This window comes from Mobula hypostoma, chromosome 2 (genome assembly GCF_963921235.1).
Source record: "Mobula hypostoma chromosome 2, sMobHyp1.1, whole genome shotgun sequence".
Classification (NCBI taxonomy): Eukaryota; Metazoa; Chordata; class Chondrichthyes; order Myliobatiformes; family Myliobatidae; genus Mobula; species Mobula hypostoma.
The window spans coordinates 252,235,741-252,379,919 of NC_086098.1; the positions used below are offsets into that span (position 1 = coordinate 252,235,741).

General features: G+C 43.9%; 1 protein-coding gene across 1 annotated transcript; it reads left to right on the plus strand.

Moving 5' to 3' along the window:
- The first annotated feature begins 12,779 nt into the window (after positions 1 to 12,779).
- On the plus strand, positions 12,780 to 66,090 carry LOC134337701 (gametocyte-specific factor 1-like). The gene is made up of 8 exons (XM_063032902.1): positions 12,780 to 12,870; positions 13,188 to 13,297; positions 22,963 to 23,089; positions 24,801 to 24,881; positions 29,407 to 29,476; positions 43,096 to 43,226; positions 44,441 to 44,487; positions 65,863 to 66,090. Exons 2-8 carry the CDS (start codon positions 13,196 to 13,198, stop codon positions 65,899 to 65,901), a joined length of 597 nt encoding a protein of 198 aa, XP_062888972.1. The 5' UTR covers positions 12,780 to 12,870; positions 13,188 to 13,195; the 3' UTR covers positions 65,902 to 66,090.
- The last annotated feature ends 78,089 nt before the right edge of the window (positions 66,091 to 144,179 follow it).

Here is a 144,179-nt window from a genome sequence, read left to right on the forward strand (position 1 = left end):
TTCTTGGGCCACTTCCTTAAGCACTCTGGGATGCAGACCATCTGGCCCTGGGGATTTATCTGCCTTCAATCCCTTCAATTTACCTAACACCACTTCCCTACTAACATGTATTTCGCTCAGTTCCTCCATCTCACTGGACCCTCTGTCCCTTACTATTTCTGGAAGATTATTTATGTCCTCCTTAGTGAAGACAGAACCAAAGTAATTATTCAATTGGTCTGCCATGTCCTTGCTCCCCATAATCAATTCACCTGTTTCTGTTTGCAGGGGACCTACATTTGTCTTTATCAGTCTTTTCCTTTTTACATATCTATAAAAGCTTTTACAGTCCGTTTTTATGTTCTCTGCCAGCTAAATAGTTAAATAGTAGTATGTAAATTATGCCAGTAAACTATGAAATAAGTCCAGGACCAGCCTATTGGCTCAGGATGTCTGACCCTCCAAGGGAGGAGTTGTAAAGTTTGATGGCCGCAGGCAGGAATGACTTCCTATGACGCTCAGTGCTGCATCTCGGTGGGATGAGTCTCTGGCTGAATGTACTCCTGTGCCCGCCCAGTATATTATGTAGTGGATGGGAGACATTGACCAAGATGGCATGTAACTTAGACAGCATCCTCTTTTCAGACACCACCGTGAGAGAGTCCAGTTCCATCCCCACAACATCACTGGCCTTACGAATGAGTTTGTTGATTCTGTTGGTGTCTGTCACCCTCAGCCTGCTGCCCCAGCACACAACAGCAAACATGATAGCACTGGCCACCACAGACTCGTAGAACATCCTCAGCATCGTCCGGCAGATGTTAAAGGACCTCATTCTCCTCAGGAAATAGAGACGGCTCCGGCCCTTCTTGTAGACAACCTCAGTGTTCTTTGACCAGTTCAGTTTATTGTCAATTCGTATCCCCAGGTATTTGTAATCCTCCACCATGTCCACACTGACCCGCTGGATGGAAACAGGGGACACCGGTACCTTAGCTCTCCTCAGGTCTACCACCAGCTCCTTAGTGTTTTTCAGATTAAGTTGCAGATAATTCTGCTCACACCATGTGACAAAGTTTCCTACCGTAGCCCTGTACTCAACCTCATCTCCCTTGCTGATGCATCCAACTATGGCAGAATCATCAGAAAACTTCTGAAGATGACAAGACTCTGTGCAGTAGTTGAAGTCCAAGATGTAAATGGTGAAGCGAAAGGGAGACAAGACAGTCCCCTGTGGAGCCCCAGTGCTGCTGATCACTCTGTTGGACACACAGTGTTGCAAGCACACGTACTGTGGTCTGCCAGTCAGGTAATCAAGAATCCATGATACTAGGGAAGCATCTACCTGCATCACTGTCAGCTTCTCCCCCAGCAGAGCAGGGCGGATGGTGTTGAACGCACTGGAGAAGTCAAAAAACATGACCTTCACAGCGCTCACTGGCTTGTCCAGGTGGATGTAGACACAGTTCAGCAGGAAGACGATGGCATCCTCAACTCCTAGTCGGGGCTGGTAGGCGAACTGGAGGGGATCTAAGTGTGGCCTGACCATAGGCTGGAGCAGCTCCAGAACAAGTCTTTCCAGGGTCTTCATGATGTGGGAGGTCAATGCCACCGGTCTGTAGTCATTGAGGCCGCTGGGGCGCGGCATCTTCGGCACAGGGACGAGGCAGGATGTCTTCCACAATACAGGAACCCTCCGGAGTGTCAGGCTCAGGTTGAATACATAGCGAAGCACTCCACATAGCTGAGGGGCACAGGCTTTGAGCTCCCTGGTACTGACACCATCCGGTCCTGCAGCCTTGCTTGGGTTAAGACGTTTCAGCTGTCTTCTCACCTGTAGAGCTGTGAAGACCACCATGGGGGTTTCGTGTGGGGAAGTGGTATAGTCATGAGAGCAGGGTGGGGGACTGTGAGGAGGGGTAGGAGGGGAGAGTGGAATATGTGTTGGTTGGGGACCAACAACAGATGGCTCATGTGTGGGATGGGCAGGGGTCACAATGTCAAATCTGTTAAAGAACAGGTTAAGTTCATTGGCCCTGTCCGCACTGCCTTCCACTCCTCTGTTGCTAGTTTGCCGGAATCCAGTGATGGTCCTCATCCCCCTCCAGACCTCTCTCATGTTGTTCTGCTGGAGTTTCCACTCAAGCTTCCTCCTGTACCTGTCTTTAGCCTCCCTGATCCTGGCTTTCAGGTCACTCTGTATTGCCCTCAGCTCCTCCCTATTTCCATCTCTAAACGCCCTCTTTTTAGCATTCAGGATGTCCTTAATGTGGTCACCCATGGCTTGTTATTTGAATAACAAAGGACAGATCTTGTCGGAACATTGCAGTCCACACAGAAGTTAATGTAATCAGTGATGCATTCTGTGAGCCCATCAATATCCTCTCCATGTGGCTCACAGAGTGCCTGCCAGTCTGTCACCTCAAAACAACCCTGGAGCGCCTCATAAGCCTCCTCCGACCATTTTCTCACTGTCCTCGAGGTTGCAGGTTTACTCTTCACCAGAGGCACGTAGCAGGGTTTTAGATGCACCAGGTTGTGATCTGACCTTTCCAGTGGGGGGAGGGGAGAGGAGCTGTATGCATCCTTAACGTTAGCGTACATCAAATCCAGACTCCTCTCCCCTCTGGTCATACAGCTCACATATTAGACCACAAAGACAAAGGAACAGAAGTCGGCTATTCAGCCCATCGCGTCTGCTCCGCCATTTTATCATGAGCTGATCCATTCCCATTTAGACCCACTCCCCCGCCTTCTCACCATAACCTTTGATGCCCTGGCTACTCAGATACCTATCAATCTCTGCCTTAAATACACCCAATGACTTGGCCTCCACTGCTGCCCATGGCAAGAAATTCCATAGATTCACCACCCTCTGACTAAAAAAATTTCTTCGCATTTCTGTTCTGAATGGGCACCCTTCAATCCTTAAGTCATGCCCTCTCATACTAGACTCCCCCATCATGGGAAACAACTTTGCCACATCCACTCTGTCCATGCCTTTCAACATTTGAAATGTTTCTATGAGGTCTCCCCTCATTCTTCTAAACTCCAAGGAATACAGTCCAAGAGCGGACAAACGTTCCTCATATGTTAACTCTCTCATTCCCGGAATCATTCTAGTGAGTCTTCTCTGTACCCTCTCCAATGTCAGCACATCCTTTCTTAAATAAGGAGACCAAAACTGCCCACAGTACTCCAAGTGAGGTCTCACCAGTGCCTTATAGAGCCTCAACATCACATCCCTGCTCCTATACTCTATTCTTCTAGAAATGAATGCCAACAATGCATTCGCCTTCTTCACTACTGACTCAACCTGGAGGTTAACTTTAAGGGTATCCTGTACGAGGACTCCCAAGTCCCGTTGCATCTCAGAACTTTGAATTCTTTCCCCATTTAAATAATAGTCTGCCCGTTTATTTTTTCTGCCAAAGTGCATAACCATACACTTTCCAACATTGTACTTCATTTGCCACTTCTCTGCCCATTTTTCCAATCTACCCAAGTCTCTCTGCAAACTCTCCATTTCCTCAGCACTATCGGCCCCTCCACCTATCTTCGTATCGTCAGCAAACTTAGCCACAAAGCCATCTATTCCATAATCCAAATCATTGATGTACAATGTAAAAAGAAGTGGCCCCAACACGGACCCCTGTGGAACACCACTGGTAACCGGCAGTCAACCAGAATAGGATCCCTTTATTCCCACTCTCTGTTTCCTGCCAATCAGCCAATGCTCCATCCACGTATGTAACTTTCCCATAATTCCATGGGCTCTTATCTTGTTAAGTAGCCTCATGTGTGGCACCTTGTCAAAGGCCTTCTGAAAATCCAGATATACAACATCCACTGCATCTCCCTTGTCTAGCCTACTGGTAATTTTCTCAAAAAATTGTAATATATTTGTCAGGCAGGAGTTTCCTTTAAGGAATCCATGCTGAGTTCTGCCTATCTTGTCATATGCCTCCAGGTACTCTGTAATCTCATCCTTGACAATCGATTCCAACAACTTCCCAACCACCGATGTTAAGCTAACAGGTCTATAATTTCCTTTTTGCTTCCTTGCCCTCTTCTTAAATAGCAGAGTGACATTTGCAATCATCCAGTCCTCCAGAACCATGCCAGAATCTATCAACATTTGAAAGATCATCGCTAATGCCTGCGCAATCTCCACAGCTACTTCCTTCAGAACACGAGGGTGCATTCTATCTGGTCCGGGAGATTTATCTACCCTTAGACTATTCAGCTTCCCGAGTACTTTCTCTGTCGTAATTGTGACTGCGCACACTTCTCTTCCCTGCTACCCTCGAGTGTCCGGTATACTGCTGATGTCTTCCTCAGTGAAGACTGATGCAAAATACTCGTTCAGTTCCTCCACCATCTCCTTATCTCCGATTACAATTTCTCCAGCATAATTTTCTATCGGTCCTATATCTATTCACACCTGTCTTTTACTCTTTATACACTTAAAAAAGCTTTTAATATCGTCTTTGATATTATTTGCTAGCTTCCTTTCATAGTTAATCTTTTCCCTCTTAATGACCTTCTTGATTTCCTTTTGTAAGGTTTTAAAAACTTCCCAATCCTCTATCATTCCACTAATTTTTGCTTCCTTGTATGCCCTCTCCTTTGCTTTAACTTTGGCTTTGACTTCTCTTGTCAACCACAGTTGCATCCTTTTTCCACTCAAAAATTTCTTCTTTTTTGGAATATACCTGTCTTGCACCTTCCTCATTTCTCGCATAAACTCCAGCCACTGCTGCTCCGCTGTCTTTCCCGCCAGTGTCCCTTTCCAGTCAACTTTGGCCAGTTCCTCTCTCACACCACTGTAATTTCCCTTACTCCACTGAAATACCGACACATCAGATTTCGGCTTCTCTTTTTCAAATTTCACAGTGAACTCAATCATGTTATGATCACTGCCTCCTAAGGGTTCCTTCACCTCAATCTCTCTAATCACCTCTGGTTCATTACACGATACCCAATCCAGTACAGCCGACCCCCTAGTGGGCTCAAGAACAAGCTGTTCTAAAAAGCCATCTTGCAGACATTCTACAAATTCTCTCTCTTGAGATCCAGTGCCGACCTGATTTTCCCAATCCACTTGCATGTTAAAATACCCCACAATTATCATAACACTGCCCTTCTGACAAGCCTTTTCTATTTCCAGTTGTAATTTGTAGTCCACATCCCTGCATCTGTTTGGAGGCCTATAAATAACTACCATCAGGGTCCTTTTACCCCTGCGATTTCATAGCTCAACCCATAAAGATTCTGCACCTTCCGATCCTATATCACCTCTGTGTGAAGTTGGGTAGTGTTCTCGCCGTGGTAACCTGGTTGAAGTCATCCGAGATGGTAATGAGGGCACTCGGGTGCTGGGTTTGTAGTCTGGCTGTGACGGTGTAAATGATGTTACATGCCGACGTCGGGTTGGCAGAGGGTGGGATGTACACAACAACCACAATTGCATGCGAGATTTCCCTTGGCAAATAATATGGCCGGAGTCCAACAGCAAAAAGTTCAATATCCGTGCTACAGACCCATTCCTTGATCATAATGTGCCCAGGATTGCATCATCTGTTGTTTACCAGAACCGCCAGCTCCCCTCCTTTTTGCCTACCGCTCTCAGTGCGGTTCCAGTCAGCTCGAACGGTCTGGAAGCCCTCTATGGAAACGCTTTGATCTGGTATGTCCTCGTGCAGCCACGTCTCAGTGAAACACATGACACTGCTCTCCCGAAATGTTCTCTGACTCCTGACAAGCACAGTCAGTTCGTCCATTTTATTCCCCAGCGTTCTCACATTTCCCATGATAAGAGAGGGGAGACACGGCTTATAACTTCTCTTCTCCAAAAGCCTCTGTTGTCTCGACCTGGTCCTCTTCCCTCGCCTTTTTGATCCCCCTCTGCATCCTCTGTGTGTTTTCCTCCATTTTTAAGATCAGAGGTGATTGAATAACATTTCAATAGTGACAATGGCATTGTTTTCTTCAATACTTTGGATTGACAAATGGTTCCTCTGAGGTACGTTACAGTGGAAGCACATTGTAATTGATAAATCACCTCTGAAGATTCAAACACCTTTGCTGGGAGAAGCTAATTAACACAAATATTCTAAAATCTTCTGGTGGCAGTGACCCAGACACCTAACTATTGATAGTGTTAGAATCAATCTGTTCTGCAAGCTTCCTTGAACTCGTGCAAATTACTTAAACCTACTACTCCTCATTGTCAGCATTTTGCAAACCACGTCTCTTAGCCTGTGCTACGCAGACAGTTATTTATTTGCAAAGGTGTGCTTTTAAGTTCAATAGCACAATTGACATTAAGAACTGAAGTCCGGTTCTTGCTTGAATTAATATCTGCTACAGAGTGCTACGGAAGCATGGTGGTTGGTACAATGTGATTACAGCTCTGGGCATCAGAGCTCAGAGATCCATTTTTTACATCACCTATAAGGAGTTTGTACATCCTTCATGTGAACAGGTAAGTTTCCACCAGGTGCTCCAGTTTTCTCCCACTGTCCAAAGACATACTGGTTTGTGGGTTAATTAGCCCTTATAAATTGTCCCTTGAGCTATTGTTGTGTATGAATGTAATAGAAGAGTATTGAAAGCATTGACAATGAATGTAAGAATTGAATTGACTTAGTTTCTTACAACCTTCACATAAATGAGGAGTAAAAAGCTTTACATTACACCCCTGTCTAAATGTGCAATAGTAATTTATAATAAATAGTATGTACAACAGGACAGTCAATATAGTATAGAAATACAATTGTGTCAGTGTGACTTAATCAGCCTGCTGGCCTGGTGGAAGAAGCTATACCAGAGCCTGTTGGTCCTGGCTTTAATGCTGTGGTACTATTTCCCAGATGGTAGCAGCTGGAAGGGTTTGTGGTTGGGATGACTCGGGTCCCCAATGATCATTTTACACACCTATCTCTGTAAGTGTCCTGAATAGTGGGAAGTTCACATTCTACAGTTGCGCTGGGCTGTCCACACCACTCTCTGCAGAGTCCTGCAATTGAGGGAAGTACAGTTCCCATACCAGGCAATGATGCAGCTAGTTAGGATGCTCTCAATTGTGCCCTTATAGAAAGTCCTAATGATTTTGAGACTCATGCCAAACTTCTTCAACCATCTGAGGTGAAAGGGGCGCTGTTTTCACACACAGTCAGTGTGTACAGACCAAGTGAGATCCTCGGTGATGTTTATGCAGAGGAACTTATAGTTGTTCACCCTCTCAACCCCAGATCCATTAATGTCAATAGGGGCTAGCCTGTCTCCATTCCACAACCAGCTCCTTTGTTTTTGCGACATTGAAGGAGAGGTTGTTCTCGTCAACCCTGCGTTGGGGTGATGACTTCCTCTCTGTAGGCTGCCTCATTATTATTTGAGATTAGGCCAATCGATATAGTATTGTCAGTAAATTTAATTAGCAGATTGGAGCTGTGGGTGGTGACACAGTCATGGAAGTTACCCCAGAGGGTAAAGGAGAGGGCTTAATACACAGCCAAGGGGTTCTTGTATTGAGGGTCAGAGAGAGCCCACTCTTACCACCTGCCAGCGATCTGACAGGAAGTCCAGGATCCAGCTGCACAAGGCAGGGTGAAGGCCGAGGTCTCTGGGCTTCTTGTCAAGCCTGGTGGGAATGTAAAAGTATTGCGTTTTATTCTTATAATATGAAAAAAAAAGTTTTTATTGTGAAGAAAAGTTTCTTTTCATATAAAAATACTCCCATACCTAAAAGAGAGAGAGTGGCCAGAAATGTAAAAATTAAAGACCTTTATATTACCAGCTTCAGTGTCTTTCCAGTGACTTAGAAGTCACAGAAGACTCTCTCATGAAAGTTGTGTGAATAGACTTGACTGTCCCAGTTAGAGCTTATGTATGGCTCAGTTTTAGGCAGACAAAATATGTCAAAATAGCATAAAGTAGTGCAGTTAGAGTTTGGCAGATTTGCTGTGTGGGCATCACTGAGATGTGGCTGAAAGAACATCATAGTTGGTAGCTTAACATCTAAGGATACATCTTGTATCTAAAGGACAAGCAGGGAAGGTAGGCAGAGTGGTGCAGTGGCTCTGTTGTTAAAAAATGAAAACAAATTCTTAGGGGTAACGTGAGCGAGCCAGTGAGCACTGTGAGGGTCATGTTTTTTGATTTCTCTAGTGCGTTCAACACCACCCGCCCTGCTCTGCTGGGGGAGAAGCTGACAGCGATGCAGGTGGATGCTTCCCTGCTATCATGGATTCTTGATTACCTAACTGGCAGACCACAGTACGTGTGCTTGCAACACTGTGTGTCCGGCAGAGTGATCAGCAGCACTGGGGCTCCACAGGGGACTGTCTTGTCTCCCTTTCTCTTCACCATTTACACCTTGGACTTCAACTACCGCACAGAGTCTTGTCATCTTCAGAAGTTTTCTGATGACTCTGTCATAGTTCGATGCATCAGCAAGGGAGATGAGGCTGAGTACAGGGCTACGGTAGGAAACTTTGTCACATGGTGTGAGCAGAATTATCTGCAGCTTAATGTGAAAAAGACTAAAGACCTGAGGAGGGCTAAGGCACCGGTGACCCCTGTTTCCATCCAGGGGGTCAGTGTGGACATGGTGGAGGATTACAAATACCTGGGGATACGAATTGACAATAAACTGAACTGGTCAAAGAACACTGAGGCTGTCTACAAGAATGGTCAGAGCCGTCTCTATTTCCCGAGGAGACTGAGGTCCTTTAACATCTGTCGGACGATGCTGAGAATGTTCTACGAGTCTGTGGTGGCCAGTGCTATCATGTTTGCTGTTGTGTGCTGGGGCAGCAGGCTGAGGGTAGCAGACACCAACAGAATCAACAAACTCATTCGTAAGGCCAGTGATGTTGTGGGGATGGAACTGGACTCTCTGTCGGTGGTGTCTGAAAAGAGGATGTTGTCCAAGTTGCATGCCATCTTGGACAATGTCTCCCATCCACTACATAATGTACTGGTTGGGCACAGGAGTACATTCAGCCAGAGACTCATTCCACTGGGTGCAACACTGAGCGTCATAGGAAGTCATTCTTGCCCGTGGCCATCAAACTTTACAACTCCTCCCTTGGAGGGTCAGACACCCTGAGCCAATAGGCTGGTCCTGGAGTTATTTCCTGGCATAACTTACATATTACTATTTAATTATTTATGATTTTATTACTATTTAATTATTTATGGTGCAACTGTAACGAAAACCAATTTCCCTCGGGATCAATAAAGTATGACTATGACTAACATAGAATCAGAATATACAGATTCACCACTTTCTGGCTAAAAATATTCCTCGTTAACTCTGTTCTAAAAGGTCATCCCTTGACTTTTAGGCTGTCCTCTAGTTTTTGGATACCCCCACCACAGGAAACATCCTCGCCACACCCACCCTATTTAGTCCTTTCAACATTCAGTAGGCTTCAGTGAGATCCCCCCACATTCTTCTAAATTCTAGACAGTACAGGCCTAAAGCCGCCAAACACTTCTCATGTTAACCCCTTCATTCCCAGAATCATCCTTGTGAACCTCCTCTGGACTCTCTCCAATGACAACACATCTTGAGATATGGGACCCAAAACTGTTGACAATACTCCCAGTGCGGCCTGACTAATGTCTTAAAAAGGCTCAGCATTATCTCCTTGCTTTTATATTCTATTCCTCTTGAAATCAATGCCAACATTGCATTTGCCTTCTTTACCGCAACTCAACCTATAATTTAACCTTCTGGGAGTCCTGCACAAGGCTCCCAAGTCCCTCTGCACCTCTGATGTTTGAAACTTCTGCCTATCGAGATAATTGTCCACACTATTGTTCCTTCTGCCAAAATGCATTATCACAAGATTTTCCAATACTGTATTCCATCTGCCACTTTTTTGCCCATTCTTCCAATTTGTCTAAGTCTCTCAACTGCTTTGCTGAGGACTCACTGAAATTTAGAAGAATGCAGGCTGGGGGGTGGGGGTGGGGTGGAATTCATTGAACAGAGGTAAGGAGAAACTTCTTTGGCCACAGAGTAGTGAATGTGTGATATGCTCATGGAGGCCAGGTACGTGGGTATACTTAAGGCAGAAGTAGATAGTTGCCTGATCAGACAGTCCTCAAAGGATATGGCAAGAAGGCAGGTGTATGCAGGTGAGTGACATCTGGGATCAACCATGATGGAATAGCAGAGCAGACTCGATCAGCTGAATGGCCTAATTCTGCTCCTATATCTTATGTCTATTACTACCTCACCAGCATCATTTTGCAGTGGTCTAATACCAACTCCCACCTCTCTTTTACTCTTTATATAACTGAAAAAACTTTTACTACCTTGCTTTATATGAATGGATAGTTTGCCCTCATATTTCATCTTTTCCCTTCGTATAGCTTTTTTCAGTTGCCTTTTGGTGGATTGTAAAAGCTTCCCATTCACTTTTGCTACCTCATATGCCCTTTCCTTGGCTTTTATATGCAGTCCTTAACTTCCCTTATCAGCTACGGTTGCCTACCCCTGCCATCTGAGAACTACTTCTTCTGTGGGACATACCTATCCTGCGCCTTGTGAACTATATCCAGAACCTTCAACCATCTTTGCTCTGCCATCACCCCTGCCTGTATCCTCCTCCAATCCAACTGGGCAAGCTCCTCTCTCATGCCTCTGTAATTCCCTTTATTCCACTGTGATACAGATATGAGAGACTTGTGTTTCTCCCTCTCAAAATGCAGAGTGAATTCAATCATATTATGAGCACTGTCTCCTAAGGGTTCCTTTACATTAAGCTCCAGATCTAATAAGATCTGAGTTATTGCACAACACCCAATCTAAAGTAGCCTTTCCCCGAATAAGCTGAAGCACAAGCTGCTCTAAAAAGCCATCTCGCAGGAATTCAACAAGTTCCATCTCTTGTGATCTGACACTAACCTGATTTTCCTACTCTCCTTGCATATTGAAGACCCCATTACAATTACATTACCTTTAAAACATGCCTTTTCCAGCTGTCTTTGCAATCTCAACCACACATCTTGACCACTACTTGGAGGCCTGTATATGATTCCCAGGTTTAACCCTTGCAATTTCTTAACTCCACCCACAAAGATTCAACATTGTCTGACCCCATGTCACCTCTTTTGAATTCAATCTCTTACCAAGAGCAACACCACTGCCTTTGCCTTCCTGCCTGTACAAAGATCCCAGATGTCACTCACCCGCATACACCTGCCTTCTTGCCATATCCTTTGAGGACTGTCTGATCAGGAAACTATCTACTTCTGCCTGAAGTATACCCACGTACCTTTGCCTTCCTGCCTGTACAAAAAAATACTTTGATACACTGGCTGCTCACCCTCCCTTTCTCAGGACATTGTGAACATGTTTGGAAATATCTCGGACCCTAGCACCTGGCAGGCAAACTACTATCCGTCTTTCCTTTTTGCATCCACAGAATTTTCTATCTGTCCACCTGACTACAGGTCGACCTTCACTAATCTGGCACCATTGGGACCTGAGTAGTGCCAGATTAGTGAAAATGCTGATTTACAGAAGGATCACATCTCACCCCATGTTCTCATCCTCATCTCACCCCCTCAAGTTACCATCCCCATCTCACCCCCCACGTTCCCCTCCCCTTCTCACGCCCACATTCCCCTCCCCATCTCACACCCTCAAGTTCCCCTCCCCATCTCACACCCTCACGTTCCCCTCATCTCACCCTGACTTTCCATTCCCCATCTCACCCCCACTCCCCTCCCCATCTCACCCCCCACGTTCCCATCCCCATCTCACACTCCCACGTTCCCATCCCCATATCAGCCCCCCCCACGTTCCCCTCCCCATCTCACCCCCACACTCTCCTCCCACATCTCACCCCCTTCCCCTCCCCATCTCAACCCACACATTCCCCTCCCCATCCCCCATCTCAACCCCCACATTCCCCTCCCCATATCACCCCCACATTCCCCTCCCCATCTCACCCCCCACATTCCCCTCCCCATCTCACACCCCCACATTCCCCTCCCCATCTCACACCCCCACGTTCCCATCCCCCTATCACCCTCCACGTTCCCCTCCCCTATCTGACCAACGCAACATTCCCCTCCCCATCTCACACCCCCACATTCCCATCCCCATCTCACCCCCGTTCCCCTCCCCATCTCACCCCCACTCCCCTCCCACATCTCACCCCCACTCCCCTCCCCATCTCACCCCCTTCCCCTCCCCATCTCAACCCCCACTCCCCTCCCCATCTCACCCCCTTCCCCTCCCCATCTCACCCCCTTCCCCTCCCCATCTCACCCCCTTCCCCTCCCCATCTCAACCCCCATTCCCCTCCCCATCTGACCAACCCGACAATCCCCTCCCCATCTCACCCCCCACGTTACCTCCCCTACCCCATCTCACCCCCTCATGCTCCCCTTCCCCTCCCCCATCTCAACCCCCACATTCCCCTCCCCATCTCACACTCCCACGTTCCCCTCCCCTGTCTGACCAACCCGACGTTCCCCTCCCCATCTCACCCCCACATTCCCCTCCCCATCTCACCCCCACATTCCCCTCCCATCTCCATTCCTCCTATCCGCGTTCGCTCCTTTATACCACTGCTCTCCCCAGCCCCCCTTTACCACTTTCCCTGTCTTTTACTCCTTCCCTCCTGCTCCCCACTCCCTTTTGTCTCTCTGCCTTCCCTCACACCGCCCACTAACCCTGCGCAACCCTCACCCAACGCGCACCTCACTCCCCTCCCCCTCACATTGTTGCGCACGTGACCAGGTCCGTTCCCGAGGTCACGGGGTCCGATGCCGGCCAGTGAGCGGGAGTCGGAGTGGCGCGTGGAGCGGCGGGCGTTGGGCGGCTGCTTTTCAAACTCTTCATTGCTGTTGGCTTGGGGACAGGTATAGAGCTGAGGGGATGTCGGGTGTGGGCACTGGGATGGGGTAGTGTGAGAATGTTGGTCGTGTTGCCGAGGGTGGGTGGGTTCCGGTGATAGTGAAGGGATGTCGTTGGGAGGTTTTTATTCATCTAGTTCGAACGCAGCTTCTGGTCGTACAGGTTCCCCACCATCCAGCCTTTCCCATCTCCCCACCCTACTTGTCATTGTCTTCCCCTCCCCTGTCTTTCACACTCCCCCCCCCCGTCCAAACTTAAATACTGAGCAACTTAGTCCTGAATCAGACGGATTGTTCCTTTCGGTGCTAATTTAAGTTTGTAGTTTTCAGAATGAGTTCCATTGACCCCGAAGACCTTCTGCAGTGTCCCTATGACAAGAACCACCACATTCGTGCCTGCAGATTCCCTTATCACCTCGTAAAGTGCAGGAAAGTAAGTCTCATAGTTTTCAGAACGTACTGGCTGCACAACATACTGATACATTTCCCAGCTGGTAGAGTTATGGTGGGAACTCTAATATTAAGGGGCCAGACAACTTGTTACACAATAAGGCTGTATTGGTCAAGAAGGCAAAAGTGGAAGAGTACAAAGATTTTTGGAGAGTTGTAGAGATGCTTAGTTCTCAAAGAGCCAACACAAGGTCTGTATGCTCTGGTATAATTTCATTCTATGAAAGATGAGCAGTGAATAAAATCAAGAAAGCTTTGCCTGTTTTTTGAGTATATTGTTTACCATCCTTTTAAGTTGACACTGGCGATTGGGATACTTCCACTTCAGTCTCTGTGATCTGTGATGGCTGATGAGGTGGATGGGTGTGTAGTTTCTGATCAGCTGTGGGTAGCTGAATAGTTTGTGAGGTGGTGCACTCCTGGCACAGTGTGCTCCGAATGGGTAGGCCCAAAGTTCTCAGCCCCATCCCAAATGCTCCTACTCCACTTCAAGCTGTTGTGGGCTAGAAATTCTCAGGAGTGTGTATTTCTTGGATTTCTTCAAGGTGGTTTTGATCACATCCTTGAACAATTTCCTTTCACCACTTGGTGATCTCTCCTGATAACAGCTCAGGAGTCTGGTATAGGGTGTGTAAGTAATGTGGAGTAACCAGGGGTTCAGTGTTTGGGATGATGGCTTGGGTGAAGATACTGGCATAGGTCATAAGAGTTAATGTGCACAGTCTGTTTCTCAGGATTGGGAAATCGAGATCTGGAAGGCAAGTGATTAAGGTGAGAGGGGAGCTATCTAACAGGAACCTGAATAGGAATAGTACATATATGGAATGAACTGTGGAGGAAGTGGTTAAGCAGGTACATTAACATTTAAAAGTTAGAGACACATAAATAGGAAAGGTTTACAGGAAGTGTGTTGTGTGACTGGTAGAAAGGACAGGCAGGTGATGGGGCAAAATTGCAGTCAGTGGGATGAGCTGCATTGCAACAGACAATGTTGAAAAGGGTGATGAATACAGAATGAGGGCGTTTGTTATGTTTGAATGCACGTTCAGGGAATAAGGCAGATGTTCTTTCGTCCTGACGAAGGGTCTCTGCCCGAAACGTTGACTGTTCGTTTCCATGGATGCTGCCTGACCTGATGAGTTCCTCCAGCGTGTTGTGCGTGTTGCTTTGACCCCATCATCTGCAGACTATTTTGTGTTTACGAGGCAGATGATCTTGTTGGCTGGAATGATGTGGACATTGCTGAGTTGTGGCTGAAGAAGATTATAGTTGGGAGCTTAACATGCAAGGATATATATTGTATCAACTGGACATGCAGTGGGGCAGAGGGAGTGACGTGGCTCTGTTTGTAAAAAATGAAATCAAATCTTTAGAAAAGTGTGACATAAGATTGGAAAGTGTAGAGCCCTTGTAGGTAGAGTTAAGAAATGGCAAGGGTAAAAAAATAACCCTGTTGGGAGTTGTATGTGGGCCTCTGAGCAGTAGCCAGGATGTGGGCTACAAATTACAATGAGATATAGAAAAAGCATCTCAGTTGGACAATGTTATGATAATCAAGGGATTTCAATATGCAGGGAATTTGGGAAAATCAGGTTGGTGCTGGATCCCAAGAGAGTGAATTTGTAGAATGCTTGCAAGGTGGCTTGGGTTGAGCCCATTAATGGAAAGGCAATTCTGAACTGGGTGTTGCATCATGAACCAGATTTGGTTGCAGAACTTATGGTAAAGGAACACTTGGGAGACAGTGATCATAATGATAGAATTCACCCTGCAGTTTGAGACGGAGAAGATAAAGTCAGATGTATAAGTATTACAGTGTAATAAAGGGAGTTACAGAGGCATAACAAAGGAGCTGGCCAAAGTTGATTGGAAGAAAACACTATCTGGGATGACAGCAGGGCAGCAGTGGCTGGAGTTTCTCGAGCAATTCAGAAGTAGTAGTATTCTACTTCCAGATAAGGGAAGTCAAAGTCAACATAAATGCAAAAGAAAGGACATACAATAGAGCAAAAATTAGGGCAAAGGTAGAGGATTGGGAAACTTTTAAAAACCAGCTGAAAAGCCATAAGCAGGGGAAAAATGAAATAAGAATGTAAGCCAACCAGTGATATCAAAGAAGGATACTAGAAGTTTTTTGATTATATAAAGAGTAAAAGAGATGCGAGAGTGGATATCAGACTGCTGGAAAATGATGTGGGAGATGAGTAATGGGTGACAAGGAAATGGAGCACAAACTGGACAAGTATTTTTGCATCAGTCTTCACTGTGGAAGACAGTAGCAGTATGCCAGAAGTTCAAGTGTGTAAGGGGGCAGAGTGAGTATTACTCGGAAGAAAGTTCTTGGGAAGCTCAAAGGTCTGAAGGTAGATAAATCACCTAGACCAGATGAACAACACTCCAGGGTTCTAAAAGAGGTAGAAATAATGGAGGCATCAATAGATTCTGGCAGGGATCCAGAAGACTGGGAAATTGCAAACACGAGGAATTCTGCAGATGCTGGAAATTCAAGCAACACCTATCAAAGTTGCTGGTGAATGCAGCAGGCCAGGCAGCATCTCTAGGAAGAGGTACAGTCGACGTTTCGGGCCAAGACCCTTCATCAGGACTAACTGAAAGAAGAGCTAGTAAGAGATTTGAGAGGGGGAGGGGGAGGTCCAAAATGATAGAAGACAGGAGGGGGAGGGATGGAGCCAAGAGCTGGACAATTGGACGCTCTGTCCGCCAGAGATAGCAGGATCTCCCAGTGGCCACACATTTTAATTTCACGTCCCATTCCCATTCTGACATGTCTATCCATGGTCTCCTCTACTGTAAAGATGAAGCCACACTCAGGTTGGAGGAACAACACCTTATACTCCGTCTGAGTAGCCTCCAACCTGATGGCATGAACATTGACTTCTCAAATTTCCGCTAATGCCCACCTCCCCCTCGTACCTCATCTGTTATTTATTTACATACACACATTCTTTTTCTCTCTCTCTCCTTTTTCTCCCTCTGTCCCTCTCACTATACCCCTTGCCAATCCTCTGGGCTTCCCCCTCCCCCTTTCGTTTCTCCCTGGGCCTCCTGTCCCATGATCCTCTCATATCCCTTTTGCCAATCACCTGTCCAGCTCTTGGCTCCATCCCTCCCCCTCCTGTCTTCTATCATTTTGGATCTCCCCCTCCCCCTCCCACTTTCAAATCTCTTACTAGCTGTTCTTTCAGTTAGGTCCAACGAAGGTTTTCGGCCCGAAACGTCAACTGTACCTCTTCCTAGAGATGCTGCCAGGCCTGCTGTGCTCACCAGCAACTTAGATGGCTGTTGGGAAATGGCAAGTATCACTTCATTCTTTAGGAAAGGAGGGAGACAGTAAAGGAAATTATAGGCCAGGTAGCCTGACATCAATAGTTGTAAAGGTCAAAGTCTCTTGGAGTTCTCTGAAGAAGTAACAAACAAGGTAGACAAATAACGGTGTTGGGACCACTTCTTTTTAAATTGTATGTTAATGATTTGGATAACAGAATTGAAAGCTCTTGGCCAAGTTTGCAGATGATACGAAGGTAGGTAGAGGGGCAGATAATATTGAGGAAGCAGGGTTGCTGCTGAAAGGCTTATACAAATTAGGAGAGTGGGCAGAGAATTGGCAGATGGAATATAGTGTCAGGAAGTGTATGGTAATGCACTTTGAAGGAATAAAAACATAGACTGTTTGCTAAACGGGAATGAAATTCAAAACTCCGAAGTGCAGAGGGACTTGGGAGTCCTTGTACAGGATTCACTAAAGATTTAACTTGCAGGTTGAGTTGGTGGTGAGGAAGCCAAATTTAGTGTTAGCAATCATTTCAAGACAACTAGAATGTAATAATGCACTGGTGAGGCCTTACTGGAGTATTGTGAGCAGTTTTGGGTTCCCTATCTAAGAAAGGATGTGCTGACATTGGAGAGGGTTCAAAAGAGGTTCATGAAAAAAGTTCCGGGAATGAAAGACTTGTCATTTGAGGAGCGTTTGATGGCTTTGGGCGAAGAATGAGAGGGAATCTCATTGTTGAAAGGCCTACATATAGTGGATGTGGAGAGGACATTTCTATAGTAGGGGAAGTTTAGTACCAGAGGGACATTCATTCAGAATAGAGATGAAGAGGAATTTCTTTAGCCAGAGAATGATAAATCTGGAATTCATTGCTACAGGCAGTTGTGGAGGCCAAGTCTGTATGTATATTTAAGGCAGAGGTTGATAGATTCTTGATTGGTCAAGGCATGAATGGGTACAGGGAGAAGGCAGGAGATTGGGCCCAAGAGGAAAAATGGATCAGAGAAATGGTGGAGCTGACTTGATGGGCCAAATGGCCTAATTCTGCTCCTATGTTTTGTGATAAGCCTGTTCAGTGGTATTATTTGAAGAAGAAAATTGGCTCCTCTGCTCTTGGAAAAGGTACAATGGAACGCTAAGAGAGCAGAATCACTCCCTAATAATGTCTTGTTGGAAAGGCAGCATCTCCATTTAGTGCAATATTACTTCAGAGCTGGGACCTTGAACTCTTGAGTGAGGTTATCCCTCGATGTCCATGGTTTATCAAGGGTTGGATAAAAAGTGGAGAAAAGGAAGTGTGTGGTAGATAATTTCTGATTTCAAGAGATGCCACTATGATTTATGTGGAGCCATCAAGGTGGCAAAATGGCACCAAGGACAAAATCTAGTCACAATTCAGCAACAATGACAAATGCAGTGTTTGGCAAGGACTGCACATCATCGTGGACTTCAAGAGGAAACACAGCACTACGACCAACTTTGCCGCTTCACTCCTGGACGAGCTAAATTTTTTATGCTCGATTTGAGGTTGATAGGACTGAATCCCCGAGGTGAGCTGCCAATAAGACCTGCACTGTGGTATTCTCCGAGACTGGGGTACATAGAACATTCCAATGTGTCAACAGCCGCAAGGCAGTGGGGCCGGATGGCATCCCAGGGTGCGTCCTTAAAGTGTGTGCTGAACAGCTGGCAGGTATGTTTACAGGCATTTTTAATCTCTCCCTCTCCCAGTGTGTAGTGCCCTCCTGTTTCAAATCGTCCATTGTCCCTGTACCTAAGAAAACCAAAGTAGCATGCCTGAACGATTGGCAGCCTGTCTTACTCACCTCAATTATAAACAAATGCTTTGAGAGGCTGGTTAAAGTCTACCTCTGCAGCATGCTGGGCACCCACATTGGACCTCCTACAATTCACCTACTGACAGAACCGGCCACAGCACTACACACTGTCCTCATTCACCTGGAGAAAGGGGAACGCTGTTGCTGGACTACAGTTCAACTTTCAACATCATAATTCCCTCCAGCCTTGACAGGAGGCTCAGAGACCTCAGCCTGCACCCCACCTTGTGCAGCTGGATCCTGGACTTCCTATCGGATCGCTGACAGGTGGTAAGGATGGCCTCCCTCACCTCAGCCCCTCTGACCCTCAACATAGGTGCCCCCAGGGTTGTGTTCCAAGTCCCCTCCTCTACTTCCTTTACACCCACGACTGTACTGCCATACACAGCTCCAATCTGCTGATCAAATTTGAAGATGACACAACTTTGATTGACCTTATTTCTAGCGGTAATGAGACAGCCTGCAGAGGAGAGGTTGACACCCTGACTCAGTAGTGCCAGGATAGTAAAGGGGTGGGAAGTTCAAGGCGATATTAGAGGAAGGTTTTTTACTCAGAGAGTGGTTGGTGCGTGGAATGCACTGCCTGAGTCAGTGGTGGAGGCAGATACACTAGTGAAGTTTAAGAGACTACTAGACAGGTATATGGAGGAATCTAAGGTGGGGGCTTATGTGGGAGGCAGGGTTTGAGGGTCGGCACAACATTGTGGGCCGAAGGGCCTGTACTGTGCTGTAATATTCTATGTTCTATAATAACCTCTCCCTCAATGTCCAAAAAACAAAAGATAAACGTCAATGGGTCTGTAGTTGAGAGTAGTTTCAAGTTCTTTGGGATAAACATCACTGATGATCTCACCTGGACTGTATACATTAGCCATGTGGCAAAAAAAAGCACAACAACTTCTCTTCCACCTTCAGGCGACCGAAGAAGTTTGGCATGGGCCCCAAATCCTCAAGTACTTCCTGTGAGGCACCATTGAGAACATACTGACTGACTGTATCACTACCTGGTACGGGAACAGCACCATCCTTGATTGCTGATTCCAGTGCATCTGGATGTGAACTTGCCTCCATTGAAGATATTTACAGCAGCAAGGGCAAAAAGAAGGCTTGTTTCAGTTGCTTCTGTCTGACAAATGGTACGGCAGAGTTAAAGCTATGGGCCAGCTTCTTTCTACAAGCCATTAGATTTTTTTAATTCACCTGAGGCTAGTACAAAAATTGCATGGGCCTCAGCAGAGGTATTTTAAAACATCCTTTGCCAGGATGAGATGCCAGAGGAATGGAGGATAGCTAATAGGAGCAGAATTTGGCCATTCAGTTCATCAAGTCTGTTCCGCCATTCCATCCTGGCTGATCCCAGATCCACTCAACCCCATACACCTGCCTTCTTGCCATAACCTTTGATGCCCTGACCAATCTGGAAGCTATCAATTAAAGCTGTTACATTGTTCAAGAAAGGATCCAAGAATATGCCAGAAAATAATTGGCTAGTGAGCCTGGTGTTAGTTGTGAGTAAATTATTGGAAGGTATTCCAAAGGACTGGATATACAAGTACTTGGATAGACGGCATGATTAGATATCGTAAACATGGGTTTGTATATTGTCATACTTTATTGATCCCAGGGGGAAATTGGTTAAATGGTAGGTTGTGTCTAATCAGTCTTAGTTTTTCAAGAGTGGTTACCAGGAAAGTTGATGGGAAAAAAGGCAGTGGATGGTGTCTACATGGACTTTAGCAAGCTTCTTCATAAGGTCTCATGTGGGAGGCTGTCAAGAAGATTCAGTCACTTGGTTTTCAAGATGAAGTAGCAAATTGGATTCAACATTGGCTTCGCAGGAGAAGCCATTGAGTAGTAGCAGATGGTTGCCTCTTTGACTGGAGGCCTGTGACAAGTTGTGTGCTGCAGGGGTCAATGTAGTTGTTGTATATCAATGATCTGGACAGTAATGTGGTAACTGCACCGTGGTCTGGATGAGCTGGAAAAAGGGCAGATAGAATTTAATGCAGACAGGTGTGAGGTGTTACATTTTGGGAGGATAGGGTAGGAATGCACAGTCAGTGGTAGGGCACTGAGGGGTGTCCTTGGACCCCGTGCAGAAATTGCAGGTGCCACAGCAGAGTATGTAGTAAACTGAATAGCAAATTAGCGGATAACACAAAGATTGTGGGTGTAGTGGACAGCGAGGAAGACTATCATAGTCTGGCTAAAAAAGTGGCAGATGAAATTTAATGCAGACAAGTGTGAGCTGTTGCATTTGGGAGGACAAGCCAGGGTAGGTCTTGGATGGTGAGTGGTAGGGCACTGAGGAGTGCAGTAGAACAGAGGGATGCAGGAATACGGATCCATAATTCCATCAAAGGGGTGTCAGTGGTAGATAGGGTTGTAAAGAAAGCTTTTGGCACATTGGCCCTCATAAATCAAAATATTAAGTATAGGAGCTGGGATATTATGTTGAAGTATGAGACATTGAGAGGCCTAATTTGGAGCATTGCATTTTGGTTGCCTACCTCCAGGAAATATCTCAATAAGATTGAAAAACTGCAAAGGAAATTTACAAGAGTATTGCTAGGACTTGAGTTACAGGAAAAGGTTGAATAGATTAGAACTTTATTCCCTAGAGCATTGAAGAATGAGGGGAGAGAGGTATAGCAATTCTGAGGGATTTGGATAGGGTGAATGTGAAATATTTAAGGAGAAACTGAGAGGAGCGGTTCTTCACTCAGAGGATGTTGCAAGTGTGGAACAATCTGCTAGTGGAAGCCATGGTTGTAGGTTTGATTGTAACATTTAAGAGAATTTTGGTTAAGTACATAGATTTGTGATATTTCCTGTATCAGTTGATCATTAAAAAGGTGATTAGCATTACTAATCAGGTTATGTTCTCCACAAGCAAGAGAAAATCTCTAGATGCTGGAAATCAGAGCAACACAGAAAATACTGGAGGAATGCAGCAGGCCAGGCAGCATCTACGGAAAAAAACTACAGATGATGTTTTGAGCCAAAACCCTTTGACAGGACTGGAGGAAAAAAAAGCTGAGGAGTAGATTGAAAAGGTTGGGGAGGGGAGAGAGAAACACGAGGTGATTGGTGAAACCTGGAAGGGGAGGGATGAAGTAAAGTGCTGAGAATTTGATTGTGAAAAGGGGATGGGAAATGGAGAAGGGGGGCATTACCAGAGGTTTGAGAAATTGATGTTCATGCCATAAGTTTGGAGGCTACCCAAACGTGATATAAGATGTTGTTCCTCCAACCCAAGTGTGGTCTTGTCACAACAGTGAAGGAGGATGGACATATCGGAATAGGAAGAGGAATTAAAATGGGCGGCCACTGGGAGATCTGGCTTGTGCTGGCGGAGATGCTTTGTGAAGTGGTCTATGTCGGGTCTCACCAATGTACAGGAGGCCACACTGGGAGCACTGAACACAGTAAATGACCCCCAGCAGACCCACAGGGGAATTGTCGTCTCGCCTGGAAGGACTGTTTAGGGCTTGGAATGGTTGTGTAGAAGCAGGTGTAGCTTTGCCGAGCATCTGCGTTCCGCCAGAACAAACGGAATCTCCCAGTAGCCACCCATTTTAATTCTACTTCCCATTCCCATTCGGATATGTCTATCCATGGCCTCCTCCACTGCTGACTGATATCTTTAGAGCTTTAGTAACTCATGCACCAAACAAAGCAGTCTTATTATTCACTTTCTGTGCGTGTGTATGTATTGTACTCTAAATTGAAACCAAACTTAAATTTACGTTCTTCATTTCCAAATCATTTTGTGAAATATCTAAGTGGATTGTGTTGAACTGCTTTACTGACAGATGCTACAGTTTGGAAAACAGAGTTAATGAGGGATCTGTCTGGTTATATACATTTGATAATTCATCATATGTTTGTTTCCTCAAGCCTACCTCCGACCGAGCTTTTAGACATCTGTCAATATTGCACTGTTTGTCTTATTCCTGTACGGTGATTAGAGATGTTTAATGTAATTTGTTTGCTACCTTTGGTGTTTTAATATATTATTTGATGAGGATTTCAATCTGGCATTACCAAAATAATTTATGATCTTAAGTAAAGGCATCCATTAGTCTTGCGAGACCATGGATCTGCGCCTGGAAAGTTTTCACTCTCCAGGGCGCAGGCCTGGGCAAGGTTGTATGGAAGATCAGCAGTTGCCCGTGCTGCAAGTCTCCCCTCTCCACGACACCAATGTTGTCCAAGGGAAGTGCGTTAGGACCCATACAGCTTGGCACCAGTGTTGTTTCAGAGCAATGTGTGATTAAGTGCCTTGCTCAAGGACACAATACGTTGCCTCGGCTGTGGCTCGAACTCATGACCTTCAGGTCGCTAGTCCAATGCCTTAATCACTTGGCCACGTGCCCACACTTTATGATCTTAAATGTATATAAATTAGAGACTCAAAGATGAAACAAGCAGGAAGCATATGCATGTACTGTATTTTGCATCTAATTAAATGGTCTCTAAATAATTCTTCTTTTATTCTTACTTTGGCTTTATAAGAATTTCCCTGACATAGCTCGGAAATTAGAGTCCTGCCCATTCAATGCAAGACACTGTATTCCAAAAGCGGAAATGATGCATCATATTATGAATTGTGTGGACAAGAAGGTCATTGAGGAAGAGTTTGGTAAGAAGAGTGATGCTATTATACATTGGGGCAGGGAAGTTGGAATTAAACTTGCAACTAAAATTACAAAACCAGCTGGAGGAATTCAGTAGATTAGGCAGCATCTGTGGAGGCAGAGTGATGATATATAGATGCCATGCACAGTCATGACCTAAAATGTTGCTCAACCAGTAAATTCCTCCAGTCATTGGTTCTTCCCAAATTTGCAGTCTCTTGTCTATAACTAATGTTACAAGGGAATGTATTTCAAATTTAGTCAGATAATTTTAGATTGCAGTTTGTGAATTAGACTCTGCTTGCAGAGGCACAGAGATGAGCATGCTATCTGGGTTACCTACTAAGGTGCTTGCTGTAAATGTGTCACATTGGGTGTGCTTGGTGTTTTGATTGTATGGGTTGAATAATCTGGGTGTTGAGAATGGGGTGTCCTGTGGTTTTTATGTTAAAGCCCTTTTGGGCTGAATTGATATGAATAGAAACATAGAAAATAGGTGCAGGAGTAGGCCATTTGGCCCTTCGAGCCTGCACCGTCATTCAGTACGATCATGGCTGATCATTCAACTCAGAACCCTGTACCTGCCTTCTCTCCATGCCCCCTGATCCCTTTAGCCACAAGGGCCTTATCTAACTCCCTCTTAAGTATAGCCAATGAACTGGCCTCAACTGTTTCCTGTGGCAGAGAATTCCACAGATTCACCACTCTCTGTGTGAAGAAGTTTTTCCTCATCTCGGTCCTAAAAGGCTTCCCCTTTATCCTCAAACTGTGACCCCTCGTTCTGGACTTCCCCATCATCGGGAACAATCTTCCTGCATCTAGCCTGTCCAATCCCTTTAGAATTTTATACGTTTCAATAAGATCCCCCCTCAGTCTTCTAAATTCCAGAGAGTATAAGTCTAGCCGATCCAGTCTTTTATCATATGAAAGTCCTGCCATCCCAGGAATCAATCTGGTGAACCTTCTTTGTACTCCCTCTATGGCAAGAATGTCTTTCCTCAGATTAGGGGACCAGAACGGCACATAATACTCTAGGTGTGGTCTCACCAAGGCCTTGTACAACTGCAGTAGTACCTCCCTGCTCCTGTACTTGAATCCTCTTGCTATGAATGCCAGCATACCATTCGCCTTTTTCACCACCTGCTGTAGCTGCATGCCCACTTTCAATGACTAGTGTACAATGACACCCAGGTCTCGTTGCACCTCCCCTATTCCTAATCGGCCACCATTCAGATAATAATCTGTTTTCCTGTTCTTGCCACCAAGGTGGATAACCTCACATTTATTCACATTAAATTGCATCTGCCATGAATTTGCCCACTCACCTAACCTATCCAAGTCACCCTGCATCCTCTTAGCATCCTCCTCACAGCTAACACTGCGGCCCAGTTTTGTGTCATCCGCAAACTTGGAGATGCTGCATTTAATTCCCTCGTCTAAGTCATTAATATATATTGTAAACAACTGGGGTCCCAGCACTGAGCCTTACAGTACCCCACTCGTCACTGCCTGCTATTCTGAAAGGTCCCGTTTATTCCCACTCTTTGCTTCCTGTCTGCCAACCAATTCATCATGTCTGATGGTGCAGATCAGGGTGCCAACTCTGGAGTTTGGTGTATGTGTGGGGTTGTAGACTTCGTTGAGTGAATATTAGGGTAATTCTGAAACTGTCATATTGAAATGTAAGATGTGTTCATTGCTTTCCTCAATTCACAGTTTTCAATGCCCAAGGAAAGCCTTATGATATCCCTCAAAGTGCATGGCAGTGTCCTCCCCCTGAGGAAGACTGGGACAAAGGTTGGTGTTGAGTATATTTTGATTGGCCTTCACTCAATTTGTTTCTGTTTTCTTCTGTCTTAGCATCACCTATCAGTCCTCTCCATTAAATATTTGCCTATCCATATCACATCCTCGTATGAGACAGTCCCCAACTTTTTGCCTTCTGATTGGATAGCACAGCAAAGAGGGGAGGTAGGTAAAACTGGTGTAACTGTTGAAGAGAATGCCAGTAAAATCTCAGAAGAATGGTTGGTAAAAATTGATAAAAGGAGCAAGTAGAAAAGTTGACAATATATATCAAGTGAACAAGTCCCCTGGTCCATTTGGAATGTATCCCAGGTTGCTGAGAGTCCTAGGGTAGAGGTTGCAGAAGGACTTCTCATAATTTTCTATTCCTCCCCAGATACAGAGCATGGTTCAAGGACTGGAGAATGGGAGATTTAACACCTTTGGGAGGAGGAAAAGTGACAAGTAGACAAAGGGAAATGTACTCGACCTCAGATGTAAGGAAGATTTACAAACAATAGCCAGGGAACCATTAAGTGGCTCTTGAAATTTGACTCGATCATCATCATTTTGTGCCGTGTCATATGATGTAGGTGATCATGGTCTCATGGCCATGATTGTTCTTGGCAAATTCTTCTACAGAAGTGTTTTGCTATTGCCTTCTGGCAGTGTCTTTGCAAGATGAGTGACACCAGCCATTATCAATACTCATCAGAGATTATTTGCATAACCAGGACCTGTGATATGGACTAGCTGCTCATAAAGTCATCTAACCATCCACCACCTGCTCCCTGGTGGATGGGGGGGTGGGTTGAGCAGGTGTCACATCTTTGCTAAAGGTGACCTGTGGGCTAGCGGAGGGAAGGAGCACCTTACACTTCCTTTGGTAGAGACGTATCTTCACCCAATTGACTTGATAAGTCTTGGATTGGTCAACAGAATTGAGGTCTGTAAAAATAAAAACTCAGTAGCAGCAGGGAAGAGAAGTTGGATTAAAGGCAGCAAGCAGCGAGAAGTAGTAAAAGGTTTTTTCCCCCTTAGACTGGAGGAAGGTGTGTAGTGATATCCCCAGGGTTCAGTTCTGGGATCACTGCTTTTATCTATATCTATGACTTGGGCAAGGGCATGCAAGGCAAAATTGAATTGACTTTATTTCTTACATTCTTCACATACATGAGGAGCAGAAATCTTTACGTTTCCATCTAAATGTGCAATGTGCAATCGTAGTAATTTATAATAAATAGAACATTCAGTGTAATATACGTTCAGATCAGCATTCATCAGTCTGATGGCCTGGTGGAAGAAGCTGTCCCAGAGCCTGTTGGTCCTGGCTTTTTGTTGCAGTACTGCTTCCCGGATGGTAGCAGCCATCTTAGCGTGCAAATGTCCAAATCTGCTCATGACCCGAAGATTGAAAGTGCAATGAATTGTGAGGAGGATAGTAGCTCTCTGTTACAGGACGTAGCTAGACTGGCAGAATGGGAAGTAAAGTGGCAGATTTTTTTTATATATAGGGAAGTGTAAAGAGAACCAAATTAGAATATATAAATGAAGATTTTCTGCCTCCATCAAACTTCTGGTATTGAGTTCTGGCCCCTTGAATTCATGCAGCTGGAAGAAGTTCCTACACGTCTGTAGATTGCATGCAATCACTCTGATACAAAGAACTCTCATGCTGTGAGAATGTTTATCTTGTATTGATTGAAACAGAAGAAAAGACCTATTAAAAGACGAGAGCATTAGAGGCTTCAGAGTGATATAAATATCTTTAGAAAAAGATCTGTCAAATAATGTGAAGAAATGTGGAATTGTCCATGAGGGGGATGGTGGGGTGAAGTATGTTCTTTGAGTGGTGACAGAAAGGAGAGCTGTGAGATACAGAGAGATCTGGGTGCACAGCATAATTAGGAAAACTTTGTTATTGAACAAAGAATTGAATGCAGGGCAGGTATGGTACAAAACATCAATGAGACCATACCCAGAGTACAGTATAGGTCTGCTTATTGTTATGGAGTACACTGGAAAGCTAATTTTTTAATGTATTGCTCCCTCAGAATATTTTGTGGTGACGATAGACCACGTGAAACTAAACACAAATATAACTTCAACCACTTGTATCACATAGAAATTTGGAGAAACGGGAAATTAACTTTTCAATGAATTGAATTGCATAAATAGTGCTGGCACTTTGCAATAGTTCAACTAAGCTAAAAATGTTTTGATGGTTTTCATTTGTACTGTGTCGGAGCCTTCTCACTTGTGTCCAATAATAATCAGCTAGTATTGATGGATTCCAGTTGCCTTGATACAGTTTCTCCATGACCACAAATATCCTGGTGAAACCTTTCAACCGTGCTTGTCACTGACAGCGCCAAATTTGAAGGGAAGACGTCTAAATGGGAATGCAGAAAATTAATCTTTAGTGACATGTTGCACTTCACGGTTTTGTGTGCTTAAAGCATGTTGTCAGCCAGCTGTATGTAGTTTGGTGCTCTGAAATTGCCAAGAAAACTTTCAACAACATCCTTGAATGCCTTCCATGCACTTTTTCTCAGGTCCCATGAGAAGTTCTTCAGATTGCCTATCATTGATGACCTGTTTGGTTTGTGGACCAACAAAAATGCTTTCCTTAATCTTCCTGGTTATTCTGGGAAACATTTGTTTCAAATATCAAAATCCTTTATGGAAATTTTTGTGCATGATGACAGCAGATTCCCTCCTTGCAGTCTTGAACCCAGTAAACCTGTTTTTGCCTTTGACAAACCCAACTCAGATTGAGAGATTAGATGAGGCTTACTTGACATAAAGGGCTGAAAATCTGTATCAGTGTCTGTTGTTTTCTATTCTGGCGTGTGCATTGCAAATCTTTATCTGCCTCCTCCAAACTTTGTCTCTGTTGGTTTTGGTACTGGAAGACTCGTCATGCATAGGTCTCATGGCCAAAGGATTTCTTGTTTTTAGCAGAGAAACCAGATAGAAGTAATAGTCTGTCACATGATCCTTCTGCTCTTGCCAGATCATCAGAACGACAAACAGCGTTGACTTCCGAGTACCTCTGAGCCAAGCTAAGATTGACAGCACAAGTTGCGCAACAAGTGTGAGGAGCTCAGGTTTTATCTTGGTCACCAATTTTACACCCAAAGTAGAACTCATAGGCTTTCTTAATAAGAGGAGTCACACTCCATCTGTGAGATTTAAGTGTATACAAGCCACAAATATAACAAAGTATCACAGCTATTACAACATTGGTGAGACATTTTGCTATCACAAATACTCCTGAAAATACAATTACTCTATTATAATGAATACATATTGTAGCATAGAGCATGCACATCAATGTGATTGCAAAGTGCAATGCATAAAATGGTGTGTGCGTGATCCTTTTATAGTTTTTCTAAAATCTGTCCTTGGCCAGCCAGTGGTGATGTGGCATCAGCACCGGACTTTAAGGCAAGTGGTCTCAGGTTTGAATCTAGCTGGCTCCTTGCACACTTTCCATGCTAGGTTGAACGTCGAGCTAAGAACTCAGCCTTGTTTTTTTTTAAAAAAGGGACAGATGCTCAAGAAGTGGGAAGGTTGCGGTCCAATGTGTCATAAGGCTTGGAGGGAATGACAATAAAACCTCTCCTGCCATGCAGTAACCACCCTGCCTAAGCATGTCCAGGCATGCCTAGACAAGATAGAAAATTTTTCTGTTTTCATTATGGGTAACATTTTAATTGACTTGAATTATGAATTGAAATAAGAAATGTAGGCAATTTTTAAAATTAGGTGTGTAATAGGGTAATTTCATTGTGATTTTCATGATCAAGAGCCCAAAATTTATAGGATATACCCACAAGTATTCAGGAAGCAAAATCTTTGTTGTCCAGTGATATTAATGTGTTGGAAGTGACTGATATTAGTAGGATTAGTGTAAATGAATGGTTGATATTGACTGGGCTTAAGGCTGTTTCTCTGCTGTACTTCTGTGATAGCTGGAGTGGGTGAGTTGTTTAATGATAGGTTGGAGAGGATGTGTTTGTAACTTGAAGTCTCATAGAATAAGAGGAGACTCGACTGAGGCATCCCAGGTTCTGAGGAGTCTCAACAGGGAGGATTTAGAGAGTATGTTTTTGCTTAAGGGTGAAATCTACAACTGGAACTTACTGTTTAAGAAGCCATGGGTTTAAGGTGATGTTTGTTTTTCTTAGAGTGGTGAGAGTCCTTGGAACACTTGCTTCCTCAAAGGGCAGTGAAAATAAGACTGAATATTTCTAAGGTAGAGGGAGATCATTTCTAATGAGATGTGAAGGATTACTGTAGGTAGATGGGAATGTAGTTAATTTTACAGAATGGAAGAACGGGCTTGAGAGGGCAGGTAACCAGCTTCTTTTCCTGATTATGTTTATATATGATCAATATCACCATTGTTCACAGTGCTCCTGATTGTGACAATGTATTCATGCTCTTGATTTTCCCACTATCCTTTTTACTGTTTTAACTGTACCTTTGTAACTGATCTTGTAAATTTACCTTTGTAACTGATTTTTTGAAGATGAAGATGAATCTTCTGGGACATTCATCTACGGCTACACCAACCTGAACAGAAACTGCATCAAAACCAGGTAGTTACTGTTTTTTAGAAAGCTCAACAGTGATGCTGTGGAACAAACAGCTTCCAGTCTTAATCATTTCAGTATAAAATCATACTGAAAGTTTTACTTACTGGCTGCTAAGCTGCTGGCATTTAGGGCAGCAATGAAGGTCCTCCATTTCTGTCAGTGTTCAGGGCTTCCACTTGGTTTTCACTACTGTCAGTCATGGAAGTCCCGGGTGGAGACTCAGGAATATTGTTGCATTCAGATGCAGAAGGATTCTTCATTAGTGTTTCCATAGCAATTTTGTTTTACCAGTCAGGAATTGTTAGCCCTGTGCTGAACCCCTGAACCTGGAGAACCAGTGGTTCTCTATCCTTTGACTTGACATGGATAACCCTGCCAAGAGCCAAAAGCGTACAGCCCTGACTCCAGCCAACATAGCTCCAGCCCATTAAGGTATAGAACATAGAATAGTACAGCACAGTACAGGCCCTTGGGCACACAATGTTGTGCTGACCCTCAAACCCTGCCTCCCATATAACCCCCTACCTTAAATTCCTCCATATCCTTGTCTAGTAGTCTCTTAAACTTCACTGGTGTATCTGCCTCCACCACTGACTCCACGCGCCAACCACTCTGAGTAAAAAACCTTCCTCTAATATCCCCCTTGAACTTCCCACCCCTTACCTTAAAGCCATGTCCTCTTGTATTGAGCAGTGGTGCCCTGGGGAAGAGGCGCTGGCCATCCACTCTATCTATTGGTGAACCAAATTGGTAAGGGTGCTGAGGAAGAGGATTTCTTGGAATGTATGCGGGATGGTTTTTTGAACCAACATGTCGAGGAACCAACTATGGAGCAGGCTATTCTAGACTGGATATTGAGAAATGAGGAAGGGTTAATTAGCAATCTTGTCATGAGAGGTCCCTTGGGTAAGAGTGACCATAATGTGGTGGAATTCTCCATTAAGGTGGAGAGTGACATAGTTAATTCAGAAACAACGGTTCTGAACTTAAAGAAGGATAACTTTGAAGGTATGAGACTTGAATTAGCTAAGACAGACGGGCAAATGACACTTAAAGGGTTGACGGTGGATATGCAATGGCAAGCATTTAAAAAAAAGTCCAGAACGAGGGGTCACAGATTGAGGTTAAAGGGGAAGCCTTTCAGGACCGAGATTAGGAAAAGCTTCTTCACACAGAGAGTGGTGAATCTGTGGAATTCTCTGCCACAGGAAACAGTTGAGGCCAGTTCATTGGCTATATTTAAGAGGGAGTTAGATATGGCCGTTGTGGCTAAAGGGATCAGGGGGTATGGAGGGAAGGCTGGTACAGGGTTCTGAGTTGGATGATCAGCCATGATCATACTGAATGGCGGTGCAGGCTCGAAGGGCCGAATGGCCTACTCCTGCACCTATTTTCTATGTTTTCTATTCCTCTTATTATCTTGTACACCTCCATCATGTCTCCTCTCATCCTCCTTCTCTCCAAAGAGTAAAGCCCTAGCTCCCTTAATCTCTGATCATAATGCATACTCTCTAAACCAGGCAGCATCCTGGTAAATCTCCTCTGTACCCTTTCCAATGCTTCCACATCCTTCCTAGAGTGAGGCGACCAGAACTGGACACAGTACTCCAAGTGTGGCCTAACCAGAGTTTTACAGAGCTGCATCATTACATTGTGACTCTTAAGCTATATCCCTCGACTTATGAAAGCTAACACCCCATAAGCTTTCTTAACTACACTATCCACCTGTGAGGCAACTTTCAGGGATCTGTGGACATGTACCCCCAGATCCCTCTGCTCCTCCACACTACCAAGTATCCTACCATTTACTTTGTACTCTGCCTTGGAGTTTGTCCTTCTAAAGTGTACCACCTCATACTTCTCCGGGTTGAACTCCATCTGCCACTTCTCAGCTCACTTCTGCATCCTATCGATGTCTCTCTGCAATCTTTGACAATCCTCTACACTACCTACAACACCACCAACCTTTGTGTCGTCTGCAAACTTGCCAACCCACCCTTCTATCCCCACATCCAGGTCATTAATAAAAATCACGAAAAGTAGAGGTCCCAGAAGAGATCCTTGTGTCATAATCCTACAATCTGAATGTACTCCCTCCACCACAATCCTCTGCCTTCTGCAGGCAAGCTAATTCTGAATCCACCTGGCCAAACTTCCCTGGATCCCATGCCTTCTGACTGTCTGAATAAGCCTACCGTGTGGAACCTTGTCAAATGCCTTACTAAAATCCATATAGATCACATGCACTGCACTACCCTCATCTATATGCCTGGTCACCTCTTCAAAGAACTCTATCAGGCTTGTTAGACATGATCTGCCCTTCACAAAGCCATGCTGACTGTCCCTGATCAGACCATGACTCTCTAAATGCCCACAGATCCTATCTCTAAGAATCTTTTCCAATAGCTTTCCCACCACAGACGTAAGGCTCAGCAATCTCTTCCCTCGCCTCGTGGAGCAGCCTGGGGAATATTCCGTCAGGCCCCGGGGACTTATCTGTCCTAATGTATTTTAACAACTCCAATACCTCCTCTCCGTTAATATCAACATGCTCCAGAATATCAACCTCACTCATATTGTCCTCACCGTCATCAAGTTCCCTCTCATTGGTGAATACTGAAGAGAAGTATTCATTGAGGACCCTGCTCACTTCCACAGCCTCCAGGCACATCTTCCCACCTTTATTTCTAATCGGTCCTACCTTCACTCCTGTCATCCTTTTTTTCTAAACATAATTGAAGAATGCCCTGGGGTTTTCCTTTACCCTACTCGCCAAGGCCTTCTCATGCCCCCTTCTTGCTCTTCTCAGCCCCTTCTTAAGCTCCTTTCTTGCTTCCCTATATTCCTCAATAGACCCATCTGATCTTTGCTTCCTAAACCTCATGTATGGTGCCTTCCTTCAGCTGACTAGATTTTCCACCTCACTTGTCACCCATGGTTCCTTCACCCTACCATTCTTTATCTTCCTCACTGGGACAAATTTATTCCTAACATCCTGCAAGAGATCTCTAAACATCGGCCACATGTCCATAGTGCATTCCCCTGCAAAAATATTATCCCAATTCACACCTGCAAGTTCTATCCTTATAACCTCATAACTTGCCTTTCCCCAATTAAAAATGTTCCTGTCCTCCCTGATTCTATCCTTTTCCATGATAATGCTAAAGGCCAGGGAGCGGTGGTCACTGTCCCCAGATGCTCACCCACTGAGAGATCTGTGACCTGACCCGGTTCATTACCTAGTACTAGATCTAGTATGGCATTACCCCTGGTCGGCCTGTCCACATACTGTGGCAGGAATCTGTCCTGGACACACTTAACAAACTGCCCCATCTGAACCCTTGGAACTAATCAGGTGCCAATCAACATTAGGGAAGTTAAAGTCACCCATGATAACAACCCTGTTATTTTTGCACCTTTCCAAAATCTGCCTCCCAATCTGCTCCTCTGTATCTCTGCTGCTACCAGGGGGCCTATAGAATACCCCCAATAGAGTAACTGTTCCCTCCCTGTTCTTGACTTCCACCCATACTGACTCAAAAGAGCATCCTGCTGCATTACTCACCCTTTCTTTAGCTGTAATAGTATCCCTAACCAGTAATGCCACCCCTCCTCCCCTTTTTCCGCTCTTTCTATCCCTTTTAAAGCACTGAAATCCAGGAATATTGAGAATCCATTCCTGCCCTGGTGCCAGCCAAGTCTCTGTAATTGCCACTACATCATAATTCCATGTATGTATCCAAGCTCTCAGTTCATCACCTTTGTTCCTGATGCTTCTTGCATTGAGGTACACACACTTCAGCCCTTCTACCTTACTATCTTTACACCGTTTATTCTGCTTCTCTTTCCTCAAAGCCTTTCTATATGTTAGATCTGGTATGCAAGCCTCCAAACCACAACAAGGTTGTGGTCCTCTTGAAGGGCTGAGAGTCTTACCCCAAGTTAAAAGTTATCTTGGATGAATAGTTGGATTGTTCAGAGCAGGAAAAAAATTACAAAAAATTGTGTAGAAAAATTTCTGTAAAGTACAAAGAAAAGCAAAGTAGCAATTGTAACATTAACTAGCACAACAGAAAAGGGAACACAAGAAGTAAAACCTACAGTCCAGAGAACATCTTAATGGGTCGAGTCAAGTGTCATGGTGGGAGTGGGGAGGGACTTGGTTTGAATGAACTTGAACAAGTGGAAAGGACATCAGAGAAAAATGAAAGGTAGGGGCAGAGTTCAGTTAAACAAAGCAGTGACATGGAATACTTGTAACTTGGGGCAAGGTCACTCGCTCAGCTGAGATGATGGATCGATCACTGTTTTTGTGGAGGAAACAGTTATGGTTCAGACCAAATATGCTCTTCTTATAAATTAATAGATTCGCCGCAGTATAGATATTGATGTCTTTGATGGATATTCAGGGTAGACTGTGGCAAAAAAGTTGTTTTATGGCAACAAGAGCCCATCACAATCTGGAAGAATGCAGGTGTTGCAGGGTATATTTAAAACTGAAATTAGGAAACTGAAAGGTGTTCTTAGTATAATATAGGTATGTGAAGTTGAGGAAATTCCAAAGCTGTTTAATGAATAAGTGATAGGAAATAAAGCTCAAGAAAGAAGTGGTCCTGTGAGAGATTTCCCTGTCCACTCTTAATCTATGATCTCTAGTTCTAGTCTCACCCAACTTCAGTGGAAATAGAAACCTGCTTGCATTTACCCCATCTATACTACTCATAATTTTATTTACCTCTATCAAACCTCCTCTCAGTCTTCTAAGTTCAAGGGATAAACTCCTAACCTACTCAACCTTTCCCTATAGTTCAGGAGCTCAAGTCCTGGCAACATCCTTCCAAATTTTTTCTGCATGCTCTCAATCTTATTTACATCTTTCCTGTAGGTGGGTGACCAAAATAGGACACAATACTCCAAATTAGGCCTTAACAATGTCTTATACAATTTCAGTATAACATCCCAACTCCTGTACTTGGTACACTAATTTATGAAGGCCAATATGCCAAAAACTTTCTTTACTACCCTGTCTACCTGTGGTGCCACTTTAGAGATAGTATAGCTCTGTCTTCCCAAATCCCTCTGTTCTACCACACTCCTAGTGCCCTACAACTAACCGTGCAAGATCTACCCTGGTTGGTCCTCCAAAGTGCAAGGCCTCACACTTGTCTGCATTAAATTCCGTTGTGCAATTTTAACAGCTGGTCCAGATCCTTCTACATTCTTTAATAGTCTTTCTCGCTGTCCATTACACCCCCAATCTTGGTATTATCTGCAAATTTGCTGGTCCAGTTTACCACATTATCATCCAGATCATTGATAAAGACAACAAGCAACAACAGACCCAGTGCCGATCCTTGTGGCACACCACTAGTCTCAGGCCTCCAGTCCAGGAGGCAACAGTCTACAGCCACTCTCGAGCTTCTGCAAAGCGAGTGTCTAATCCAATTTACTACTTAATCACATTGCAGTTTCACTCAAAAGTACTGATGACAAACTTGATTAAAACCTCTTAATTTAACTTCCCAGATGATTCTGAGTTGTATGCAACCTGTTTTATGCATGTGCTCTTTAAGATACAAAAGTTGGTTTCACATTGCATGCAATACTTTGACATTAAAAGAAGTATACATTTCAATTATGCTCAAAAGTACTGACTGCAAACTTGATGGAAACCTCTTAACTTCCCATAGGACTCTGAGTTGTCTGTAACCTGTTTTATGCCTGTACTCTTTAAGATACAAAAGTTAGTTTCACAGGGCATACAATACATTGACACTAAAAGACCATAAGACAAAGGAGCAAAAGCCGGCCATTCAGCCCATCGAGTCTGCTCCGCCATTTTATCATGAGCTGATCCATTCTCCCATTCTGTCCCACTCCCCCGCCTTCTCACCATAACCTTTGATGCCCTGGCTACTCAGATACCCATCAATCTCTGCCTTAAATACACCCAATGACTTGGCCTCCACTGCTGCCCATGGCAAGAAATTCCATAGATTCACCACCCTCTGACTAAAAAAATTTCTTTGCGTTTCTGTTCTGAATGGGCGCCCTTCAATCCCTAAGTCATGCCCTCTCGTACTAGACTCCCCCATCATGGGAAACAACTTTGCCACATCCATTCTGTCCATGCCTTTCAACATTTGAAATGTTTCTATGAGGTCTCCCCTCATTCTTCTAAACTCGAAGGAATACAGTCCAAGAGCGGACAAACGTTCCTCATATGTTAACTCTCTCATTCCCGGAATCATTTTAGTGAGTCTTCTCTGTACCCTCTCCAATGTCAGCACATCCTTTCTTAAATAAGGAGACCAAAACTGCCCACAGTACTCCAAGTGAGGTCTCACCAGCCCCTTATAGAGCCTCAACATCACATCCCTGCTCCTATACTCTGTTCCTCTAGAAATGAATGCCAACATTGCATTCACCTTCTTCACTACTGACTCAACCTGGAGGTTAACTTTAAGGGTATCCTGTACGAGGACTCCCAAGTCCCGTTGCATCTCAGAACCTTGAATTCTTTCCCCATTTAAATAATAGTCTGCCCGTTTATTTTTTCTGCCAAAGTGCATAACCATACACTTTCCAACATTGTACTTCATTTGCCACTTCTCTGCCCATTTTTCCAATCTATCTAAGTCTCTCTGCAGACTCGCCGTTTCCTCAGCACTACCGGCCCCTCCACCTATCTTCGTATCGTCAGCAAATTTAGCCACAAAGCCATCTATTCCATAATCCAAATCGTTGATGTACAATGTAAAAAGGAGCGGCCCCAACACGGACCCCTGTGGAACACCACTGGTAACCGGCAGCCAACCAGAATAGGATCCCTTTATTCCCACTCTCTGTTTCCTGCCAATCAGCCAACGCTCTATCCACGTATGTAACTTTCCCGTAATCCCATGGGCTCTTATCTTGTTAAGTAACCTTGTGTGGCACCTTGTCAAAGGCCTTCTGAAAATCCAAATATACAACATCCACCGCATCTCCCTTGTCTAGCCTACTGGTAATTTCCTCAAAAAATTGTAATAGGTTTGTCAGGCAGGATTTTCCTTTAAGGAATCCATGCTGAGTTCTGCCTATCTTGTCATATGCCTCCAGGTACTCTGTAATCTCATCCTTGACAATCGACTCCAACAACTTCCCAACCACCGATGTTAAGCTAACAGGTCTATAATTTCCTTTTTGCTTCCTTGCCCCCTTCTTAAATAGCGGAGTGACATTTGCAATCATCCAGTCCTCCAGAACCATGCCAGAATCTATCGTCTTTTGAAAGATCATCGCTAATGCCCGCGCAATCTCCACAGCTACTTCCTTCAGAACACGCGGGTGCATTCCATCTGGTCCAGGAGATTTATCTACCTTTAGACGATTCATATTCCTGACTACTTTCTCTGTCGTAATTGTGACTGCGCACACTTCTCTTCCCTGCCACCCTTGAGTGTCCGATATACTGCTGATGTCTTCCTCAATGAAGACTGATGCAAAATACTCGTTCAGTTCCTCTGCCATCTCCTTATCTCCCATTACAATTTCTCCAGCATCATTTTCTATCGGTCCTATATCTACTCTCACCTGTCTTTTACTCGTTATGTACTTGAAAAAGCTTTTAGTATCCTTTTTGATATTATTTGCTAGCTTCCTTTCATAGTTAATCTTTTCCCTCTTAATGACCTTAAAAACTTCCCAATCCTCTGTCTTCCCACTAATTTTTACTTCCTTGTATGCCCTCTCCTTTGCTTTAACTTTGGCTTTGACTTCTCTTGTCAACCACGGTTGCATCCTTTTTCCACTCAAAAATTTCTTCTTTTTTGGAATATACCTGTCTTGCACCTTCCTCATTTCTCGCATAAACTCCAGCCACTGCTGCTGTGCTGTCTTTCCCGCCAGTGTCCCTTCCCAGTCAGCTTTGGCCAGTTCCTCTCTCATGCCACTGTAATTTTCTTTACTCCACTGAAATACCGACACATCAGATTTCGGCTTCTCTTTTTCAAATTTCACGGTGAACTCAATCATGTTATGATCACTGCCTCCTAAGGGTTCCTTCACCTCAATCTCTCTAATCACCTCCGGTTCGGTATACAATACCCAATCCAGTACAGCCGATCCCCTAGTGGGTTCAACAACAAGCTGTTCTAGAAAGCCATCTCGCAGACATTCTACAAATTCTCTCTTACGAGATTCAGTGCCGACCTGATTTTCCCAATCCACTCGCATGTTAAAATACCCCACAATTATCATAACACTGCCCTTCTGACAAGACTTTTCTATTTCCAGTTGTAATTTGTAGTCCACATCCCTGCAGCTGTTTGGAGGCCTATAGCTAACTGCCATCAGGATCCTTTTGCCCCTTCTATTTCTCAGCTCAATCCATAAAGATTCTGCACCTTCTGATCCTATATCACCTCTCTCTAATGATTTAATATCATTTCTTACCAATAAAGCCATGCCTCCCCCTCTGCCTACCTTCCTATCCTTCCGATACACCGTGTATCCTTGGACGTTCAGCTCCCAGAGACATGCATCCTTTAGCCAGGTCTCAGTGATGGCCACAATATCATACCTGATATTGTGAGGTACACATTGCAGTTTCACTCAAAAGTATTGTCTGCAAACTTGATGGAAACTTCTTAACTGAACTGCCCATATGATTCTGAGTTGTTTGCAACCTGTTTTATGCCTCTGCTCTTTGAGATACAAAACTTGGTTTCACAGTGCATACAATGCTTTGTCATTAAAAGAAGTATACATTTCAATTTTACTCAAAAGTACTGACTGCAAACTTGATGGAAACCTCTTAACTTAACGTCCCATATGATTCTAAGTTATTTGCAACCAGTTTTTTGCGTGTGCTCTTTAAGATACAAAAGTTGATTTCACAGTGCATACAACATATTGACATTAAAAGAAGTATACATTTCAATTCTACTCAAAAGTACTGACTGCAAACTTGATGGAAACCTCTTAACTTCCAATTTGATCCTGAGTTGTTTGCAACCTGTTTTATGCCTGTTCTCTTGAAGATACAAAACTTTCTTTCACAGTGCATACAGTGCTTTGACACTAAAAGAAGTACTGTACTGAGGTCAGGCTCACCAGCCTATCACCTGGCAACACTCATAAAAATTGTTGGTGAACGCAGCAGGCCAGGCAGCATCTATAGGAAGAGGTGCAGAAGATGTTTCAGGCCGAGACCCTTCGTCAGGACTAACTGAAAGAAGAGATGATCCTATCACCTGGCTTATTTTTAAGCCTTTCTTAACCAACAGAACAACATTAGCTATGCTCCAATCCTCTGGTACTTCACCTGTTGCTCTACAGTTTCTGCACTAACATTCCACTGGGTCTGCGGGAACACTTTGTCAGGCCTTGGGGATTTATCCTAATTTGCGTTAAGACAGCAAATGCCTGTTCATCCTGTAATCTGTATATGGTCCATGGTCTCCGTGTTACATTACTGCAAATCTATAGACTCTGTCTGTCTCACAAGTAAATACAGATGCAAAGAATCCACTTGAGACCTCCTTCGTCTCTTTTTGGCTCCACGCATAGATTACCACTCTGATCGTTGACTGAATTTGTCTCCTGCTATCTAGATTCTCCTTCACCTTGTCTACTAGGTTAACCTCGTGGCTTTTAGCTTTTAGTTTCCTTCTTAAGTGTTCTCTTGCATTTCTTGTACTCAAGTACCTCATTTGTTCCTGCCTGCCTATTTCTACTATACACTTTCTTCTTTTACCCAGTGCCTCAATGTCTTTAAAACAGGTTTAGAAAATCTTGGTTATCCTTGCCTTTTATGGCAGGAACATACAAACTCTACTCTGAAAATTTCACTTTTGAAGATCTCCCATTTACCAAGTACACACTTGCCAGAAAACAACATGTCCCAATCCACACTTGTCGGAACCTTTCTGATGCCATCAAAATTGGTCTTTCTGCAATTTGGAATCTCAGCCCGAGGACCAGACCTATCCTTTTCCATAATCACCTTGAAACTGATGGCATTATGATCATTAGATGCAAAGTGTTCTCCTATACAAACTGCCCTGTCTCATTCCCTAATAGGAGATCTAGTTGGGACTTCCGTGTACTGATTAAAGAAACTTTACTGAACACATTTGACAAACTCTTTCACATCCAGCCCTTTTACATTATGGGAGTCCCAGTCAATAAATGGAAAGTTAAAATCACCTGCTACCGCAATCTTCTGTTTATTGCAACAGTCTGTGATCTTTCAACAAATTTGCTCCTCTAAATCCTACCGACTGTTGGGTGGTCTATCATATAATCTCATCAACATGGTCATACTTCTCTTATTCCTCATTTCTAATCCATAAAGCCTCACGAGATGACCTCTTCAATTTGTACTGTCTGAGTACTGCCGTGACATTTTCCCTGACTAGTAATGCCACCCCTCCTACTTTAATCCCTCCCATTCTATCATTTCTAAAACAACGGAACCCTGGAATATTGATCTGCCAGTCCTCCCCCTCCTGCAACCATCTCACTAATAGCTACAATGTCATATTTCCATGTACTAAGCTCATCCACCTTTCCTACAATGCTCCTTGCACAAGAGGTCCTTGAGTAGTCTTATCACATTAGGATAAAAGCAGTCCTTGAGCCTGGTGGTATGTCCTCACAGCCTTTTGCATTTTCTACTCGATGGGAGGTGGGGAGGAGAGAGTATTCAGGTTGAGTGGTGTTTTTGATTATGTTGGCTGCTTTATTGAGGCAGTGAAGAAGGGTAAACAGTCCATGGAGGGAGGCTGTTTTTGGTGATATGCAGTTGTTTAACTCATCTGTTTCTTATGGTCTCAGATAGAGCAGAGCCATACCAAGCTGTAATACATTGGAATAGGTGCATCTGTAAAATTGTTGAAGGTCAATGGTACATGCTGAGTTTTCTTAGACTGGATGATAAGGTGGTTTAGAAGATAGGAAGGTCCTCTTCTTTTCTGGCTGAGATATGGAATGTGAGAGTAGAGAGGTTGTGTCGTATCTGGATCAAGCATGAGTGAGGACCCAGCGAAAGTGCCGGAGACGGGTCTGGTTATCACACTATAGAAAAAGTGACAGCACCGCAAAGGGAACTTGCAAGGTTGTCACCAAGGCCAGAGAATTCTAGTTATGAGAGGAGACTATGTCTAAATTGGGTTGTGTCTTTTGGATCAGTGGAAGCCAAGAGGAGATTTAAATGAGATCCATGTAATTATCACAACTTGGAACTGCTCAGGTGAGCAGTAAGGAATTATTTCTCATAAGTTCATAATTGAAGTTAAACTTGAATTAATACCTGGAAATATTATTCAGAGAATTTGGAGCAAGAAGTTGTTTCACTAGAAGTAATAGGGGAATGAAACAATTGAGGAATCATAGTTAAGTAGCATCTGTGGTGGCAGAAGCTGCAAGTCAGTGTTTTGAGCTGTCACCCTGCACCAGGACTAGGGGGAAGAGGAAAGTCTGCAGTACGAAAGGGGATAAGACAGGGTGGTAGGGGATGCAGGGTACCAGATGGGAAGATGGACAAATGGAACTAGTTTGGGACGGCTTGGGAAAAGTGAACAAAAGGAGTATAGAAGTAAGTGGAATGGTATGCAAGTGTGTATGTATGTGAACATGGGGAGAGTGTTCCTTGAAATTGGAACATCCAGTGTCAATACCATCAGGTTGAAGTGGAATATGAGACTTTCTTTCAATTTTTGATTGTCCTCTCCATAGCATTCGAGAAGAAAAATGGATAACTACCAAACCCCACACATCCATGACATCAAACCCAGAGATGTTCCCAGGCTTCCCAAAGGGACACCTTCACCCTGCTCCATTTGGAAGCCTTTGGGTGTTGATATCATAAGAATTATAGAGCTCAGAAATAGGCCTGGCAGCCAAGTTAATCCACGCTATCTATGTTGCCCATCTAAGCTAGTCCAGTTTGGCCCATATTCCTCTCAATCTTTCCTATCCATATACCTGTCCTTGTGTCTTAAATGTTGTTCATGTACCTACTTCAACCACTTTCTTTGGCAGCTTGTTCCATACATGCATCACTCAAAGAAGTTGACCTCAATTTTCTTGTTAAATCTTCTCCATCGCACATTAAACAATGCCATCTCAATTTTGATTGCTGTTCTCTGGGAGAAGAACTGCATAAACCTTATCATATTTTGTATACCTCTATTTGGTGACCCTTCAGTCTCCTGTGCTCCAAGTAATAAAATCTTAACATCTATAATGTGTCCTCTTGATTCCTGACAACATTCTCATAATTGTTTTTGCGTTCTTTCCAGTTTAATGACATCTTTCGTATTGAAATGTTACCAGAACTGTATGCAATGCTCAAAGTAGCAGCCTCATTGATGTCTTATACAATTGCAACAAACCTGACTCATATACTGAGTGTCATGACGAAGGCAAGTAAGCTAAAATCCACCTTTACCACCCTGCCTATCTGTTTGCCACTTTCATGGAAGTATGTACGTACTTCAAGATCCCTCAGTTCTGCTAGCTCCTGAACATTCACCATGCAAGTCTGCCATGGCTTGACTTCTCCAAAATGCAGTACTTCACACTTACTTGAATTAAACACCATTTGCCATTCCATAGTCTACTTACCTAACTGATCAATATCCTCCTAATTTCTGATCACTGTCTTCAATGCCACTTATTTTGGTGTCACCTGCAAGCTTACAAAACCATGCTTTGTACACCAACATTCAAGTTTATATAAATGAACAGTGAAGGTCCCAGTGATGACTCCTGTGGCACACCACTTGTTACAGGTCTCCAGTCAATAAGCAACCATCGACAATTACTCTTGTTTTCCACCATTGGGCCATTTCTCTGTATCCACTATCTCTTCCTGGATCTCATGCGATCTAAAATTTTAGACTAGAGTTCCACGTAGGACCTTGTCAAAGGTCTTATTGAAGGCCATGTAGACACCATCCACTGCCTGAGCCTCAGCTGTTCTCTTGGTTACCTCTTCAAGAAACTAACTGTCACAACAAATTTGCCTTTTTCCCCTGGGGCAGAGTGGCAACCCCCCCCAAAGGACGTGGCCTTGACAGATAGAGAAGTCCAGGGGCCCTCCTGAGTAGCCATCTCCCTTCCATCAGGTGATCTAAATGCCTAGTGCCCATCCTCCACCTTAGAGGAAGGTTGCATCCTCTTCCCTTGAGGGGTGAGGAGATTCAGTAACCACCACCATGAAGGAAACCTCTATACAAACATAGAGGAGCTGCTCTCCCAATGAGTAGGATTTGATGATATCTGACCCCCTTGGTCTCCTGCTAGTGCAGATGGGAGGAAGAAGGATATGAGCTATTTCAAAAGATGAGCCTCTGAATGGAATCCATTGTCAGGAAGGTCTTTCCCACTGTGATTCTCTCTGTTTAGGTACATAGACCGTATTCACACAGTTTTCAGGAAGAACACAGTCCTGATGTGTACATTCACTCTAATTTGGATGTTGACCATAAGTGACTTGCATTGATATTTTGGCATAGTAATTTCAACTGGACGTGTGCAAAGTTCTACTTTCTATATATGGATATTCAGTTGAGGTGAAGGTCATTGTGATTATTGACGGAGTTGTGGGTGTTTCATTTCTCCTTTATCTGTAGTTCTATTTCAGCTTATGAAAATAGCACCAATGTTGCTACTGCGATCAGAGCTCCCAAATCTTTTCCAGAACAGCTTTCATCATCAAATATTCATCTGGGATCGATTCCATTTGTTCAGCCTTGGAGAATCGGTAAGGTGGAGAATAAAGTTGGGTTAATGAGGACTATCATTAAATTTTCTCTCTAGCTGATCTGATAACAGATGATTTCCCTCCCCCCCCCACTCTTGTAAGTCAGTTTGTTAATCTGTTTGAGCAGTCATACCATGAAAACTATAACGATCCTGTGCCATCCCTACTCCCTTTCTTGAATAAGGGAACAACATCCGCAACTCTCGAATCCTCCGGAACCTCTCCTGTCCTCATTGATGATTGAAAGGTCATTGCCAGAGGCTCAGCAGTCTCCTCCCTCGCTTCCCACAGTAGTCTGGGCTACATCCCGTCTGGTCCCGGTGACTTGTCCAACTTGATGCTTTCCAAAAGCTCCAGCACATCCTCTTTCTTAATACCTACATTCTCAAGCTTTTCAGTCCACTGCAAGTCATCCCTACAATCGCCAAAATCCTTTTCCATGGTAAATACTGAAGCAAAGTATGTATTCATTAAATATCTCCCCTATTTCCTCCGGTTCCATACACACTTTTCCATTGTCACATTTGATTGGCCCTATTCTCTCAGGTCTTGTCCACTTGCTCTTCACGTATCTGTAGAATACCTTGGGGGTTTTCCTTAATCCTGTCTGCCAAGGCCTTCTCATTGCCCCTTCTGGCTCTCCTAATTTCATTCTTAAGCTCCTTCCTGCTAGCCTTATAATTGTCTAGATTTATATCATTACCTGGTTTTTGCTGGAATAGTTCTTCAAATATGAGAACTACACTAGTCCATTCGTGCATTGCAAGCTGCCAAACACCATGGGATGTGACAATACACTTTGAAGCAAATTGAGAGATAAATTTTGTGAAGCAGATTAATCCTCCTACCAACAGCACTTCCTCCTTTCAGAGTGAATTTCTCCACGGTAATTTTTTGCACAGTGACCTCTGTTCTCTCCTTGTCTTTGTGTTCCAGCTCATTGTCTCACGTTTTGCATCTTACTCCTTTGCACATTAAGCATACTTTTTATTTAAAATGCCTAATAGATTTTTAAAGGAATGATTTTTTTGCATTACTTCAGAAATGTGAAACAATTTATCTGAATAAGTGGCATGGTTAATATAGGTGAAATCAGTTACTGTCCTCTGGTCAGCAAGAGCAGGTCTAATTGTGATAACGCATTCAAACTCCTGGAAGAATAATTTAATCAAGTTACAACAATGTGTGATTATGTTCATTTTCATTTTTTTTAGGTACAGGTTCCATAATTAAGGAGTCGTCCAGTGTCCCACCACAGTCTGTGAGTGAAAGGATTAATACTTAGTTGAAATGTGGAACTAACTTGAAATTTGTTAAAATTTCTTATCCCTCATTCCAATGGCAAAGTAGTTTTTGATTGGTGCATCTGGATTGTGAAAGTAAAGCAGAATAGTTAAAGTATTAACTGAGTCCTAAGTCCAGTGGCTGCACAGGTTAATAAGGTGGTAAAGAAGGCATTACTTTTATTACTTATTACTTGAGACGCTGAGTTTGCGTTTGAGTCTGAAAGTTACATTGCAGCTTTCTAAACCTCTGGTAAGGTTATATCTAGAGTATTGTGTTCAATTCTGGTTGTTCTATTAAAGGAGGTTTGCCAGGATGCTGCTGCATTAGAAGGCAGTTAGATAAATTTGGTTTATTTTCTCTAGAGCACAAGAGGATGAGAAGTCCTGAAAGAAGTTTACAGGATTATGAGAAGCTTAGATAGAGTAGACATTCGGTATCTTGCTGCCAGGGTGATGGTAGAGGTGATAAATTAAAAGACCTTTGCAAATAAAAAAACTAAACCAACACTATATTTAAAAATGCATTTTACTGTGGTGATAGAAGTTTAATATTGCAACTAAACTCTAATCGTAAATTCAATTTACAAATAAACATTCCTCATGTTAAAGAAACATCAATATTTCCATGGTTGTAAAATAAGCTAAAAGCCTGTCACAGCGTAGCAAGTTCTGATTTTCAGCCAGTTCTGATTTTCAGCCATGGATGTCTGAATGGACTTTGCAAATCTTTCAGTGTAGCTAATCACAGAATAGACGATGATTCTCAAAAATCTTAATCACTACCGTCCTCCAATGGATATGAAAATACAAGGGTCAGTATATCCCATTATCTCATTGCCTGTGCTAATAAGGATACTTGAAAATAGTGAACATTATCACACCAAACTGTTGTTAAATATTGAAGTAAACAATACTGGGTGGGCTCTTATAATTTGCCTTTAAATAGTCCTGACTATATTGATAATATTAGTATCCAAGTCATGGCACCAAATGTAAACTTAAATTCACCAGACCAAATAACCACAGCACAAAAAGATCGTTACTTATCTTTTCACCAGTTAATTTCTTCGAGCTCAGCTGGCGAGGGATCTTGGTCCTGACGTCAGGGGGAGAAGCGTTCTCATCCCTCTGGCGGTTCAAACAAGTTCACTGCTCAACTTCCAGAATTGTTACAATTCATAAGGCCACCGATACAAAAAAAACAATCACTTTGATAGACATTCCAGCCGCTCAAACAGAGCAAAACTTAATAACTTAGATAAGAGACTCCAGCAAATTTAAGCTTTCATTGAGAAAGGAATGTCCTGTGTTATCTCCATCAGCAACTGCCTTTGGTCAAAACCAAAAGGTGTGAAAAAATTAAGAGATGTCTTTTGTGGATCTGTGTGAGCTTTAACCCTTATCTCCAAAGAAGCAAGTGTGAGATGTCATCTTAAACATGCTGTAGCCATTCACAAACTAGAATACACAGACACAGTCGGTACTCAACCTTAACCCATTATTTACAGGAATCTGAGAATCCCTCAATTCCCTTAAAACTTTATCAGAGGCAGATACAATCGAGGCATTTGAGGTACTTACACACACGCATTGCAGAGAATTGAGGGATTGGACATTGTGTAGGCAGAAGGAGTGAATTAGGCATTTACTTGCTAGTTAGTTTGGCGGAACATTGTGGGCCAAAGGGCCTGTTCCTGTGCTATATATTTCTATGTTCTATTTCAGTGTGGGGTGCATAAATTTCTTTAAATAAATAATGATTCCATAGTTGGGGGTCTGTGCCTCAAAAGCATATACCTCTGCATTAATTTCTCCATGCATTCTAAGAGCAAATGTCTATTTACTTTGTTTCCATTATGTCCTTCGGCTTCGATTATGACTGTTCTTGATTCACTAAAACTTTTAGTGTTGGTGGCAAATCAGGCTGCAAAGACTCTGCAAAATTAGATGAAAGTAGGCATAGAGTAGTCTGTGTTTTTCAACCTTAAAAGGGTAAGGAGTGCTAACGTATAACCTGCAAGGGATCCAACCAAATTCAGACCTGTTGGCATTTGCTGTAGGAATCAGAAGAGTCTTGAATCCACACTTCTCATGGCAGCCACATGGAGGTAGTACAAACTAGCGGTATCACAGGGAAGAGACAAAGGAATCTTCATTGGTGGGGGGTTGTGCTGGACACTGTAGGGCCAAAAAACCAGCTAGAACCTTGACTAAAGTGAGAGATTCCTGGCATGATCCTTCATAATAAGGGTAGGTAATAATAGTAGATTTTAACTTGCCCAATGTTGACTGGGCCAGCCACAGTGTAAAAGACTTGGAGTGGAATTTGTGATATGTGTCCCAAGAAAGGAGGGTTATGGACTGAGTGCAGGTCAGTGGAACTAGTAGTTCAGCACAGACTAGAAGGGCAGAGATGGCCTGTTTCCGTGCTGTAATTGTTATTATGGTTGTAAAGCCTCCTTTATCAGTATGTAGAGGTTTCTTCTAGAGAAGGTGCAATATTGGACTTGCTCCTTTGGAATGAGATAATGCCACAGGCAGAGCCTGCATCTTTCTGTTGAGATGAAGGTAAGGCTGGTATGTTTTGTGAACTCTGGTTGATAGATTTTATGGCAGAAAAATATGAAGGCATACAATACACATAAGCAGTTGGAAACTAATGAATCACTTGATGACTGCAAGAAGTGAGGAGTGCACAAGTTAGGAAGGCAAAGAGAGAATGTGAGAAAAATCTAACAGGCAAGTTGAGGTAAAAACCCAAAAGCTAATAGTATATTGAGTAAAAAGGCGGCTAAGGATCGAGTATGTCCTCTGAAAGATCAGCATGGCTGCCTGTATGGAACCAAAAGAAACGGGAGAGGTTTTTAATGAACACACATAAAAGTTGCTGGTGAACGCAGCAGGCCAGGCAGCATCTCTAGGAAGAGGTACAGTCGACGTTTCAGGCCGAGACCCTTCGTCAGGACTAACTGAAGGAAGAGCTAGTAAGAGATTTGAGAGGGGGAGGGGGAGATCCAAAATGATAGGAGAAGACAGGAGGGGGTGGGATGGAGCCAGGAGCTGGACAGTTGATTGGCAAAAGGGATATGAGAGGATCATGGTACAGGAGGCCTAGGGAGAAAGAAAGGGGGGGGGGAACCCAGAGGATGGGCAAGGGGTATAGTGAGAGAGACAGAGGGAGAAAAAGGAGAGAGAGAAAAAGAATGTGTCTATATAAATAAATAACTGATGGGGTACAAGAGGGAGGTGGGGCATTAGTGGAAGTTTGAGAAGTCAATGTCCATGCCATCAGGTTGGAGGCTACCCAGACGGAATATAAGGTGTTGTTCCTCCAGCCTGAGTGTGGATTCATCTTTACAGTAGAGGAGGCCGTGGATAGACGTATCAGAATGGGAAAGGGACGTAGAATTAAAATGTGTGGCCACTGGGAGATCCTGCTTTCTCTGGCGGACAGAGCGTAGGTGTTCAGCGAAACGATCTCCCAGTCTGCGTAGGGTCTATACACACATTCTTTTTCTCTCTCCTTTTTCTCCTCCTCCTTTTTCTCCCTCTGACCCCCTCACTATACCCCTTGCCCATCCTCTGGGTTTCCCCCCTCCCCCTTTTCTTTCTCCCTAGGCCTCCTGTCCCATGATCCTCTCATATCCCTTTTGTCAATCAACTGTCCAGCTCTTGGCTCCATCCCTCCCCTTCCTGTCTTCTATCATTTTGGATCTTCCCCCTCCCCTTCCCACTTTCAAATCTCTTACTAGCTCTTCTTTCAGTTAGTCCTGATGAAGGGTCTCGGCCCGAAACGTCGACTGTACCCCTTCCTAGAGATGCTGCCTGGCCTGCTGCGTTCACCAGCAACTTTTATGTGTGTTGCTTGAAATTCCAGCATCTGCAGATTTCCTCATGTTTGAGGTTTTTAATGAATGTTTTTCCGCAGTTTTTTACTGTAGAGCAAACATTGCAGGCTAACGAAATGAGGGAACTGAGTGGTGATGTTTTACATTACATCCAAATTAGCAGGGATGAGGCACTGGTGGCACGAAGTTGGCTAAATCCCCAGGCTTGACTTGGTGCATTCTCAGACTTTGTTGGGACATTGGAGAAGAAATTATGGAAACCTTAGATATTTTTGCTTCATTTTCTATTTAGAGACAAGGTTCTGGAGAAGTAGATGGTGGCTAATGTACTACTGTTTTAAAAAAAGGTGGCAAATACAAGGCAAGAAACCACAGGCCAGTAAGTCTAGTATTGGTGGTGGGTAAATTCTTTGGAGATTCTGAGCAACAGGATCTACTAACATCTGGAGGCAAAATGGTTGGATACGGGACAGTTAACACGACTTTGTGCGTCGGTAGTTGTCTCTAACAAAGCTCTTGGAGTTCTTCAAGGAGGTAACCAAGGGGTAGATGAAGCTAGGCCTGTGGACATTCTCTTTTCCTCTTTTCTTTACCAAAGCCATTTGGCAGGCTAATTTGGAAGGTTAGATGGCATGGGATTTCAGGAGAGAGCAGATTCGATTCATAATTGGCTTACTGCTAAAAGCAAAGGGTGATGGTTGAGCGTTGCTTCTCAGACTGGAATCCAGGGTAGATGCTGGTTGTAATGTTGTTGTATTTTATATAAATTATTGGATCTGAATGTGCAAGATAAAGTTGGTAAGTTTGTGGATAATAAAATAGCTTGTATTATAGACAGTATGATATGGAAGGTTATGAAAAGTTAGTGGGATTTTGATCAGCTAGGTATATGGGCAGAGGATTGGCAAATAGCTTTCAATTCAGTTAAATGTGAGGTATTGCATTTTGAGAGATCAAACTAAGGAAGGACCAGCACTTCCCAACTTTCTGCAATTTAACAAAGTTTTTTTGGTTTTCCCATGAAAAGTCTTTGATCCAAAATGGGAGCTTTGTTTCTAATCCGTAAATGTTGTCTAGTCTACTGAACATTGTCAAGAAAAAAAAGTGCTGTAGTCATTTATGGGCAAGGTATTATTTTTTGTAAGGAATTTTTGTAGCATAACAGATCATGGTGTAAAATTACAATCCATTTGGGACAAAATTAGAAATGGTAAAAGTTGGGAGTCATTGATAAACTACCATATAGTAGTTGCATTATTGCATCTGGCAGAGATCAGAGGTTTGAAGTGCTTGTAACAGGATAATTCAGTACATGGATTCCAGTTTATTGGGCCATCCACTTGTTTGAGACAAATCTTGAAGAACAATCACCAATCAAGAAAATAATCGAAATTCCTGTCATTTATTTGGGATATTATGCCACTTAATTGGGACAGAACACTGTTGCAGAAGCTTCTAACTAGTCAGTTGCATGCACTTGTGTGACCATTACACACTGCACTGTGCTTGAGTGCACAGTTTTTAAATAGCATTATTTGCATGGGTTTGTTCAAAAGAAGTGATTTTGGTCACTGATAATTGGCAAGAAATAAACAGGAGGACAGTTCAGATGTGTCTTGCTCACTGTGGTTTCAAGCATTCAGACTTGGAGATGCCAGAAACAACAGACAGTGAAGATGAAATGCTTTCACTACTACAAAGAATTTGAAGGTATCGACTATCACCTTGAATGTTGCAATGTAAATGATTACTTGGAGGATGCATCGTCAAAAAAAATGGCAGCATATTCTTTGGTCGATAGCTATTAGGAACTGCAGTTTTTATATCATTGTTAGTGTTCTACTTTCGCATTTCATTTAGGTACATAATTTATTACTCAGCTAAATGGTAGTTTGTCTTTTTATATGTTTTAAAGTATCTCCATGAAACTTTGGCTAATGGGGCAGTTGCTTAATTGGACCAAAATGTACTAGTCCTAATATATCCAAATTAACTGAAATCCACTGTATTCATGGTCAACTTTATTCATAGTCACACAAATTAGAAATGGGTCCTTCAGCCTAAATGGTCCATACTCACCAGATTCCCACCTAAACTAGTCCCATTTGCCTGCATTTGGCCCGTATCCCTCAAAGCATTTATTATACATGTACCCATCCAAATACAGGTTTCCCCCGCCATCCGAAGGTAGAGCGTTCCTGTGAAACAGTTCGTAAGCCGGAATGTCGTAAAGTGAAAAAGCAATTACCATTTATTTATATGGGAAAAATTTGTGAGCGTTCACAGACCCAAAAAATAACCTACCAAATCATGCCAAATAACACACAAAACCTAAAACAGTAACATACAGTAAAAGCAGGAATGATATGATAAATACACAACCTATATAAAGTATAAATACTTTTCTACATTCACTGCCGCACTGTCTACCGTAATGAAACTCTGACGCAAGTGCTCTCGGCAGAAGCACTCTCTCCAGTAACCTTTAAGCTATGAAGCTGCCAAATCATACCAAATAACACATAAAAATACACAGCCTATATAAAGTTGAACTAATGTATGTACAGTGTAGTATCACTTACCGGAATCGGGAAGACAGCGCAGGGCACACTGATGATGGTGTGTAAGGCTGAGTCGTCTGAGGTTGGGGTGGTGCAGTGGCGTCGCCTCTGATCTGGGCCGACATTTATGTGCCGGGCAGCACCTAATTAATTAGACTGTTTATTTCGGCTTTTCTCTTAAAGATGTGCTGAGTGCGTCCCAGCTACCGCTGCACCACTGCATGCTTTGCGGCAATGTATCGGTCCGCGGCCCAGAGGTCAGGACCGCTGGGGTGGTGTGACACTGAGATGTTATCTCATTGTCGTCTGTTTCCATCAGGGCAGACAGGTCATCCTCTTCTATGTCTGCCTGCCTCTATGTCGGAAGGTCAAGGTTCGTTGTCTGATGTGGAAGGCTTGAAAAACGACAGTATGCTTGACTGCTTAGCCTCATGCATTTTTCTATCATATAGTTCTTTGTAAGCACACAAACCATCCTGCAAATATGCCCTAAACCTACATACCCTTTCAAAATGAAAGTCGTACTTTTCTGCAATCATTGCAGCGAAAATCTCACGCAGTTGCTTCACGTTCAGTTCCTGGACGACTTCACTTTTGGTCCATTCACTACTGCATTCGGTTTTGATTGTTATCTTTTCCTTTTCCAATTGCATCAGCTCTTCACCTATCAGTTCTTGGTCATGGGATGCCAAAACCTCTTCAACATCATCTCCGTCAACTTCCACAAGCTAAGCTCACTTTGTCCTTACTTCGTTCACCACAATCGAAACGCTTAATCGTGTCTAGTTTTACGCTGAGTGTAACACCCTTACGAGCTCTTTTAGGCTTTTCCGATACCTTAGAACTCATCTTGCAAATGGATGCTCAAAATAAATCGACATAAAGCACAGGTGCTCACAGGCACGAGTTTAAGCAATGCTGGCTAGATGCAGTTCCGGGGGAGGAGCTTGGTTGCTCGGGCGCGTGCCGCCTTTTTTCGTAACATTGAAAACACCTTCTGTTGCGAAAACAGGTAAGTAATGTAGGTCTTTCGTAACAGCGAGGTGTCGTAAAGCGAACGTTCAAAAAGTGGGGGACACCTGTACCTTTTAACTGTTGCTAATGTACTTGCCTCCATCACTTGCACTGACAGTTCATTCCATATATTGACCACTCTCTGTAAAGAGTGTTTCTTCCCCCCACCCCCCAACCAGGTTTCCATTAAATCTCTCTCCCCTTCATAGAAGCATAGAAAACCCTTCTGCACAATACAGACCCTTCGGCCCACAAAGCTGTGCCGAACATGTCCTTACTTTAGAAATTATTTAGGGTTACCCATAGCCTTCTATTTTTCTAAGCTCCATGTACCTATCCAGAAGTCTCTTAAAAGATCTTAGACTATTTCCCAACTTGGATTAAAATGTGTATTCATCAGTCGATGCCTCTCATGATAGTTGTGATAGGGGACTCGATAGTAAGGGGGTCAGATAGGCGATTCTGTGGACGCAGTCCAGAGACTCGGATGGTAGTTTGCCTCCCTGGTGCCAGGGTCCGGGATATTTCTGATCGTGTCCAAGATATCCTGAAGTGGGAGGGTGAGGAGCCAGAGGTCCTGGTACATATAGGTACCAATGACATAGGTAGGAAAAGGGATGAGGTCCTGAAAGAAGAATATAGGGAGCTAGGAAGGGAGTTGAGAAAAAGGACCGCAAAGGTAGTAATCTCGGGATTACTGCCTGTGCCACGCGACAGTGAGAGTAGGAATGCGATGAGGTGGAGGATAAATGCGTGGCTGAGGGATTGGAGCAGGGGGCAGGGATTCAAGTTTTTGGATCATTGGGACCTCTTTTGGCGCAGGTGTGACCTGTACAAAAAGGACGGGTTACACTTAAATCCTAGGGGGACCAATATCCTGGCAGGGAGATTAGCGGGGGCTACTGAGGTGACTTTAAACTAGAATGGTTGGGGGGTGGGAATCAAATTAAAGAGGCTAGGTGTGAGGAGGTTAGTTCACAACAGAGGGATGGGAACCAGTGCAGAGAGACAGAGGGGTGTAAAGTGAGCGTAGAAGCAAAAAGTACAAAGGGGAAAAGTAAAAGTGGCAGGCCGACAAATCCAGGGCAAGCATTAAAAAGGGCTAAGAGAGTTGTAAAAGAGCGCCTGAAGGCTTTATGTGTCAATGCAAGGAGCATTCGTAATAAGGTGGATGAATTGAAAGTGCAGATTGTTATTAATGATTATGATATAGTTGGGATCACAGAGACATGGCTCCAGGGTGACCAGGGATGGGAGCTCAACGTTCAGGGATATTCAATATTCAGGAGGGATAGACATGAAGGAAGGGGAGGTGGGGTGGCGTTGCTGGTTAAAAAAGAGATTAACGCAATAGAAAGGAAGGACATAAGCCGGGAAGATGTGGAATCGATATGGGTAGAGCTGCGTAACACTAAGGGGCAGAAGACGCTGGTGGGAGTTGTGTACAGGCCACCTAACAGTAGTAGTGAGGTCGGAGATGGTATTAAACAGGAAATTAGAAATGTGTGCAATAAAGGAACAGCAGTTATAATGGGTGACTTCAATCTACATGTAGACTGGGTGAACCAAATTGGTAAAGGTGCTGAGGAAGAGGATTTCTTGGAATGTATGCGGGATGGTTTTTTGAACCAACATGTCGAGGAACCGACTAGAGAGCAGGCTATTCTGGACTGGGTTTTGAGCAATGAGGAAGGGTTAATTAGCGATCTTGTCGTGAGAGGCCCCTTGGGTAAGAGTGACCATAATATGGTGGAATTCTTCATTAACATGGAGAGTGACGTAGTTAATTCAGAAACAAAGGTTCTGAACTTAAAGAGGGGTAACTTTGAAGGTATGAGTCGTGAATTAGCTAAGATAGACTGGCAAATGACACTTAAAGGATTGACGGTGGATATGCAATGGCAGGCATTTAAAGGTTGCATGGATGAACTACAACAATTGTTCATCCCAGTTTGGCAAAAGAATAAATCAAGGAAGGTAGTGCACCCGTGGCTGACAAGAGAAATTAGGGATAGTATCAATTCCAAAGAAGTAGCATACAAATTAGCCAGAGAAAGTGGCTCACCTGAGGACTGGGAGAAATTCAGAGTTCAGCAGAGGAGGACAAAGGGCTTAATTAGGAAGGGGAAAAAAGATTATGAGAGAAAACTGGCAGAGAACATAAAAACGGACTGTAAAAGCTTTTATAGATATGTAAAAAGGAAAAGACTGATAAAGACAAATGTAGGTCCCCTGCAAACAGAAACAGGTGAATTGATTATGGGGAGCAAGGACATGGCAGACCAATTGAATAATTACTTTGGTTCTGTCTTCACTAAGGAGGACATAAATAATCTTCCAGAAATAGTAAGGGACAGAGGGTCCAGTGAGATGGAGGAACTGAGCGAAATACATGTTAGTAGGGAAGTGGTGTTAGGTAAATTGAAGGGATTGAAGGCAGATAAATCCCCAGGGCCAGATGGTCTGCATCCCAGAGTGCTTAAGGAAGTAGCCCAAGAAATAGTGGATGCATTAGTGATAATTTTTCAAAACTCGTTAGATTCTGGACTAGTTCCTGAGGATTGGAGGGTGGCTAATGTAACCCCACTTTTTAAAAAAGGAGGGAGAGAGAAACCGGGGAATTATAGACCGGTTAGCCTAACGTCGGTGGTGGGGAAACTGCTGGAGTCAGTTATCAAGGATGTGATAACAGCACATTTGGAAAGCGGTGAAATGATTGGACAAAGTCAGCATGGATTTGTGAAAGGAAAATCATGTCTGACGAATCTCATAGAATTTTTTGAGGATGTAACTAGTAGAGTGGATAGGGGAGAACCAGTGGATGTGGTATATTTGGATTTTCAAAAGGCTTTTGACAAGGTCCCACACAGGAGATTAGTGTGCAAACTTAAAGCACACGGTATTGGGGGTAAGGTATTGGTGTGGGTGGAGACGTGGTTAGCAGCCAGGCAGCAAAGAGTGGGAATAAACGGGACCTTTTCAGAATGGCAGGCGGTGACTAGTGGGGTACCGCAAGGCTCAGTGCTGGGACCCCAGTTGTTTACAATATATATTAATGACTTGGATGAGGGAATTAAATGCAGCATCTCCAAGTTTGTGGATGACACGAAGCTGGGTGGCAGTGTTAGCAGTGAGGAGGATGCTAAGAGGATGCAGGGTGACTTGGATAGGTTGGGTGAGTGGGCAAACTCATGGCAGATGCAATTTAATGTGGATAAATGTGAAGTTATCCACTTTGGTGGCAAAAATAGGAAAACAGATTATTATCTGAATGGTGGCCGATTAGGAAAAGGGGAGGTGCAACGAGACCTGGGTGTCATTATACACCAGTCATTGAAAGTGGGTATGCAGGTACAGCAGGCGGTGAAAAAGGCGAACGGTATGCTGGCATTTATAGCGAGAGGATTCGAGTACAGGAGCAGGGAGGTACTACTGCAGTTGTACAAGGCCTTGGTGAGACCACACCTGGAGTATTGTGTGCAGTTTTGGTCCCCTAATCTGAGGAAAGACATCTTTGCCATAGAGGGAGTACAAAGAAGGTTCACCAGATTGATTCCTGGGATGGCAGGTCTTTCATATGAAGAAAGACTGGATGAACTGGGCTTGTACTCGTTGGAATTTAGAAGATTGAGGGGGGATCTGATTGAAACGTATAAGATCCTAAAGGGATTGGACAGGCTAGATGCGGGAAGATTGTTCCCGATGTTGGGGAGGTCCAGAACGAGGGGTCACAGTTTGAGGATAGAGGGGAAGCCTTTTAGGACTGAGATTAGGAAAAACTTCTTCACACAGAGAGTGGTGAATCTGTGGAATTCTCTGCCACAGCAAACTGTTGAGGCCAGTTCATTAGCTATGTTTAAAAGGAAGTTAGATATGGCCCTTGTGGCTACAGGGGTCAGGGGGTATGGAGGGAAGGCTGGGGCGGGGTTCTGAGTTGGATGATCAGCCATGATCATAATAAATGGCGGTGCAGGCTCGAAGGGCCGAATGGCCTACTCCTGCACCTATTTTCTATGTTTCTATGTTTCTATGATCTGATACACCTCTTTCAAAACACCAGTGAAAAAAGTTGCAAACTGGTCAACTCCTCTCCACAGCTCAGTCAGAATTAGGTTTATTATTACTGGCATGTGACATGAAATTTGCTAACTTAGCAGCAGCCGTTCCATGCAGTATACATTAAAATTTTTCTCAGCGGTTGAACGGGGCAGGACTGCGCAAGCGCGTGTAAGTCGGCCTGTGAGGCAGCGGGAGTACTTAAAAGAGCAGTTTGACGGAGTGGGCGCCGTTGTAGCGGGCTTTGGCGAGCAGAGGCTGAGGATGAGCTTCTCTCCAAGTGAGGTAAGGCTAGGTAAGTTCCTTTAAAAGGAGAATGGTCTGCAGCGGTATTTTATTTGAAGCAAGGAAGGTGAAGAGGCTGTAGCTTATTGGGTAGGTCATGACAGCTGAGATCAGCCTCGTGGTTTGTTCATCCTGCAGTATGTGGGAAATCAGGGATACTTCGAGTGTTCCTGATGACTATGTGTGCAGGAAATGTGTCCAGCTGCAGCTTCTGGCAGACCGCGTTGAGCGGCTGGAGCTGCAATTGGATTCATACTGGAGCATCTGCGATGCTGAGAAAGTCGTGAATAGCACATTCAGTGAGTTGGCCACACCGCAGGTAAAGGCTACACAGGCAGAAAAGGAATGGGTGGCCACTAGACAGCGTAGCAGTAGGCAGGTAGTGCAGGAGTCCCCTGAGGTCATCTCCCTCCTAAACTGGTATACTGTTTTGGATACTGTTGGGGGAGATGTCTCATCAGGGGAAGGCAGCAGCAGCCAGGTTCATGGCACCGTGGGTGGCTCTGCGGCACAGGATGGAAGGAAAAGGAGTGGGAGAGCTATAGTGATAGGGGATTCAATTGTAAAGGGAATAGATAGGTGTTTCTGCGCCGCAAACGGGACTCCAGGAGGGTATGTTGCCTCCCTGGTGCAAGGGTCAAGGATGTCTCTGAGCGGCTGCAGGACATTCTGGAGTGGGAGGGTGAACAGCCAGTGGTCGTGGTGCACATAGGTACCAACGATATAGGTAAAAAACGGGATGAGGTCCTACAAGGTGAATTTAGGGAGTTAGGAGATAAACTAAAAAGTAGGACCACAAGGGTAATAATCTCTGGATTACTACCAGTGCCACGTGCTAGTTAGAAATAGGAGGATATATCAGATGAATATGTGGCTTGAAAAATAGTGCAAAGGGGAGGGATTCAAATTTCTGGGGCATTGGAACCAGTTCTGGAGGAAGTGGGACCAGTACAAACAGGAGAGTCTGCAGCTGGGCTGGACTGGAACCAATGTCCTAGGGGGAGCGTTTGCTACTGTTGTTCAGGAGGATTTAAACTAATGTGGCAGGGGGATGGGAACAAGTGCACAGAGACAGAGGGGTGTAAAATGAGGGTAGAAGCAAAAAGTAGTAAGGTGAAAAGTAAAAGTGGCAGGCTGGCAAATCCAGGGGTAAAATCAAAAAGGGCCACTTTTCAACATAATTGTATAAGGGCTAAGGATGTTGTAAAGGCAAGCCTGAAGGCTTTGTGTGTCAATGCAAGGAGCATTTGTAACAAGGTGGATGAATTGAATGTGCAGATAGTTATTAATGAATATAACCATATAACAATTACAGCACGGAAACAAGCCATCTCGGCCCTTCTAGTCCATGCCGAACTCTTACCCTATCCTATTCGCACCAACCTGCACTCAGCCCATAACCCTCCATTCTTTTCCTGTCCATATATCTATCCAATTTAACTTTAAACGACAACATAGAACCTGCCTCAACCACTTCTGCTAGAAGCTCATTCCACATGATATAGTTGGGATCACAGAGACATGGCTCCAGGGTGACCAAGGATGGGAGCTCAACATTCAGGGATATTCAATATTCAGGAGGGATAGACATGAAAGAAAAGGAAGTGGGGTAGCATTGCTGGATAGAGAGGAGATTAACGCAATAGAAAGGTAGGACGTTAGCCGGGAGGATGTGGAATCGATATGGGCAGAGCTGCATAACACTAAGGGGCAGAAAACGCTGGTGGGAGTTGTGTACAGGCCACCTAACAGTAGTAGTGAGGTTGGGGATGGTATTAAACAGGAAATTAGAAATGCATGCAATAAAGGAACAGCAGTTATAATGGGTAACTGCAATCTACATATAGACTGGGTGAACCAAATTGGTAAGGGTGCTGAGGATTTCTTGGAATGTATGCGGGATGGTTTTCTGAACCAATATGTCGAGGGACCAATTGGAGAGCAGGCCGTTCTAGACTGGGTATTGAGCAATGAGGAAGGGTTAGTTAGCAATCTTGTCGTGCGAGGCCCCTTGGGTAAGCGTGACCATAATATGGTGGAATTCTTCATTAAGATGGAGAGTGACATAGTTAATTCAGAAACAAAGGTTCTGAACTTGAAGAAGGGTAACTTTGAAAGTATGAGGCCTGAATTAGCTAAGATAGACTGGCAAATGACACTTAAAGGGTTGATGGTGGATATGCAATGGCAAGCATTTAAAGATTGCATGGATGAACTACAACAATTGTTCATCCCAGTTTGGCAAAAGAATAAACCAGGGAAGGTAGTGCACCCGTGGCTGACGAGGGAAATTAGGGATAGTATCAATTGCAAAGAAGAAACATACAAATTAGCCAGAAAAAGTGGCACACCTGAGGATTGTGAGAAATTCAGAGTCCAGCAGAGGAGGACAAAGGGCTTAATTAGGAAAGGAAAAAAGGTTATGAGAGAAAGCTGGGAGGGAACATAAAAACTGACTGTAAAAGCTTTCATAGATATGTGAAAAGAAAAAGATTGGTTAAGACAAAATGTAAGTCCCTTACAGTCAGAAACAGGTGAATTGATCATGGGGAACAAGGACATGGCAGACCAATTGAATAACTACTTTGGTTCTGTCTTCGCTAAGGAGCACAAAAATAATCTTCCGGAAATAGTAGGGGACAGGGGGTCCAGTGAGATGGAGGAACTGAGGGAAATACATGTTAGTAGGGAAGTGGTGTTAGGTAAATTGAAGGGATTAAAGGCAGATAAATCCCCAGGGCCAGATGGTCTGCATCCCAGAGTGCTTAAGGAAGTAGCCCAAGAAATACTGGATGCATTAGTGATAATTTTTCAAACATCTTTAGGAGGGAGAGAGAAACCAGGGAATTATAGACCGGTTAGCCTAACATCGATGGTGGGAAAAATGCTAGAGTCAGTTATCAAAGATGTGATAACAGCACATTTGGAAAGCGGTGAAATCATTGGACAAAGTCAGCATGGATTTGTGAAAGGAAGATCATGGCTGACGAATCTCATAGAGTTTTTTGAGGATGTAACTAGTTGAGTGGATAGGGGAGAACCAGTGGATGTGGTATATTTGGATTTTCAAAAGGCTTTTGACAAGGTCCCACACAGGAAGTTAGTGTGCAAACTTAAAGCACGCGGTATTGGGGGTATGGAATTGATGTGGATAGAGAATTGGTTGGCAGACAGGAAGCAAAGAGTGCGAATAAACGGGACCTTTTCAGAGTGGCAGGCAGTGACAAGTGGGGTACCGCAATGCTCAGTGCTGGGACCCCAGTTGTTTACAATATATATTACTGACTTGGACGAGGGAATTAAATGCAGCATCTCCAATTTGCAGATGACACGAAGCTGTGCGTCAGTGTTAGCTGTGAGGAGGATGCTAAGAGGATGCAGGGTGACTTGGATAGGTTAGATGAGTGGGCAAATTCATGCCAGATGCAATCTAATGTGGATAAATGTGAGGTTATCCACTTTGGTGGCAAGAACAGGAAGACAGATTATTATTTGAGTGGTGGCCGATTAGGAAAAGGGGAGGTGCAATGAGACCTGGGTGTCATTATACACCTGTCATTGAAAGTGGGCATGCTGGTACAGCAGGCGGTGAAAAAGGTGAATGGTATGCTGGCATTCATAGCAAGAGGATTCGAGTACAGGAGCAGGGAGGTACTACTGCAGTTTTACAAGGCCTTGGTGAGACCACACCTGGAGTATTGTGTGCAGTTTTGGTCCCCTAATCTGAGGAAAGACATCCTTGCCATAGAGGGAGTACAAAGAAGGTTCACCAGATTGATTCCTGGGATGGCAGGACTTCCATATGATGAAAGACTGGATCGACTAGGCTTATATTCATTGGAATTTAGAAGATTGAGGGGGGATCTTATTGAAATATATAAAATCTTAAAGGGATTGGACAGGCTAGATGCAGGAAGATTATTCCTGATATTGGGGAAGTCCAGAATGAGGGGTCACAGTTTGAGGATAAAGGGGAAGCCTTTTAGGACCGAGATTAGGAAAAACTTCTTCACACAGAGAGTGGTGAATCTGTGGAATTCTCTGCCACAGGAAACAGTTGAGGCCAGTTCATTGGCTATATTTAAGAGGGAGTTAGATATGGCTCTTGTGGCTAAAGGGATCAGGGGGTATGGAGAGAAGGCAAGTACAGGGTTCTGAGTTGGATGATCAGCCATGATCATACTGAATGGCGGTGCAGGCTTGAAGGGCCGATAGACCTACTGCACCTATTTTCTGTTTCTAAAATTACAAATTAAATAAAATAAAAATAATAAGTAAATAACTAAATCAATTACACTATACATATTGATAGATTTAAAAATGTGCAAAGAACAGAAATACTGTATATTTTTAAAAAGTGAGGTAGTGTCTAAGGGTTCAATATCCATTTAGGACTCAGATGGCAGAGGGGAAGAAGCTGTTCTTGAATTGCTGAGTGTGTGTCTTCAGGCTTCTGTACCTCCTACCTGATGGTAACAGTGAGAAAAGGGCATGCCCTGGGTGCTGGAGGTCCTTAATAATGGATACTGTCTTTCTGAGCCACTGCTCCCTGAAGATGTCCTGGGTACTTTGTAGGCAAGTACTCAAGATGGAGCTGACTAGATTTACAACCCTCTGCAGCTTCTTTCGGCCTGTGCAGTAGCACCCCCCACCCCCCCCCCCATACCAGACAGTGATGCAGTCTGTCTGAATGCTCTGCAAGGTACATCAATAGAAGCTTTTGAGTGTATTTGTTGACATGCCAAATCTCTTCAAACTCCTAATGAAGTATAGCCGCTGTATTGCCTTCTTTATAACTGCATCAATATGTTGGGACTAGATTAGATCCTCAGAGATCTTGACACCCAGGAACTTGAAACTGCTCACCCTCTCCACTGCTCATCCCTCTGAGGATTGGTATGTGTTCCTTTGTCTTCCCCTTCCTGAAGTCCACGATCAGTTCTTTCATCTTACTGATGTTGAGTGCCAGGTTGTTGCTGCCGCACCACTCCACTAGTTGGCATATCTCACTCCTGCACACCCTCTCTTTACCACCTGAGATTCTACCAACAATGGCTGGATCATCAGCAAATTTATAGACTATTTGAGCTATGCCTAGCCACACAGTCATGTGTATATAGAGTCAAGCAGTGGGCTAAGCACACACCCCTGAGGTGCGCCAATGTTGATGGTCAGCGAGGAGGATATGTTATCACCAATCCGCACAGACTGCGGTCTTCCAGGTAGGAAGTTGAGGATCCAATTGCAGAGGAGGTACAGAGGCCCAGGTTCTACAACCTCTCAATCAAGATTGTGGGAATGATGGTATTAAAAGCTGAGCTATAGTGGATGAACAGCATCCTGACACAGGTGTTTGTGTTGTCCAGGTGGTCTAAAGCTGTGTAGAGAGCCTTTGAGATTACATCTGCCATTGACTCAGTCCCTCAAGTCCCAGCATTAGCTTCGTAAATCTCCTGTGCACTCTTTCCAACTTCATGCATTATAGCAGGGCAATCAAAACTGAACACTCTTCCAAGTACAGTCTCACCAATGTCTTGTACAGCTGTAATGTAACCTACCAACTTGTATATTTAATACCCTGGCTAATGGAGGCCAGTGTGCCAACCACCACCTTCACCTTTAGGCTACATAGTGAGTGGATCAAAGGTGCTGAAATAAGGCAAAAGATAAATTCATGGGATCTGAGTTTCCTGATGAGAAGGGAGGTTGAACTGAGGACAGGCTGGTTTGGACCTTGAAGGGGTTAATTTATCATATTGTAAAGGTATCTTTGGGGAAGTGTGATGCTATTATGGAATTTTACTTTGCGTTTGAAGGTGATAGAGTTCAATGGAGGTTCTTGAATTTCAGGTTTATGTTCTAGTTCTGGTTCTTTGTTTTTGTTACTACTTTGGGGGCTATTTTTGAATCAGGGCAGCCTGCAGATGATGAACACTACAGAACAGGTCTGAAATTAGCCTTTTGATTTTGTGTTTTATATTCTGTTTTTGCTCTTTTTTTTTGGTTGCGGTTTGCGTGGGGGGAAGGGGTGTTTTATGTTTTTCTTTCAATAGGTTGGTTCCATGGCTATTCTTTGTTTTGTAACTGTCTGTGGGAAAGAAGAATGTCAGGGTAGTATACTGCATACATACTTTGATAATAAATGTACTTTTAATCTTTGAATTTAAGCAAAGAATCTAATTCTAACAAATTAGAATCTAATCAAAGGTTGATTGAATAAAACTATTGTAAGGTGTGATGGTGGACGGGCAGTTCTGACATTCGACGATAGGTAGTCAACACTAAGATTTAAGGAAGTAGTGTACCCAGTGCTAGAAATATACTACACATGGTCTTGGGGAACATAATCCCAAAGGGAAATTGATTCAGCTGTGGGTGATAGAAACTTAGAATAGCAGTAATACCAAGAATATGCTCATATACAGCTCCGAGTCATGTCGTCTGTAGAAGTTCTCTGATAGCAATAATTCGGTGTATAATGGGAGGATGGGAGGATGAATACAGGGTCCTGGTGGAGGACTTTGTCAAATGGTGCAAGCTGAATCATCTGCAGCTCAACATTAGTAAGACAAAGGAGATGGTGTTGGACCCGAGGAGGACTAAGTCTGTTATTGATAGTGAGGGCCTACAATTACCTGAGGGTGCATTTGGATGACAGATGAGTGGGGCACTAACACAGGCTGTGTACAAGAAGGGCCAGAATTGCCTCTACTGACTGAGGAGACTGAGGTCCTTTATGGTATGGAGGCTTCACCTTCACATGTTCTACCAGACTGTTGCATCCAGTACAATCTTCTATGCGGTGGTGTGCTGGGGCAATGGCATCAACACAGTGATGCCAACAGGCTCAATAAACTGATTAGAAAGGGTGGCTCTGTTATAGGAGTCAAACTGGACACACTGGGGCTGTGGTATAACAAAGGGCCATACGGAAAATCCTGGCAACTCTGGACAATGTTTTTCATCCTCTGCATGCAACCTTGACTGAACAGAGGAGCACTTTAGTAGTAGACTAAGACAACTGCACTGCTCCAAGAGCACTTATGTGAGGTCATTCTTACCCTTGGCCATTAGACTCAAAATTGAATCAACTTATAGCCAGGGAAGTGATTCCTTCCTTTTAGACTGTTTTGAGGAAACTTATTTTTTTATTCTTTCTTCTCTAATATTTGTATATCTGTGAACTTGTAAAGCTACTGTGACATTAATTTCCTTTGGGATCAATAAAGGATCTCTACAATTGTTGGAAATAGGAGATCAGAAGATTGGATCTCGAAGTCTGTGGAACAGACAAGGAAATCAGAGATCAAAGAACTGAAGAAAGGGAAATTTGAGTGAAATCTGTTAAGTATCAAGGAGACAATTATCCAAATCCCAGAATTTTGAATAAGGTACCCCAAGTGCATGCTCTGGTTCCAGTCTTTGACAAATTCTGTGGACTGGAGGGCAACAATTGTGGAAGGAGTGGGAGAGAAAAGAGGAAAACATTGTTCGCTGAAAAATGGATTAAGACAACAGCTTGAATAACATAATAGGATTGAGTAGAAACAGCATAGATATTTAGTCACGTACCCCATGATGGGAATAAAGAACCAGCAGAGATGGAAAACACTTTGGAGTCCAGTATTGCTATTAACCAATAATATTTATTAGTAACTATGCAGTACGGTAATATAAATGTAGATAAATCAAACAGGTTAGCAATGATTTTATATATATATGTGTGTGTGTGTGTGTATAAGTAATTCAGTAAGTGTGGAAATATATGTGAAAAACCAAGCTTCTTCAAGTCTAGGGGTAAAAGATACAGTCTTATGATGATGAGTAAAGTTCAGTTTGTGGTATTGAGTTGAGTACTGATGGAGAGAGAGAGGGGGAGAGATTTGAGTCTTCAGGTGAGCTGACCCCGTCGATCTTCTCGTTGTCCTCTGAAATCCTTTAAAAGTCACCGACTGTGACCACAACAAAGGGGACCGTTTTCCTGTGGTGGAGCTATCAACCCAGGCAAGGGTGGACACATGGACAACTCCCCACCAGTCAATCCCTTTTCTCACTGCAAGAGCGACTGATCGATCCTCCAAAAAACCCTCTTTTTCTGTGGGCACAACAAGGCTCATTCAGTGTCCAAATCATGTGCCTGAGGTCTATATCATCTGACCTATTTATCTCACCGTACTGGTACCAACTGTCAGTCAAATAACTCCTCCTTCCTTTGTGTAAGAAATGCACTAGCAGGCAAATGTCCTTGAGAAGTATAAACACACTGCTGAAAAATCATAACATTAATTGTCCTTCAAAAAACGCCGCCCTCGGTCACCATAGCAACTTACAAGCTGCTCGGTGCTGTCTTTCTCCGAACTCAGCAGAAATCCAAAAGTTCCTCTCAGTGCTTTAAAGTGACAGTCCAAAAGCTAGTCTTCGTCTCTCTTTTTTTTCATTTTTTTCTCTTTTCAAAACAACATGGTGTTAAATAACTCTCTCTCTCTTTTCAAAAGCACAGTTTATAGGGGTAATTCAGGACCCTGTTACATTAGAAAAAAATCATGTTTGACTATTGGATGTTTGACTTTGAGATATGACAAGTGCAGTAGATTTAGGACCAAGTAGACTTTGGAGTTTCAGAAGCACAGGAATTAGGTTAATATATTGCTCAGTTACAAATATGGACAGAGAAATAGCAGATGGATGTTTTCTCTGGAGCTACAGAGGATGAAGGGGTGATCTGATAGAGCTTTACAGAACTATGACAGGCATCGATAGAGTAGACAGCAAGTATTTTTCGCCATGGTTGAAATGCTTAATCACAGGATGCATGCATTTAAAGTGAGAGGAGTACGTTGAAAAGTGATGCACAGGATAATTTTTTTACATGGTGGGTGCCTGGGATGTGCTGCCTCAAGTAGTGACAGTGCGTTCAACAGCCTTTTAGATTGGCACATGAAAGTGTAGAAAATGGAACGATATAAACATTGTGTAGGCGAAAGGAATTGGGAATTAGTTTAGTTAAGGATTTGGTTGCTAATTTAATTAGTTTGGCACAGTATCTTGGGCTGAACACCCTTTCCTGAGTTCTTTGAGAATTGGTTGTAAGAGTGGAAATATAAACAAACTTTTCTCATGTTAACCAGCTGTGACTGAACAGGAAGGCAAATGATGTGTTGCCCTTTATAATTGGAGAGCTTGTTTACAGGAGTAAATAAGTCTTACTGAAATTATATCAGGCTACACCTGGAATAACGTGTAGTTTTATTCGTCGCATCTTAGTATAGAGGCAATGCAGCAAAGGTTTGAAGGTCAAAGGTCTAGGAACCATAGAGGCAGTGCAGCAAAGGTTCACCAGCCTGAGAGGAAAAAAAAAGTGCTATGCAATCTAGTTTCTGGGCAAATGAATCAAATCTTTCCTTGATAGAAGGTAGTAGCCTAAGATTGCTGTTCATTGAGTCCATTCAAATCATCAGAGGATGAGTAGTTGGCACTGTTTTTCATGTGAATACTGTATTTGTGCACTTTATATAGTTCTGAAGATCAGTAGTTCAGCACAGTTATCTATCTTCAAGTTCTTATATATATTCTGTTTATTTTGTAGCCTGTTTCCTGTGTGGTTGACTCAGATGAAAGGACTTGAAGGACAAGCATCTATTTCACGACAAGAAAACTACAATTTCAAAGCTGATTTTATTTTTCTTTTATCTATGTGAAACATTAACTGAATAAAAGAAAGTGAACTTGAGTTTCAGAGACCTGCTTAGTGCAAGCTTGCTCATTCAGTACAAGAAATGTTTCATAACAATCAGGTTATGAAACATCAGGTGCTTATTCAGAAGCCTTTGCAAAATGCTTTGTTTTTATGGTGGTCATAGTATAGCTGAACTGTAGTGATTAGGATTGTGCTATTCAAGAAATAAATCGTTGAAGGAAAGTATCTGCACGTAAACCTAGTGGTGTGGAATTTGTTTTTCTGTCTGATGCAGAAGATGGCAAGGCCTGGATGGTGGAATCTTTGAGGGATGTTGCTTCCTGTAGATGGTGGGTAAACTGGTTTATTATTTCCACTGGCACCAAAGTACATTTAAAAAAAAACTTGCTCTGCGTACCAATCATACAGATAATTCATTAATGCAGTGTGACAACGGAGGACAGAATAAAGTATTACAGTTAGAGAAATTGCAGCACGGGTGCATTAAGCTGTAAGGCCATAGGGAAGATTGTGAGGTCAAGAGTTCACCTTGTACTAGGAAACTATTCAGTAATTTAATTACATTTGGATGGAAGCTGACCTTGAGCTTGGTTGTACATGATTTCAGGTTTTTGTGCCGTTAGCATAATAGGAGGGGCAAGAAGAGAAGCTAGTTTCCATGCAGCACACACCGGATTTCGGAGGAATTCAGTAAGTCAGCCAGCATCTATGGACATTAAAAAAAAAAGACATTTCATGCCGAGACCAGGATTGGAAAGGAAGGGGGCAGAAGCTAGAATAAGAAGGTGGGTGGGTATGGGAGGGAAAGAGGTATGAAGCTGGGAGGGATCACTGAAAGTGGGAAAGGGCTTAAGAAGCAATCCAAAGGGAGAAGACAGTGGACCATGGAAGAAAGGGCAAGGAGAGGAGCCAGAGAGAGGTGTTAGGTGGATGAGACTAGGAGTGGGAGGGTAACAGGAATGGGGATTGAAAAAAACAGAAGGAGAGAGAGAAATGATCAGGTTGGAGGCTACCCAGACTGCATATGACATGTTCCTCCTCCTTGGAGTTCTGTTTTATGTGACATATGGAGAGAAGGTAAGGTGCTCAACATAACAGTCCCCAAATCGGAACCATGCCTCACCAATAGGCCATAAGATAGGAGAAGAATTAGGCCATTTGACCCATCAAGTCTGCTCCACCATCTCATCATGGCTGATCCAATTTTCCCCTCAGACCCGATCTCCTGCCTTCTCCCCGTATTCCTTCATGCACTGACCAAGAATCTGTCAACCCCTGCCTTAAATATAAATAAAGACTTTGCCTCCACAGCTGCTTGTGGCAAAGAATTCCACAGATTCACCACTCTCTGGTTAATGAAATTCCTCTTTATCTCCATTCTAAAAGGATGTTCCCCTCTTCTGATGCTGTATCCTCTGGTCTTAGACTCTTCTGAAACATCTGCTCCTATCATCCTATCAAGGCCTTTCACCATTCACAGAAACATAGAAAACCAACAGCACAATACAGGCCTCTCGGCCCACAAAGTTGTGCCAAACATGTCCCTACCTTAGAAATTACAAGGCTTACCTATAGCCCTCTATTTTACTAAGCTCCATGAATCTATCTAAAAGTGTCTTTAAAGACCCTATCGTATCCACCTCCACCACTGTTGCCAGCAGCTCATTCCATGCACTCACCACTCTGAGTAAAAAAAATTACCCCTGACATCTCCTCTGTTCAATAGGTTTCAAAGAGGTCACCCATCATTCTTCTAAATTCCAGTAAATACAGGCCCAGAACCATCTCAAACGCTCTTCATATGACAAGCCAATCAATCCTGGAATGATTTCTGTGAACCTCCTTTGTGCACTCCAGTTTCAGCACATACTTTCTAAGATGAGGGACCCAAAACTGCTCACAATACTCCCAAGTGAGTCCTCACCAGTGCTTTATAAAATGTCCACATTATATCCTTGATTTTGTATTCTAAACCTCTTGAATGCTAACATTGTATTTGCCTTAAACAACAGGAATTCTGCAGATGCTGGAAATTCAAGCAACACACATCAAAGTTGCTGATGAACGCAGCAGGCCAAGCAGCATCTATAGGAAGAGGTGCAGTCGACGTTTCAGGCTGAGACCCTTCGTCAGGACTAACTGAAGGAAGAGTGAGTAAGTTACTCACGAAGGTCCTGACGAAGGGTCTCGGGCTGAAACATCGACTGCACCTCTTCCTATAGATGCTGCTTGGCCTGTTGCGTTCACCAGCAACTTTGATGTGTGTTGATTGTATTTGCCTTGCTTACCACAGATTCAGCCTGAAAATTAATCTTTAAGGAACCCTGCACAGGGACTCCCAAGTACCTTTGTACCTCTCTTTTTTTGTGTTTTCTCCATTTAGAAAATAGTCAACACTTTCATTTCTTCTACCAAATTGCATGACTATACATTACCTGACAATGTAGTCCATCTGCCACTTCGTTCTCCTAATCTGTCTATGTCCTGCAGACTATAATTCCGCAAAACTGCCTGCCTCTCTACCTATCTTCATATCGTCTACAAACTTTGCAACAAAGCCATTAATTCCATCATCCAAATCTTTGACATATAACGTATGAAGAATCTGTCAACACAGACACCTGTGGAACACCACTAGTCACAGGCAGCCAACCAGAAAAGGCTCCCTTTATTCCCACTCTTTACTTCCTGCCAATCAGCCACTGCTTTATCCATGCTAGAATCTTTCCTGTAATACCATGCTTGTTAAGCAGCCTCATGTGTGGCACCATGTTAAAGGGCTTCTGAAAATCCAAGTACACAATGTCAACCGATTCTCCTTTGTCTATCCTGCTTGTTATTTCTTCAAAGAATCCCAGCAGATTTGTCAGGCAAGATTTTCCCTTGAGGAAACCATGCTGACTATGGCCTATCTCATCATGTGTCTCCAAGTATCCTGAGCCCTCATCGTTGATAATCGACTCCAACATTTTCCCAGCCATTGAGGTCAGACTAACTGGCCTATAGTTTCCTTCTGCCCCTCTCCTTTCTTGAAGAGTGGAGTGGCATTTGCAGTTTTCCGGTCTTCCGCAACCATTCTACAATCTAGTGATTCTTGAAAGATAATTGCTAATACCTCCACAATCTCTTCAGCCATCTCTTTCAGAACTCTGGAGTGTACAGCATATGGTCCAGGTGACTTATCTATCTTCAGACCTTTCAGTTTCCCAAGAATCTTCTCTCAAGTTATGGTAACTTCACACACTTCCATCAATGACATACACCAGAACTGCTGTGTTTGCAGAGCCCTCAGCATTGTTCAGGGCCTCTCCCACAATCTCTTTGACCTCCTACTGTCAGCAGATACTGCAGTATAAGAACAAGAAACTGTAACAGCTTCTTTCCCCAGGATGGAAGACTTCTGAATACCCTGCTATCACCCAGTACACATTTTATGACAGTGCCATTAGCAGTAACACTATGTTGTATATACAATTTATGTCAATTTGTACATCTACAGAATACTATTTTATCCATTAAAGATGAGCTAGTATTTTATGTGCTGTATGTGATAGTAAGCTGTGTTTTACATGTTAGTCCCTGAGGAAAGTTTTGTTTACTTGTGTTTTGCTGAATGAAGATAAACTTGAACTTGACAAATAAAAGCAATCAGGACCCTAATCAGACGTCATGAAGGGGAGAGATTCTCTCTTTAACAGGGGACCCCGATGGGTGAGAGATTCCTTATTTAATAGGGGCCACTCATAGGGGAGAGACTGCCCTTTCACAGAGTTCCCTGATTGGGGAAAGTCTATTTTTAATGGTAGCCTATGAAGTTAAGTAAGATCTCTGAGGAAGACTTTTTTTTCTGAGTTTCCTCATGAGGGCAATATTTTAATAAGAGTTCCTGAAGGTCAAGAGGCTCCCTCCTTCATAGGGTGTCTGATAGTACAGCGGTCCCCAACCACCGGGCCGCGAGGAAACGCTATGATTTGGTGATATGAGTCAGCTGCATCTTTCCTCATTCCCTGTCACGCCCACTCTTGAGCCACTACGCACGCGAGGTCATTACGCGCGCGCGCCGTCCATGTCAGCGCGGGAAGGAGATCAACTCCTCGAGCTTGCAAATGACAGCAGGCTGAAAAGTATGTTCCACGTAACATCTCTGCCGGCATTATGGATCAAAGTCAAGGCTAAATATCCTGAGATAGCCACGGAAGCACCGAAAACGTTGCTTCCATTTCCAACATACCTCTGCGATGAATGTAACAAAAACTAAATTGCGGAATAGACTGGAGTATCGCTGTCTCCCATCACCCCTCGATAGGACCGTCTTGAGCCCAGGGCTCCCACTGATTCAGCGATATTGGTGCGTTGCAATGATTTTATATGTTCATACGGGGAAAATATGCGCTGTGTGTTTAATATCCAAACGTTACTTAAAATGTTATGATGCTATTGACTTATATAACCATATAACAATTACAGCATGGAAACAGGCCATCTCTACTCTCACCTCGCCCCACCGACCTGCACTCAGCCCATAATCCATTCCTTTCCTGTCCATATACCTATCCAATTTAACTTTAAATGATAATATCGAACCTGCTTCTGCCACTTCTACAGGAAGTTCGTTCAAAACTTACCTCAAGCTTCCCTGTCCTCCCCGATAATTGATTTATCGCTATATTCATGCGAGGAAAATATGCGCAGTGTCTTTAATATTAAATTCGTTAGATAAACCCTTTTAGAAACGAAATTGAGTGTATTAGCCACTTGTCACCGATATTCCGGTCTTGATTAACACCCGCCCCCGCCGACCAGAATCGCCAAAAACGATTGTAGAGGAATAATAGGCACGTGTACGCATGCGCACTGGTGCCCGCGCAAGGCTTCATGGTCATTGTAGTCTTTCTCGGGGAAAACCCGACGTATTTGACTGCTACTCTTGTCCGTTGGCAACCATACCCCCCACCCCGGATCTGCCGGTCCGCAAGTATATTGTCAATATCAAACCGGTCCGCAGTGCAAAAAATGTTGGGGACCCCTGTGATAGTATATTCAAAAATTGGGTTTTTGTGACTGTAGGGAGAGTGAAATCTGATTTGCATGCCATCCATACAAATCATTTCAGCATATAAGTACATTGAGATAGTATAGAATGCAGAATAACGTTTTATATTTTGAGAAAGTGCAGGCAGATAATCCGCAAAATCGATGAGTAGGTTGTGTGATCATATGTCTACCTTTCTTACCTTGGAACCATTGGATCATCATAATAGAACATAGAACATAGAAAAGTACAGCACAGTACAGGCCCTTTGGCCCACAATGTTGTGCCAACCCTCAAACCCTGCCTCCCATAGAAGCCCCCACCTTAGATTCCTCCATATACCTGTCTAGTAGTCTCTGAAACTTCACTAGTGTATCTGCCTCCACCACTGACTCAGGTAGTGCATTCCACGCACCAACCACTCTCTGAGTAAAAAACCTTCCTCTAATATCCCCCTTGAACTTCCCACCCCTTACCTTAAAGCCATGTCCTCTTGTATTGAGCAGTGGTGCCCGGGGGAAGAGGCGCTGGCTATCCACTCTATCTATTCCTCTTATTAACTTGTACACCTCTATCATGTCTCCTCTCATCCTCCTTCTCTCCAAAGAGTAAAGCCCAAGCTCCCTTAATCTCTGATCATAAGGCATACTTTCTAAACCAGGCAGCATCCTGGTAAATCTCCTCTGTACCCTTTCCAATGCTTCCACATCCTTCCTATAGTGAGGAGACCAGAACTGGACACAGTACTCCAAGTGTGGCCTAACCAGAGTTTTATAGCTGCATCATTACATCGCGACTCTTAAACTCTATCCCTCGACTTATGAAAGCTAACACCCCATAAGCTTTCTTAACTACCCTATCCACCTGTGAGGCAACTTTCAGGGATCTGTGGACATGTACCCCGAGATCTCTCTGCTCCTCCACACTACCAAGTATCCTGCCATTTACTTTGTACTCTGCCTTGGAGTTTGTCCTTCCAAAGTGTACCACCTCACACTTCTCCGGGTTGAACTCTATCTGCCACTTCCCAGTCCACTTCTGCATTCTATCAATATCTCTCTGCAATCTTTGACAATCCTCTACACTATCTACAACACCACCAACCTTTGTGTCATCTGCAAACTTGCCAACCCACCCTTCTACCCCCACATCCAGGTCGTTAATAAAAATCACGAAAAGTAGAGGTCCCAGAACAGGTCCTTGTGGGACACCACTGGTCATAATCCTCCAATCTGAATGTACTCCCTCCACCACCACCCTCTGCCTTCTGCAGGCAAGCCAATTCTGAATCCTTCTGGCCAAACTTCCCTGGATCCCATGCCTTCTAACTTTCTAAATAAGTCTACAGTGTGGAACCTTGTCAAATGCCTTACTAAAATCCATATAGATCACATCCACTGCACTACCCTCATCTATATGCCTGGTCACCTCCTCAAAGAACTCTATCTGGCTTGTTAGACACGATCTGCCCTTCACAAAGCCATGCTGACTGTCCCTGATCAGACCATGATTCTCTAAATGCCTATAGATACTATCTCTAAGAATCTTTTCCAACAGCTTTCCCACCACAAACGTAAGGCTCACTGGTCTATAATTACCCGGACTATCCCTACTACCTTTTTTGAACAAGGGAACATCATTCGCCTCCCTCCAATCCTCCGGTACCATTCCCATGGACAACGAGAACATAAAGATCCTAACCAGAGGCTCAGCAATCTCTTCTGTCACCTCGTGGAGCAGCCTGGGGAATATTCCGTCAGGCCCCCGGGATTTATAGAACATAGAATAGTACAGCACAGTACAGGCCCTTCGGCCCACAATGTTGTGCTGACCCTCAAACCCTGCTTCCCATATAAGCCCCCACCTTAGATTCCTCCATATACCTGTCTAGTAGTCTCTTAAACTTCACTAGTGTATCTGCCTCCACCACTGACTCAGGCAGTGCATTCCATGCACCAACCACTCTCTGAGTAAAAAACCTTCCTCTAATATCCCCCTTGAACTTCCCACCCCTTACCTTAAAGCCATGTCCTCTTGTGTTGAGCAGTGGTGCCCTGGGGAAGAGGCGCTGGCTATCCATTCTATCTATTCCTCTTATTATCTTGTACACCTCTATCATGTCTCCTCTCATCCTCCTTCTCTCCAAAGAGTAAAGCCTTAATCTTAATCTCCCTTAATCTCTGATCATAATGCATACTTTCTAAACCAGGCAGCATCCTGGTAAATCTCCTCTGTACCCTTTCCAATGCTTCCACATCCTTCCTATAGTGAGGTGACCAGAAATGGACACAGTACTCCAAGTGTGGCCTAACCAGAGTTTTATAGAGCTGCACCATTACATCGCGACTCTTAAACTCTATCCCTCGACTTATGAAAGCTAACACCCCGTAAGCTTTCTTAACTACCCTACCCTCCTGTGAGGCAACTTTCAGGGATCTGTGGACATGTACCCCGAGATCCCTCTGCTCCTCCACACTACCAAGTATCCTGCCATTTACTTTGTACTCTGCCTTGGAGTTTGTCCTTCCAAAGTGTACCACCTCACACTTCTCCGGGTTGAACTCCATCTGCCACTTCTCAGCCCACTTCTGCATCCTATCAATGTCTCTCTGCAATCTTTGACAGTCCTCTACACTATCTACAACACCACCAACTTCTGTGTTGTCTGCAAACTTGCCAACCCACCCTTCTACCCCCACATCCAGGTTGTTAATAAAAATCACGAAAAGTAGAGGTCCCAGAACAGATCCTTGTGGGACACCACTAGTCACAATCCTCCAATCTGAATGTACTCCCTCCACCACCACCCTCTGCCTTCTGCAGGCAAGTCAATTCTGAATCCACCTGGCCAAACTTCCCTGGATCCCATGCCTTCTGACTTTCTGAATAAGCCTACCATGTGGAACCTTGTCAAATGCCTTACTAAAATCTGCCCTAATGTATTTTAACAACTCCAACACCTCCTCGCCCTTAATATCAACATGCTCCAGAACATCAACCTCACTCATATTGTCCTCACCATCATCAAGTTCCCTCTCATTGGTGAATACCGAAGAGAAGTATTCATTGAGGACCTCGCTCCCTTCCACAGCCTCCAGGCACATCTTCCCACCTTTATCTCTAATCGGTCCTACCTTCACTCCTTTCATCCTTTTTTTCTTCACATAATTGAAGAATGCCTTGGGGTTTTCCTTTACCCTACTCACCAAGGCCTTCTCATGCCCCCTTCTTGCTCTCCTCAGCCCCTTCTTAAGCTCCTTTCTTGCTTCCCTGTATTCCTCAATAGACCCATCTGATCCTTGCTTCCTAAACCTCATGTATGCTGCCTTCTTCCACCTGACTAGATTTTCCACCTCACTTGTCACCCATGGTTCCTTCACCCGACCATCCTTTATCTTCCTCACCGGGACAAATTTATCCCTTACATCCTGCAAGAGATCTCTAAACATCGACCACGTCAATACAGTGGAATGGGAACTGTCCTTGAGCCTGATGGGTGGGGTGGAAAAAGAAAATAAAGTGCCTTGATCCTTGCTGAGAGTAGTACACAAAGTAAGAAGTGGTTGGGGGAGGTGGTTCATGAGCAAGGAACAGGCCTAACTTGTGTATTGTGGGGAGGGAGAGAGATGCTGAGGTCCTCCAACCTCAGGGTGACTTGGACAGGCTGGGTGAGTGGGTGGATGCATGGCAGATGTAACTTAATGTGGATAAATGTGAGGTTATCCACTTTGGTGGTAAGAACGGGATGGCAGATTATTATCTAAATGGAGTCAAGTTAGGAAAAGGGGAAGTACATCAGTCACTGAAAGCAAGTATGCAAGTACAGCAGGCAGTGAAAAAAGCTAATGGTATGCTGGCCTTCATAACAAGGGGAATTGAGTATAAGAGCAAAGAGGACCTTCTGCAGCTGTACAGGGCCCTGGTGAGACCACACCTGGAGTACTGTGTGCGGTTTTGGTCTCCAAATTTGAGGAAGGACATTCTTGCTATTGAGGGAGTGCAGCGTAGGTTCACAAGGTTAATTCCCGGGATGGCGGGACTGTCATATGTCGAAAGATTGGAGCGACTAGGCTTGTATACTCTGGAATTTAGAAGGCTGAGAGGGGATCTTATTGAAACATATAAGATTATTAAGGGATTGGACACGCTGCAGGCAGGAAGCATGTTCCCGCTGATGGGTGAGTCCAGAACCAGAAGCCACAGTTTAAGAATTAGGGGTAGGCCATTTAGAACGGAGTTGAGGAAAAACTTTTTCACCCAGAGAGTGGTGGATATATGGAATGCTCTGCCCCAGAAGGCTGTGGAGGCCAAGTCTCTGGATACTTTCAAAAAAGAGATGGATAGAGCTCTTAAAGATAGTTGAATCAAAGGTTATGGGGATAAAGCAGGAACTGAATACTGATAGTGGATGATCAGCCATGATCACAGTGAATGGTGGTGCTGGCTCGAAGGGCCAAATGGCCTACTCCTGCACCTATTGTCTATTGTCTAACCTCACCCATATAACCCCTGCCCCCCCTCCCATGAGGTCAGCGAAGCGTTGTGACTTTTCCCTCTCCAGACATCATATAGCTGACCTGCCCTGGCATCAGGAGCTGAGAAGTCCTGGACAGGTATTTCCAAGGTGAGCCCAGAGAGGCAGGATCATCATAGAGCCTTTCTCTATCTGCAACTTCTCAACACAATGTGGAAGATGTGCTAACTTGGAAATTGATGTATCAGACCACGGTAGGAAAGGTGGAGTGAAGAGGGTGTTGGGTGTTTTGGGGGCAGCAGTAAGGGTGGGAGAGTGAAGCTCAATGGTGTAGAGAGTGATGACACTGACTTTGTCCTCTCCCACCCTCCCACCATGGAACTGGCCGTCAGAAGCAACATTGTTTCCAATGAGAGTTTAGTGCGTGTAGTGTTCAGAATGATCAAAAAGTAGATGCTCATGGGTCACTGTCTGATCCTGGAAGTGACTTTTACTTTTTGATCATATCTATACCGTGTGTTCCAGAGTCAGACACAGTGTCAAACTCCCTATGTTATTATCCCACTGTAGAAGTCAAGAGACACTTGAAAGGGAAATTTTCCAGAAAGTGTTCGGATTGCTTCAGCTGTATCTATTCTTCAATGCCACGATAAGAATTTTGTGTCATTGTAAATACTTGTTAGTAAGTTCTTTTCCAATAATAAACTATGTGGGAAATAAGAGCGGGAGGTAAAAATTCACCTTCTGAATCTGCCCATTCATTCTTCATCCAGTGCCTACCCATCCTGCATACTCTGTGATTCTGAATATTCCCCCTTCTGTAACCTCAATGCCTCCAGAGAATTAAGACCATAAGACACAGGAGAAGAATCAGGCCACAAAACAGTTTAAATATCCCGTTCTCATGTCTCTTTTTTGCCTTTTTCATTTGACCCATCAAGAATGCTCCATCATGGCTGATCCTTTTTTCCTTCCTCAGCCACACCCTGTTGCTTTCTCCCCATAATCCTTGAGATCATGTCCAATCTCTGATCAATCTCTGCCTTAAATACTCCCAATGACCTGGCCTCCACAGCTGCATGTAGCAACAAATTTCACAAATTCACCACCCTCTGGCTAGAGACATTTCTCCCCATCTCCATTTTAAATAGATGTCTCTCTACCCTGAGGCAGCGCCCTCTTGTCCTAGACTCTCCCATCATGGGAAACATCCTTTCCATATCTACTCTGTTTAGGCCTTTCAGCATTTGAAAGGTTTCAATGACATCTTCCCCCCCCACCGCCCCACCTTCTCATCCTAAATTCCAGTAAGTACAGACCCAGTGCTCTCAAATGTTCCTCGTATGATAAACCTTTCATTCCTGGAATCATCCTTGTGAACGTCATCCGAACCCTCTTCAATGCCAGCACACCTTAGGTGAGGAGCCCAAAGCTGATCTCAATACTCAAGGTGAGACCTCACCCCCCAGTGTCTTATAAAGCCTGCTCTTGTATTCTAGACCTCTTGAAGTGAATGCTAACATGGCATTTGCCTTCCTCACCACTGACTCGAACTGCAAGTTAACCTTTAGGGTGTTCTGCTCAAGAACTCACAAGTCCCTTAGCATTTCAGATTTATGAATATTCTCTCCATTTAATAAATAGTCTGTACATTTATTTCTACTACCAAAGTGTATGACCATGCATTTTTCAACATTCTATTTCATTTGCCACTTTCTTGCCCATTCTCCAAATCTGTCTAAACCCTTCTGCATCCTACCTGTGTACTCAACACTACCTGCCCCTCCACAATCTTCGTATCATCTGCAAACGTGGCAACAAAGCCATCTATTCCATCATCTAAGTCATTGATATACAGCATAAAAAGAAGCTGTCCCAACACTGACCCTTGCAGAACACCATTAGTCACCAGAGCCAACCAGAAAAGGATTCTTTTATTCCCACTCACTGCCTCCTACCAATCAGCCAGTGCTCTAACCATGTTAGTAACTTTTCTGTAATACCATGGGCTTTTAACTTGGTAAGCAGCCTCATGTGTGGCACCTTGTTAACGACCTTCTGAAAATCCAAATATACAACAATCCACTGTACTCTCTATCCCACTTGTAATCTCAAACAATTCCACAGGTTTGGCAGGCAAGATTTTCCCTTAAGGAAGCCATGCTGACTTTGTCCTATCTTGTCCTATGCCACCAAGTATTTCATAACCTCATCCTTAACAATTGACTCCAACATCTTCCCAACCACTAAAGTCAGGCTAATTGGTCTATAATTTCCTTTCTGCTGCCTTCCTCCTTTCTTAAAGAGTGGAGTGACATTTGCAATTTTCTAGTTCTCTGGCACCATGCCAGAGTACAATGATTTTTGAAAGATCATTGTTCATGCCTCCACAATCTCTTTCAGAACCCTAGTGTGCAGTTCATCCGGTCCAGTGGACTTACGTACCCTGAGGTCTTTCAGCTTTTTGAGCACCTTCTCCCTTGTAATAGTAACTGCACTCACTTTCCTTCCCTCACACCCTTCAACATCTGGCACACTGCTTGTGTCTTCTACACTAATGCAAAATGCTCACTTGGTTCATCTGCCAACTTTATGTCCCCCTGTTATTATTCTTCCAGCCTCATTTTCTTGTGTTCCTATATCCACTCGTATCTCTCTTTTATTTTTTACATCCTTGAAGAAACTTCGATATTGTTTGCTGGCTTGTTTTCATATTTCATCTTTTCCCTCCTAATGATTATTTTGGTTGCTCTCTGTAGGTTTTTAAAAGCTTCCCAATCTTCATTCTTTCTGCTAATTTTTGCTTTGCTGTGTGGCCTCTCTTTTGTTTTTACATTAGCTTTGACTTCCCAAGTAAGCCACTATTTTACTATTTGAGTATTTCTTCGTTTTTGGAATGCATCTATCCTGCACTTTCCTCATTTTTCCCAGAAACTCTTATGATTGCTGCTCTGCTGTCTTCCCTGCCAGGATCTCCTTCCAGTTTACTTTGCCCAACACCTCTCACATACCACTGTAATTTCCTAAACTCCACTGAAAAGCTGCTACATCAGACTTTACTTTCTCCCATTCAAATTTCAAGTGGAATTCAATTATTGTGATCACAGCCTCTCAAGAATTCTTTTACCTTAAGCTCCCTAATCACTTTTAGTTTATTACATTACACCCAATCCAATATAGCTTAATGACAAACTGCTCTAAAAAGCCATCTCGTAGGCCTTCAACAACTCACTCTCTTGAGATACATTACCAACCTGATTTTCCGAATGGACCTGCATGACTATTATGATACTGTTTTGACATGCCTTTTCTATTTCCCATTGTAATCTGTGATCCACATCCCAGCAACTGTTTAGAGGCCTGTATATAACTGTCATTAAGGACCTTTTACCCTTGCAGTTTCTTAATTCAACCCACAGATTGGAACTCCTTCCAATCCTATCTCACATCTTTCTACTGATTTGATGCTATTCTTTATGCTACCCCATGTGCCTACCTTCCTATCCCTCCGATACAATGTGTAACCTTGGACATTCAGCTCCCAACTACAGCCACGGTTCACTGATGGCCACATCATACCTGACAATCTGTAATAGTGTAACAGCTCTAACAAACCTGCCAGCAAGAACTGTGGAAACCCCTCCAGAGTGCTGATGCAATCGTGACATTTGATCTGCCATTCCGGAGGATGAGCAGCAGGGAAAGGAATCACCGGGACTCCCAGAGGCAGGCTTTGTGCCTTCCAATGCCGACATCGGCCTCCTGTTATAGCAACAAGCTGCTGCAAAAGCCTGCCCCTCCTCATCTAGGTTAAGAACAACGATCACCCTTGGTCATTCCCCTCTGGGGTGATGAGGAGGGCAGAAACCTGGGCCTGGTTGAGGAGAACACTCAAGATGATGAGCCAGACTTTGGCCGGGACAAGTGGAGCATTCAGTCTCCCATCAAGGTGTCCTCTCTGGAGGCAGATTTTTCCTCCTGTACAAAATGGAAGGAGGGAATGGAATTGAGGAGGGAGACAAGGGGATGAGGATGGAGAGGAGTGGAGGTGAGGGAGGGAGAGGAGATAGGCATGGGGGAGGAGGAGGTGGTGGAGGAGACGGTCATCCAGGGACAGCAGCAGGAGGGAATCGCAGCCCACCTTGTGGGAACAGAGCATACCCTTCAACACCTTTCTCTCTAAACCCAGGGTTGGATCTGCCTTGGTCTGGTTCCCAATCTCATGGTGAGCAGAGCGGGGTAGGAGGCTCCCTGGGCTTTTAGGAGATTGGATGGACGTGGTTCCTCCAAAATGCGAGAGCCTAACCGAACAGCCATAACGGGTTTAAAGTGTGCATCTGACTCGCGATTGTTGTCCCCTGTTTCCTAATCCTGGAAACATAGCTACTTAGAGTGCCCTGCATAGATCTCAAGTTCTGGCCCACCATCTTTGAGGGGTGAGGAGATTGCTATTGGAGCACTGGGTGAAGGCCACAGCTGCCAAGATAGGACTCAAAGTCCAGAGGGTCCCATTGGGGTTTAGTGTTGACAGGGTGGATCTAAGAAGGGGGTCGAGTTTGTTTAGAACTCGTGAGGGATGGGCAATCAAGGGATCCAATAAATTTTGTTTTTCTAGAAACTAATCAAAAAAAAAACACAGGAGTTGGGATGTGTGACTACTTAGGCTTTAGATGATCTGAGCAATTGGATCAACATACACGAAACAGCGCATTCTAATGCCTTTACCATCGTTTCAGGAGATTTTAACCAGGCCAATCTGAAAACAATCACTAAGCAACTTCCATCAACAGATCACTTGCAATACCTCAGGAAACATCAAGAATGCCTACCGTGCTATTCCACACCCTCACTTTGGAAAGTCTGATCACCTGGCTGTACTTCTACTCCCTAAGTATAGGCAGAGACTGAAGACTGCAGCACCAGTAGTTAGGACCAAGAAGGTATGGACAAGGGAAGCACAGGAGCGCCTACAGGACTGCGTTCATTCGGTGGACTGGTCTGTATGCAGGGATTCATCTTCGAATCTGGATGAGTTGCTTCAGTTGTTACCGACTTCATTAAAAATTGTGTGGATGAGTGTGTGCCTACAAAGACTTACTGTACATTCCCAAACCAAAAGCTGTAGATTTGTGGCTTTCAAGCAACACGCATAAAAAATGCTGGTGAACGCAGCAGGCCAGGCAGCATCTATAGGAAGAGGTACAGTCGACATTTCAAGCTGAGACCCTTCGTCAAGACTAACTGCATCTGTGATCTGTGGCATTCAAGTTTGGCGACCCAGGCATGTACCTGAAAACTGAGAATGATTTTCGGAGTGCTATTTCAAGGGTGAAGAGACAATTTCGAACGAGGTTGGAGGCGGCGCAGGATTTGCAAGGCATTGCTTCCTACAACGCAAAACCCAATTGCATGAATGACAGCAATATTTCACTACCAGCCTTCTATGCCTGCTTTGAAAGGGAGAATATAACTACAGTTGTGAAGATCCCTGCTGCACCTGATGTCCTGTGATCTCTGTCTCAGAGGCTGATGTTAGGCTGTCTTTAAAGAGGGTGAACCCTTGTAAGACGGAAGGTCCCGATAGAGTACCTGTTAAGGCTCTGAAAACTTGTGCCAGCCAACTGGCAGGAGTATTCAAGGACATTTTCAACCTCTCACTGTTACAGGCAGAAGTTCCCACTTGCTTCAAAAAGGCAACAATTATACCAATGCCTAAAAAGAATAATGTGAGCTGCCTTAATGATTATTGTCCGGTAGCACCTACATCTACAGGGATGAAATGTTTTGAGAAGTTGGTCACAATAGGTCAATGGCAACTGCAATCTCAATGGCTCTTCATATGGCTTTAGACCACCTGGATAACACAAACTACTATGTTAGGATGATGTGCATTGACTATAGCTCAGCACTTAATACCATCATTCCTACAATCCTGATTGAGAAGTTGCAGAAACTGGGCTTCTGTATTTCCCACTTCAATTGGATCCTCAACTTTCTAACCAGAAGACCACAATCTGTGTGGATTGGTGATAACATCTTCTCCTTGCTGACGGTCAACGCTGGCGCACCTCAGGGGTGTGTGCTTAGCCCACTGCTCTACTATCTGTATACACATGACTGCATGGCTAGGCATAGCTCAAATACCATCTTTAAATTTGTTGATGACACAACCATTATTGGTAGAAACTCAGATGGCGACGAGAGGACATACAGAAGCGAGATATGCCAGCTAGTGGAGTGGTGTTGCAACCACAACCTGGCACTCAATGTCAGTAAGATGAAAGAACTGATTGTGGACTTCAGGAAGGGTAAGACAAAGGAACACATACCAATCCTCATAAGGGGATCAGAAGTGGAGAAAGTGGGTAGTTTCAAGTTCCCGGGTGCTAATATCTCTGAGGATCTAACCCCAACATATCAATGCAGTTATAAAGATGACAAAACAGTGGCTATACTTCATTAGGAGTTTGAAGAGATTTGGTATATCAATAAATACACTCAAGAACTTCTATATATGCACCGTGGAGAGCATTCTGACAGGCTGCATTATTGTCTGGTCTGGGGGGGGGTGGGGGGGAGCATGACTGCGCAGGACCGAAAGAAGCTGCAGAGCGTTGTAAATTTAGTCGGCTCCATCTTGGGTACTAGCCTACAAAGTATCAAGGACATCTTCAAGGAGTAGTGTCTCAGAAAGGCAGCATCCATTATTAAGGACCTCCATCACCCAGGCACGCCCTTTTCTCTGTGTTACATAGAAACATAGAAAATAGGTGCAGGAGTAAGCCATTCAGCCCTTCGAGCCTGCACCGCCATTCAGTATGATCATGGCTGATCATCCAACTCAGAACCCTGTACCAGCCTTCCCTCCATACCCCGATCCCTTTAGCCACAAGGGCCATATCTAACTCCCTCTTAAATATAGCCAATGAACTGGCCTCAATTGTTTCCTGTGGCAGAGAGGTCCACAGATTCACCACTTTCTGTGTGAAGAAGTTTTTCCTAATCTCGGTCCTAAAAGGCTTCCCCTTTATCCTCAAACTGTGACCCCTCATTCTGGACTTCCCCAACATCGGGAACAATCTTCCTGCATCTAGCCTGTCCAATCCCTTTAGGATTTTATATGTTTCAATAAGATTCCCCCTCAATCTTCTAAATTCCAACGAATATAAGCCTAGTCGATCCAACCTTTCATCATATGAAAGTCCTGCCATCCCAGGAATCAAAGGTACCATCTAAAGATACATAAGTCACCCAGACCAGATGAACTGCACCCTAGGGTTCTGAAAGACCTCTTTCAGAATCCTAGGGTGCAGTTCATCTGGTCTGGGTGACTTATGGGCTTATGTACCTTTAGGTCTTTCAGCTTGTTGAGTACTTTCTGTCTTATAATAGTAACTGCACCCACTTCTCTTCCTTCAAAAATTATTGGACTCTGACATGGTGAAAGGAGGAAGGCAGCAGAATGGAAATTATAGACCAGTTAGCCTGAGCTTAGTGGTTGGGAAGACGTTAGTGTCATGGTCCAGTCCGTGAAGTCCGCATTCTGGTTCACGGTCCGGTCCATCGATCCATATTCCAGGTTTTTCAGTTTTCCCTTGTCCTTTTGTTTGCCTTAATTGAGGCACATGATTCTGATTTTGGGCTGGCTACATAAACAACTCCTGGGTTCAGCTTCAGTTTGCTGGACGGTTCCCTTCCCTTCACCTTCCTCCTGAAGCCTTGCCTGCAACCTGTGCCTGCGCCCTCGCCTGTATCGCTGTCAAGTTCTACCGCCAAAGCAAGACTGGAGCCTTGCTGTGTCTAGATTAGGAACTGTCTATTGTTGTTTGGAACTGTCTCCGTGTTCACACCTTGACTAGGTAGAACTGGCCGTTTGCTGCTACCTTGTGTTGGGAACCGTCTTTCTGTGTTCTGTGTATGAGTCCCGGCCCTACGTCCTTTTCCCAAGGAGGGGTCCCGGCTCTGTGTTCTGTGTTCCATGTTCCTGTCTCTCAAGACCAAGGCTCTGTGTTCCTTTCGTCCCAGGTCTGAGATTCCTGTCATCCCACATCCAAGTACCTTGTCTAGTCTAAGCCTCATCCAAGTACCTCATCTAATCCAAGCCACTCCAAGTACTTCATCTAGTCCAAGCCTCGTCCTGTCCAAGTCGAGGCTTTGCATTCTCGTCCTGTCCATGTGCTTCATCCTGTGCTGGAGTTCTCTCGTCTTGCCCAGGAGTCTCTCGTTCTGTCCTGTAGCCTCGCCTAGTCCTGTCTCCCAAGACCACATCATGGCTTTGCCTAGTTCCGGAGTCCAAGCCGGAGTCAAGACCCAGGTTCTCTTGTCCAGTCTCTGGCTCGGAGTCCGAACCCAAGCCTCCTCATGTCCTCACCTCGAAGAACCCAAGCCTCGCCGTGTCCTCGCCTCGAGGAACCCAAGCCATGTCCAGACCTGTAGCCACGTTATGTCCTCGCCTGGTTTCGGGGTCCAAGCCCGAGTCAAGACCCAGGTTCTGGGTCCTTGTCCAGTCTCCGGCTCAGAGTTCAAGCCCAGGCTCCCAGTTCCCAGTTCCTTGTCCAGGTCCCACTTGCCTAGCCAATGTTCTAGCCCAAGTCTGCGTTCTTGTCCCAGCTCCTAGTCTGCATCCAGTCACGTCCCTAACCCAGCTCTCTAGTCAAGTCCTGTTCCTAGTGCTTCAGTCTCTGTGTCTTGTATTTGGGTCCAGTCCCAACGCCCCCCTTGATGACAGTTACAGTCAATTGCTAAGGATGAGGTGATGGTGTACTTGGTGACATAGGACAAGGTCAACATAGTTTCCTTCAGGGAAAATTCTGCCTGATGAACCTGTTGGAATTCCTTGAGGGAATTACAAGTAGAATAGATAAAGTGGATGCAGTGGATATTGTATATTTGGATTTTCAGAAGGCCTTTGACAAGATGCCACTCATGAGGCTGCATTGGCTGATTGGTACGAGGCAGCGAGTGGGAATAAAATGATCCTTTTCTAGTTGGCTGCCAATGACTAGTGGTGTTCCACAGGGGTCGGTGTTGGGACCACTTCTTTTTATGCTGTATATAAATTATTTAGATGATGGAATAGATGGCTTTGTTGCCAAGTTTGCAGATGATGTGAAGATTGGTGAGGGTCAGGTAGTGTTGAGGAAACAGACAGGATGCAGAAGGATATAAACAGATTAGGAGAATGGGCAAGAAAGTGGCAAATGAAATACAATATTGGAAAATGCATGGTCGTGCACTTTGGTAGTAGAAGTAAATCTGCAGATTGTTTTGTAAACAGGGAGAAAATCCAAAACTCTGAGATGCAAAGGGACTTGGGAGTCCTTGTGCAGAACAACCTAAAGGTTAACTTGCAGGTTGAGTTGGTGGTGAGGAAGTTGAATGCAATGTTAGCATTTATTTCAAGAGGTCTAGAATACAAGAGCATTGCTTTATAAGGCAGTGGTGAGGCCTCACCTTGAGTATTGTGAACAGTTTTGGGCCCCTCATCTTAGAAAAGATGTGCTGGCATTGGAGAGGGTCTGGAGTAGGTTCACAGGGATGATTTTGGGAATGAAAGGGTTATACAAGGAACATTTGATGGGTCTGGGACTGTACTTGCTGGAATTCAAAAGGATGAGGAGGGATCTCATTGAAACCTTTTGAATGTTGAAAGGCCTAGATAGAGTAGATGTGGAAAGGATTTTCCCATGGTGGGAGAGTCTAGGACAAGAGGGCACAGCTTCAGGATAGAGGGGCTCACTTTCAAAACAGATGCGCAGAAATTTCTTTAGCCAAAGGGTGGTGAGTTTGTGGAATTTGTTGCCACATGCAGCTGTGGAGGCCAAGTCGTTGGGTGTATTTAAGATGGAGGTTGATAAGTTCTTGACTGGACACGGCATCAAAGGTTAGAGGGAGAAGACCGGGAACTGGGATTGAGGAGGAGAAAGAAAGGGATCAGTCATGATTGAATGGCGGAGCGGACTCGATGGGCCAGATAGCCTAATTCTGCTCCTATGTCTTATGGTCTATAGTCTAACATGGTCATACCTTCCTTATTCTTCACGTCTACCTATAAAGCCTCACTTGACCAGTTCTCCAGTCCATCCTGACTGAGCACTGTTGTTACATTTTCCCTGACTAGTAATGCTACCCCTTCCCTGCCTACTATCCTAACTGTACAAATATAAAACAATACATGAACTAGGGGGAAAAATCTACTGACAGCTTTTTTTTTACCTTCTTTCACTCAAACCTCTCCTCATTGAAGTCTTAAATAGCTAAAGCTTCAAAGTCTCCACTCTAAGTCTTTTGGATCAGGAGAAGAAGAGCGGCGTGGGAGCTGAATTCTGAAGGAAGGCAGTTTTTTTAAAAACTTCGAGTGCAAGAAGGATGAGACTGTGCAGGCGCGAGACATAGACAGGACAGCGCAGGGAGTTTAAAAAGGAGACCACCCTATACAGCAGGCAGCGGGTGGGCTGGAGTCGAGGAGTCAGGGTTGCTCCTGTGGCCTTGATGCGTGAATGTGGTTTGGAACTTGTTGAGGGAAAGGGAGTGGGAAGGAGTGGGAATTGCTGTGAGGGGGTCACGCGGGTCCAGTAATGGCGGACAAGGTGGGGGGGGTGCGTTGAGGGAAAGAGAGTGGAGAAGGAGCACGATAGGGATTCGGGATCAGAGGTAGGCAGCTGGGGAGAAACAGATTATTGTGAAGGGAGAAATAAAGGGAATGAGGAGATAGTGAGGGGACAGATGAATGAAAACCGAGACAAAGGGAATAAAAGAATAAGAAATGACAGTGGAGAGAGCTCTGAAAGTGAGCAAGATGAACAAGTTCAGAGAGAAGGTGGTGTCATAATTAGGTTTAACGAGAAGGCTCAGGGACACATGAAGAAAATTAACCCATTTGTGCTAACAACAACTCTGGTAAATAAGATAGGGGAAATAGTATTTGCAGAAGTCCTTAATGATGGCAACCTATTGGTAAGATGTGCGAATGAAGAACAACTTGAGAAAGCACTCAAGCTAAAAGAGATAGGAAAATGCAAGGTGGAATACACAGGGAGGGTGGGAGCACAAAACAGTGGTTGTAAAGGAGTGATCACGGGGGTACCAGTGAGTATAAATATGGAGGAGTTAAAGAGGAATATCAAAGGAGGAAAAGTAATGAATGTTCAAAGACTGAAAACAACAAAGGAAGGAGTGAAAAAGGAAAGTGAATCAGTATTGATTGAATTTGAAGAAGAAAGAGTGCCAGGGAAGGTGTTCCTGGGTTTCATGAGTTATCCAGTAAGGGTGTATGTGTCAAAGCCATTGAGGTGCTATAATTGTCAAAGGTTTGGACACATAGCTGAAAATTGTAAAAGGCAGAGGAGATGTGCTAGAGGTGGGGGTGATCGTGAAAATGAAAAGTATGGAACAGGGGTGCAACAAAAATGCTGCAATTGTGGAGGAGCTCATAATGTGGCATATAGTGGGTGTGAGGTTATGAGACGGGAGAATAAAATTCAAGAAATAAGAGTGAAAAGAAAGATCACTTATGCAGAAGCTGTAAGAATGTCAAGAGAACAGAATAATGCTCCTAATGAACAGGGAGCAATAGGGATGCGAGAGATGCAACAAAGAACAAATGACAGGATTTATGTAGACAAAAGGGCTCTAGTAACATTCATTGCAGGAGTGATTAATAGTACGTCTGAGGTAAAGTCAAAAAGTGACAAAATTCAGCTGGTGGTAAAAGCAGCAGTAAACCATTTAGGGTTAGGACTGACATGGGAAGAAGTGAGGGAGAACCTCACTAATCAGTCAAGCCAGGAAGTGTCATGAATTGGTTAATACTAATTATGGTGATTCTTTTGCAATGGAATGCAAGGAGCTTACTGACCAATAGCCAGGAATTCAAGCACTTTATTAAAGAAATGGTTGTAAAACCGGATGTAGTGTGTATTCAGGAAACTTGGTTGAAATAAACTTTGTGGTACGTATATGGGTGTACAATGATAAAGGAAGATAGAAATCTAGGGGGAGGAGGGGGTTGTGCTATGTTAATCAAGCAAGGTATACCATATAGGGTACTGGAAAAAGGAGATGATCAGGAATACATAGTGGTGGAGGTGCGGGAGAGAGGGGAGGGAGTGGTTATAATTAACTACTACAATCCATGTAAAAGGCTGGATTTGGACAGCCTATTAAGGATACAAGGACAAAACAGACATAAAGTAGTGTGGTGTGCAGATTTCAGTGCTCATAGCACAATATGGGGGATCCGATTACAGATTCAAATAGAAAGGTAATTGAAGATTTGATGGAAGAAAGGGATTTGTTATGTATGAATGATGGTAGAGGAACAAGGATAGACATAACAACAGGAACTGAGTCAGTGTTAGATATTACGTTAGTGTCTAATACCTTGGCTGGTGTTAGTAACTGGGGAGTTTGCTTCAACAGTAGGTAGTGATCACTACCCAGTTTTATGTTCAGTGGGTGAAAGAGTTGAAGTAAGACCAGGTGGTGGAATCCCAAAGTGGGTGTTTGGAAAAGCAGACTCGGGTAAGTTCCAGAAGTTGAGTGAAGAAGCATTGACAAAGATTGACATTTCTGGAAATACAGATGAATTAAACAGTCAGGTGACTTCAGCAATTATTATGGCAACAGAAGGATCTATACCCAGGAGTAAAAATAGGATGAATAGGAAACTGGTACCATGGTGGACAGAGGAATGTGTGGCTGTGAAAAACAGAAATAGAACATTCAGTCTAGTTAAAAGAACCCATAATATACAGCATTTGATTCAATATAAGAAGGCACAGGCAGCGGTGAGAAGAACTATACGTCAAGCTAAAAGGGCAAGTTGGAGGAGTTTTTGCAACAAAATAGGAAGAACAACACCTGTGGGAGAGGTATGGGGAATGATTAAGAGGATGGGAGGAGATAGAAGGGAATGGGAATATCCAGTAATGATATCTGAGGAGGAAATAGTAGGGATAAGGCTGAGATCATGGCCAAGTCGTTTGTACAGATACACAGTTCAGAAAATTTGTCTGAAGAAGGATAGGAAAGAACAATGAGCCAACACCCAGGTGTGTTAAACAGGGGGGAAGGAACAGATGATATAATTGATTATCTATTTACGTTAGCAGAAATGGTGAGAGCAATAAAGAGATCGAGACCATCCTCCCCAGGGAAAGATCTGATGTGCTCCGTTATGCTAAAAAATCTAGGAGAAGGAGCGCTCTTGAAGTTGCTGCATTTTTATAACAGAGTGTGGGAAGAGGGAAGATTACCAAGTGCATGGAAAGAAGCAGAAGTAATTCCAATAAGGAAACCTGGCAAGGATCCATCAAAATCCACTAGCGACAGACCAATAGCATTAACATCAAATATATGTAAGGTAATGGAAAGGATGATAACAGAAAGGTTATCATATGAGCTTGAGAAGAGGGGAATGCTGGCAAGTTATCAGAGTGGTTTTAGAAAGGGAAGGAATTCCATGGACTCAGTGATAAGGTTAAAGTAAGAAAGGCCCAGGCAAATAAAGAATCAGTAGTTGCAGTGTTTTTTGACATTGAAAAAGCCTATGATATGATGTGGAAGGAAGGATTATTAATTAAACTGCACAAGATGGGGGTTGGTGGGAGAGTTTTTAATTGGATTAAAGATTTTTTGTTTGGTAGAAAAATTCAAGTTCAAATTGGATCAGAATTATCAAAACAGTACATAGTGGGAAATGGCACACCTCAAGGTAGTGTGATTAGCCCGTTACTTTTCATCATTATGATCAATGATGTCTTCACAAAGGTACCAGTGGATATAGGTAGGTCACTGTTTGCGGACGATGGGGTCTTGTGGAAAAGAGGCAGGGACATGGAGCACTAAATCAGGAAACTACAAGGAGCAGTTGATGAAGTGGTGTAGTGGGGTTATGATTGGGGATGTAGATTTTCAGTAAAAAAACTCAAAATGTATTTTTTAACCAGGAAAAGAATTGAGGTAGGGAAGAAGTTAAGGATGTATAGGATTGAGTTAGAAAGGGTTGGATCAATTAAATTTCTGGGAGTTATATTTGATTCACGATTAACATGGGCAGGCCATATCAGGAAAGTTGAGGAGAAATGTAAAAAAGTAGTAAATGTGATGAGATGTTTGACTGGTAGGGAATGGGGAGCAAGTTGTTCAGTGCTGAAGAGAATGTATGTGGCTTTAGTGAGATCTGTGTTGGACTATGGAAATATAGCATGTGGATCAGCAGCTAGGTCTCTTATAAGGAACACTCACAATACGCTGGAGGAACTCAGCAGGTCAGGCAGCATCAGTGGAACGATGAGTCAGCGTTTCCACTGATGCTGCCCGACCTGCTGAGTTCCTCCAGCGTGTTGTGGGTGTTGCTTTGATCCCAGCATCTGCAGATTATTTTGTGTTATTTATCTCTTATAAGGAAACTGGATGTGATTCAGGCTCAGGCTTTGAGAGTGTGCAGTGGGGCTTTTAAAACATCACCAGTGTCAGCCCTACAGGTAGAAATGGGAGTAATACCTTTGGAACTAAGAAGGATGCAATTGATGGCAAACTACTGGGCTAATTTGCAGGGACATAATGATTCTCACCCTGCTAAAGGGGTGTTGCAGGAGTCCTGGGAAAATGGGAGGTTTCAGAGGGATAACTTTAGTCGGGTAGGGAATTGCTTTGCTAAAGAATGTGGAGTGTTTGATCCAAGAATAAGTCCTTCAGTAGTTTATCCGGTTGTAGTTCCATGGAAGTTTGTATGGCCTAACATAGACTGGCATTTGTTAGAGGTAAAAAGGAAAGGAAAATATAAAACTGATTTGGTAAGTGCATTTAACTGTCATGTGATTATACTCACATTTATACAGATGGTGCGAAGGAACCTGAAACAGGAGTGACAGGGTTTGGGGTGGTTATACCAGCAAAAGAAATTGGAATCAGCAGAAGAACATCTAATAAGTTAGGGGTGTTTACAGTGGAGATGCTGGGAGTGTTGGTTGCATTGCAATGGGTGCAGAAAGCCAGACAAGTCAAAGCATTGATATGCTTAGATTCATCCTCAGTTCTAGCAAGTTTCAGGTCTTTTCACTCAAACAGTCAGCAAGATGTATTTTATGAAGTCCTTCAGTTAGTCGCAAGAATTGCAAATCAGGGAGGACAGGTAAAATTTCTATGGGTTTCAGCACATGTAGGGGTGAAGGGAAATGAGAGGGTGGATGAGTTGGCAAAGAGGGTGTTAAAGAAAGAAAATATAGAAATGCACACTAGTATCAGTAAAGCAGAGGTTAAGTGTGTAATCTGGGAAAAATCAGCCAAATGTGGCAAGAAAGATGGGACAGGGAGGGGAAAGGGAGACTTGTATATCAAATACAAAAAAGTGTTGCAGGTATGAGGGTAGGTGGTGGATACAGAAGAGAGGAAACTGTGTGGACTAGGTTAAGGTTGGGACACTGTGCATTAAACAAAACATTGAAAATGATAGGGAAACACCAGACAGGATTGTGTGAGGAATGTCAGGAAGAGGAGTCAGTAGAACATGTAGTTCTGATTTGCAGGAAGTATGGGATACAGAGAGAGATGATGAGAATTAAACTAAGGGAATTGGGGGTGCAGGAATTCACATTAAAAGGGTTGCTGGGCATGGGTGAAAGCACAGGTTGGGGTATTTTTAGCTTTCTTAAAGGGTACAGGGGTTTTTTATAGGATATGACGGATAAACAGAAATAGGATACTAGGATGGCTAAAGATGGGAGGGTAAAGTGCAGGTTAGGGTATGTGTGTGTGTGTGTGTGTGTGTGTGTGATTGGGTGAAGGGATTTAGAATGCAAGTCTATTATACACTCCGGAGCAGAAGGTGGCGCTAATGTACCATTAAGCTGAGTGTGGCTTCATCTTTACAGTAGACGAGGCCATGGATAGACATATCAGAATGGGAATGGGACGGGGAATTAAAATGGGTGGCCACTGGGAGATCCTGCTTTCTCTGGTGGACAGAGTGTAGGTGTTCAGCGAAACGATCTCCCAGTCTGCGTCGGGTCTCGCCAATATATAGAAGGCCACATCGAGAGCACCGGACGCAGTATATCATATAACCATATAACAATTACAGCACGGAAACAGGCCATCTTGGCCCTTCTAGTCTGGACCGAATTCTTACTCTCACCTAGTCTCACCGACCTGCACTCAGCCCATAACCCTCCATTCCCTTCCTGTCCATATATCTATCCAATTTAACTTTAAATGACAACATCAAATCTGCCTCAACCACTTCTGCTGGAAGCTCGTTCCACATAGCTACCACTCTCTGAGCTCCCCCTCATGTTACCTCTAAACTTTTGCCCTTTAACTCTCAACTCATGTCGTCTTGTTTGAATCTCCCCCACTCTCAATGGAAGAAAAAGCCTATCCACGTCAACTCTATCTAATCCCCTCATAATATTAAATACCTCTATCAAATCCCCCCTCAACCTTCTACACTCCAAAGAATAAAGACCCAATTTGTTCAACCTTTCTTTGTAACTTAGGAGATGAAACCCAGGCAACATTCTAGTAAATCTGCTCTGTACTCTCTCTATTTTATTGACATCTTTCTTATAATTCAGTATCACCCCAGCTGACTCACAGGTGAAGTGTCGCCTTACTTGGAAGAACTGTCTGGAGCCCTGAATGGTGGTGAGGGAGGAAGTGTAAGGGCATGTGTAGCACTTGTTCCACTTACAAGGATAAGTGCCAGGAGGGAGATCAGTGGGGAGGGATGGGGGGGACAAATGGACAAGGGAGTCGCGTAGGGAGCGATCCCTGCGGAAAGCAGAGGTCGGGGGGGGGGGAAGGAAAGATGTGCTTAGTGTTGGGATCCCGTTGGAGGTGGCGGAAGTTACGGAGAATAATATGTTGGACCCGGAGGCTGGTGGGGTGGTAGGTGAGGACAAGGGGAACCCTATTCCTAGTGGGGTGGTGGGAGGATGGAGTGAGAGCAGATGTGCGTGAATTGATGGGAGACGCGTTTGAGAGCAGAGTTGATGGTGGAGGAAGGGAAGCCCCTTTCTTTAAAAAAGGAGGACATCTTCTTCGTCCTGGAATGAAAAGCCTCATCCTGAGAGCAGATGCAGCAGAGACGGAGGAATTGCGAGAAGGGGATGGCATTTTTGCAAGAGACAGGGTGAGAAGAGGAATAATCCAGATAGCTGTGCAAGTCAGTCGGCTTATAGTAGACATCAGTAGATAAGCTGTCTCCAGAGACAGAGACAGAAAGATCAAGAAAGGAGAGGGATGTGTCCGAAATGAACCAGGTAAACTTGAGGGTAGAGTGAAAGTTGGAGGCAAAGTTAGTAAAGTCAACGAGCTAAGGTGTTAAACTCAAATGCCCACAGCATAAGGAATAAGGTGAATGACCTTGTCGTACACCTACAGATTGGCAGGTATGATATTGTGGCCATCACTGAGACGTGGCTAAAGGATGCATGTCTCTGGGAGCTGAACGTCCAAGGATAAGCGGTGTATCAGAAGGATAGGCAGGTAGGCAGAGGGGGTGGTGTGGCTTTATTGGTAAGAAATGATAGCAAATCATTAGAAAGAGGTGACATAGGATCGGAAGGTGCAGAATCTTAATGGGTTGAGCTAAGAAATTGCAGGGGTAAAAGGACTCTGATGGCAGTTATATATAGGCCTCCAAACAGCTGCAGTGATGTGGACTACAAATTACAACAGGAAATAGAAAAGGCTTGTCAGAAGGGCAGTGTTATGATAATTGTGGGGGATTTTAACATGCGAGTGGATTGGGAAAATCAGGTCGGCACTGGATCTCAAGAGAGAGAATTTGTAGAACGTCTACGAGATGGCTTTTTAGAACAGCTTGTTGTTGAGCCCACTAGGGGATCGGCTGTACTGGATTGGGTATTGTGTACTGAACCGGAGGTGATTAGAGAAATTGAGGTGAAGGAACCCTTAGGAGGCAGTGATCATAACATGATTGAGTTCACTGTGAAATTTGAAAAAGAGAAGCCGAAATCTGATGTGTCGGTATTTCAGTGGAGTAAGGGAAATTGCAGTGGCATGAGAGAGGAACTGGCCAAAGTTGACTGGAAAGGGACATTGGTGGGAAAGACAGCGGAGCAGCAGTGGCTGGAGTTTATGCGAGAAATGAGGAAGGTGCAAGGCAGGTATATTCCAAAAAAGAAGACATTTTCGAGTGGAAAAAGGATGCAACTGTGGTTGACGAGAAGTCAAAGCCAAAGTTAAAGCAAAGGAGAGGGCATACAAGGAAGCAAAAATTAGTGGGAAGTCAGAGGATTGGGAAGTTTTTAAAACCTTACAAAAGGAAACCAAGAAGGTCGTTAAGAGGGAAAAGATTAACTATGAAAGGAAGCTAGCAAATAATATCAAAGAGGATAATAAAAGCCTTTTCAAGTATATAAAGAGTAAAAGACAGGTGTGAATAGATATAGGTCCGATAGAAAATTATGCTGGAGAAATTGTAATGGGAGATAGGGAGATGGTGGAGGAACTGAACGAGTATTTTGCATCAGTCTTCACTGAGGAAGACATCAGCAGTATACCGGACACTCGAGGGTGGCAGGGAAGAGAAGTGTGCACAGTCACAATTACGACAGAGAAAGTACTCAGTAAGCTGAATAGTCTAAGGGTAGATAAATTTCCCGGACCAGATAGAATGCACCCTCGTGTTCTGAAGGAAGTAGCTGTGGAGATTGCGGAGGCATTAGCAATGATCTTTCAAAAGGCGATAGATTCTGGCATGGTTCCAGAGGACTGGAAGATTGCAAATGTCACTCTGCTATTTAAGAAGGGGGCAAAGAAGCAAAAGGGAAATTATAGACCTGTTAGCTTGACATCAGTGGTTGGGAAGTTGTTGGAGTCGATTGTCAAGGATGAGGTTACGGAGTACCTGGAGGCATATGACAAGATAGGCAGAACTCAGCATGGTTTCCTTAAAGGAAAATCCTGCCTGACAAACCTATTACAATTGTTTGAGGAAATTACAAGTAGGCTGGACAAGGGAGATGCAGTGGATGTTGTATATTTGGATTTTCAGAAGGCCTTTGACAAGGTGCCACACATGAGGCTGCTTAACAAGATAAGAGCCCATGGAATTACGGGAAAGTTACATACGTAGATAGGGTGTTGGCTGATTGGCAGGAAACAGAGAGTGGGAATAAAGGGATCTTATTCTGGTTGGCTGCCTGTTACCAGTGGTGTTCCACAGGGGTCTGTGTTAGGGCCACTTCTTTTTACATTGTACATCAACGATTTGGATTATGGAATAGATGGCTTTGTGGCTAAGTTTGCTGATGATACAAAGATAGGTGGAGGGGCCAGTAGTGCTGAGGAAACGGAGAGTCTGCAGAGAGACTTGGATAGATTGGAAGAATGGGTAAAGATGTGACAAATGAAATAGTGTTGGAAAGTGTATGGTTATGCACTTTGGCAGAAGAAATAAATGGGCAGACTATTATTTAAATGGGGAGAGAATTCAAAGTTCTGAGACGCAACGGGACTTGGGAGTCCCCATGCAGGATACCCTTAAGGTTAACCTCCAGGTCGAGTCGGTGGTGAAGAAGGTGAATACAATGTTGGCATTCATTTCTAGAGGAATAGAGTATAGGAGCAGGGATGTGATGTTGAGGCTCTGTAGGGCGCTGGTGAGACCTCACTTGGAGTACTGTGGGCAGTTTTGGGCTCCTTATTTAAGAAAGGATGTGCTGACGTTGGAGAGGGTACAGAGAAGATTCACTAGAATGGTTCCGGGAATGAGAGGGTTAACATATGAGGAACATTTGTCTGCTGTTGGACTGTATTCCTTGGAGCTTAGAAGAATGGGGGGGACCTCATAGAAACATTTCTAATGTTGAAAGACATGGACAGAGTGGATGTAGCAAAGTTGTTTCCCATGATGGGGGAGTCTAGTACGCGAGCGCATGACTTAAGGATTGAAGGGCGCCCATTAAGAACAGAGATGCGAAGAAATTTTTTTAGCCAGAGGGTGGTGAATCTATGGTATTTTTTGCCACGGGCGGCAGTGGAGGCCAAGTCATTGGGTGTATTTAAGGCAGAGATTGATAGGTATCTGAGTAGCCAGGGCATCAATGGTTATGGTGAGAAGGTGGGGTAATGGGACTAAATGGGAGAATGGATCAGCTCATGATAAAATGGCAGAGCAGACTCGTTGGGCTGAATGACCGACTTCTGCTCCTTAGTCTTATGGTCTTATGGTCTAACAAGTCAACTCCAACAAGGATCACTCTAACAAAGGTTGCTTTGCTTGCCCTTGCCTTATTTTAATTTGTTCCTGCCAATCAACACCAATCGTTGTTTGGCCACTGCTCAGAACACCAAACTGCCGCAAATTGATGCCTTATGTACTCAATTGGCAAATCCAAGTGAGCTGATACTTCGGATTGCTGATTGGCTGCTACTCAAAATCCTATTATCCTTCTCTGTGTAGTTACAATGGGACACTATCAGAATGTTCCACACCCAATGATCACACTAGCCACAAAGTATCAGTTAAGTTCTGTGCACATTTTATTTCCTAAAAACTGGTTCTAATGTAGTTAAATCACAAACAACAGAAAATCTGCAGATGCTGGAAATCCAAGCAACACAAACAAAACGCCAGAGGAACTCAGCAAGCCAGGCAGCATCTATGGAAAAGATTATAGACGATGTTTCAGGCCAAGACCCTTCATCAGGACTGGAAGAGAAAATGAATAGTCAGAGTAAGAAAGTTGGGGAGGGGAGAGAAAGAACAATGTGATAGGTGAAACTGTAAGAGGGGGAAAGGAGAAGTAAGGAGCTGGGAAGTTGATTGGTGAAAGTGATACAGAGCTGGAGAAGGGGGAATCTGATAGGAGAGGACTGAAGGCCATAGAAGAAAGAAAAGGGGGAAAAGCACCAGAGGGAGATGATAAAGTGAGAGTCGGAAACGGGTATGGGGAATGGTGAAGGGGGAGCAATTACCAGAAGTGTGAGAAATTGAAGTTCATGCCATCAGGCTGGAGGCTACCCAGATGGAATGCAAGGTGTTGCTCCTCCAACCTGTGTGTGGCCTCATCATGACAGTAGAGGAGGCCATGTACTGGCATGTCAGAATAGGAATGGGAAGTGGAATTAAAATGGGTGGCCACTGGGAAATTCAGCTTTTTCTGTGCTCAGCAAAGTGGTCTACCAATTTATGTCTGGCCTCTCCAGTATACAGGAGGCCACACAGTAAATGACCCCAACACTCACTTGCCTCACCTGGAAGGATAGTTTCGGGCCCTGTATGTAGGGTCAGATGTGGCACTTGTTCCGCCTGAAAAGATAAGTGTCAGGAGGGAGATCAGTGGGGAGGGACGAACGGACAAGGGAGTCGAGTGGGGAGTGATTGCTGCCTAAAGCAGGAAGTGTGGGGGAGGGAATGATGTGCTTGGTGGTGGGATCCCACTGGAGATAGTAGAAGTAACGGAGAATTATACGTTAGACATGGAGACTGGTGGGGTGGTAGGTGATGACAAAAGGAACTCTAACCCTGATGGGGTGAGCACAGATGTGCGTGAAATGGCAGAGACGTGGTTGAGGGCAGCATGGTTTAGTTAATCCTGATTATGCTATCCATAATTTTATCATCCCTAGCAAGACACGTACTTAGGATCTTTCTCAGAGAAACACACTATCTCTTTATCTCACACACAGACACTCTCACTCTTTCTGTCTCTCTTACACTCTCACAAGCACACACACTCTCTTTTTATTTCACTCTCTCTGTTCCTCTTTGTCTCACTCTCTCTCTCTCTAACACACATACACACACACGCTTACAGTAAATAAAAAACACAAGAGATTCTGCAAATGCTGGAAATCCAGAGCAACATACACTAAATGCTGGAGGAACTCAGCAGGTCAGGCAGCATCTAGAGAAATTAATAAACAGTCGCCGTTTTGGGCCAAGGTTATTCATCAGGACATCAGATACACAGAGAGGGAGCACTGAGAGAGTATCTCATTGAACTCCCTTAGAAGAGAAGATCTACATTTCTTCAGGATGGGTATACCTCAAAGGGACTTCACAGTGGAGACTGGAGGCCAGACCTGGAGTTGGAGGACCATCAATGAGTGTGGATGGGTGGCAGAGAAGAAAGTGGCTTGTTTTGATGTTGTTCTACCAAGCATTGAGCATACTATATTGGGTTTTGAATGGGGGGTGGCACTTGCTGGCTGCTTCAGCACACCCATAGGTGTGGTGGTTGTTAACACAAGGGGCCCTCCATTGGTCAAAGTCAACCATTGCTGTTGCATTGTAGCTGTCCATGTGATACACAAGATACATGCAAGCTAGGCCGGTATGATATGGAGAGGAAGCTGTTGCTCATGCAGCAGGCTCCCCCTCTCCACGCAGCTGATGAATCCAAAGGATATGCAGAGACTAATACATTTTGACACCAGCATCAAACTCAAGTTAGGACTACCTGAGGGACTCCAGCTCCGGACTTTTTCTCGGGGTTTACTTCCGAAGCCTTCCCCATAAGTAGGTAGAGCTGCAAGGCAGCGGAGGTTGGAGATCAGAGCTTTCCTTCTTTAAATGAGCTGTCAACCACGGCTGAGAGCCACATCTGCCTGAAGCGACTGGTTTTGACGTACCAGAAACCCCTCTTTACCCCTCAGACCTTAAGACATAGGAGCAGGATTAGGCTATTTTGCTCCACCATTCAAACATGGCTGATCCTTTATTCCCCTCCTCAACCCCATTCCCCAGCCTTCTCCCCATAACCTTTGATGCCATGGCCAATCAGGAACCTATCAATCTCTGCCTTAAATACACCCAACAGCCTGGCCTCCACAGGTGCCTATCGTAATGAATTCCACAGGTTCACCACCACATGGCTAAAGAAATTTCTCTGCATCTCTGTTTTAAATGGACACCCCCCCCTATCCAGAGGCTACGCCCTCTTGTCCTAGACTCCCCCACCATGGGAAACATCCTACCCACATCTACCCTGTCTAGGCCTTTCAACATGTGAAAAGTTTCAGTGAGATTCCACCCCCCCCCCATCCTTCTAAATTCCAGCGAGTACAGACATCAAACTTTCCTCGTATGATAACCCTTTCATTCCTGGAATCATCCTTGTGAACCTCCTCTGGACCCTCTCCAATGCCAGCACATCTTTTCTTAGAGGAGGAGCCCAAAACTGTTCAGAGTACTCAAGGTGAGGCCTCGCCAGTGCCTTATAAAGACTCAGCATCACATCCCTGCTCTTGTATTCTAAACCTCTTGAAATGAATGCTAACATTGCATTTATCTTCCTCACCACTGACTCTATCTATAAGTTAACTTTCAGGTTGTTCTGCACAAGGACTCCCAAGTCCCTTTGCATCTCAGATATTTAGATTTTCTCCCTGTTTAGAAAATACTCTGCATATTTATTTCTACTACCAAAGTGCATGGCCATGCATTTTCCAACATTGTATTTCATTTGCCTCTTTCTTGGCCAATCTCTTAATCAGTCTAAGACCTTCTGCAGCTTACCTGTTTCCTCAACACTACCTGCCCCTCCACCAATATTCATATCATCTGAAAACCTGGTAACAAAGCCATTTCTTCCGTCATCTAAATCATTGATATACACTTATACAGCATAAAAAGAAGCGGTTCCAACATCAACCCCTGTGGAACACCACTAGTCACTGGCTGCCAACCAGAAAAGGATCCTTTCATTCCTATTCACTGCCTCTTACCTATCAGCCAATGCTCTAACCATGCCAGTAACTTTCCTGTAATGCCATGGGCTCTTAAGTTGGTAAGCAGCCTCATTGGAGGCACCTTGTCAGAGGCCTTCTGAAAATCCGAATATACAGTATCCACTTTACTCCCTTTATCTATCCTATCTGTTATCTCCTAAAGAATTCCAACAGGATTATCAGGCAAGATTTTGCCTTAAGAAAACCATGGTGACTTTGTCCTGTCTTGTCCTGTATCACCCAAATACTTCATAACCATATTAACCATATATAACCAGATAACAATTACAGCACGGAAACAGGCCATCTCGGCCCCTCTAGTCTGTGCCAAAAACATACTCTCACCTAGTCCCATCTACCTGCACTCAGCCCATAACCCTCCATTCCTTTCCTGTCCATATACCTATCCAATTTTTTTTTTAAATGACAAAATCAAACCTGCCTCTACCACTTCTACTGGAAGCTCATTCCACACAGCTACCACTCTCTGAGTAAAGAAGTTCCCCCTCGTGTTACCCCTAAACTTTTGCCCCTTAACTCTCAACTTATGTCCTCTTATTTGAATCTCCTCTACTCTCAATGGAAAAAGCCTATCCACGTCAACTCTATCTATCCAATCTCATAATTTTAAATACCTCTATCAACTTCCCCTTCAACCTTCTACGCTCCAAAGGAATAAAGACCTAACTTGTTCAACCTTTCTCTGTAACTTAGGTGCTGAAACCCAGGTAACATTCTAGTAAATCTCCTCTGTACTCTCTCTATTTTGTTGATATCTTTCCTATAACTGTACACAATACTCCAAATTTGGCCTCACCAATTCCTTGTACAATTTTAATATTACATCCCAACTCTTATACTCAATGCTCTGATTTATAAAGGACAGCATACCAAAAGCTAAATTCACCACCCTATCCACATGAGATTCCACCTTCACACGACTATGCACCATTATTCCCAGATTCCTCTGTTCTACTGCATTCCTCAATGCCCTACTGTTTACCACGTATGTCCTATTTTGATTAGTCCTACCAAAATGTAGCACCTCACACTTATCAGCATTGAACTCCATCTGCCGTCTTTCAGCCCACTCTTCTAACTGGCCCAAATCTCTCTGCAAGCTTTGAAAACCTACTTCATTATCCACAACACCACCTATCTTAGTATCATCTACATACTTACTAATCCAATTTACCACCCCATCATCCAGATCATTAATGTATATGACAATCAACATTGGACCCAGTCCAGATCCCTGAGGCACACCACTAGTCACCGACCTCCAATCTGACAAACAGTTATCCACCACTACTCTCTGGCATCTCCCATCCAGCCACTGCTGAATCCATTTTACTACTTCAATATTAATACCTAACGATTGAACCTTCCTAACTAACCTTCCGTATGGAACCTTGTCAAAGGCCTTACTGAAGTCCATATAGACAACATCCACCACTTTACCCTCGTCAATTTTCCTGGTAACTTCTTCAAAAACTTCAATAAGATTTGTCAAACATGACCTTCCACGTACAAATCCATGTTGACTGTTCCTAATCAGACCCTGTCTATCCAGATAATTATATATACCATCTCTAAGGATACTTTCCAGTAATTTACCCACCACCAACGTCAAACTTACAGGCCGATAATTGCTAGGTTTACTCTTAGAACTCTTTTTAAACAATGGAACCACATGAGCAATACGCCAATCCTCCGGCACCATCCTCGTTTCTAATGACATTTGAAATATTTCTGTCAGAGCCCCTGCTATTTTTACACTACCTTCCCTCAAGGTCCTACGGAATATCCTGTCAGAACCTGGAGACTTATCCACTTTTATACTCCTTAAAAGCGCCAGTACTTCCTCTTCTTTAATCGTCATAGTTTCCATAACTACCCTACTTGTTTCCCTTACTTTACACAATTCAATATCCTTCTCCTTAGTGAATACCGAAGAAAAGAAATTGTTCAAAATCTCCCCCTTCTCTTTTGGCTCTGCACATAGCTGTCCACTCTGATTCTCTAAGGGACCAATTTTATCCCTCACTATTCTTATTCTTACTTTTGTATGATCGGATACTTGACCATTCTGGAGCAGCTCCAAAATAACCTTGGAAGATAAGCGCAGTACAAGGACATCCAATAAATAAGAACCTTATTCTTAAAAATTGACTCCAACATCTTCCCAACTACTCAGGTCAAGTTAACTGGTCTATAATTTCCTTTCTTCTGCCTTCCTCCTTTCTTAAAGAGTGGATTGACATTTGCAACTTTCCAGTCCTCTGGCACCATACCAGGATCCAATCCAATGATTTTTGAAAGATCATTACTACTGCCTCCACAATCTCTACCACTAGCTCTTTCAGAACCCTAGGGTACAGTTCTTCTGGTCCAGGTGACTTATGGACCCTTAGGCCTTTCAGCTTTTTATGAACCTTCTCTCTTGTAATAGTAACTGCACTCACTTCTCTTCCTTCACACCCTTCAACACCTGGCTCACTGCTTGTGTCTTCCACAGTGAAGGCTGATGCCAAATACTCATTTAGTTCATCTACCCCATTATTTTATCCCCAGCTTCATTTTCTAGTGGTCCTATATCCATTTTCATTTCTCTTTTTTTTTACATACTAGATATCCAGTTTGATATTGTTTGCTAGCTTGCTTTCATATTTCACCTTTTCTCTACTAATGAATCTTTTCGTTGCTCTCGGTAGGTTTTTAAAAGTTTCCCAACCCCATATCTTTCCACTATCTTTTTGCTTTGTTGTATGCCCTTTCTTTTGTTTTTACATTGGCTTTAACTTACCTTGTCAGCCACAGTTGTAATATTTTACCATTTGAGTATTTCTTTGTTTTTGGAATACACCTGTCCTGTGTCTTCCTCATTTTTCCCTGAAACTCGCACCATTATTGCTTTGCTGCTGTCCCTGCCAGCATCGCCTTCCAGTTTACTTTGCCTAACTCCTTTCTCATACCAATGTAATTTCCTTTACTCCACTAAAATACTGCTACATCAGACTTCACTTTCTCCTTATTAAATTTCAAATTGAACTCAATTACATTGTGATCACTAGCTGCCTACCTCTGGTTCATTACATAACACCCAATCCAATATAACTGATCCCCTAGTAGGCTCAATGAAAAACTGCTCTAAAATACCATCTCGTGGGCATTCAACAAACTCACTCTCTTGAGATTGTGGTGGTAGTGGTTAAAGCTAGTGTATGATGGAATACTTGACCATTCTGGAGCAGCTCCAAAATAACCTTGAAAGATAAGCACAGTACAAGGAACTCCAATAAATAAGGTATTAGGCCCCTGGAACCAGGAGAGAGGATGCATCTGGAGGTAAATTATGAGTCCTAATAATGGAATAAAGAGGACTGTTAGACTCCTGCTGAGAGACAATTAACATATCTTTCAACAGTTGATCAGGTACTGGGATGTTAAGCAAAGTTATGTGAAGTTGTTTGTCTTGCTATATGAATATGAGCATTGCATTATCAAAAAAAGTGTGAGCACGTGGCCAAGTGGTTAAGGCATTGAACTAGCTACCTGAAGGTCGTGAGTTTGAGCCCCAGCCGAGGGAACGTGTTGTGTCCTTGAGCAAGGCACTTAATCACACATTGCTCTGTGACGACACTGGTGCCAAGCTGTATGGGTCCTAATGCCCTTCCCTTGGACAACATTGGTGTCATGGAGAGGGGAGACTTGCAGCATGGGCAACTGCTGGTCTTCCATACAACCTTGCCCAGGCCTGCGCCCTGGAGAGTGAAGACTTTCCAGGCACAGATCCATGGTCTCGCAAGACTAACGGATGCCTTTATTTATCTAAAAATCAGAATTCTGGTGGCGGTGGAGACTGCTGCAGACTCTCCATGATGTCATGTTAATGAACTCTTAAAACAAAACTCAAAGTCACTCTGGTGTTCTTAGTTAGTGTTTCCATGGCAGAATCTGGTGACAAGGATGGGATCTCCGTGAAGCGAGATCTGAAGAAAGGGTAACAAAGAGGGCTGCGTTAAATAGGGGACTACCCTAGCTGAAAGAGGGGTAGGGTCCGAATCTACATTGGAACTGCTCTAGCTGAAAAGGGGGTAGTTGCCAGAGACCTCCCTGGGAGAAGGGAAGGTAGTCAGTACCCTAGCGTCCGGCCAGTGACTCAGAGTAAGCCAAGACACCTGCACAACTGAGGCTGGAAGAAAACTTGAGAAGAAAACAAGCTAGGGCTACAAAATTAAGGAGTGAGGGAATGTCAACTCAGACCATGAGAGGCCTGTGTCGGGCATTTTCATGCCCTACAAGGCGCAGATCGGAAGTCTGTGTGGGGTGCCACTCCTCACACAGACACTAGAGCAATGTGTGATTAAGTGCGTTGCTCAAAGACACAAGCACGCTGCCACAGCTGAGGCTCAAACTAGCGACCTTGAGATCACTAGACGAATGCCTTAACCACTTGGCCATGTGCCCACACAAAATTAAAAGAAAGGGAAAAAAAGAAAAGGAAATGCATAGAATAGAAAGGTTGGAGGTGACTTCGAGGTTCATAGATGGAGATTTAGTGAGCGCTCATTGTGTACATAATGTGTATAAAGAAACGTTGTGCTGTTTTAACTGAAATTAATATCCTAAACAGGAAAAATGGGAAATGCCAGCAGTCGATCGGCTAGCGCTGATCCTGCTAATAAACCAAGGAGTTCCGGAGGTAAGACGAAGGCTTTGAACACTCAACTGCAGGTAGGAAAAAAGACCGCCAGAAAGATAAAACGGCACTGCCAGCAAATAGGAGAACTCCAAGTCCCGCCTGGATCCCTGGCAGATATGTTGTTATGCCATAACATTCAGTAGTGATTTGTATGGGTGGTGACATGGGGATTGGCCGTATGGGGGAGGTTTTAATTTGAGACTAATCCAGCATTGGGTGGACACCACCCGAAATGGGGATGGCGACCCAAATTGGGACGTTGATTCCCCTTGTTGTTCAGTCGTTAAGTCGAGTCCAACTCTTCGTGACCTCATGGACTCCTGCACACCAAGCCTTCTTGTTGGAAATTGTCTCTTTAAGATCCCCGAAGGGATATGCATTGTCTGAATAATATTGTCTATCCATCATAGCCTCTGTCGTCCTCTCCTTCTTTTACCTCCTGTTTTACCTAACGTGAGAGTCTTCTCCAAGGAATTCTGTCTTCTCATGAAGTAGTCAAAATATTTGAGTTTTTGTCTCATAATCAAGTCTCCTAGTGAGCAGTCTGGCTGTGTTTCTTCAAATAATTGATTTGTTGGATGTTCTTGCTGTCCAACAAAGTCTTAAGATGCTTTAAACGATGGAAGGAGGTGGCTAAAGACACCAACTTCCCAAGGAAAGGGAGAGGAAGCAGCCTGAAACAGAAAAGGCTGGTGCTGAAATGAAGCCTGTCGCAGGACTTTATCCCTGACTCCCCGTACTGGCCAGTGCCCCATCGGCAGCCAATAGTGAAATAGACGATTTAATAATGATGACGATTGCCTTGGGATGACCTGCACACCCTCCATACAACCCCCCATACCAAAAGTTCAGCCACCTGACGCCCCCAGGGGAGCAGACATCACTGTAACGAGAGAAGGGTCTCAGGAAAGAGGAATTGAAGCTGAGGGAACCAAAGGAAATATTAGCAGTATTAGTGATATCCCACACCAAGGATTACTAGCTCCTTCTTTAAATCCAGCTTGCAGTTCCCAAAATACAGGTCGGGGTTAGACGGATTCCTCTTCCTAGACATCACCATCGCCTTGCACTTAGTAGGTTCAAAGATGACATTCTAGTCGTCTGTCCAGGCTTTCATCCTGTCAAGATCCCTATTCAGACCTGCTACCACTGTATTACTCTCTCCTGCTCTAATTGGTGCAAATAGTGTGGCGTCATCAGCGTACAGGTATAGCTCGTTACTGCATGCATCAACCAAGTCGTCAATAAAGATGGAAAGCAGAAGTGGCCCAAGTGGTGAACTGTGTGGTACAGATGCTTTGATGGTTGAAGAACCAGAAGCCTGACCAGAGATAACAACTTTGATGGTCAGTCCATGAAGGTAACTCTGCAGCCACCCTTACTGTCCTTGCTTTTAATTGGAATATACTTTTGTTGAGCATCGTGAAAAATCTCGTTGAAAGTCTTCTACTGTTCCTCAACTGTCCCACCATATAGCCTGTGTTCCCAGTCTACACTAGTCAAATCCTCCCTCAACCCTTTGCAGCCTCCATGGTTTAGGTATAATATACTGGAATTAGACTGAACTATTGCACCCTTCGTTTTGATGAGAAATTCAATCATACTGCGATCACTCTTTCCGAGAGGATCCCTAACTACAAGATCACTAATTTTATCTATTTCATTGCACAGGACCAGATCTAAGATAGCATGTTCCCTTGTAGGTTCAGTAACGTGCTGTTCAAGAAAGCCATCGTGGATGCATTCTATGAAGTTCTCCTCAAGCCTATAATATTTCTGGCAGCGAGTCTGCTTGGAATTGTCTTGATTCCGTTTGTGTTCAGAACCAGGGCCTAAGAAAAACTGGTCAGGAATTTCCTTGTGTGATACCTCCTCGTGCCCCTGATGCAGTGGTCCAATCAACCCGACAATGTGACTAGCAGACAGTATTGGGCAGGTAAAAATTGGACCAACGTTACTGTTCACCATTTTTATAGTGTATGGATGGCGTTGGGAATATATGGGGTGCCCAGGGTAAGCTGGATTTGTAGGTCTAAGGCGTATCCATGGCTCCCTGGGCAATGGGCTGGCTACTGCTATTAGTAAAATTGTCTACCTCTGTTACAACTATAGTCCTGCCAATCAACGTTTTTCATGCAGACCACCTACACTTAAGAACTAGGCATGGTCTTTGGATTTCTGCGGGGAATAAGTTTTTCGCAGGATTACTCCCCTGGTGGGGTACAGTAAATAATACCCACAGATGAGCCAACCTTTTTGCCTCTGTGGGCCGGATCGCGTATTAATGAGCAGACAGTGGGCCAGATAAATGCCATAAAAAACTTGAAATATGGGAATTATCCATTTAAATACATCTAGATATGTTTTGCCTCAAATTAATGAATAACGCATGCTAGAAAATCATTTGTGCTTAAGGTTGCCTACCCCTGTAATAGACAATATAAGTTTAGAACTAGACCAGTTGGCCAGTGAGACTATAGAGGGATTTGCCATTCTGAACCAGGAAATGTAAAATCTTCTACGGGTGCCAGGGTCAAGGATGTCTCTGATCGATTGCATGACATTCTGAAGAGGGAGGGTGATCAGCCAGATGTCGTGGTGCACATCGGTACCAATGACATAGCAAGGAAGAGTGAGGAGGTCCTGGAGAGTGAGTATAGAGAGCTTGGTAGGAAGTTGAAAAGCAGGACCTCGAGGGTGGCAATCTCAGGATTGCTACCTGTGCTACGTGCCAGTGAGGGTAGGAATAGGATGCTCTGGAGGATGAACAAATGGCTGAGGAACTGGTGTAGGAGGCAGCATTTCAGATTTCAGGATCATTGGGACCTCTTCTGGGGCAGGTGGGACCTGTACAAGAGAGACGGATTACACTTGAACTACAGGGGGACCGATATCCTTTCAGGGAAGTTTGTTAGTGCTGTTGGGGAGGCTTTAAACTAGATTTGCCGGGGGATGGGAAGCCGGAGCTGACAGTGTGGCTGGGGTGAAAATAAATGATGTTAAAAGTTCAAGCAAATCCGCTAATAGAAAGGTTGTGAGTGGTGGTAAAAATCTTCTGAGGTGTATATATTTCAATGCTACGAGTATTGCGGGGAAGGCGGATGAGTTGAGGGCGTGGATTGACACGTGGAATTATGACGTTATAGGAATTAGTGAAACTTGGCTACAGGAGGGGCAGGACTGGCAGCTTAATATTCCAGGGTTCCGATGTTTCAGATGTGATCGAGGCAGAGGAATGAAAGGTGGGGGTGTAGCATTGCTTGTTAGGGAAAATATTACAGCAGTGCTCAGGCAGGACAGATTAGAGAGCTTGTCTACTGAGTCCTTATGGGTGGAGCTGAGAAACAGGAAAGGTATGGCCACATTGGTGGGATTGTATTACAGATCACCCAATAGTCAATGCGACTTGGAAGAGCAAATCTGCAGAGAGATAGCAGGCAACTGCAGGAAACATAAAGTTGTGGTGGTAGGGGATTTTAATTTTCCATATATTGATTGGGACTCCCATACTGTTAGGGGTCTAGATGGTTTAGAGTTTGTAAAATGTGTTCAGGAAAGTTTTCTAAATCAATATATAGAGGGACCAACTAGAGGGGATGCAATATTGGATCTCTTGTTAGGAAACAAGTTAGGACAAGTGACGGAAGTCTGTGTAGGGGAGCACTTTGGTTCCAGTGATCATAACACCATTAGTTTCAATTTGATCATGGACAAGGATAGATCTGGTCCGAGGGTTGAGGTTCTGAACTGGAAGAAGGCCAAATTTGAAGAAATGAGAAAGGATCTAAAAAGCATGGATTGGGACAGGTTGTTCTCTGGCAAAGATGTGATTGGTAGGTGGGAAGCCTTCAAAGGAGAAATTTTGAGAGTGCAGAGTTTGTATGTTCCTGTCAGGATTAAAGGCAAAGTGAATAGGAATAAGGAACCTTGGTTCAGAACATCAATAATGACTTGAATGATAAGCACAGCGCCAGGAATTCAAATAAACAGGATATTGAGCTCCTGGGACCAGGAGAGAGGATGCGTCTGGGGGTAAATTATGAGTCCTGATAACATGGAATAAAGAGGGACTGTTAGACTTGCGCTGGAAGACAATTGACAAACCTTTTCAACAATTGATCCTGTACTAACTGTGGGATCTAAACAAAGTTATCAGAAGTTGTTTGTCTTGCTGTATAAATATGAGCTCTGTATAACCAAAAAAAATCAGAGTTCTGGTGGTGGTGGAGACTGCTGCAGACTCTCCATAATATCATGTTAATAAACTCTTAAAACAAAACTCTGAGCTGCTCTGGTGTTCTTAGTTAGTATTTCCATGACACAGGCAATGACACAGCCAGTCAGGATGCTCTCAATGGTGACCCTGTAGGAAGTGCTGAGGATTTGAAGACTCATGCCAAACTTCTTCAGCCCTCTGAGGTGAAGGAGACACTGTTATACGTTTTTCACCACATGGCTGGTATGTACAGTCCTGGTGAGATCCTTGGTGATGGGTACACCGAGGAGATTGGAATGCTCACCCTCTCGAGTACACTGATGTCAATAGGGGCTAGTCTGTTTCCGTTCCTCCTCTAATCCACGATCCTTTTGTCGACACTGAGGAAGAGTCTAAATACTCAAATTAATAATTTTGAGCGTTTTTTTCATTGCTGATTGAAAGAAAATGATAAATATATTATAAATAATGTATTCTTTTCAGGATTTTCAAATAACTTTATTTTTAAAATACACCTATAATATTATATTTAACATAGAATAATACCTATAACCTTTTAAACATAAATGTTGAATGTGTTTGAATAATACTAAACAAATCTTAAGCAACTAATGGGAACTAGGTTGTCTGGGGGGCACAGAAGTAAATAAAAGTCACAAGTGGGTCATGAGTAGGAAACGGCTGACAAGCACTGCTTTATAATGTTTCATCAGGAGACGTTGACTTAGATGGGTGGTAATTCCCATGTGGCTCTTGTGTTTCACCTTCTACATGGAGTGGAAGCAGACAGTGATGCTTTCAGACAAGACAAAGGGAACAACACCTTTGTACACACTGTGAAGTATGCTGGTGCATGTGCTGTCTCTTCATGACGAAGTCTTTGTCCTTGAGCTTGGTGAGTCCGTTAATCCAATGCCAGGCCATCTTGGCATCAGGGGCCACCAGGTCCAAGTTCCTCCTGCAGCACTTAAAGACGATGGTAAAGCAGCAGTTGACGGGCATTTGGTTGGCGTACAGCTGCATGCTGACTGACTGGTGACCCGGCCTCACCTCCTGGATGTTGTCAATCAGGACTGCAGTGGGTCAGGGGGTGGGGGAGTAACAGAGAGGCAGAGATCAGAACAAAGGATTCAGATACAGATTCATAATCATAGGAGATTCTGCTGGTGCTGGAAATCCAGAACAACAAACACAAACTGTTATTTAAATATTTATTTAGCAATATAGTGCGGAACAGATCCTTCCAGCCCAATGAGCCACGTCACCCAACAACTTACTGATTGACAATTTACAAGACAATTTACAATGACCAATTGAACCTTTCTGAAAGGGAAAGAGTCAACATTTCAAGCCAAGACCCTTCATGAATCCTGATGAAGTGTCTTGGCCTAAAATTTCAACTCTGTTTTCTCTTCATTGAGATCTGCTTATTGATTGCATTTACATCAAAACAACAGCATAATCAAAGACTCCTCCCACCCCAGACATGCACTCTTCTCCCCTTTCCCATCAAAATAAAAAAAAATTGAAAGCATATACCGCCAGGCTCAAGATCTGCTTCTGTCCCACTGACACAGTTTTGGACACCTCCATATTTGGAAGGATGTGGAAGTTTTGGAGAAACTTTTTTTAGAAACTTCCTGTTTCTATCTTCCACCCACAGAGACTCAGTAGACAATCCCTCCATGACTTCCTCCTTTTCTGCAGCCATGACACTATCTCTGATCAACAGTGCCACACCCCCACCTCTTTGCCTCCCTCCCTGTCCTTTCTGAAACATCGAAAGCCTAGCACTCTAAGTAGCCATTCTTGCCCCTGAGCCATCCATGTGTCTGTAATGGCTACAACATCATAGCTCCAAGTACTGATCCATGCTCTAAGCTGATCCGCTTTGTTCATGATACTCCTTGCATTAGAATAGACACATCTCAAACCAACAGTCTGAGCACATCCTTTCTCTACCACCTGCCAATCCTCCCTCTCACACTGTCTACAAGCTTTCTCTATTTGTAAGCCAACTGCTCCTTCCTCCATCACTTCAGTTCAGTTCCCACACCCCAGCAATCCTAGTTTAAACTCTCCCCAATAGCCTTAGCAAACCTTCCTGCCAAGATATTGGTCCCCCTTGGATACAAGTACAACCCGTCCTTATTGTACAGGTCACGCCTGCCCCAAAAGAGCTCCCAATGTCAAGAAATCCGAATCCCTGCTCTCTGCTCCAATCCCTCAGCCCCGCATTTAACCTCCACCTCACTCTATTCCTTTATTCACCGTCGCATGGCACAGGCAGCAATCCTGAGATTACTGTTTTTCTGGTTCTGCTTCTCAGCTTCTTTCCTAACTCCCTGTAGTCGGTTTTCAGGACCGCCTCCCTTTTCCTACCTATGTCATTGGTGCCAATATGTACCACTACCTCTGGACGTTCTCCTTCCCACTTCAGGATATCGTGGACGTGATCAGGAACATCCCAGATCCTGACACCTGTGAGGCAAACTACTATCCATGTTTCTTTTCTGCGTCCACAGAATTGCCTGTCTGACCCCCTAGCTATATAGTCCCTTATCACTACTGCCATTCTCTTCCTTTCCCTACTCTTCTGAGCCACAGGGCCAGATTCTGTTGCAGAGGTGTGGCCACAGGTAGCTCATCCCCCCAGCAGCACTCAAACAGGAGCACTTATTGTTAAGGAGGACAGCCACAGGGGTGCTCTCTAGCCACTGACTCTTGCCCTTCCTTCTCCCGACTGTTACCCACTTATCTGTCTCCCGAGGCCCTCGTGTGACTACTTGCTTATAGCTCCTCTCTATCACCTCCTCACTTTCCCTGACCAGACGAAGGTCATTGAGCTGCATCTCCAATTTCCTAACGTGATCCCTAAGGAGCTGCAGCTTGAGACATCTGGCACAGATGTGGTCATCTGGGAGGCTGGGAGTCTCCTGGACATCCCACATCCAACACCCAGTACAGAACACCAGCCTCACACACATTCTTTCTATTCCTATTCTTCACAAGTAACTTACTTGTCCTCTTCCACACAGTCACCTAAACTCCCCCCAGATTCTACCCCTCACCTACCCACTAGGGGCAATTTACAATGGTCAATTAAGCTACAAGACTTTAAAGTCACCAACATAATCAGGGAATCCTCCCACCTGTCATTCTGTCTTCCTCCGATCCCCGTCCCTCCCCATTGGACAGAAGATATAATAGCTCCAGAATATGAGGACAGACTCAAGGACAATTTTGGATCCACTGGTATAAGGTTCCTGCAAAGACCCATCATGCAGTAAAGATGTACTTTTGATCTCACTATCCATCTGACTTGACTTAATGGAAAATGTATTCACTGTATGTTATGATGTACATGTGACAAGTACACTCAGTGGCCACTATATTAGGGATCTCCCGTATCGCAATTAAGTGGTCACAGACCGTATGTTTGTTGTCTTCTGCCTGTCTACTTCAAGGTTCAACATGTGCATTCAGAGATGCTCTTCACTGTTGTGACATGTGATTATTTGAGTGACTGTCAGCTTTCTAGTCTGGCCATTCTCCTCTGACCTCTCTCATTAACAAGGTAGTTTCTCCCACAGAACTGATGTTCGCTGGATGTTATTTTTTGGGTTTCTCGCCACCTTTAAGATCAGCAGATTCTGAGATACTCAAACCATACCATCTGGCACCAAGAATCATTCCACTGTCAAAGTCACTGAGATCACATTTCTTCCCCATTCTGATGTTTGGTTTGAACAACAACTGAAACTCTTTACCATGTCTGCATGTTTTTAATCCATTGAGTTGCTGCCTCGTGATTGGCTGATTAGTCATTTGTATTAACATACAATTGTACCTAATAAAGTGGCCTCTGAGGGTATATTCAGAACTCTGTTATTGTAATACTTCAACATACTTGGGTTCTAAATAATATGCATATCTATCAATGTCAAAGTCATTGATATTGTCATATGTGTGTACAGGTGCAGTGAAAAACTTACTTTCAGCATTATTCATAAGAAAATAAAATTAGATACAATCTGTTCAAGAGAGAACACAATTTTTAAAAGAAGTCTATTTTAATGCAAAATGATTATTGCAAAACAAAGCTTTTCATAGTACCTCATCCCGTGACAATAATAAACCAATATTAATAAATGTGAGGAAATGGAAACTTCCAGGGCAAAATACAAATGGTGATAGGGACAAGGTGCAAACTCCACACAGACAGATCAAAAGTCACAGTAGCACAGTGGTTAGAGCGACATTATTACAGCTTGGAAGGTCACTGTTTGGAGTTCAATTCCCATGCTATCTGTAAGGAGTACTTCCCGTGAGTGCATGGATTTCCTCTGGATGCTCTGGTTTCTACCCACAGTCAAAAGATGTACTGGTTAGTAAGTTAATTTGTCTTTGTAAATTGTTCCGTGATTAGGCTAGTGTTAAATGGGTGGGTTGCTGGACAGCGCAACTCACTGTGCTGGAAGGGCCTGTCCCCATTGTATCTCTAAATAAAATAACATAAATAAAATAACTAAAAGATAGAAAGCAGGTCACTGGTGCCTTGAAGCAGCAACTCTACTGGTATCAGCATGGTGCCGTACCAGGAGTAATCACTTGCATTGTTGGACTTCCTTTAAACACAGTCCCTGTCCCACCATTCCTCCAACACCTGTACAAACTCTCAGATTTTGCTTCTGGCTGTCCTCAGGATCTTTTGCGAATTGTACCAAACTGTGTTACAGTCCACCTGGAGCTTGTAAAACCGGGGCTTAATCCATGAGCTAGACTTGATCTTCAGCATGGAGCATCCTCTGAGCATAGCCTTGATATCTTCATCCTCCATGATGCCTTCTGAGGAAAACAGAGGATACATCAGGCTGAAAAATAAGAGGATGCAGGGCTGGGGCAGTGAAGGGGAATTGGATGGGGTGAGCATAGAACAGTACAGCACAGTACAGTACAGGCCCTTTGGCCCACAATGTTGTGCCGACCCTCAGACCCTGCCTCCCATAGAAGCCCCCACCTTAGATTCCTCCATATACCTTCCCATCCATCCATACAAATCATTTCAGCATATCAGTACATTGAGATAGTATAGAATGCAGAATAAGTTTTTATATTTTGAGAAAGTGCAGGCAGATAATCTGCAACATCGATAAGAGTAGGTTGTGTGATCATATGTTTACCTTTCTTACCTTGGAACCATTGGATCATCATAATAGAACATAGAACATAGAATAGTACAGCACAGTACAGGCCCTTCGGCCCACAATGTTGTGCCAACCCTCAAACCCTGCCTCCCATAGAAGCCCCCACCTTAGATTCCTCCATATACCTGTCTAGTAGTCTCTGAAACTTCACTAGTGTATCTGCCTCCACCACTGACTCAGGCAGTGCATTCCACGCACCAACCACTCTCTGAGTAAAAAACCTTACTCTGATATCCCCCTTGAACTTCCCACCCCTTACCTTAAAGCCATGTCCTCTTGTATTGAGCAGTGGTGCCCTGGGGAAGAGGCGCTGGCTATCCACTCTATCTATTCCTCTTATTATCTTGTACACCTCTATCATGTCTCCTCTCATCCTCCTTCTCTGCAAAGAGTAAAGCCCTAGCTCCCTTAATCTCTGAGCATAATGCATACTCTCTAAACCAGGCAGCATCCTGGTGAATCTCCTCTGTACCCTTTCCAATGCTTCCACATCCTTCCTATAGTGAGGCAACCAGAACTGGACACAGTACTCCAAGTGTGGCCTAACCAGTGTTTTATAGAGCTGCATCATTATATCGCGACTCTTAAACTCTATCCCTCGACTTATGAAAGCTAACACCCCATAAGTTTTCTTAACTACCCTATCCACCTGTGAGGCAACTTTCAGGGGTCTGTGGACATGTACCCCCAGATCCCTCTGCTCCTCCACACTACCAAGTCCTGCCATTTACTTTGTACTCTGACTTGGAGTTTGTCCTTCCAAAGTGTACCACCTCACACTTCTCCGGGTTGAACTCCATCTGCCACTTCTCAGCCCACTTCTGCATTCTATCAATGTCTCTCTGCAATCTTTGACAATCCTCTACACTATCTACAACACCACCAATCTTTGTGTCGTCTGCAAACTTGCCAACCCACCCTTCTACCTCCACATCCAGGTCATTAATAAAAATTTTGAAAAGTAGAGGTCCCAGAACAGATCCTTGTGGGACACCACTAGTCACAATCCTCCAATCTGAATGTACTCCCTCCACCACGACCCTCTGCCTTCTGCAGACAAGCCAATTCTTAATCCACCTGGCCAAATTTCCCTGGATCCCATGCCTTCTGACTTTCTGAATAAGCCTACTGTGTGGAACCTTGTCAAATGCCTTACTAAAAAATCCATATAGATCACATCCACTGCACAAACCTCATCTATATGCCTCCTCAAAGAACTCTATCCGGCTTGTTAGACACGATCTGCCCTTCACAAAGCCATGCTGACTGTCCCTGATCAGACCATGATTCTCTAAATGCCCACAGATCCTATCTCTAAGAATCTTTTCCAACAGCTTTCCCACCACAGACGTAAAGCTCACTGGTCTATAATTACCCGGACTATCCCCACTACCTTTTTTGAACAAGGGGCAACATTCGCCTCCCTCCAATCCTCCGGTACCATTCTTGTGGACAACGAGGACATAAAGATCCTAGCCAGAGGCTCAGCAATCTCTTCCCTTGCCTCGTGGAGCAGCCTGGGGAATATTCCGTCAGGCCCCGGGGCCTTATCCGTCCTAATGTATTTTAACAACTCCAACACCTCCTCTCCCTTAATATCAACATGCTCCAGAACATCAACCTCATTCATATTGTCCTCACCATCATCAAGTTCCCTCTCATTGGTGAATACCGAAGAGAAGTATTCATTGAGGACCTTGCTCACCTCCACAGCCTCCAGGCACATCTTCCCACCTTTATCTCTAATCGGTCCTACCTTCACTCCTGTCATCCTTTTTTTCTTCAGGGTTTTCCTTTACCCTACTTGCCAAGGCCTTCTCATGCCCCCCTCTTGCTCTTCTCAGCCCCTTCTTAAGCTCCTTCCTTGCTTCCCTATATTCCTCAATAGACCCATCTGATCCTTGCTTCCTCAACCTTATGTATGCTGCCTTCTTCCACCTGACTAGATTTTCCACCTCACTTGTCACCCATGGTTCCTTCACCCTACCGTTCTTTATCTTCCTCACCGGGACAAATTTATCCCTAACATCCTGCAAGAGATCTCTAAACATCGACCACATGTCCATAGTACATTTCCCTGCAAAAACATCATCCCATGTGCTGTCAACGTGAGATATCAACTCTTTATTCCTCTCCATAGATGCTGACTGTCCTGCCAAGTTCCTCCAGTATTCTGCATGTGATGTTTTGAAACATAGTGATGATTGTATTATAAACGAATACAACAACTGATTTCCATTTAGGGTTCACAAAGTCAATTCAGCACAATATATATTAGCAGAACTTGGCCATCAAGTCAGTCTGCTCCGCCAATCCATCATGGCTGATTTATTATACTCCTCAACCCGATTCTTTTACCTTATTGCTCTAAGCTTTGAAGGACTTACTAATCAAAGAACTATCAACCTTTGCTTCAAATATACCCAATTATTTGGCCTCCATAGCCATCTGTGGCAGAGTATGCCACAGATTCACCATCTTCTGGCTGAAGAAATTCCTCCTCTGTTCTACAGGTCTGCCCTTCTACTCTGAGGCTCTCCTCTCTGGTCTTGGGCTCTCCCACTATTGGAAACATCCTGTCCACGTCCACTCTATCGAGCCTTTCAACATTCGATAGGTTTCAATGAGATCCCCCCTCATTCTTCTAGACTCAAGTTTTTTGCGACTTCAAAACATTAGGCTAAATCAAAGGAAGTCACAGGAGTCTCACTTTGACTTTATTTTAAGCAAGGTGTGCACATATCATGGTCAGTGTGGTGACATATATTATTCACATTTACGTATATAACCCATAATGAATTACTTCAATGAACAAAGAATGCTTATCCAACAATATAATTATAATATTACTCAAATATTACTGAAATGTTAAATATACAACAAAAACCATCTGACACTTTGTACAACTGCTATTAATGCAAATATAGAATCAACCAACTATATGGCAGCAAATCAGTGTATAAAAGCATGCAGACATGGCCAAGAGGTTCAGTTTTGTTCGGACCAAACATCCGAATGGGGAAGAAATGTGATCTGAGCAAGTTTGACCATTAATTGATTGTTGGTGCCAGAAGGGGTGGTTTGATTATCTCAAAAACTGCTGATCCCTTGGGATTTTCAAGCACAACAAAACAACAATCCAGTGAACAACAGTTCTGTGGGCAAAAATCGAAAGATATTGGAGGAGAATGGCCAGTTCAAACTGACAGGAAGGCAGAAGACACTCAGAAAATCACACGTTACAATGTGGAGTACATCTCTAACTGCACAACATGAAGTGAGTGCACTACAGCAGCAGAAGACTTTGAACATACGCTCAATGGCTACTTTATTAAGTACAGGAAACCACTGACTGTATTTTATATTAAATTTGCCTATACATTTATTCTCTCAGACTCTCTCTCTCATACACACATGGACAGATCTATTTATACTACCACTTTTACCTTCATCTGCTCCACCAGAATTAGGATTCCAGACTTCTGTGTTTTTTACGAGACCCAGGGACTCCTCTTTCCAACTTGTTGATTTCTTTTCCCCATCTTCAGACACCACTTCTCTTACTCTGGGAACCAGTCTGCCTTGCTCCTGTCTACTTCTTTGCCCATCTCTGCTGGCATTGCGACCTACACGTTGCTGTCCTCTTTTTTTGTTGTGATCTCCTTGATCGCTCCTTCTCCTTGGCTGATCTCTTCCCCACAGACCCCTTTTGCTGACTTTCTGGTCTCTCACCCTCCGACTTCATACCCCCACTCAGCTAAACATATCTGGTGACATCCAGCCCAGCGCGCAGTCTCTCTTCGTCATTCCATTCCTGCTCATCCTTGATGGTTGCTTGGCTCTCCTTTCTGTTTTTCACTCTCCCATTCCCAGTAAACCAGTGTTCAGCCACTGGCTTCCTCTTTCGACGAGCTGCCCCCTGAAGTAAATGCCCGACAGCTGGCTCGGACCTTAGCCTTCTAACTGCCAGTTCCTGGGGCCTAGCTCCTTGCTCCTTTCCGTCATCCTCACCACAATCTTCTAGCTGGTTGGTGCTAGTTCTAGGATTGGCTGCCCCAGATTGGGGGCCCTTCCTGTGAACTTCTGGCAGGCCCACCAGCTGAAGGCAATGGCAGCCCCGCCCGTCGACAGTCCGAGAACCACCAGCACAGTAAGCATCCGTGAGACATGAAGCTGCATGCCTGACCTAAAGGAATACTTAAGAACTGCAAATGATATTCCAGGGAGAAAGAGACCTCTGCGATCGTCTGTCTGTCTGTCTGTATCTTGTTTTACGGCGGTTGGCATCCAGCTTAATGGTGCATTACCGCCACCTTCTGCTCCAGAATGTGCACTAGACATATATTCTAAATCCCTTCACCCAAACGTGCACGCGCGCGCATCAGGTGGACTCATGACTTCACAATCTACCTCATTATGATCTTGCTCGTGACCTCAACAAGAAAATAAAGAGTGTTGTGGAAACGGCTCAGCACACCACGGAAACCAGCCTCTTCTATGACAACAAACAGGCCATGACCTCACAATCAACCTCATTATGATCTTGCTTGTGACCTCAACAAGAAAATAAAGAGTGTTGTGGAAACGGCTCAGCAGACCATGGAAACCAGCCTCTTCTACAACAACAAACCGGCCATGACCTCACAATCTACCTCATTATGATCTTGCAAGAAAATGCAGGGTGTTATGAATACAGCACCAAAATCAACTTCACAAATATGGATTCTGTCTACGCTTCTCACTGCCTCAGTAAAGCAGCAAGCATACCAAAGACCTCTCCCACATTCTTTCTTATCCCCTCTCCCATCCAGTAGGAAATGCAAAAGCCCAAGAACATGTGCCACAAGGTTCAAGGACAGCTTCTACTCCCATCTATCTTTGACAATATACAGATATAATAAGGACAATTAAGAAACTTCATGTTCAAAGTTCAAAGTAAATATATTATCAAAGTGCACACACTATTGTGCAAAAGCCTTAGGCACGTATGTATAGCTAGGGTGTGGAAGACGTTTACAGAGTACTTTAGTGATTTTATGTATTGCACAGTACTGCTGCCAGGAAAAAAATTCTATTACATTGTGAGTGATGATAAACCTGATTTTGATATGGGTCTCTATTGTGGACTGAGTGTGGGAAGGGGGCAGGAAGAGGAAAAAGGGGAAGAGAGAGGGGAGGGAACGGGAAACCAAAGAGATATTCTCTAATAATCGATAAAGAAATTTAACTGAGAAGGTTATGCACTGCTAAAGTTCAGATATTTCATCAGTAAGATATTTTAGAACATGGGATAGTCATATTTTACACATTGTCTCAGAGTCAGTATAGTTGGGTCCTATTTCTTTAATATTTTGAGGAATGAGGGTGACCAGCATAATTGTCCTTGTGAATCTGGAATGAGCTGCCTCCTTGAATAACTATAATCCATGAAGTGTAAGTATACTCACAATGCTGTTATGGAGGAAGTTCTGCGATTCTGACCCAGCAACAGTAAGGGAAGGGTGATGAACTTCTCTTCAGGATGGTGTCTGTCTCGGAAGTCAATGGTGGTGTCCCCGTGCACTTGCTGTCATTGTCCTTCGATGTGGTAGAGGTGATAGGTTTGGAAGAGTCTTGTGAGATGCTGCAATGCATCTTGTAGATAGTACTGACTGCTGCTGCTGTGCATTACGTGAAGTGAGTGAATGGCTCCGGATGAGGTGGCTATCAAGTTGGTTGCTATGAATTGCATGGTTTTGAACTTCTGGAAGGTTGTTGGAACTGTATTCATCCAGGCAAGTGGAGAATATTCTATCACACTTCTGGCTGAGCCTTGTCGATGACGAAAATACTTTGGGCAAGTTGCTTACCACAGGATCCAAGGCACTGACCTGTGCTGAGGTGATTTTGTGTACGTTACTACTCCAGTTTATTTATTGATGAAGAGTAATGCCATAGTGCAATAGTAGAAGATTCAATGATGGAATGCCATGGAGGATATTTGGCATCATTGAGATGCCTCTCCAGTGTGTGAGGCCTCCCTCCCATTCCTAGCATTGTTTGCCTAAATGGAATAGATAAAGCGTGTTAGTGGACTTTTCATGTGGTTCCTCCAAATTCTTGATCTGTATGCAGAGATTGTATTGTTCGAATGTGAATCCTGATGAAAGAATGTGGATTGATATGTGCTTGTGTGGATTTAATCTTATCGTGTGTTTCTGTATGTGTTCCTGTTTTAAGCAGCATTTCTAAAATGCTTAAAATGACACTTAAACCTCCTCTCATGCCCTTGCAGTGTCTTTACTTCTTGCAGAGTTTCTCGCCTTCTGGGTGTCCTGGCTGTTGCTACTGTCTTCTTTCTGGGAATGTGCAAATAAAGGCTAAAGGCATTGTGGGACTGATGAAAGGACCATCACTGTTTGGCCTAATGAGGCAATCTCAGGTTCAGGGCTGTTCTGAACAGAGGAACTGGCAGATGTCCAAGGGGGCATGACAAATGGAGAAGACGTGAGCCACATGAATATTGCCTCCTCTGTCTCCAGCTACATCTGTAATTGTGTAGAGGATGGCCAGTACTTCAGGAACAGTCATCTCAAATCCCAACCAGAAGCCCTGGCTGAATGCGAAGGTGTGCTACCTTCATGTCAGCTCTTAGAGCAGCTCGGTGAAACCAGCTAGGCATACAGAGGGCAAAGACCACTGACACACACAAAAAAATATCAGGATTTGCTAAATATGTCTGCAGAAAAGAATCTCTGTGGTGACATGAACATACACTGATAATAACTTTATTTTGAATTTTGAACTTGGGAGATAGACACGGAGTCTATAGAAGCGAGGTACGCAGCAATGAGGTCATGGACTATATACAATTACAGAGTAGGAGGTGCTCGCTGTTTTGAGGCAAATTGGGCTGGATAAGTTCCCAGGGCCTGTTAAGGTCTTTGATTGGTGAGTGCATAACTTTCTAGAGCCCTAGAAGAGGTATTTAAGATGCATGACGTACTGGAGGATGGGGTGATGTTGCTCTGTTGTTTAAGAAAGGCTGTAATCAACTGGGAATTATTATATATCGCATTCTACTGCTGCCATAAAGGCAACAAATTTCACGACATATGCGATGATATTAAACCTGATTCTGATTCTGTTTCTGACATCAGGAGTGGATAAGTTATTAGAAGATATTCTAAGGGACTGGATATATAAATATTTCGATAGACGGGGACTGATTATGGATAATCAACATTAGTTTTTTGTGTGGTAGGTCTATCTAAACAAGTTTATTGAATAAGTTACCAGGAAAGTTGATGCAAGAGAGGCAGTGGATGCAATTTACATGGACTTCAGCAAAGGCATTGACAAGGTCCCACATGAGAGGATGGTCAAGAGGGTTCAGTCACTTGGCTTTCAGGATAAGGTTGTAAATTACGGTATTCAGCAAATGCTCTTCAAATTACATTGGGAAATGGAAAAGACAGGTAAAAAGGGGGATATCAATATGCAAGCAGATTAGGAAAATCAAGTTGGTGCTACAACCCCAGAGAGGGAATTTGTAGAATGCCTACAAGATGGCTTTTTAGAACAGCTTGGTGAATGGCAAATCGGGATTGTGTGCTATGTCATGATACAGATTTGATTAGGGAGCTTAAGGTAAAGGAATCCTTAGGAGACAGTGATCATAATATGATAGAATTCACCCTGAAATTTGAGAAGGAAAAGCTAAAATCAGATCTATCATTATTGCTGTGCAGTAAAGTGAATTACAGAAGCACGAGAGAAGATCTGGCCAAAGTTGATTGGAAGACGACACTAGCAGGGATGATAGCAGAACAATAATGGCTGGAGTTTCTGGGAAAATTCGGAAGGTGCAGGAAAGATACATCTTTAGCCAGAGTGTGGTGAATCTGTGGAATCTGTTGTGACAGGTGACTGTGGAGGTCATTGGGTATATTTAAAGCAGAGGTTAATAGATTTTTGATTAGCCAGGGCATGAGGGGATATGAGGAATGGCAAGAGATTGGGGCTGAGAGGGAAATGGATGAGCCATGATGAAATGACAGAGAAGACTCCTTTATACTAATTCTACTTCTATATTTTATTGTCTTCTGGATTTAAAGATGAAGAAATATTCTAAAGGGAAGATGAGGCAACTGTGGCTAATAGGGGAGAAGTTAAAGACAGCATAAAAGCAAAAGAGAGCAAAATACAGTAAAAATATAATATGGCAAAATTAGTGGGAACAGAGGATTGGAAAACTTTTAAAAACCAGCAGAAACCAACTAAAATTGTCATAGAGAAACTATTATATATGACGTTAAGTTAACCAATAATATAAAAGAGAATACCAAAAGTTCTTTTTCAGAAATATAAAGAGAGATGAGTGTGGAATTCAAACCACTAGAAAATGATGCTGGAGAGGTAAAAATGGGGAACAAAGAAATGGCGGATGAACTTAATAAGTATTTTAAGTCCGTCTTCACTGTGGAAGATGCTAGCAGAATGCCAGAAATGTGAGAAATGTCAGGGGCAGAAATGAGTGTAGTTGCTATTACCAAGGAGAAGGTGCTTGGGAAGTTGTAAACCCTAAAGCTGGATAAGTCACCCGGGACAGATGGACTACACCACACATTTTGGAAAGAGGTAGCGGAATAAATTGTGGAGGCATTAATAATGAATTTTCAAGAATCACTAGATTCTGGAATCATTCTGAAGACTAAAATTGCAAATGTCACTCCATTCTTTAAGAAGGGAGGGAGGCCGAAGAAAGGAAATTATAGGCCAGTTAGCCTGACTTCAGTGGTTGGAAAGATGTTGGAGACTATTATTCAGGGTGATGTTTTGGAGTATTTGAAGGTACGTGACAAAATAGGCTAAAATTAGCATGTCTTCCTTAAGGGGAAATCTTGCCTGATAAATCTGTTGGAATTCTTTGAGGAAATAACAGGCAGGATAGACAAAGATGAGTCAGTGGATGTTGTTTACTTGAATTTTCCAAAGCCTTCGACAAGTTGCTGCACATGATGCTGCTTAACTAGAGCCTGTGGTATTACAGGAAAGATACTAGCGTGGATAGAAGATGAGCTGACTTGTAGGAGGCTAAGAGTGGGAGTAAAGGGGCTCTTTTCTGCTTGGCTGCCAGTGTTCCACAGGGGTCGGTACTGGAACCAAATTTTTTCACGTTATATGTCAAGGATTTAAATGAAGGAATTGATGGCTTTGTGGCCAAATTTGCAGATTATACAAAGGTGGAGGGGCAAGTAGTACTGAGGAAGCAGGATGTTGATAGAAGGATTTAGAATGAGCAAACAATTGGCAGATTAGATTATGAGAACACTCAGCCCTCTTTTATTGTCATTTAGAAATGCATACATGCATTAAGAAATGATACAATGTTTCTTCAGAGTGATATCACAGAAAACAGGACAAACCAAAGACTAACACTGACAGAACCACATAATTATAACATATAGTTACAGCAGTGCAAAGCAATACCATAATTTGATGAAGAACAGACCATGGGCACAGTAAAAAAAAAGTCTCAAAGTCCCAAGGTGATCGACTCCCGAGTCCCCGATAGCAGGTGGCAAAAGAGAGAAACTCTCTGCCATAAAGCTCCAGGCACCGTCAACTTGCCGATACCTTGGAATCAGCCGACCACAGCTAACACTGAGTCCGTCCGTCTGAAAACTTTGAGCCTCCGACCAGCCCCTCCGATACAGCCTCCCGAGAGCCATCCTCTGCCGAGCGCCTTCGACCTCTCCCCGGTTGCTGAAACACACAAATCCGAGGATTTCGGGGCCTTCAGCTCTGGAGATTCTGGTTACCACACAGAAGCAGCGGCAGCAAAGCGGGCATTTCAGAAGTTTTCCAGATTTTCCTCCGTACTGTCATGTCTGTCTCCATCAAATCATGATTGTGCACAGTCCCCTACTTGACAGATAACAGATATCATCACCGAAATGGCTGCGCGCGCTGCCTACGCGTTGCCATCTTCTCCCCCCTCCCGGGAGATGGAATATAGTGCAGGGAAGTGCATGGTCTTGCACTTTGGTAGAAGGAATAAAGGCATAGGCTACATTCTAAATGGGGAGAAAATTCAAAACTCAGAGGTGCAAAGGGTCTTGGGAGTCCTTGTGCAGGATTCTCTGAAGATTAACGTGCAGGTTGTGTTGGTGTTAAAGAAGTCAAGTGTAATATTAACGTTCATTTTGAGAGACTAAAATACTAAAACAAGGTTGTAATGGTGAGGTTCTATAAGGCATTGTCAGACTGCATTTGGAGTACTGTGAGCAGTTCTGGGCTCCTATCTAAGAAAAGATATGCTGGCATTGGAGAGGGTCCAGACGAGATTCATGCTAATCTTAGGAATAAGAGGATTAATTTATTCGAAGCATTTGATGGTTCTGGGCCTATACTCGCTGGAGTCTAGAAGTACGGGGTGGAATTTCATTGAAATCTATCGAAATTGAAAGAGATAAGGTGGATGTGGAGACGATGGTTCTTATAGTTTGGGAGTCTCCATATTCTAAATGGACATCCATCTAGTACAGAGATGAAGAAAAAATTGCCACAGATTGCCATGCAGTCCAAGTCATTGGGTATATTTAAAGTGGAGGTTGATTGTTTCTTGATTCATCAGAGCATCGAAGGTTATGGAGAGAAGGCGGGAGAATGGGTTGAGGGAGATAATGTATCAGCCACGATGGAATGGCAGAGGAGATTCCATTCCATGACCTAATTATGCTCCTATGTCTTATGGTCTTATAGATTGTTTCCTCTGTGACTGGAGCCCTGTGTCTTGGTGTGTTAACAGGATTGATGTTATTATTGTTTGTCATCTGTATCAATTATCTGGATGATAATGTGGTAAACTAGATCTGCATATCTGTAGGTGACAGCAAGATTGGGGTCATAGTGGACGTTGAGGAAGGCTAACAAAACTTGCAGCGGGATCAGTACCATTTGGAAAAATGGGTTGAATAAAAAGGCAGATGAAATTTAATGCTGCACTTTGGGAGGACAAACCAGGTTAAGACTTACACAGTCAATTGTAGGGCACAGAGGAGTACAGTAGAATTAAGGAATTTGAGAATACAGATGCATAATTCCTTCAAAGTGGCATCACAAGTAGACAGGGTCACAAAGAGAACTTTTGGCACATTGTAGTCAAACCTAATTTGGAGTATTGTATGCAGTTCTGGTCACCTACTTACAAGAAATAAATCAGGAAGATTGAAAGAGAAAATTTACTGGGACATGAGGACCTGCATTATTAACGACCTGGATGTGGGGCTAGAAGGGTGGGTTGGCAAGTTTGCAGACGACACAAAGGTTGGTGGTGTTGTAGATAGTGTAGAGGATTGTCAAAGATTGCAGAGAGACATTGATAGGATGCAGAAGTGGGCTGAGAAGTGGCAGATGGAGTTCAACCCGGAGAAGTGTGAGGTGGTACACTTTGGAAGGACAAACTCCAAGGCAGAGTACAAAGTAAATGGCAGGATACTTGGTAGTGTGGAGGAGCAGAGGGATCTTGGGGTACATGTCCACAGATCCCTGAAAGTTGCCTCGCAGGTGGTTAGGGTAGTTAAGAAAGCTTATGGGGTGTTAGCTTTCATAAATCGAGGGATAGAGTTTAACAGTTGCGATGTAATGATGCAGCTCTATAAAACTCTGGTTAGGCCACACTTGGAGTATTGTGTCCAGTTCTGGTCACCTCACTATAGGAAGGATGTGGAAGCATTGGAAAGGGTACAGGGGAGATTTACCAGGATGCTGCCTGGTTTAGAAAGTATGGATTATGATCCGAGATTAAGGGAGCTAGGGCTTTACTCTTTGGAGAGAAGGAGGATGAGAGGAGACATGATAGAGGTGTACAAGATAATAAGAGGAATAGATAGAGTGGATAGCCAGCGCCTCTTCCCCAGGGCACCACTGCTCAATACAAGAGGACATGGCTTTAAGGTAAGGGGTGGTAAGTTCAAGCGGGATATTAGAGGAAGGTTTTTTACTCAGAGAGTGGTTGGTGCATGGAATGCACTGCCTGAGTCAGTGGTGGAGGCAGATATACTAGTGAAGTTTAAGAGACTACTAGACAGGTATATGGAGGAATCTAAGGTCGGGGCTTATATGGGAGGCAGGGTTTGAGGGTCGGCACAACATTGTGGGCCGAAGGGCCTGTATTGTGATGTACTATTCTATGTTCTATGTTCTATTATAGAGAAATGTTGAATAAATTATAAGTGTATGCCTTAGCGATATGATATGGGGATATCAAATTATGATGAGAATAGATAGAGTAAATGGAAGTAAGTTTTTTCCACTAAGGTTGGGTGAGACTGGAGCTATAGTTCATGGGTTAAGGGTGAAGGGTGAAATGTTAAGAGGAACATATCTAACTCCCTCTTAAATATAGCCAATGAAACAGTTAAGGCCAGTTCATTGGCTATATTTAAGAGGGAGTTAGATATGGCCCTTGTGGCTAAAGGGATCAGGGGGTATGGAGGGAAGGCTGGTACAGGGTTCTGAGTTGGATGACCAGCCATGATCATACTGAATGGCAGTGCAGGCTCGAAGGGCTGAATGGCCTACTCCTGCACCTACTTTCTATGTTTCTATGTTTCTATGTGACATAAGGGATAACTTCACTCAGAGGGTGGTGAGAGCATGGAACGTGCTGCCACCTGAGGTGATGGATGCAGGCTGAATTTCAACATTTAATGGAAATTGGGATAGGTGTATGGATGGAAGGCTTCAATAGGACGAGACAGCAAAATACTTTGGCATAGACTAGATGGGCAGAAGGGACTGTTTCCATGCTGTAGTGTTCTATGACTTTATGTATTTGACAATAAACTCGACTGACTTTGAGCATGAAAGCAAAATGTGGCAAGATTAGGGAACTATGAATGACAAAAAGATACAGGAATCATATGGAAAACATGCAGTCCTGAAACATCGACTCTTTATTACTTTCCATAGTTGCAAACTGACCTGCTGAGTTCCTCAAGCTTTGGTGTGCTTTATTCTCTCCTCCCCCCGCTTTGTTTGGTGCATTGGCGGGGGGGGAGGCGGGGGCGCGGGGGGCAACCTTGCCATTTCTGTAGTGTTTGGCTGTTTTATGAGGTTGAGTGCAAGCTCAAAGCTCAACCCAGCACAAGTGCAAGGAGCCAGCTAGATTCGAACCCTAGACTGATGTCTGGGGCGGATGCATGTGGAACTGAGTTTCCCAGCACTAACAAGAGTTGCAATGTCTTGTGCAGAGCATTTATATTTGCAACAGTTGGAATTATAGTGACTGAAGAATCCATGTGCTGGTTCTAATGCTTAATTTGCGTTCTTAAAACTAGAGACTACTTTATCCATTTAATTAGTAAGTTTGTATTTGTCTTAATAATAAAAATTTACAGATCATATTGCCAATGAGGAATAACAGCCAACATATTGAAAATTGAAAATTATTACAAAATTAAAAATAATTTAGAAAAAACTGAACTGTAAAACGTTAATCATATACAGATTTATTTCAAATGATCTTTTCTAAAGTACAAGAACTCCATTAACATATTTATAAGTAGTATCATTTGCAACAATTGTAGCTTCTTTTTCCAGAGGCCAACTTGTTCTAAAAGGTCAAGCGTTCATGAGTGCATTAGGTTATGTGATTTGACTTTCTTTGTATCAGACTGATCTCCACTCTCTATTAGCAAGACATTAACTTGAGGATAAATAATGGTACATTCTCTCATTCGCTTCCAGTTGATCCTCTCATCTGTAGTGTTAACTTTCATCTGCAAAGGTGAATCATTCATAAAGGCTTCTTTTCTGTCTCTTTTAACTTTCAGCATTTCATCTATGTCACTGCTTAGGTTTGGGTTATCATCTCTGAATTTTTGTGCTGCCAACACCATATCTTCGGTTTTCACAGTGGGCACAGGGACAGTGGGGATGCCAGCTATCATCATGGCAAGAGCGAGGATACATGTTCTGGGAGTTTCACTTTGCTTTGCAGATTCTGCTGCAGCTCCGTAAGCAGGCAAGCCTTGGTGTGATGTGACAATTACTTGGTGGCCACAGGATGTGATACTTTCAACAGGAAATCCTGTTCTTTGTAATTGGTGGCCTTGTTGATAATGTTCAAGCTGTTGGTGTAAAATTACATGAGGTGAAGATCCCTCATGACTTAGTTCAAAATTCTGTGACCTCCTGCTCAATGACATTGTAGAGTGGTCGGAATAATTCTGATGGTGAAAATAATCTGCATGATTATTGAGAAGAGTGTTTAGTGAATATGTTTCATAAAAGCCTTGAAGATAAATTTCGGGATAATCATCTCCCTGTTGATTCCATTGTTGTTTTGGATATTCCATATTGCCTTGAAGAAAAAAGTGATTCATCAAACAGCAAATTTGTCGGCGTAGATAAATAAAGGATGCACTACAGCTAAAACACTGTTGCGTTCTATCTTTACGTGTCCTGTCACTGGTTCTCTGTGTTGTTTTCTGCACAACCATACAATGAGGGGACAAGTTTTACGATTTGGAAGCAGAGGTAGTTCTGAATTAGCGGCAATGTGATCACCTATAAAGAGATATGTTTCACAAACACAAGGACAGATTTACTGAGTTTTATATTCAAGTTTTAAATATGTATTCCTAAAATCATGTCTATGTGATACTATAAGACCACACTTAAAAATTTCCCTGGATGATATCAAACCTTTACTGTCATTTGAAGGGGGCATAAGACTATTATCTCCAGTAGAGTTCCAATGAGGGCCAATGACAGCTTGAGGAACAGCACTTCATCCTCACCTGGACACACTGTGGTCTTCTGTCTCAATGTCAAATTCAATCATTTCAGTTTTTTTTAAACTCTTTGTTTCAGAACTAGCAAGCTTTGCTCTGAGTTTATCCTTCTATAACATTGATTCGACTCTTCTCATTTCACAGCCACTCTGATTTGCTGGGCATTTCCAGACCACAATGATTTAATTTCTCTGTAGCTCTTCCGACCTGCTACTAGGTTTCAAACTTCAATTATTCCTGTGGTTTCACTCTCCCCCAACCACCCACTCTCTCTCCAACTGCCTATATTAGTCTGTCAACCAGAAAACTTTGTAAACAACATCACCTATACAATCCTCCTGGCCTCCTAACTATCCTATCAATTCCTCCCTTTCCTCTTTGCACCTTGGAATTAACTTCGCCAGTTCTAACAAAGGGTCTTTAACAGGAAATGTTAACTCTAATCTACAGCACTGCTTGAATGCATTTTGATGTCTTTATCCTCTTTTTCCATCATCATTGCTGATTTAGTAAGGAGATTTGTGTGTGTGTGTGTGTGTGTGTGTGTGTGTGTGTGTGAGAGAGAGAGAGAGAGAGAGAGTACTATATATGGTGATGAGCAATCTAGATTCAGTCCTGGCTGGAGTCCGAACTGTGTGAATTTTACATATTATTTCTGTGATCATGTAGATTTGCCCTGGATGCTCCACTTTCCTCTTAAATCCCAAAGGCACGTGGGTCAGTAAGTTAACTAACTGCTGGAAATTGTCCCAAATCCAGGGGTATGTGCTACAATGAAAATTAGTGGAAGAATGGAATTGCTGTGGTCTTTATGTGGTATCGATTTACCTCCTTTCATATCATAAACAGACAGGCCTTTCAGCCTATAGTGTCTATTCCAACCATCCCATTTACCAGCATTTGATCTCAGTAAGTCAGACAGCATCTGTGAAGGCAGAGAGGTGGTTAGAGTTTCGGATTTTGGACTCTGAAGCAGGAGCCTGATGCAGTGTCTTGACCTGACTGCTGATCATCTCTTTGTTTCCATAGATGTTTCTTTAAATTATACCAGAACCACCCTGAACTGATGCAAGGAACAGTCAAGGCAGTTCGACCATAATGTTAAGCCAGCCTACTCAGAGAATAATCTAACCCTTCTCTCCCACATAGCCCTTCAGTTTTCTTTCATCCATTGCCTATCTATTTTAAATTATCCTAATGTATCTACTTCTATCAGCACCCTAGCAGTGCATTCCACACATGAACTCTCTGCAATAACCTGACTATGACTTTTTCCCTTCAATCACCTTAAAATAATGCCCTCTCATACTAGCCAACTCCACCCAGGACAAAAGCACTAGCTGGCCACTCTATTTGAAATGTTCCCTCACACAAGATGAGGTGTTGTTCCTCAGGCTCACTTTGAACCTCTTTCAGACAGTTCATGAGACCACAGAGAGGCATCAGAATAGTAGAGTTATAGGGGTAAAGGATTTTACTCATACCCATAGTAATAGGATTTTACCTCATCAACTGTGATAATTTTAGTATTAAGGACTGGAGACACGAAAGTGATAGTGGTTAGTTTTTGTGATTTCAAGTCTATGGCCAGTGGTATTGGCCAGGTGACAGAAGTGTGTGAAGGGAACACTTTGGATTTAGATAGATAAATAAATGGATAGATACATTACTGATCCCAAAGGAAATTACAGTGCCACAGTAGCATTACATGTGCACAGATATTAATATTAGAAGAGAAGTAAAAAGAATAAAAAATAAGTTACCTCAAACAGTCTAACAGGAGGGGGTCATCACTTCCCTGGCTATAGGTTGACTCATTATAGAGCATAATGGCCGAGGGTAAGAATGACCTCTTATGGTGCTCTTTGAAGCAGTGCAGTTGTCTTAGTCTGTTACTAAAAGTGCTTCTCTGTTCAGCCAAGGTGGAATGCAGAGGGTGAGAAAACTGTCCAGAATTGTCAGGATTTTCCGTGGGGATCTTTGTTCTACTACAGTCTCCAGTGTGTCCAGTTTGACTCCTATAACAGACCCAGCCTTTCTAATCAGTTTATTCAGTCTGTTGGTATCACCTGTGTTGATGCCATTGACTTGCACGCATAGAGGATTGTACTAGTGACAACAGATTGGTAGAACATGTGAAGGAGAGGCTTGCACACTCCAAAGGATCTCAGTCTCCTCAGAAAGTAGAGGTGGCCCTTCTTGTACACAGCTCCACTCAAGTCTGTCATCCAGATGCACTCCCAGGTATTTGTAAGGCCTCACTACTTCCATGTCCTCACCATCAATAGTAAAAAGGAGCAATGCAGGCTTAGTCTTCCTAAAGTCTATCACCATCCCCTTTGTCTTATTAATGTTGAGCTGCAGAGGATTCAGCTTGGACCATTTGACAAAGTCCTCCACCAGGCCCCTGTATTCATCCTCCCGTCCTCCCTTTATACACCCAACTATTGCTGAGTCATCAGAGGATATCTGCAGATGTCATGACTCAGTGTGGTACTTAAAGTCTGAAGTGTACAAAGTCAACAGGGAGGGAGCCAATACAATCCCCTATGGGACCCCAGTGCTGTTTATAGTCATGTCTGACCCACAACTCTGAATCTCGTTGTCAAATTTCCAATTAGTTTCAAGATAATTATGGACAAGGATAGTTCTAGTCCTTGAATTGAGATTGTAAATTAGAGAAAAGCTGATTTTGCTGGTATCAGAAAGGATCTAGCAAGTGTGGATTGAGCAGGTTGCTTTCTGGCAAAGCCATGTGGAAGACCTTAAAGTAAAATTTTGAGAGTACAGAATTTTGAGAGCAAAGTTAGCAAGTTTAGGGAACCTTGCTTCTTTGTGGGATAATGTGGCTCTATTTAAGAAGGAGAAGGATGTGCGTAGCAGGTATAAGCAGCAAGGAGCAAATGATGTACTTGAATATGAAAAAGGTAAGAGAATACGTAAAAGGAAATCAAGAGGCATAAAAAATGGTATGAGGTTGTTCTCGCAGACAAGGTGTAGGAAAATCCCAAAGGTTTTTAAAAATATACTAAGAGCAAAAGGGTAGCAAGGAAGAAGATTGGTCCTCTTGAAGATCAGTGTGGCTATCTATGCATGGAGCCAAGGGATGGAGGAGATCTTAAATGGTTTTTTTTGCATATATATTTATTTGAGGGATGATCCCAAAGTCTGTTGAACTCAAGCAAAACAGTGAGGTTATGAACCATATACAGATTACAAAGGAGGAGGTGCTTGCTGTCTTGAGGCAAATTAGGGTATGTAAATCCCAGAGTCTGACAATGTGCCTCTCAGACCTTGTAGAAAGCTGGTGCAGGAATTGCAGGGACCTTTTCAGAGGTATTTAAAGCATTCTTAGCACAAATAAGAGAAAATCTGCAGGTGCTGGAAATCTAACCAACACACACAAAATGCTGGAGGAACTCGGCAGGCCAGGTAACATCTATGGAAAAGAGTAAACAGTCGACGTTTTGGTCCGAGACCCTTCATCAGCTCTGGAGAAAAAGATGAGAATTCAGAGTAAGAAGGTACAGGGTTGGAGAATGATGAATCTGAGGACAGAAGGCCATGGGAGAAAGAAAAGGGGGGAGAAGCACCAGAGAGCAGTGATGGAAAGTTAAGAAGATCAGGTGAGAGAAGGAAATGGGAACAGGAAACGGTGAAGGAAAGGGGGTTAGATAAGCGCAAAGGAGCGGGGCTGGCGGTTCTGGTAAATAACAGATGGTGCAATCCTGGGCATATTACGATCAAGGAACGTGTCTGTAGCCCGGATATTGAACTTTTTGCTGTTGGACTCCAGCCATATTATTATTTGCCAAGGGAAATCTCGCATGCAATTGTGGTTGTTGTGTACATCCCTCCCTCTGCCAACCCGACGTCAGCATGTAACATCATTTACACCGTCATAGCCAGATTACAAACCCAGCACCCGAGTGCCCTCATTACCATCTTAGGTGACTTCAACCAGGTTACCATGGCTAGAACACTGCCCAACTTCACGCAGTATGTGAGCTGTACAACCAGAGGGGAGAGGACTCTGGATATGATGTACGCTAACGTTAAGGATGCATACAGCTCCTCTCCCCTCCCCGCCCTGAGAAGGTCGGATCACAACCTGGTGCATCTAAAACCCTGCTACGTGCCTCTGGTGAAGAGTAAACCTGCAACCTCGAGGACAGTGAGGAAATGGTCGGAACAGGCTTATGAGGCGCTCCAGGGTTGTTTTGAGGTGACAGACTGGCAGGCACTCTGTGAGCCACATGGAGAGGATATTGATGGGCTCACAGAATGCATCACTGATTACATTAACTTCTGTGTGGACTGCAATGTTCCGACAAGAACTGTCCTTTGTTATTCAAATAACAAGCCATGGGTGACAAAGGACATTAAGGACATCCTGAACGCTAAAAAGAGGGCGTTTAGAGATGGAAATAGGGAGGAATTGAGGGCAATACAGAGTGACCTGAAAGCCAGGATCAGGGAGGCTAAAGACAGGTACAGGAGGAAGCCTGAGTGGAAACTCCAACAGAACAACATGAGAGAGGTCTGGAGGGGGATGAGGACCATCACTGGGTTTCGGCAAACTAGCAACAGAGGAGCTGAAGGCAGTGTGGACAGGGCCAACAAACTTAACCTATTCTTTAACAGATTTGACATTGTGACCCCTGCCCATCCCCCACATGAGCCATCTGTTGTTGGCCCCCAACCAACACATATTCCACTCTCCCCTCCTACCCCTCCTCACAGTCCCCCACCCTGCTCTCATGACTATACCCCTCCCCCACACGAAACCACCACGGTGGGCGTCACGGCTGAACAGGTGAGAAGACAGCTGAAACATCTCAACCCAAGCAAGGCTGCAGGACCGGATGGTGTCAGTACCAGGGTGCTCAAAGCCTGTGCCCCTCAGCTATGTGGAATACTTCGCCATGTATTCAACATGAGCCTGAGGCTCTGAAGGGTTCCTGTATTGTGGAAGACGTCCTGCCTCGTCCCTGTGCCGAAGATGCCGCGCCCCAGCGGCCTCAATGACTACAGACCAGTGGCATTGACCTCCCACATCATGAAGACCTTGGAGAGACTTGTTCTGGAGCTGCTCTGGCCTATGGTCAGGCCACACTTAGATTCCCTCCAGTTCGCCTACCATCCCCGACTAGGAGTTGAGGATGCCATCGTCTACCTGCTGAACCGTGTCTACGCCCACCTGGACAAGCCAGCGAGCACTGTGAGGGTCATGTTTTTTGACTTCTCCAGTGCGTTCAACACCATCTGCCCTGCTCTGCTGGGGGAGAAGCTGACAACGATGCAGGTGGATGCTTCCCTGGTATCATGGATTCTTGATTACCTGACTGGCAGACCACAGTACGTGTGCTTGCAACACTGTGTGTCCGACAGAGTGATCAGCAGCACTGGGGCTCCACAGGGGACTGTCTTGTCTCCCTTTCTCTTCACCATTTTCACCTCGGACTTCAACTACTGCACAGAGTCTTGTCATCTTCAGAAGTTTTCGGATGACTCTGCCATAGTTGGATGCATCAGCAAGAGAGATGAGGTTGAGTACAGGGCTACGGTAGGAAACTTTGTCACATGGTGTGAGCAGAATTATCTGCAGCTTAATGTGAAAAAGACTAAGGAACTGGTGGTAGACCTGAGGAGAGCAAAGGTACCGGTGACCCCTGTTTCCATCCGGGGGGTCAGTGTAGACAGGAGGATTACAAATACCTGGGGATACGAATTGACAATAAACTTGACTGGTCTAAGAACACTGAGGCTGTCTACAAGAAGGATCAGAGCCGTCTCTATTTCCTGAGGAGACTGATGTCCTTTAACATCTGCCGGACGATGCTGAGGATGTTCTACGAGTCTGTGGTGGCCAGTGCTATCATGTTTGCGGTTGTGTGCCGGGGCAGCAGGCTGAGGGTAGCAGACACCAACAGAATCAACAAACTCATTCATAAGGCCAGTGATGTTGTAGGGATGGAACTGACTCTCTCACAGTGGTGTCTGAAAAGAGGATGCTGTCTAAGTTGCATGCCATCTTGGTCAATGTCTCCCATCCACTACATAATGTACTGGGTGGGCACAGGAGTGCATTCAGCCAGGGACTCATTCCTCCGAGATGCAGCACAGAGCGTCATAGGAAGTCATTCCTGCCTGTGGCCATCAAACTTAACAACTCCTCCCTTGGAGGGCCAGACACCCTGAGCCGATAGGCTGGTCCTGGACTTATTTCATAATCTACTGGCATAACTTACATATTACTATTTAACTATTTATGGTTCTATTACTATTTATTATTTATGGTGCAACTGTAGCGAAAACCAATTTCCCCCAGGATCAATAAAGTATGACTATGACTATGTTACCAGAAGTTTGAGAAACCAGTGTTCATGCCATCAGGTTGGACGCTACCTAGACGGAATAGAAGGTGTTGTTCCTTTAACCTGAGTGTGGTCACATCGTGAAAGTAGGGGAAGCCATGGAAAATGTTAGAATGGGAATCGGAAGTAGAATTAAAATGGGTGGCCATTGGGAGAGCCTACTTTTTCTGGCTGATGAAGCATAGGTGGTTGGTGAAGCTGTCTCCCAATCTACGTCAGGTCTCACCAATACACAGGAGACCACACCGGGAGCACCCGATACAGAGAATGACCCCAACAGACTCACCATCAATGCTGCCTTCATCCGCATCTCTTCCATTTCTCATATCTGCACTCACCCCATCCTCGCCACCCCACCAGGGATGGGGTTCCTCTTGTTTTCACCTACCACACCACTAGCCTCCACGTCCAACACATAATTTTCCATAACTTCTGCCACCTCCAACAGGATCCCATCATCAAGCACATCTTTTGCTCCTCAGCGCTTTCTGTTTTCCATATTGTTTGCGACTCCCTTGTCCATTCACTTCTCCCCACCGATCTCTCTCCTGGCGCTTATCCTTACAAGCAGAATAAGTGCTACACCTGCCCCTACAACTCTTCTCTCACTACCATTCAGGGCCCCAAACAGTCCTTCCAGGTGGTGCTCCCAGTGTGGCCTCCTTTATATTGGTGAGACCCAATGTAGATTGGGAGACCGCTTCACTGAGCATCTATGTTCTGTCCTCCAGAAAAAGCGGGATCGCCAATTGGCCATCCTTTTTAATTCTACTTACCATTCCCATTCCGACATGTTTGTCCATGGTCTCCTCTAGTGCCGCAATGAGGCCACACTCAGGTTGGAGGAGCAACACGTTACGTTCTGTCTGGTTCCATCTGGATTGCATGGATATCAATTTCACGAACATCTGGTAATTTCCCTCCCCCACCTCTCCTTCATCATTCCCCATTCCCATTTCCCTTTCTCAACTTATCTCCTAACCTCCCACCACCTCCCTCTGGTGCTCCTCCCTCTTCCCTTTCATCCATGGCCTTCTATCAGATTCCTCCTTCTTCAGCCCTTCATCTCTTTCAGCAATTGACTTCCCAGCTCTTCACTTCAGACCTCCCCCTCTCCCAGGTTTCACCTATCACCTGCTACCTTGTATTTCTTCCTCCCCTCCTCCACCTTCTTACTCTACCTTCTCACCTTTTTTCTCCAGTCCTGATGAAGGGTCATGGCCCAACACCAACCTGTTTATTCTTTTCCATAGATGCTGCCTGCTCTGCTGAGTTCCTGCAGCATTTTGTGTGTGTTGCTCAAATCATTTTTAGCCAGGTGTACGGTGCCAGAGCATTGGAGGATAGCTAATGTTGATCAGTTAATAAAGAAATGCTCTAAAAATGAGTCAGGAAATTATAAACCAGTGAGCTTACCAGTAGTGGGTAACATTGGAGGGTATTCTAAGGTACTGGATATATAAGTAGTTGGATAGACAGGTACAGATTACAGATAGTCAACATGACTCTGTGCCATTGTAGGTCATGTCCAGCCAATTTTACAGTGTTTTTAAAAGGAGTTACTAGGTCCGTTGATGAATGAGAAGCACTCAACCCCACATCCTGGCTATTATTTGGAGGCCTATGGTTCCCATAATGGTGTTTTCACCCTTGCAGTTTCTTAATTCCACCCACAAAGATTCAACATTCTCTGATCCCATGCCACCTCCTTCTAAAGATGTAATTCCATCTCTTACCAATAGAGCAACACAACTGCCTATGCCTTGCTGCCTGTCCTTTCAATACAAAGTATATCCTTAGATGTTAAGCTCCCAACTTTGGCCTTCTTTCAGCCACGACTCAGTGATGCCCATAGCATCATACTGACCAATCTCTGATTGCCCCACAAGTTCGTCCACCTTATTCCAAATGCTATGTGCATTTAAGTACAGCATCTTTAGTCCTGCATTCTTCACCCTTTTGAATTTTGCCTCTGTGGTGCAATCTAACTCATTGTTCTGTCTGCATTTGTGCCCAACATTTGGCTTGTCCTTCCTTACATTCATGTTACACCCATCATCTACTTGTAAACCTGTTGGCTCATCCTCAGCTCTATCATAGTGGTCCCCATCCCCCTGCCATATAAGTTTAAACCACTCCCAACAGCTCTAGTACACCTGCCCACAAGAATACTGCATTCATGTGCATTCTCTCCCTTTTGTACAGGTCACACCTGCCCCAAAAGAGGTCTCAATTATCAAGAAATCTGAATCCCTGCCCCACGCGCCAATTCTTCAGCTACGCATTTATCTGCCACTTCATTCTGCTCCTATCCTCACTGTCGCATGGCACAGGTAGCAATCCTGAGATTACTACCCTTGAGATCCTGATCCTCAGCTTTTTTCCTAACTCCCTGTATTCTGCTTTCAGGACTTCCTCCCTTTTTCGACCTATGTTGTTGATACCAATATGTACCACGACCTCTGGCTGCTCACCCTCCCTTTTCAGGATATTGTGGACACATCTTGGACCCTGGCACCTGGGAGGCAACTATCATCCTTGTTTCTTTTTCACCATCACAGAATCGCCTATCTCTTACCCTAACTATAGTCCCTTATTAGTACTGCAATCCTCTTCACTTCCCTACCATTCTGAGCCACAGGGCCAAACTCAGCTCGAGAGGCACGGCCGCTGTTGCTTCCCCCACATAGGCCATACCCCCCCAACAGTACTCAAAATGGAGATACTTATTGTTGAGGGGGATGGCCACAGGGGTGCTCTCCACTATCTGGCATCCTTCCTTTCCTCTCCTGACAGTCACCCATTTATCTGTCTCCTGTAGCCTTGGATTGACTATCTCCCAGTAGCTCCTGTCTATCACCTCTTCACTTTCTCTAACAAGCTGAAGTTCAACAAGCTGCAGCTCCAGTTCCCTAACATGGTCTTTAAAGATGGGTTCAATGGGTAAACAAGGACTACAGATGAGAGCTGTGTTTAAATAGGCAGCAGGTAATTCATGTTAGCTGGCTGGAGACTGGGAGGTGCCTGGCTGTTCAGGCCTGATAGAATACAGGAGTTGGAATATTATGTTGATATGAAACAAGTTGTTGCTGAGATGGAATTTGGAATATTGTGTGTAGTTTCAGTCTCCTAATTAGATGAAAGTTATCAATAAGATGAAAATGTACAAAAAATTTACAAGGATGTTGCAAGGTTTTGAAGACTTCAATTATTGGAGAAGGTTGAATAGATTAAGACATTATTCCCTGGAGCATAGGAGAATGAGAGGAGTTTTGATAGAGGTATACAAACTTATAAGATAAATGCAAGAAGGCTTTCTTCACTGAGGTTGAGTGAATCGAGAACTAGAGGTCATGGGTTAGGGGTGAAAGATGAAATGTTTAAGGGAAACATAAAGGAAAACTTCTTCACTCAGTGGTACATGAGAATGTGACATGAGCTGCTAGCAGAAATAGTGATTGAGGGTTTCATTTCAACATCTGCCATTTCACCACAATATCTGCAACAGATCTATATCCCAATATATCATTTTGCACTTGTTCACACTATCCACAACACCACCAATCCTTGTGTCACCTGAAAACTTACTAATCCAATGTCATCTACAGTATAATAATACTGTATCACAAACAGTAGAGGTCCCATTACATATCCCTGTGGAATAACACTAATTATGGACCTTCAACTGCCATCCTGTTTGTAATTCTGATTAGTTAAACCAGGTCAGAACTAGTAGGGCTGCAAAACTTTCAGAGAACAGAGATAGAACCATAGAAACTACAGCACAGAAACAGGCCCTTTGGCCCTTCTTGGCTGTGCTGAACCATTTTCTGCCTAGTCCCACTGACCTGCAGACGGACCATATCCCTCCATACACCTCCCATCCATGTATCTGTCCAATTTATTCTTAAATGTTAAAAAAGAACCCGCATTTACCACCTCGTCTGGCAGCTCATTCCATACTCCCACCTTTCTCTGTGTGAAGAAGCCCTCCCTAATGTTCCCTTTAAACTTTTCCCCCCTCACCCTTAACCCATGTCCTCTGGTTTTTTTCTCCCCTTGCCTCAGTGGAAAAAAGCCTGCTTGCATTCACTCTATCTATACCCATCATAATTTTATATACCTCTATCAAATCTCCCCTCATTCTTCTACGCTCCAGGGAATAAAGTCCTAACCTATTCAACCTTTCTCTGTAACTGAGTTTCTCAAGTCCCGGCAACATCCTTGTAAACCTTCTCTGCACTCTTTCAACCTTATTTATATCCTTCCTGTAATTTGGTGACCAAAACTGAACTCAATACTCCAGATTTGGCCTCACCAATGCCTTATACAACCTCATCATAACATTCCAGCTCTTATACTCAATACTTCGATTAATAAAGGCCAATGTACCAAAAGCTCTCTTTATGACCTTATCTACCTGTGACGACACTTTTAGGGAATTTTGTATCTGTATTCCCAGATCCCTCTGTTCTACTGCACTCCTCAGTGCCTTACCATTAACCCTGTATGTTCTACGTTGGTTTGTCCTTCCAACGTGCAATACCTCACACTTGTCAGTATTAAACTCCATCTGCCATTTTTCAGCCTATTTTTCCAGCTGGTCCAAGTCCCTCTGCAGGTTCTGAAAACCTTCCTCACTGTCTACTACACCTCCAATCTTTGTATCATCAGCAAACTTGCTGATCCAATTTACCACATTATCATCCAGATCATTGATATAGATGACAAATAACAATGGACCCAGCACTGATCCCTGTGGCACACCACTAGTCACAGGCCTCCACTCAGAGAAGCAATTCTCTACCACCACTCTCTGGCGTCTTCCATCGAGCCAATGTCTAACCTAGCGACTGAATTTTCCTAACTAACCTCCCATGCGGGACCTTGTCAAAGGCCTTACTGAAGTCCATGTAGACAATATCCACTGCCTTCCCTTCATCCACTTTCCTGGTAACCTCCTCGAAAAACTCCAACAGATTGATCAAACATGACCTACCACTCACAAAGCCATGTTGACTCTCCCTAATAAGCCCCTGTCTATCCAAATGCTTGTAGATTCTGTCTCTTAGTACTCCCTCCAATAACTTACCTACTACTGACGTTAAACTCACCGGCCTATAATTTCCCGGATTACTTTTTGATCCTTTTTTAAACAATGGAACAACATGAGCCGCTCTCCAATCCTCCGGCACTTCACCCGTAGACAGCGACATTTTAAATATTTCTGCCAGGGCCCCCACAATTTCAACACTAGTCTCCTTCAAGGTCCGAGGGAACACTCCGTCAGGTCCCGGGGATTTATCCACTTTAATTTTCCTCAAGACAGCAAGCACCTCCTCCTTTTTAGTCTGTACAGTTTCCATGGTCTCACTACTTGATTCCCTCAATTCCATAGATTTCATGCCAGCTTCCTTAGTAAATACAGACGCAAAAAACCTATTTAAGATCTCCCCCATTTCCTTTGGTTCCGCACAAAGCCGACCACTCTGATCTTCAAGAGGACCAATTTTATCCCTTACAATCCTTTTGCTCTTAATATACTTGTAAAAGCTCTTTGGATTATCCTTCACTTTGACTGCCAAGGCAACCTCATGTCTTCTTTTTGCCCTCCTGATTTCTTTCTTAAGTATTTTCTTGCACTTCTTATACTCCTCAAGCACCTGATTTACCCCCTGTTTCCTATACATTTCATACAACTCCCTCTTCTTCTTTATCAGAATTGCAATATCCCTTGAGAACCAAGGTTCCTTATTCCTATTCAATTTGCCTTTAATCCTGACAGGAACATACAAACTCTGCACTCTCAAAATTTCCCCTTTGAAGGCTTCCCACCTACCAATCACATCTTTGCCAGAGAACAACCTGTCCCAATCCACGCTTTTTAGATCCTTTCTCATTTCTTCAAATTTGGCCTTCTTCCAGTTCAGAACCTCAACCCTCGGACCAGATCTATCCTTGTCCATGATCAAATTGAAACTAATGGTGTTATGATCACTGGAACCAAAGTGCTCCACTACACAGACTTCCGTCACTTGCCCTAATTCGTTTCCGAACAGGAGATCCAATATTGCATCCCCTCTAGTTGGTCCCTCTATATACTGATTTAGAAAACTTCCTTGAACACATTTTTCAAACTCTAAACCGTCTAGACCCCTAACAGTATGGGAGTCCCAATCAATGTATGGAAAATTAAAATCCCCTACCACCACAACTTTATGTTTCCTGCAGTTGCCTGCTATCTCTCTGCAGATTTGCTCTTCCAAGTCTCGTTGACTATTGGGTGGTCTGTAATACAATCCCACTAATGTGGCCATACCTTTCCTGTTTCTCAGCTCCACCCATAAGGACTCAGTAGACAAGACCTCTAATCTGTCCTGCCTGAGCACTGCTGTAATATTTTCCCTAACAAGCAATGCTACTCCCCCACCTTTCATTCCTCTGCCTCGATCACATCTGAAACATCGGAACCCTGGAACATTAAGCTGCCAGTCCTGCCCCTCCTGTAGCCAAGTTTCACTAATTGCTACATCATAATTCCACGTGTCAATCCACGCCCTCAACTCATCCACCTTCCCCGCAATACTCCTAGCATTGAAATATATACACCTCAGAAGATATATTGGAAATTGCCACCAGCCCCTAATTGTTAATCATAAATGGAAATAACATGCTCTCAAAGGAGAAACACATGAATAGCCTGAATTATAAACTTATCATCTTTAACTCAGGGGACTTAATGTATTAAAGTGTTTGGTATACCTTGACCTGAATTGCTCTTCAAATTTACTTCTCATGTACGAAAGAATTCCCTTTATTACCCACGCATAAGTCAACAGCAGTCATACTGATGACACAATAATAGTTTGCCAATTCTGCATTGTGATCTGGTAATCTTATGCAATTTACTTGTAATTATCAGAAATGTTCTACATTATTCAGCCAGGAAACTCTGAGTCAGCAACAAGGCTGCCATTTTTTGTCCACACTGTCAAAGAATTGGCCTGTCCGGCCATCTGCATACCACCTGACCAGTCCACCCCGTACAAATCGTGGACAATTAGCGTGGTTCTTATTGTTGTACGATGCACAGACCCCAAGGCATTCTTCAATAATGTGAAGAACAAAAGGATGACAGGAGTGAAGGTAGGACCGATTAGAAATAAAGGTGGGAAGATGTGCCTGGAGGCTGTGGAAGTGAGCAAGGTCCTCAATGAATACTTCTCTTCGGTATTCACCAATGAGAGGGAAGTTGATGATGGTGAGGACAATATGAGTGAGGTTGATATTCTGGAGCATGTTGACATTAAGTCAGAGGAGGTGTTGTAGTTATTAAAATACCTTAGGACAGATAAGTACCCAGGGCCTGACGGAATATTCCCCAGGCTGCTCCACGAGGTGAGGGAAGAGATTGCTGAGCCTCTGGCTAGGATCTTTATGTTCTCGGTGTCTACGGGAATGGTACTGGAGGATTGGAGGGAGGCAAATGTTGTCCCCTTGTTCCAAAAAGGTAGTAGGGATAGTCCGGGTAATTATAGACCAGTGAGCCTTACGTTTGTGGTGGGAAAGCTGTTGGAAAAGATTCTTAGAGATAGGATGTATGGGCATTTAGAAAATCATGGTCTAATCAGGGACATGGCTTTGTGAAGGGCAGATCATGTCTAACAAGCCTGATAGAGTTCTTTGAGGAGGTGACCAGGCATATAGATGAGGGTAGTGCAGTGGATGTGATCTATAAGGATTTTAGTAAGGCATTTGACAAGGTTCCACACGGTAGGCTTATTCAGAAAATCAGAAGGCATGGGATCAAGGGAAGTTTGGCCAGGTGGATTCAGAATTGGCTTGCCTGCAGAAGGCAGAGGATTGTGGTGGAGGGAGTACATTCAGATTGGAGGCTTGTGACTAGTGGTGTCCCACAAGGATTGGTTCTGGGACCTCTACTTTTCAAGATTATTATTAACGACCTGGATGTGGGGGTAGAAGGGTGGGTTGGCAAGTTTGCAGATGTCACAAAGGTTGTTGGTGTTGTAGATAGTGTAGGGGATTGTCGAAGATTGCAGAGAGACATTGATGGGTTGCAGAAGTGGGCTGAGAAGTGGCAGATGGAGTTCAACCCGGAGAAGTGTGAGGTGGTACACTTTGGAAGGACAAACTCCAAGGCAGAGTACAAAGTAAATGGCAGGACTTGGTAGTGTGGAGGAGCAGAGGGATCTGGGGGTACATGTCCACAGACCCCTGAAAGTTGCCTCACAGGTGGATAGGGTAGTTAAGAAAACTTATGGGGTGTTAGCTTTCATAAGTCGAGGGATAGAGTTTAAGAGTCGCGAGGTAATGATGCAGCTCTATAAAACTCTGGTTAGGCCACACTTGGAGTACTGTGTCCAGTTCTGGTTGCCTCAATATAGGAAGAATGTGGAAGCATTGGAAAGGGTACAGAGGAGATTTACCAGGATGCTGCCTGGTTTAGAGAGTATGAATTATGATCAGAGATTAAGGGAGCTCGGGCTTTACTCTTTGGGAGAGAAGGAGGATGAGAGGAGACATGATAGAGGTATACAAGATATTAAGTGGAATAGATAGAGTGGATAGCCAGCGCCTCTTCCCTGGGCACCACTGCTCAATAAAAGAGGACATGGCTTTAAGGTAAGGGGTGGTAAGTTCAAGGGCGATATTAGAGGAAGATTTTTTACTCAGAGAGTGGTTGGTGCGTGGAATGCACTGCCTGAGTCAGTGGTGGAGGCAGATACACTAGTGAAGTTTAAGAGGCTACTAGATAGGTATATGGAGGAATTTAAGGTGGGGAGGCACGTTTTGAGGGTCAGCACAACAATGTAGGCCGAAGGGCCTGTACTGTACTGTGCTGTACTATTCTCTGTTCTATGTTCTATTTTCGAAAGTGAACTGCAGTGAACTTGCCTAGCAAAGCCTTTATAAAATGTTAGGACACAAACTCGCTACCTTGTACTTGCGGTGAAAGCCGTACCTCTCATATAGAATTCAATGCTGAAGCTTGATACTGTAAAAGACGCACCTCTCTCCATGTAAACACAGCGCATTTGGTGTAGAGATTGTCAAATAACCATGATACGGGTAATTGCCTGCATGAAGACCCCAGATTTCTCGTGCACTGAGTGACGTCAGTGGTAAATGCGTCAGATACCGGTTGTAAAACGAACAGTACAGCAAAGTGACCTGCGACCCTGTGTCGAATATGGCTCTAGCATAAATACCCTCTATCCGGAGCAATACACTGGAGCTTGGTCCCACTAAGCCTTCAGGAACAGGGTTGGATTTTTTTTCGCTTTAAGCGTGTTCCTTGATATATTGCTGGGAACGTGTTCCCCGAGATGCCACCCTCGCTGCGCCTCTTCTAAGTTTCCCGACATCTCTCTATGCTTAGGTACCCAGGGACTCACCCTCTGAGGGGTTTTCCCGTCGTCCACACTCCCGCCTGAAGCGTCCCTCTTCACCACAGTTACAACAGACAATACCGGCAGCTCCCCTACTCGCGGGACCCTGGCCACTAGCAGCCCTCTGCGTAGTCTGTCCACTTACAAGGACTGCCTCCACATCAGCTCCTTACTATTGTATGAATCTCATCTCTCTCTCCTTCTCTCTCTCTCCCTCCCACCTTTCTCTCAAGCTCTCTCTCTCCTGCTTTCTCTGTCTCTCTCTACCCCCTTGTACACTGCCCATCGAAACCCAC

Coding starts and splice junctions, on each gene's coding strand:
- LOC134337701 (XM_063032902.1), top strand. CDS start 13,196: ATGAGTTCCATTGACCCCGAAGACCTTCTGCAGTGTCCCTATGACAAG. Junction 23,090..24,800: donor GGTCATTGAGGAAGAGTTTG/GTAAGAAGAGTG, acceptor CTCAATTCACAG/TTTTCAATGCCCAAGGAAAG. Junction 43,227..44,440: donor TGTTCAGCCTTGGAGAATCG/GTAAGGTGGAGA, acceptor CATTTTTTTTAG/GTACAGGTTCCATAATTAAG.